We start from the raw sequence: 142,208 nt of genomic DNA, 5'->3' as shown, positions 1-142,208 counted from the left end.
CCATTACACTCCAGCCTGGGTTACAGAGTGAGACTCTGTCAAAAAAAAAAAAATTAATTAATTCAATTTTAAAAAGGAGGCATATCTAATTGCTGACTCACAAGGTTGTACATGAAAAAATCAAGTTGCAGAGTGATAAGTGTGTTTGGGTCCCATTAAAAAAAATCTGGGCTGGGCACGGTGGCTCACGCCTGTAATCCCAGCACTTTGGGAGGCCAAGGCAGGCGGATCATGAGGTCAAGAGATCGAGACCATCCTGGTTAACACGGTGAAACCCCGCCTCTACTAAAAATACAAAAAATTAGCCAGGCGTGGTGTCAGGCCTGTGGATAGGCCTGTGGATATGTGTTTGTGGATAGGTAAGGAAAAGCACAAATGTGGAGGACAGTCCTATTAAGATTAGGGTCAGCTGTGAATAAAAGGAAAAAAGACCACAAAACAACAAATGTTTAAACAAGATAACATATTTCTTATGTATCTCTTCTTTAACCTTCTGGAGGTGAGTGGTTCGGGGCTGGTGTGGTAGTTCTACTACAAGAAATCCTCCAGGTTCCCTCTATCCACCATGAGTGGCCTCCATTCCCAAGGTTACCTCATGGCTCAAGATGGCTGCTTCGGCTTCAGCCATCACCTTAACATTCCAGCCGATAGGAAAGAGGAAGGCACCAACAGTAGCATGTTCCCTCTTCTTAAAAGGTCACTTCCTCAAAGTCTCCTATATTATTTTTCGTTATATCTCATTTGCTAGAACTTAATCCTATAGTTACAACCTAACTGCAAGCCGGGTACGGTGGCTCACACCTGTAATCCCAGCACTTTGGGAGGCCAAGGCGAGTGGACCATGAGGTCAGGAGTTCGAGACCAGCCTGGCTAATATGGTGAAACCCCGTCTCTACTAAAAATACAAAAATTAGCTGGGCGTGGTGGTGCACGCCTGCAGTCCCAGCTACTTGGGAGGCTGAGGCAGGAGAATTGCTTGAACCCAGGAGGCAGAGGTTGCAGTGAACCCAGATAGTGCCACTGCACTCCAGCCTGGTGACAGAGTGAGACTCCGTCTCAAAAAAAATAAAATAAAATAAAAATAAGAGGCTGAGGCAGGAGGATTACCTGAGTCCAGGAGTTTGAGACCAGCCTGAGCAACATACTGAGAGCCTGTCTCTAAAAAAAAGAGAGAGAGAGAGAGAGAAGAAAAGAGTATTATTTGTATTACTTCTGAAATTTAAAAATCCCCAATAACATAGTCTTATTTTAAAATTATTTATTTTTTTCCCCTTTCTAAACGTATTCTTAAAAACCTCTTGCATGGCTCTTACTATCCTAGTATGAATTCTAAATCTCCTGGCCTTACACCTAAGGCCCTCTCGGATCTGCCTGGGTCATCCTTTGAGCTTCCTCCTTCCTCCCTGCAGTCTTAACGTGGACACACTGATTCCCTTGCTTTTCCCATAAACTCCCTGCCTCTGTGACTTTGCATCTGGTTCCTGCCTCTAACATGCCCTTCCTGCTCCCCACTTTGTCTTTACAAACGCCACTCGAAAGTTGTTTCCCGGGAGAAATCTTCCCTCCTTGCCTGGGCAGTCCTCCTCTGCCTGCGCCTCTACTGTCTTCAGCACTTTTTTTTTTTTTAGACAGAGTCTCACTATGTCACCCAGCCTGGAGTGCAGTGGCTCGATCTCGGCTCACTGCGAGCTCCACCTCCCGTGTTCACGCCATTCTCCTGCCTCAGCTTCCCGAGTAGCTGGGACTACAAGCGCCTGCCACCATGCCCGGCTAATTTTTTTTTGTATTTTTGGTAGAGACGGGGTTTCACCATGTTAGCCAGGATGGTCTCAATCTCCTGACCTCGTGATCCACCCACCTCGGCCTCCCAAAGTGCTGGGATTACAGGTGTGAGCCACCACCCCCGGCCCTTCAGCACCCTTTCTGAGCATGCACTGTGCAGTCTGGTGGTTTATTTCTTCTGCATCCACTTTCCCCACTAGACCAGGGGCTCCTCCAGGACAGGGACTGCCACTCATTTTTTCCTCTCCTTGGGCACTCATGATAGCACCTGTTATATAGTAGATGTTCAATGAATCTGCCTGATGCTCTCTGCAAGCATTTCTCTTATTTGTCTTCACATCAACCTGTGAGGTCAGTATCATTATTGCCCCATTTTACAGGAGTGGGCGGCAATATTGTGCAGTGGTTATAGATGAGAGCCAGCAGCCCTGGGTTCCTGTAATAACATTTAGGTAAATTACTTAATTTGCTAAAGTCTCCGTTTCCCCACTTATCAATTGGAGTTCAGGTCAGCATGCCATAGGCACTCAATATATGGTAGAGATTCCTAGTAGATGCCTGGGGCTGGGATCTTTCTCTTTCCCTGCACTCTTTACCCCTCTTCCAGTTGGGTAGAGTCATGTCACCCACATCCCCTGCCCAGCCCTGCGGCCAGTTCCCAGGTCATGTTAGGCCAGGCCCAGCCCATCCTCCCACCAGCCCTGATGTGGAAACTGGAGGTACAAGGGAAGAAGGAGGAGGGTGGAAGTTTGATGGCCCTTAAGTGACCTAACCCTCCGTGCATCCTCCCAGAGGGCACAGCCTATGCAGTGTCCCTGGTACTGGCTCCGGTTCCCTTCCTATTGACCAGAAGGGACATCCTACCCACAGGACGTCACATCATCCTTTTGGGATGGGATGAGCACTGGGCAGAAACAGTTCTTCAGGACCCTGAAGAGAACAGGTGCCCAAAATTGGGAGAGACTTTTACCCCACAGCCCCCAGTGTCGGCTGATGTCCACCTCAGCAGCCTTCTCCACAGCCTCTGGCTGGGCAGCCCTCACCCATCCTCAGGTACCCATTCACTGGGTCTGCCACCCCAGGAAGAGAGAAATCATCCTGAACTTTGGGGACAGGGACACCTTCAAGAAGAGTTTTCCATGCAGAGGAACTTTAGTGGAGGAGGGAGATTCAGGTCTGAGTGCAGGAACCCTGTGGACCTGCTCTATAGATGTGTAACTGGACTCTACATACACAGGCTAGCAGTGGCCTCTTGGGAACCCCTTAGCTTCTCTCCTGAGTCCTGTGCGGTCAGAGGACATCAAGCCTCCCACCCCCCTCGCATACATTGTAGGCTATGGGGAGAAAAATGGCTGTCCTCTGGCATCGGCTGTGTCCGGAATCAGCTTCTCATTCAGTGGTACCTTCTGTGCTGGGTGAAGTGGCAGTCAGCAAACTGCAACCAGGTTCTGACTTTGGTCACACACCCCCCTGCCACCAAACAAACATGAGCAGAGGCATTTGGGAGACCGGACTGGGGGAATGAGCACAAAGCATTCTGGAAGGATCCCCTTTCCTCCTCTCAGGTGGACAATGGCTCTGCAGCTGGGAGTACTGAGAAAATTATCTGTTCATCTCCTCCCCTCCCCTTGCATGGTCTTTGTGAGTAAGAGAAGGGAGCCAGTGACCTGAGGCAGGTAACCCTTAACTGGGCTAACTGGATGACTTTTGGGTTCTGTGCTTGGAAGCCCTGGCTGCCACATGTCACCCTCTTTGTCACTTGTTTCCCAGCTTCTGAGACTGTGTCTTTTTTTTTTTTTTTGAGACTGAGTCTCGCTCTGTCGCCCAGGCTGGAGTGCAGTGGTGCGATCTCGGCTCACTGCAACCTCCACCTCCCGGGTTCAAGCGATTCTTGTGCCTCAGCCTCCTGAGTAGCTGGGACTACAGGCATGCGCCACCATGCCCGGCTACTTTTTTTGTATTTTTATTAGAGACAGGGTTTCACCATGTTGGCCAGGCTGGTCTCGAAGTCCTGACCTCAGGTGATCTGCCCGCCTCAGCCTCCCAAAGTGAGCCACCATGCCCAGCTGAGATTGTGTCTTAATAGCCAAGCCCTAACTGTTCCTCCAGGGTGCCCCCTCAGATGGACGGGGGTGGTGTGGGTGTAGGAACCTCGGCCAGAAAGGGGCCTCTTGAAGGCCAGCACCTGTGTCCTTTGGCAGATGGGAAACCCAGCAAAGGCTGGGAGAGGACAACTCCTCCTGTCACACTGGACACTAATTCCCAGAGGATGAGCCCTGCCTGCCCCAACAGACTGGACAGCCAGCTTGGCCTCAGGGGTCCCCCAGCTGGGCTGGGGTGGTTTGGGCAAGAGGAGGCAGGAAGGGGGCTCCGGCCTCTGTCCTCTGTTCACAACCAAATTGCCTCCTTCACCTTTCCCAGGTTGTGTTTACCTTGTCCTCCTCCCACTGCACTGTTCTCCCAGCCGATCTGATTGCTGTAATTAGTTAATCAGTAACTGGCATAATTTCCCCCTGATTAATGCAGGAATAATCACCCACCAGGGCTGCCAGCAATTTGCTTATCAGAGTCACTTTGAAACAGCTTTGAAAATGAACGATTGGCACCTTCCTCGGGGTTAAAATTAGAGCCCAAGAAGGCCGCCCTCTGCCGTGGGCGTCTGGGACTGTCGGGACCAGCAGGGGAGTCCCAACCCCACTGTCAGAGCCAGGGAACACCACGGTTCCCATGTCTGGCTGGCTCCAAAAATGTTTGCTGAATGGGGAGAGGATGGATACTGTTTCTACCCACTGTGTACCGGCTACACAGGGTTCCCAGGAACACAAGGGAGACAGGTGGAGGTGCTGGGGGTCCCTCCGGGATGAAGCCAGCAGGTAGAGACCAGGACAGGAGGCTTGTCCTGGAGCAGGAGGAAAGGGCAGTTGATAAAGGGGCAGAGTGATAGGGCCAAAAGGAGGGTCCAGCTCTAGTTAGTAATAATAATAATAGTAATAGCAAAATAGCATCAACCATTCCCACCTTTTATGGAGTAGAGGAACTGTACTAGTTCTTCATATACATTATCTCATTTCACCCCCACCCTTTTTTTTTTTTTTTTTTTAAGAGAGCATCTCACTCTGTCACCTAGGCTGGGAGTGCAGTGGTTGATCTCGGCTCACTGCAGCCTCCGCCTCCCGGGATCAAGCGATTCTTGTGCCTTAGCCTCCAGAGTAGCTGGGATTACAGGCATGCACCACCATGCCCGGCTAATTATTTTGCAGTTTTAGTAGAGACGGGGCTTCGCCATGTTGGCTAGGCTGGTCTCGAACACCGTGCTGGTATTACAGGCATGAGCCACTGCGTCTGGCCTCATTTAATCTTTATGCAATAATAATAAACACTTAATGAGCACATACTATGTAACAGTACTGCTTCACTTTTACAATCTTATTTCCCCCCCACTCCTTTTTTTTTGACATAGGGTCTCACTCTGACAACATGGCTGGAGTGCAGTGGTGTGATCATAGCTCACTGCAGTTTCAACCTCCTGGGCTCAAGTGATCCTCCTGCCTCAGCCTCCCAAGTAGCTGAGACTACAAGTGCACGCCACTACATGCACCAACACACCTGGCTAATTTTATTTTACTTTGTAGAGACGAGGTCTCACTCTGCTGCCCAGGCTGGTCTGGAACTCCTGAGCTCAAGAGATTCTCCTGCGTCGGCTTTCCAAAGTGCTGGGATTACAGGCATGAGCTGCTGCACCCAGCCTAAAATTTTATTTTTAATTATGGAAAATTTAAATAAAAAGAGAAATGCAATAATAAACTCCTATGAATTCAACACCCAGTTTCAAGTTATCCACATTGTTTTAATGTTGTTTTATCTATCTCGCCCTCCATTCTTGTCCTTTTTGTTATTCAAGTATTTTAAAACCAGTCCCAGACATCATATCATTTCACCTGTAAAATGAGATGCAGGTAGTAAGAGCCTCTGCCTCATAAGACTGTTAGCAAGGATTTAATGAGATCCTGCATGCACAGATCATAAGGCACACAGACACTCCAAAGGTATTTGTTATGATTATTAAAGCAGTGGGGGAGTGTTAGTTTGCTTGCTTGTTTAAATCTGTAGGGTCTAGAGGAAAAGTGAAAGACAGCCAGGGTGTGCAGTAGGTATCCTGTGCACTGGTTACTTGCCCAAGTCTGGTGAGACAAAGTACTCACACGCACAAGTTACATGAGGCAGGTTTATTACTTACAGATAGGCAGCAGGGGCAATAGAAGCCCAGGAGCCATGATGAGTTGGTCCCCCAAGACCCAGGAAAGCTATCCTGGGTGGATGGAGTCTTGTTTGTGTATGCTGCACTTGCACCATAGCTGAGAGATTCCAGAAAGCAGCCTGTCCTGGGTTTTATATCCTGGAGGATGCAGCAATCACTGGGCTAAGCAAAGATGGGCATCCTGTTTTTAAGAGGGACCCAGCTGGTCTAGCTAGTCCCTCCTTTTCTCAGGATGTTGCATTCTCAGCACATTCTGCAGTTATTTCTGAGAACTATGAGGAAGAAAGGGTAGAGAACTGGTAGGTCCAAGGCCACCCAGAGAACAATCCTACACAGGCATGTGCAAGAATCTCCAGGTGCTGGTGCAGGAGTTGCTCAGATAGCTCTTGGGGGTATAGAGAGGCAAGGCTGGTGTGATTGTTATTAACATTTCCTGTGCCTGTGGGTTGTTGCAAGGATTTAATGAGATCCTGCATGCTCAGGTCTGCAGTGGAGCTGACCTGTGGAGCTGTGATGGGGGACCAAGGGAATGATCACAGAGGATGCTGCATCCTCACAGCTGAGCTATGGCCCCCAGCGTGTTCCATTTGGCTCATGATGTACATTCCTTTATCTCTAGCTCTCCTTCACTGGCTTGAAGAACTGAGGGATGAGGGATGGGCTGGTAATCAGGGACACTGGAGGACCAGTTTCAATTCTCTCAGATGGGGGCATCATGGCATTAAGCTGGGAAATCTGGGCAGTCCGTTGGGTACCTCTTTGTGCTGGAGTGCTAGAGGTGCTGTGTCGTATTTGCTCCCAGGTACACTGCTGGTAATTAGGGAGATGAGAAAGAGATGATGGAAGCTGTTGCCCCTGCCCACATGGAGCCCACAACCTGGTTGGAACACAATGAGGTAAGCAGTGATCTATACCAAGACAAGCATGATCATGTGGCGATGTGTGATTGTCTGTCAGTTTCTGCACCTGGCCTGCTAGGGCCCTGACCCCTGAGCATGGGAATGCCATGTGTGAACGTGTTCGTGTGCATGTGTGTGTGCATGCATGTATGCACACACGTGGACTCACACTCCTGGCTTGCAAATGAGCTGTCCTGTGCACACATCATCAAGGAACACCTGTCACAGAGAAGCTTTTGTCAGGGTGAGAAATAATAAGAAGTTAATTTAGAAGCACTTCTCTGTCAAATAGGTGAGACTGTATGACTAGCTGCATTTAAAAAAAATAAACTCCACAAAAGAATTTAAAAATGGCCTGTATTTTAAATGAATCAAGCTGCTCTCTGTGCTCGGGGAGCTCCCATGGCCAATTTGCAGGGAGTACAGGCAAATAAGCTTGAGAGATTAGGCACGGGAGCCAGTGTCTCCCCCACCCTGGGTAAACCACACTTTTCATGGGCAAGGAGCTGGGTTTGCCCACTCCCTTTGCACAGCATTGGCATTTTGTATCCATCTTCTTCCTTGTTAAAACCTGACCCCCTCCACTTTGCGGACACGAACTCATTCACTTCTTTTTATTCTTTTTTTTGTTTTTGTCTTTGAGACAAAGTTTCACTTTTGTTGCCCAGACTAGAATGCAATCGTGCGATCTCGGCTCACTGCAATCCCTGCCCCTCGGGTTCAAGCAATTCTCCAGCCTCAGCCTTCCAAGTAGCTGAGATTACAGGCATGTGCCACCAGGCCTGGCTAATTTTGTGTTTTTAGTAGAGACAGGGTTTCACCATGTTGATCAGACTGGTCTCGAACTCCTGACCTCAGGTGATCCGCCCGTCTGGGCCTCCCAAACCCCTGGGATTACAGGCATGAGCCACCCCGCCCAGCCTGAACTCATTCACTTCTCCTCTTGCCTCTTTGATGGCTCTTCCCTACTAGCTCCTTGCTCTGTCCTCCCCTTAAATGCAGGCAGCCCCCTGAGACTCTATCCTCAGCAGAGTTCAGTTCCCGCACCAATGCCCCCTTGTGTGATCTCTTTGGTCCTCTTGTCTTCAAGTCTTTTATTACCATCAAGCAGACAACACTCAAATAATTCCCTACCCCTTGTTCTGATCTTTCTCCAAGGACGCCAGACAGCAGTTCCCCTTGCGTACCGGACACTTCCACTCAGCTGTCCTGCTGGAAACTCAAATTCAATTTGTCTGTATCAATTTGTCAGACTCTTCCTCTGCAAATTCGATTATCCTTCTGCAATCCCCAAGCCTTCAACCAGCACCACCGCCCTTTCAGTCTGTCAATCCAGAAACCTGGGAGTCACACCCTGTCCCCACCATAACCATAGGGGTTCAGCTCTTAAATATCTCTTTCTTCTACCCCCCTTTCACCCTCCCCACTGAGCACTCTCCCAGCTGGAGTCTCAGACATCTCACAGGGACTCTGCCTCTCATCTTGTCCTCCTCCCATCTACCCTCCAAACCCTAACCAGGGTACCAAGTCCAGACCACTCAGGAAGGCAGATGTGAGCTCTCTAAGACTGACCCCAACCAACTCCATCCCTCATCTCCCTGTACTCACTCTCCTCTCCCTGAGCCCTGTGCCCAGGCATCAGCCCTGTGTTTGCCCCCTCCAAATCTCATGTAGAAATCTGATCCCCAATGTTGAAGATGGGGCCTAATGGGAAGTGTTTGGGTCTTGGGGACGGATCCCTCCTGAATGGCTTGGTGTCATCCTCACAGTAATGAGTGGGTTCTCACTCTATTAGTTCCCACGAGAGTTTTCTCCAGAGCTGGTTGTGAAAAAGAACCTGGCGCCTTCCGCTGCCCTCCCTTCCTCTCTGTCACCATGTGATCTCGCACAAACCTGCTCCTTTCCCTTCTGCCATGAGTGGAAGCAGCCTGAGGCCTCACCAGAAGCAGACGCTAGTGTCTGCAGAACTTTGAGCCCAGTAAAGCTCTTTTCTTTATAAATTACCCAGCCTCAGGTATTCCTTTATATAGCAATGCAAAACAGACTAAGACACCCTGCGTGTGGCAACTTTCCCAGAACACACATCTGCATACATTTGTCCCTCAGCCACTGTGATTTCTACCTATCCCATTCCTACTCTTTTGTTAGTTAGCATTAGGTTCGGCTTCCAGCAATAGAGACCCCAAATAATAGTAACTTAAGATAGATGATATTTCTCTTTCATATAAAAGTCCGTATAGTCCTCAGGGACCCAGGCTTATTCTAGTTTACTGATTTGTCTCAAGGATATGGTTCGCATCCTGATAATCCAAGATGGTGGCTAGGGCTCCAGCCATTACCTCTGTGTTCTTTTTTAAAACATTTTTTAAATTAATTAATTTCCTTATTTTGAGATGGAGTCTTGCTCTGTTACCCAGGCTGGAGTGCAGTGGTGCAATCTCGGCTCACTGCAACCTCCACCTCCCAGGTTCAAGCTACTCTCCTGTCAAGCTACTCCCGAGTAGCTGGGATTACAGGCACCCGCCACCATGCCTGGCTAATTTTTGTTTTTTTTTGTTTTTTTTTTTTTAATGGAGAAAGAGGTTTTCACCATGTTGGCCAGACGGGTCTCCAACTCCTGACCTTACATAATCTACCTGCCTCAGCCTCCCAAAGTGCTGGAATTATAGGCCTGAGCCACCACACCTGGCCTAACTCTGCTTTCTAAGCCTCAAAGAGGACAAGCGCATGTGTGGCTGCTTTTAAGGAAACCTACCCAAGTTACCATGCTGCATTTTCATATACATCCCATTGGCCAGCTGCAAAGAAGTGGTGTGACATTTAGTCTTTATTTTGAATCACGTACCTGGCTAAAAATCTGATCTGGGATTGTATTACTATGAAAGAAGGAGAGAGAGTATATTAGGGAACAACTAGAAGTCTCTAATGTCATTTGACAGAGGCCCATTCAAATGCCTCTTCCTTTAAGTGACTCCTCAGATCCCCAAATGGAGTTAACCACTTCTTCCTGAGCCCTTGCCTGCAGTTTTTACCAGATCTCTCTGTCATCTACTGCAGTCAGTTCTGGAGTTGGTTTCCTTCCTAGGTTATAAGCCCCTGGGAGACAGGAGCAGTGCCTTCCATAACCTTAAACCTCCTATAACCTTGAGCCAGTTGCAAATGGGGCAGGGAAGGTGCTCAGTAAACATATGTTGACCAAATGGAACTAGCTCCTAAGCACCTCAGGTCCTTCCTCCCTGGGGACCAGTGGTGTAGCTTTGGAGGTGCCTGGAAGGTGTCAGGATCACAACCTGGAGCTGACGCACATATGGACCTATTCTGTGTTTATGTCTTATTTGCTTTTATTTAATAGCACTTTGTGGAGGTATAACTTATAGACGTTAAAGTTCTCTAATCTTAAGTCTAAGCACAATGACTTCTTATAAATGTACACATTCATGTTACTACTGTCCTGAGCAAGAGGAGAACATTTCCAGCACCTCAAAAGGTGCCCTTGTGCCCTTTCTTAGTAATAGCCCCTGCAGAGGTAACCATTGTTCATATCTTGTGTGTGGCTTTGGCTTTATTGATACTTATCTTAACTGCAGCAACAACAGGCTGCTTAGTGGCTGTGAGGAAAGCCTGGGCTGGGAAGCATCTCTCTTTCCAGTTCCAAGTCCTTCTCCAACTCTCTACATGCCAGTCAAACTAGACTTTAAGTTCCTTTAACTCACTCAGCTTTCTCTGGCCGCAGGACCTTTGCACATGCCATTTCATCTTCCTGGGGCACTGTTCCCCCACGTGTGGCCTGTCTCATCCCTGTTTGAATTTCAGGCCTCAGCTCAGACATTATTGCTTCACGAGACTGTCCCTGCCCCCACTCAGACTGGGTTCTTCACTCCCACAGAACATTGAACTTTTCCTTCTGAAACGATGATCACTCTTGTAATTCCATAATTCCCGGCATGTTGGTTGGACACATTCTAAAGTGACCCCGTGCCAGAGAGTCATGCCCTTGTATAATCCCTTCCCCTCTAGTGTGGGTGGGACCTGTGACTTGCCCCTAGTCCATAGACTGTGTCAAAGATGAAGAGATTTAGCAGCTCAAAATCAGGTGATTTTGATTCAATAAAAAAGGGATATTACGCTTCGTGGGCCTGACTTAATCAGGGGAAAGGCCCTCAAAGAGGAACTGATGCCCTCCTTGAGGTGAAAGACTCCTGTTGGCCTTGAAGAATCAAGCCACCAAGTAAGTAAATGAACTCTGCCCGGGATCTGAGGGAGCTTGGAAGCAGATCTTTTTCCAGTCAAACCTCTGCTGAGACTGCAGCCCAAAGTTTACCTAGGTGCTGTGCTCGTGGTCTCACCTGGCAGAGCCTTTCGAGACCATGAGCAGAGGGCCTAGGTAAACTATGCCAGAACCTTCGACTCACAGAAACTGAGATAAGGAATGTGTGTTGTTTTAAGCATCTAAGTGTGTAGTAAGTTGTCACACAGCAATAGCTAACAAGTCTATCTTCCTTTCCCTCTAGAATGAGCTCCTTAAGAGCAGGGACCTTGTCTTGTTCTAAATTGGAGACATCCCTGTTCTCTAATATAGAGGTTTCCAAACTTTCTTGGGTCACAGTTCCATCAGTGTCTTAATTTTTTTTCATGATGCCTCTAGATCAAAAGAAATACCTAACACTTCCATTTATTAAGTAGCTTTATCCGAAGAACTTAATATGTATTTATATCCTAATAATGTAGTAGCCATTTGAAAAATAATACACAAAAATTGAAAGAAAAAATATTTTTGTTTTTATTTATTTAATTTTTCTTTTTCTTTTTTGAGGCAGGGTCTCACTCTGTTACCCAGGCTGGAATGCAGTGGTGTGATCATAGCTCACTACAGCTTCAAACTCCTGGGCTCAAGCAATCCTCCTGCCTTGGCCTCCCAAAGTGCTAGGATTGTAGGTTTGAGCCACTGCACCCAGCCAATATTTTTCTTTCTTTTTTTTCAGTTTTTTTTGAGATGAAGTCTCACTCTGTCACCCAGGCTGGAGTGCAATGGTGCCATCTTGGCTCACTGCAGGCTCCGCCTCCCAGGTTCAAGTGATTCTCCTGCCTCAGCCTCCTGAGTAGCTGGGATTACAGGTGTGTGCCACTATGCCTGGCTAATTTTTGTATTTTTAGTAGAAACAGGGTTTCACCATGTTGGTCAGACTGGTCTTGAAATCCTGATCTCAGTTTATCCACCTGCTTTGGCCTCCCAAAGTGCTGGGGTTACAGGGACAAGTCACTGCACCCGGCCTTATTTCATTCTTAATTGTAGTTACTAACTTGTAGAATCTGTGTGCCTGTTGGCAAACCTTTTGTTTGTTTGTTTTTGAGACAGAGTCTCACTCTGTCACCCAGGCTGGAGTGCAGTGGCACGATCACAGCTCACTGCAATCTACACCTCCCAGGTTTAAGTGATTCTCCTGCCTCAGCCTCCTGAGTAGCTGTGATTGTAGATGTGCATCACCATGGCCCGGCTAATATTTGTGTTTTTAGTAGAGATGGGGTTTCACCATGTTGGCCAGGCTGGTCTCGAACTCCTGACCTCAAGTGATTCACCCACCTCGGTCTCCCAAAGTGCTGGGATTACAGGCATGAGCCACTGCACCCGGCCCATTGACAAACCTTGAAATCAGGTTGAACACCATCCTCATCCTCATTTCTTGTTCGCATTGATTTTCGCATCAATGAAAATCTATCTTCGCAAAGATATGACATCATCAAAAGAAATGTATGTAGTGCAATCTAATGTTTAGTATGAATGTGAACTACCTCAAGCTTGTGTGTTGTTACTGTTTTCTTTGAAAACTTAAGGCCAGGTGTGGTGGCTCACACCTGTAATCCTAGCACTTCGGGAGGCCAAGGTTGGGGGATCACTTGAGCCCAGGAGTTCAAGACCAGCCTGGGCAACATGGCAAAACCCTACCTCTACAAAAAATTCAAAAATTAGCTGAGCGTGATGGCACATGCCTGTGGTCCTAGCTACTCAGGGGGCTGGGGTGGGAGGATCACCTGAGCCCGGGGAATTCAAGGCTGCAGCGACCCGTGATCATGCCACTGCACTCCAGCCTGGGCAACAGAGTGAGGCTCTGTCTCAAAATATAAAAAAAAGAAAATTTAAAATATCCCGTAGTGCCCCTGTGAGTTCACTGTGGTGCCCCAGGGTACCTTGGCACAGAGTTTGGGAACCATGAACTTGCTAGGTACATGGGTGGGACTCAACAACTAGTCATGAACTAAGTGACTGACTGAATGAACAAAATGACTGTGGTAGGAAGGGAACCCAGAGAGGGACAAAGACGGGTTTGAGGTGGAAGGACCTCTTTATTTTCCCCTAGCACAGTGGTTCTAGAGGGCCATCAGTCAGAGTCTAAACAGGAAAGCAGAAGACACTTCAGATGTTTCCAACAGGAGGAATGCGATACAGGAGATTGGTTATACAAGTGCTGGGAGCATGGAGAAGCCAAATAACAGATGATGGGGTCAATGTGGAGACTAGTGAGAGTAAGAAACTCTATGGCCCTGAGTCTGCAAGACCAAGGGAGGAAGGTATTAGTGAGCCCCCAAGGAACCACAGCAGGCCTGTCGGGCAGCAGTTGAAGCCACGAAGGAGATGCAGCAGCTGCTAAAGATGCCAACCAAGACTAAGTGGCGGGGGGAGGGGGGAGCAAATACCCGGCTTTTCCCTTCTTCTTGCCTTCCAATCTCATCAGCGCCTCCTATTGCCCCAAAGTGGCAGAAAACTAGTTGGCACAGAGCCTGATGAATGCAGGCTGCAGTGTCACCTCCTGTTACTGAGAACAGTGGAGGAAGAAATGGACATTAAAACAAAAAATTTGTCAGCCGGACACAGTGGCTCATACCTATAATCCTAGCACTTTGGGAGGCTGAGGTGGGTGGATTGCCTGAGCTCAGGAGTTCAAGACCAGCCTGGACAACATGGTGAAACCTCGTCTCTACTAAAATACAAAAAAATTAGCCAGGCATGGTGGCGTGCACCTATAACCCCAGCTACTTGGGAGGCTGGGGCAGGAGAATCTCTTGAGCCTGGGAGGCAGAGGTTGCAGTGAGCCGAGATCACGCCATTGCACTCCAGACTGGGCAACAGAGCGAGACTCCATCGAAAAAAAAAAAAAAAAAGTCATGGGACAGAGACTGGGCTGGGAGGAAAGTCATTGCCCCCAGGCTCTTGTCCTGGCTTGGGACCAAGAAGGGCCAGCATGCCCAGGACTGAACCACAGAGGACACCCTGTGTTCTCCCAGACACCAGGGAGGCCCCTCTTTCCAAACCTGGTACTAAGACTAAGCCCAAATTATACAGCTTTGGAGCTAGACCTTCTGCCAACTGGCTGCGTGACTGCCATCAGGTCACTCAACCACTCTGATCTCTGGTCTCCTCAGTGTCAAACATAGGGCTTGGACAAGACGGCCTCCTGGGTTCTGCCTATCTTTAGCATCCTTCAATGTACAACTCAACCAGACTGTGAAGGAGGAAGAAGTACCAGAAGGCTGACCTGTAGGCGGAGAAATGGGTGGGCAAGAAAGCGGGGCCGGGTTCCAACCATTTATCTGTGAAACAGGGCGTGTAGGCGGGTCGCTGCAGATCACAAGCCTCTGAACCTCAGGCCTTTCTTGGCAGGGTCCGTGGAGTTGTCTTCTTTCTGGAGCTATTATCCAGGGCCAGGAGCTCTCTCTGGAGGGAGAAGAGTCCCAGGACAGTCTATCCCATGGCCTCTCCTCTTAAAGACGTAGAGAGATCTTACGGTCTGAGAGAGGGGACCATCTGACTCTAGAGGCATTTGCAGTGATCTCAGGGAGGGGAATAGAGGCTGGGAGGCAGATTCAAGGGGCCCTGAGAGATTTAAAGAGATTGAAACGGGGATGTGAGGAGGGAGCTGGACCAGAAGTCGTCAAATGTCTCAGAGGCCTGGAGAATTTCAGGGCTGGAATATACCCCCTACCTAGTGCAGCACTCTTACTGTGCTGATGAGGAAACCAAAGTCCAGAGAGGGAAGGTGACTTGCTTAAGGTTCCTGATCTATTTCTAACCAGCCTCTGGACTCCCAGCCTGGTTCTTTCCTGAACGAGAGCTGTCTCCCACATCAAACCCAGATCAAAACTCACTTGTTCTGTCTCATTCTGTCACAGCCTTTAGGCTGTGCTTTGGATTACCTGTTGCTCTTGCAAGTGAACCGAACAGTGAATTTTCATCAAAACATGGGTTTAGGCTGGGCGCAATGGCTCACACCTGTAATCCCAGCACTTTGGGAGGTTGAGGCGAGAGGATCACTTGAGCCCAGGAGTTCAAGACCAGCCTGGGCAACATAACGAGACCTTGTCTCTACAAAATTTTTTAAAAACTTAGCTGGGTGTGGTGACAGGCACCTGTAGTCCCAGCTGCCCAGGAGGCTGAGGTGGGAGGATTGCCTGAGCCATGCAGGTGGAGGCTACAGGGAGCTGTGATAGCACCACTGCACTCCAGCTTGGGGGACAGAGTGAGACCCTGTCTCAAATGAAACAAAACAAAAACAAAGACAAAAACATGGGCTTAATGTGCAGTGCTACTAGAATATCAGTCCCATGAAGCCCAGGATATTATCTGTTTTGTTTCACACTGTATTCCTAGCACCCAGAACAGTGCCCAACACCTCATAGGAGCTCTATCAGTGATCCCCTCTTGGAAATCAGAAGCCTGTTGAAGATGATGTTCTAGACACAAAGTGCATCCAACGATAGATGTTTCAGGTTTTGGTTGGAGGAGTTATTTGAGGTTTCCCTCCCAAATCAGGAGGGCTATGCTCTCCATGCTCATCCTGAACACCCTGCCAATGACCCCTGGGAAGATGGTTCAGTCCTTCCTCAGTCCGCCTCCCTCAATATTTCAGTATCCTCATCTTAGAATTTTTCCAGCTGGATCTGCTCCATCACAAAGAATGCAAAGAGTGTCCCTCCTCTCTTTTGCTCTGCCCTCCGGCCAAATGTCTCTTTTGCTCTGTCCTCCCGACAAATGCAGAGGATTAGGAGAGCAGTAAAACACCCTCCCTCCCTTTTGGCCACAGCCTGGCACCACCGTTGGAGCTTTTTCTTCTGAAGATGTTATTTATTTATTTATTTATTTTTTGAGACAGAGTCTTGCTCTGTCGCCCAGGCTGGAGTACAGTGCTGCAATCTCTGCTCATTGCAACCTCTGCCTCCCGGGTTCAACTGATTCCCCTGCCTCAGCCTCCCAAGTAGCTGGGACTACAGGCACATGCCACCACGCCTGGCTAATTTTTTTTGTATTTTTAGTAGACACGGGGTTTCACCATGTTGGCCAGGATGGTCTCGATTTCCTGACATTGTGATCTGCCCGCCTTGGCGTCTCAAACTGCTGGGATTACAGGCATGAACCACCGCGCCCGGCCTGAAGATGCTATTTTCAAGCTGCAGGCCCACATTCTCAAATGCCCATTCGGCATTTCCTCCTGCAGGGTTGCTGTGGGTTGCGTTGTGTCCCCAAAAATATATGCTGGGGGTACCCGTGAATGTGACCTTATTTGGTCAAGTTAAAATGTGGCCATACTGGATTGGGGTGAACCCTAAGCCAGTGACTGGCATCCTTATCAGAAGAGAGAAAGTTGGACACCAACTTGGACACAGACATAAGGAGAACCCCACGTGCCCACAGAGGCAAAGCCTGGAGTGATGCATCTACAAGCCAAGGAGAACCAAGTGGTTGGTTCTGGCAACCATCAGTAGCTAGGAAGATGCGAGGAGGGATTCCTCCCTAGAGCCTTTGGAGGGAGCATGGCCCTGCTGACACACCTTGATTTTGACCTCCAGAATTGTAAGATAATAAGTTTCTGTTGTTTTAAGCCACTCAGGTTTGTGCTGTTTGGGATGGCAGCCCTAGGAAACCCATACAATAATCTGCTGGAACCTCAAATGCAACACATTCCAGAGATAATCACTTTCCTTTTCAAGCCCATGCCTCTAGAAGGTGCACTAATTCTTTTCATGACATCCCCCCTGGCCTTTACCCAGGCTTGAAAGATCTCAACTCCATCCTCATTTATTCTTTGGCAAATCCCTGCCAAGTCTTGTTCTTTTGTCCCAATCATCTGTCTTTGTTCTCCCTCTCCTCTGCTGCTCTTTCCATTTAGACTCTTAATCTGGACTCATAATCCTGGCTTCAAACCGTCTCACATAAGAGTGAATAAATAACTTTCCATCATATAAATGTCCTGTGATGCCCCACTGCCCCCAGCTGAAACCCAAAACAAACGCCTTTGTAGGGGCCCCTGTTGATGGCCCACTGGCTCGATTTTACCTGGGTGGGGTGCTTGTGCCGCTGCTGTGGATATTGACTGATAACAACGCAGAACTGCTCCATCTTTGGAGAACTGCCCTGGACCCTGGGACCCATCGCATTCCTGGAAGTTATGCACCCCCTTGGGGGCGGCCTACAGCCAATGGGGCACACAAGACTATCTCTCTTGCCTCAAGCAGGGCTGAATCTGTGATGGAATTCCTGCTCCAGAGCTCCCTGAGGAATGGGGCTGAAGCCAGACTCCCTGGGAGACCACATCCTTGCTTAGACCCTTCCCCCGCCCTCCCTTGCTTTCCCTTCCTGCCCTTCTCTTGAGAGTTCTTCCTCAGTGATCACATCATGTGAGTACCTGTCTCAGGCTTTGCTTTTGGGGAGTCCACCTAAGAACACCCTCAATAGAGCAATGGGATTCCTTAGTAAAACCTGCACTCCTTCACCTGGCACTCAAGGCCCTCTGTGGTCAGACCCAGAGCACCCAGTCTCCCCACCTTGTCCTCACATCCCTCTTCCTTTGGTCTAGGTGCTGAGCACAGTAGATCATTGAACTGCATACTGAGATGGAAACTTGTTCCTCCACTTCTCACCTCCAGCCTTTGCTATGCTCTTCCTTCTGTCTGACCTTCCTCCTCTGCCTCCCTCATCCATGCACATCAAGGGTAGCAGGAAGTTAAATTGCATTATTTCTGTCTCAGTTGAGGTCCCAAAGTCAGCAGGTGACAACTAGTCCACAACCAAAGTGAGGTTAGAGACAACCCCAGCAGCACTTGCAAGGGAGGTGCCGAGAGCTGGGACTCCTTTGGACTATTCACCTGTAGGCCATAGAGAAGTTGGGAGGCTCTGGAGCTGGAGTTTCTGAAGAGAGAGGTATTGGTGAGCCGAGCCTCATCTCTCCCTGTGCAGAAGGTGAGATCTGCTGGCCGGGTTTAGGACTCATGCCTGGGAAACCTAAAAGGTCGGGGCTGCACCTGGCCACCTGCTTAGATTGCAGATGAGTCTGCCTTTTTAGGAACAAAGGGCGCCGAGGATTTCTCATGGAGCATCTGGGGGCTGGTTGGGGTTGGCTTGTATTCTTTCCAAAGGGGTGGACCAGTAGGTGCTGAGATTGCAGGCAGATGAAATGACAGCTGCATAGAGCCACACCCATGTCCGGGACTGATGACAGGTGAGAACACTCAGCAAAGCATTGGGAGGGGCTGTCTCCAAAGAACCTGTGAAGGCCCCCGTGAGAGGATGGGGCAGCGTTATCCACATGCCGAGCCCACAGAAAGCCTCGCTAGAATGTGTGACCATACCAGACAAGTAAAACCTTTCTTGCTCCATCTTTCCCTCATCCCAAACTTGGAGGGGCAGAAGTGGCCTGATGGGTGGGAAAGGGGAAAAGAAGCTATATAGGGGAAAGTGAAGAGAAGCAAGGAAAACATGTCCCTCCGCTCCCACACCAGGAGGCTGGCCAGATCAGCCCCCACCTGGGGTGGGCCAACAGGAAGACTTTTGAATTCATATGAAGGGGCCCCCTGGCAATAGGTAGACTGTATTTTAAAAAAACAGACAAGCAGCTGGGCATGGTGGCTCACGCCTGTAATCCCAGCACTTTGGGAGGCCGAGGCAGGCAGATTACCTGAGGTCAGGAGTTCGAGACCAGCCTGGCCACATGGTGAAACCCCCTCTCTACTAAAAATACAAAAATTAGCCAGGCTTGGTGGCACACTACTGTAATCCCAGCTACTCGGGAGGCTGAGGCAGGAGAATTGCTTGAGCCCGGGAGACAGAGGTTGCAGTGAGCCGAGATCATGCCATTGCACTGCAGCCTGGCCAACAGAGCAAGACTCTGTCTCAAAAAAACAAAAACAAAAACAGACAAGCTCTATCGTGGAAAATTTCAAACATATCCCTGAGTAAAGAGAATCCTATCACGGACTGGTATATTCCAGGGCTCAGTGTCAATAGTAACCAGCACATGGCCGGTCTTGTTTCATCTGCACCCTACTTTTTCTCCTTCCTCTTCCCTTAATGGATTTTTTTTCTTACTTTTTTTTTTTTTAAGATGAGGTCTTGCTATGTTGCCCAGGCTGGTCTCCAACTCCTGGGTTTAAGCAGTCCTCCCACCTTGGCCTCCCATAGTGCTGGGATTACAGGCATGAGCCACCACACCCAGCCTAATGGATGTCTTAATTACCAAATGAAATATATTTTTTATTTCTTATTATTTTGAGACAGGGTCTCACTCTGTTGCCCAGGCTGGCATGCAGTGTCACAGTCTTGGCTCACTGCTGCCTCAACCTCCCGGGCTTAAGCGATTCTCCCATCTCAGCCTCCTGAGTAGCTGGAACTACAGATGCATGCCACTATGCCCGGCTAATTTTTGTATTTCTAGTAGAGACGGGGTAACGGGGTTTAACCATGTTCCTCAGGGTGGTCTCGAACTCCTCAGCTTAAGTGACCCACCTTGGCATCCCAAAGTGCTGGGATTACTGGTGTAAGCCACTGTGCCTGGCCTGAAACAGAATTTTTCTTTTTTTTGAGTCTTGCTCTGTCACCCAGGCTGGAGTGCAGTGGCACGATCTTGGCTCACTGCAACCCCAGCCTCCAGGGTTCAAGCAATTCTCATATCTCAGCCTCGCGAGTAGCTGGGATTACAAGCATGTGCCACTATGCCCAGCTAACTTTTGCATTTTTAGGAGAGATGGGCTTTCACCATGTTGGCCAGGCTGGTCTCAAACTCCTGGCCTCAAGTGATCTGCCTGCCTTGGCCTCCCAAAGTGCTGGGATTACAGGTGTGAGCCACCACGCCTGGCCTGAAACAGATTTTTAAAACGCAAGTGAACAAAGGGTTTTTACTGCCTATGAGTAGTTTTGTCTCTGTGTGGCCAAGGGATAGTGGCTTCTCCTCTCTGTGCTGTAGTTAACGCAAGGACACGATCCCTGTCCTTCTGACCCCACGTAAGAGGCTGGTCATGGACCAGCATCTTATGATCTTGTGCCAAGTTGATGGGTGAGATGGTGATAATGACACTGATGATGACAATGACAGTTACCGGGATCAGAGAGTAAATGGATGGTATACGGGTGGCATGCCGTTGGTGTGGGTGGCATGTGAATATGACGTGTGCATGTTGTGTTGGTGGTAGGTGGGTAGAGTGTGGCTGACATGCTGTTGTGTACTGGCATGCGGTTGGTATGTGGGTGTCGGCCAGTTTGCCTGGGCTCAGGATGTGTAACGATTTATCTGATTTGCCTTCCCTCCCAGCAGCAGCCGACTGCATTTCATACATACCAAGGTTCTTATCACATCAAGAATTCATAATCATCCCAAAATATTCAATGGGGATATGAAATATTTACACATGAGGCACCAGACGATGAAACGAGCCTGTCCCCAGACCCTGGCAGAAACCTCTCTCCTGCAGGGACAGGAATGAGGCTGGGAAGGGGCTGGGGCTATCCTTGCAGGTCCTCATCTCTGGGGCCTCTGCAGCACATACTGGATGTCCTTGTTTGGTGGGGGGCAATCAGATCTCCGGCCTCCTCCCTGCCCCTGGTGTAGCCTCCACTCCCTTACTCTCCCGCATGGGCAAGATGCCTCTGCTTGGCAGGGCATAGCTGGGGGGAGCGGTGAGACAGGAACAAAGAGAGGGGCTTGACCTAGATCATAGAAACCCAGAATCTAGGAAATGGAAGCAATCTCAGAATTTATCCACACCTCTTTCCTCAAAATGCTGCAGGTATCCTTGTTTATCTGCTTGCTTAACTCCAACAACCGGGAGCTCACTCCCCTCATTTAATAGCTGGAGACTTGTGGTTAGGAAGCTCTCCCTTGTACTGCAGTGCCTACAGGCTCCACTTGCCAGCCCTCTTCAGCCCCTCAGGGGTCACCTTGTCCATCCTCCTGCCACTCTGGGTCCTCAGTGTCTTGAGACCCCCAGCCCTGCCTGCTGCACGGGGAGACACCAGAACACAGACGGGCCCCTGAGCAGCCGTAATGGTCTTGTCTATTTAATTACCATGCAATTAGCCTAATGCATATTTTAACATCGCACCAGAGCCGCTCATCAATCATCCGCAGCCGGAGACAGACAGACAGACAGACAAACAATAGTCACTCTGCAGAGTCTGGAGAAAGAAGATTTTGTCAGTAACTTTTCAGGCCTCAGCACAATCGAGGGCTGTGCCATTGTTGAAAGTACTCACCTGCTTTCCTCCAGCTTCCGGGGTAGGAAAATGAGGCTCAGGCTTCTGTTTCCCCATTGCAGCTCCACCCCAACTTGGGCCAGCAGAATTGCTGTGGCTTCCTGCTGGTAATCTCAGCTCCCCAGGGATGCTGTCTCCCCCAACAGGCTGGGAATCCTTTGAGGACACAAATCCTGTTTTCTCTTTCTTCTGTCTTTTCCCTACTCCACCTGAATCCAGCTAAGAACTATGATCCAGAACAGCAAGGGCATTGGACCGGGAGTCACTGAACACATGTGTAATGTTGACTGAGCCATGTCTTCTGGCAGAATGTGTTTTCACCAGACTGGAGTGGAGACAACAGTGGCTTGCAAGCTCTGTGATCCATTTCAGCTCCCCCACAGCCTAGCTGAGCAACCTTGGGAAAACGTCTCAACCTCTCTGAGTTTCCATGACCTCAAATGCAAATGCTTCTACTAATATCTAGCTTATAGGGTTGGTAGAGAATTAAATGAGTTAACACTGGGCCGGCACTTATACTTAAGACACAATGCTTTCCTCCCTCCCTCCCTCTGTTCTATCTGACTATTGAATTCACAGGTCCCCTCGTGGACTCTGGCCACTTTGCTGGTGGGTGGGGAGATTTCCAGAGTGCACAGGACCCTTGTTGCCAGTGCTGGGTGGAGCCCCAAGTGAGGAGAGCTGGGGAGACCTGGGGTTTGTGCTGAAAGGTGAGGTGCAGCCTTGGGTGGGTAAGGCCAGGCATTGCTGATGGACACATCTTCCATGAGGATAAACTGGAATGTGACACTGATACTGTCAGACCCAGAGCAGCAGAACATGGAGAAGCCTAAATATTTCATGATCAAATTCATCAATAATGGAGACGGAGACTAAATTACATAACTGTCACCTTTCCGTTAAATAATATTTTCTGCAGGGGGCTGGGCGGGGCCATAAGGCCTTTATTGCAAGTCATGAATGATTTAGGCCAGCAAATAAAGGGGATCAGGAAGAGAGAAAGAGACAGGGATTCTTCTAAGATCAGCTGACACATCACACGGGAATGGCTGGAGGGAATCTGCAAGGTGTGAGGGTCGCAGGGAATGGGTACTGCGGATATTTACAGGGAGGTGCTGGGGGCTGGGTACACATCTTCCAGAACTGGGAAGGTGATTAATAGACTGGCTCTGAGTCTCACTGTCACATTGTTCATTTTACATGGACATGAACAGAAAGAAGCTTAGAGACAACCAGAAAGCAGGGGCTACATCTCCCTATCAAATAGAAAGGAACTCTGTTGTAGGGCCCAGTCTACCCCACCAGACCAAGGGCTTCCTGAGGGCAAGAGGTGTGTCTTCTTGGTCAGAGTTGAAGCCTCTATACACAGGAACTGTGTTTTTCCCCATTACATTGGGGACTTCCAAAGCCAGGGCAGGGGCTGTACCATCTCTTACAGACCTGGGGCTTCCTGAGGGCAGGGCATGACCTGAGTGCAGGCATTTTGGAGTACAGGGATTGCTGCAGGCCGAGTGTCTGTCCTTCCAATCAGAGCGGGGCCCCTGCCGGCAGGGATGGTGTCTCCTGTGTTAAACTGGGGCCTTCCTCAGGTCTTGGCCTATGCCCTCTCCATCGGCGTTGGGAAGCCCTGAGGGCAGAGGCTGTGTCCCCCTACTCAGACTGGAGGCTCCAAGGAAAGTGCCTAAGTCCTTTCTCGCTTCTCCTTTGCGTGGTGGAGGAAGGAAGGGATGAGGGGAACTGGCGCTGGGTCTCAGCAGCCAGCCAGCCCTCCCCTCCCCAGAGAGGGAGCCTTGGTGGGCATGTGTGCAAACTCACCCTGCACCGTCAGCCCTCCGTGGGAAGGGTGAGGGTTGGGAGCGCTGTGCCCGCTAAGTGTATAATTACACAGTACTTGGGGTAATTTTCCTCTTCCTCAAGAAGCGCACGTTGGCCCTGATTTTCCTATCTGCAGATTGTAAGCTCGTAATTAGCAGCAAATTACCCACACAAGTGACAAATTTTTGTGCTTTCAAGTAAACAGACAAAATACCCACAGTTCATAAATTGCCTCTCGGTGCAGCAGGCACCTGGTTTCTGGAGATGCCCAGCCTGCCCACACGTGTCAGAGAAGGGGGCGGAGAGCCAGGGTGAGGGCCAAGGCTGCAGCCAGTGGGCTTACGGGTAGACCAGCTGGTCTCTAAAGTTGGAACTTCCTGCTTGCTGACCAGCACCCACAGATCAGAGTCTTTGGCCCAGGTCAGCTTCAAGGTCTCCGACATGGATGTGGAGTACTAGGGTGGCAGCACCAGCCTCGAGGATGAGAAATAGATCCCCATTCCCCTATCTGTGTCACTGAGGAGCTCATGGAAACTGGCTCTGCGTCTTCTCTCAGTCCACTTCTCTGGACACCAAACGCCTCTTACTTGCTTTTGAACGTGATTCTTAACTTTGTTTGAGTCATGGACCTTCTGGCAGCCTAGGGAAGTCTCAGGACCCCTTCTCAGTATAATATTTCAAATGCGTAAAATAAAACACACAGGATTACAATGGGTTGAAACGCAGTTCTAGCCTCATGCCCAGGGTTGGAAACCTGCCCCAGAACAATTTCTTGCCCTAGTTCTAGCACTCAAAAGAAGCTTAAACTTCAGCATTGGGTAGATTTGGGTTCAAACCCTGACTCTGCCACTTTCTGGCTGTGTGACCCTGGGTGAGCCAGGTAACTTCTCTGAGCCTGTCTCCTCCTAGGAGAAACAGATAATAGCAGAGCCTGGCCGGACACGGTGGCTCACATCTGCAATCCCAGCACCTTGGGAGGCCAAGGCGGGCAGATTGTTTGAGGCCAGGCATTCGAGACCAGCTTGGGAAAAATGGTGAAACCCCGTCTCTACAAAAAATACAAAAATTAGCCGGGCATGGTGGCATGCATGTGTAGTCCCAGCATGGGAGGAGGGAGGATCACTTAAGCTCAGGAGGTTGAGGCTGTGGTAAGCTGTGATCATGCTACTGCACTCCAGCCTCCACAACAGAGCAAGGCCACCCTGTCTCAAAAAAAAAAAAAAAAAAAAAGCCTCCCTCCCACATAGGACTGTAAGGATTAAATGAGATAATGTATGTAAAATTTCTACCAGAGTCTCTAGCACATAGTAAGTTCTCAATGTTAAGTATTAATAACAATAATAATGTTTCAGGATTTTGATGATTCAGTTCTTATTCTTCTTGCCCTTCCTCTTCGTGTTCATTCATGTCATTCCCCAACACACTCCCAGATTTGATGAGCACTAATTTAGTAAGAACTGATTTCCTGTGCTCCTGGATACACTCAAGTTCCCTAATCCCATCTGAAAACTACACTGCTCCTACCCTCCTGGAGAGGAGACGCCTCGCTACTGGAGGCAAATAGGATCCAAAGCTTCCACTCTGCCACCCTTCCTGAGCTCAGCAAACTCATCACTAAAACGGGGTTAATAACACCTACTTCACCAGGCTGAAAAGGGGTAATATTTGCAAAGTGCCTGGTAAAACATCTGGTATACTTGGTGGGCCACTGGAACTGTACCCATGATTAATGTTATTGTCCCTGGTAATCTGTTACTTTGGTGGCCCCCCAATGAAGCACACCTTCCAGCATTCCTGCCCTTGTGTACGCCTCTCTCACATTGATTCTGGGCTGGCCTTGAGCGCTGCCTTAACCATTAGGACATGGCAGAAGTGATGTTGTGTCAATTCCTGGCCTAAGCCTTAAGAAGGCCTGGCAGCCCTGGTGTGATGGAGCTGGCTTGTACCAGCTTCAAGAGATGATAGTTAAATTTTCTCGAATTTTATGAGCATATTAACATCAAGTTGGTAACTTGAAATTAGTACTGGTAGAAATATTTACACTACAGAGATTGGCAAATACTACACATCAGGGATCTTTCCTTCCTTTTCATTTTCTTTGTTGTAAAGTCAGATACCAGCACCCCATTGCCTGGTAACTTTCACTTTAGAACTCTGGTGAGCTCTGAACCACGACCTAAGACGCTCTGCTATTTTTTAAGAAAGACTACCCATGGAAAAGCCCAGTGGAGGGGAAGAAGACCTGAGACTGCATGGAGGAGAACCAGGGAACCCAGATACATCACCCAGTAGAGCCATTCCAACCACCCATCTGTGAATGAAGAAATCATGAACTTCCAGCTCCAGGAGACATCACATGGATCCAAGATGATCTGTCGCTACTGTAACCAGACAGAATTCTTGAATCACAGAATTCTGATCAAACAAAACACTTACTGTTTTAAACCATTACGTTTTGGGGTGCTTTACATGTGGCATAGATAATCGAGCCATCTGTCCCTGAGGCGTAGAACCAGGTAGCCCCACGTCTCCTGCAATGGTCTCTTCATTCTGTGACTTCTCATCACTTTCTACATTATGTGGGTTCCAGGAAGCCCAAAAGAGAGGTTCCCCAGCTCTCTTCACCTCAACAGGGGCAGCCTCCCTTGCCCCTGAGCCACCCTGATCTTCTAGGGGTCCCAGGAAGTGTCCCGCCCACACACCTCCCCCATCCATATATGCAGACCGGGAGACATGGAGTGAGGGATTCTTCTGGGGAGACTGGTGTGGAGCTGACAGAGGAACACAGCCTCCCTCCCTTCCCTGTTGACATTTGAAAAGGACAAAATTGGAAGGAAGGTAAATGCTACTCTTCTCTTCTCCCAGGGAAGGAGGTGGCAGACACCCAGCGTTCTGTTTGCTTCAAGTTTAGCAAGGGTACTGGGGTGCTAGGCACCTGGTCGCACCCTGACAGGGTGGCTGCTGGTGGGCTTGGCATCCTCCAACCGAGGTTGCCTGGGGCTGGTGTCTGGCAAAACTGCCCTCCCTATCCATCCAGTGCCCCTGTGCCTGGGTGAATCCAGTGGTCCCAACCACAGGGGATTCCACAAGTCTGCACAGTGTTTCCGAATTTCTGAGACTAATTTGGGGGTTTGGGGAATGAGAAACTGGAATCACTAAAAATTCTTGGGAACTTTTGAAATCTTATGTTATTCTGTATTTCTCATAACACTTTATTTTACACATTTTATTTTATTTTATTTTATCTTATTTTATCTTTGAGATGGAGTCTCACTCTGTTGCCCAGGCTGGAGTGCAGTCGTGCGATCTTGGCTCACTGCAGCCTCCTCCTCCCGGGTTCAAGTGATTCTCCTGCCTCAGCCTCTCAGGTAGCTGGGACTACAGGTGCACACCACCACACCCAGCTAATTTAGTATTTTTAGTAGAGATGGTGTTTCTGTTGGCCAGGCTGGTCTCGAACTCCTGACCTCCAGTGATCCACCCACCTCGGCCTCCCAAAGTGCTGGGATTACAGGTATGAGTCACCTCACCGGGCCCATTTTACACATTTTAAATAATGATGATTATTATCATTATTAATGACTGTGGGCCAAACATGGTGGCTCACGCCTGCAATCTCAGTGCTTTGAGAGGTCAAGGTGAGAGGATCACTTGAGCCCAGGAGTTTGAGATCAGCCTGAGCAACAGCAAGATGTTTTTTAGATGCTCTAAAAAATTTTTAAATTACCCAGATGTGTTGGTGCATACCTGTGGTCCCACCTGCTTGAGAGGCTGAGGCAGGAGGATCACTTGAGCCCAGGAATTTGAGGCTACAGTAAGCCATGATTGCGCCACTTGCTTTCCGGCCTGGGTGACAGAATGAAACTGTGTCTTGAAAAAATAAATAAATAAATAAACAAAATGATTGTAAATAATGAGTGACTGTAAATAATAAATAGTAAATCATTTTTTTGTGATAGGGTTATGTTAAAAGTTTCAAAGGTCTTTTGTTTATGAAAAAGATATATTAAATGCATGAATTATTATTTCTATGAACCAATATGTTTTGACAAGATTATATATTTTAATAACATGCAAATTTGCTCCCTACCTGATGTAGACATTTCATAAGCGAAAACATTAAAATAAGGGAACGTTAACACAAAATTAATGCCAAATAAAAATCATTAAAAAATTGAAAGCTAACACAAATATTTAATATTAAAATTTTTTCATCTTAAATGAAAATTCTATTTTACTTTTTTTTTTTTTTTTTGAGACAGGATCTCTCTCTGTCACCCAGAGGGAGTGCGGTGGCATGATCTCTGCTTACTGCAACCTCCCCATCCTGGGCTCAAGCCATCCTCCCACCTCACCCTCCCCAGTCGCTGGGACCACAGGTATGCACGATCATGCCCAGCTAATTTTTGTATTTTTTCTAGAGACGGGGTTTCACCATGTTGCCCAGACTGGTCTCAAACTCCTGAACTCAAGCAACCTTCCTCCCTCGGCTTCCCAAAGTGCTGGGATTACGGGCATGAGCCACCTCACCCAGCCTAAAAATGAAAAGTTTAAAACACACAAAGCAGTAATTAACCTAACAGTCTTTTTAAGATTTTTTTATTTTGTTTTATTTTTAGAGACAAGGTCTCACTTTGTTGCCCAGGCTGGGGTGCAGTGGCGCAATCATAGCTCACTGCTGTCTCAAATTCCCTGGCTCAAGTGATCCTCTTGCCTCAGCCTCCTGAGTAGCTGGGACTACAGTCGTGGGCCACCATACCCAGCTAAGATTTTAGCCTGACACTCTTGATCTTTATTTTGTAACAAATACCCCAGATATGGAAAAAAATATTGTGTGTTGATATGGGTTGAATCATTAAGCATGTGTCTAAACGCATCTTCAATTTGGGTGTTAGAGCATGCTATATGTTATATGCTTCAAATAAGCTCATTTATTTATCTTTTAACGATGAAAGTACTTTGCTTGCTCTGATTTTCTTTTTGTCACTGAAATAGATATTGCTTTTATTCATTCAGACTTTAGATCAGTTTCTGATTTTGTGTCTGAGAATTCTACCACATTCCTATCTTCTTCTCTTTGCATTTCTCCCATAGCAAATATTCAAATGCTGGAAAAGGACAGTGACCGTGACTGCACAGTATTTGAAGAATGTAATATTCAGATCTCCTAGCAAGGTTAACAGTAAGTACTACATGTACTACAATTGCCAGCTTAAGGGCTTATTTTGCTTCCAAAACTTATTTCTTGAAACATTGCTCACAGGATTGGTATTAAGTATACTGCGCTTATAACTTATTAATATTTATTTTATTTGTAAGAATGACTCACCATTGGCAGCAGACAGGGCCACAAACATGCACTGATATGAGGGCAACAACTCCCAGTCAGGAAGACTGACTGATTAGATGGTGACATTCTTGCTTATGAACTCCTGTCCTAGCTCCCAGAGATGTTGACCTTAACCTTCAACTCCATGTATCAGGGTTTCTGGCTCTTGCTTTCAACTTGACATCAGTTGATTCCTTTGAACAAATAACATCTCTATGTTGATTATGAAGCTCTAATTCTCACAAGAGAATTATAATACCTTTTCCCATTTTTCAGATTTCTTGACTAACTTTTCTGGGGATTTTCCTCAGAAATGCTGCATTGTAACACTAGGTCTATAGCATGACTGAAGGGAGGTGAGCTTCATCCAAGGAGTGTGTACTCTTGACATGCCTGTTCTAGACAGGATGGGATGCTGCTGCCCAGGGTTGGAGAGGTCACTAAAGAGAGAGTTGGGCTCTGGTGGAAAAACCACCCAAATTCACTGGTTCCCCAGGGTCCCACCTCCCCTGCTGGACTCTTACAAGACAATGTTCCCCAGGGACTGTCTCTAGCTCTCTTCTTGTCTTCATCTTCATGTTCTCTGGGGCACTGCATCCATGATCTTGGTTTCAATGCACCGATGAAATCCAAATTCATATCTCCAGCCCAGATCTCTCTCACTCTCTTGCTTAAAGACCCATTTGCAAGTCTTTTCCTTCCCATCCACACGACTCCAAGCTTTCCTTGTTTAGAAGACTAATATCCAAGGTAGGAATGCTTTCACTGGAAGACAATAATGGTTCCATTGAACTGGAAGGTGAGATTGTCACCAGGCCCTTTTAGTTTGTCATGCAAAAAGGGAGATCATAGTGTCGGTTGGGATGACTGACCCAATGAATGAGAAACAATGGGGGCAAGGAAGGATAGGACTTGTAGGACAAGTAGTTCTAGGTCTGGTGGTAAAAGTTAATGGAGGCTGGGTGCAGTGGCTCATGCCTGTAATCCCAGCACTTTGGGAGGCCAAGGCAGTCAAGAAGTTAGTCAAGACCTGAGGTCAGGAGCTCGAGACCAGCCTGACCAACATGGAGAAACCCCGTCTCTACTAAAAATACAAAAAATTAGCCAGGCATGGTGGCACATGCCTGTAATCCCAGCTACTCAGGAGGCTGAGGTAGGAGAATTGCTTGAACCCGGAAGGCGGAGGTTGCAGTGAGCTGAGACTGCGCCATTGCACTCCAGCCTGGGCAACAGGAGCAAAACTCTGTCTCAAAAAAAAAGTTAATGGAAGGCCATACCAACCCCAAACAGGCAACACCATCAAAAGCTCAGCCTTCTCCAGAAAGAAGGTTAAGATGACCCCACCAGATAAAGACCTCTGATCAGCTGAGGTACTCATGAAGACAAGTGGGACATGGAATGAAATGACAAATACCAACTATAGCCTGTGATCAGTTGCAAAAACAAGAATTATACTATCCACCCATAGTGTACTCCTTGCTTTTCTTAGGGATAGATTTATCTCTTTTAACCAAATTTCTTTATTTCTCCCATCTTCATTCCCCATTATTTTCATGTAAGGATATTTTTGATGGCTGTATTTGCAATTTATGGCATAGATTATAGAATTTTGAAATGGAATCATGACAGAATTAGGAGAATGGACCTCCCTGGTTATCCTGGTGTAATTACTGATATGAACATAGATTGTCCGCCTTTGGGGAAAAGGGTAAGTTTTCATTGTGAGGAATAATTACATCATGTTAGGTTTTGGTGGTGGTCATCGTGGTGGGTAAGTCTGAGAAGGAAGAAGGGTATATATTGATGTTGGGCAGCCAAGAGGTGGACTGCAATAGACATTTGTCATTCTTCTTGGCTGCCTGGGGCTTTTAAGCCTTCTTTCTTTATTTGGAACCTCCATATCTTATGTGTCTGCCTCTCCCCTAAGTAGCAGCCAGAAGCTCGCTTTCCTAGGCTCCCTTATACCAGGTATGTAACTTAGGCTGCCCCAAACAAATGTATCCAGAGAAGTCTCTGAAGAAACATGGCCTCTATTTTGGTGAGTGTAGCAGCAGAGGCACCCAACTTCCAGATGCTGTGATGGCAGAAGTTCTAGGGAGTACCACCCCTTAGACCTGGGCAAGAGGAGTCCCTGCTTTGGCCCATGCATTTATAGAGTCCTACTGTGGTCCTCCTCCAGCCACACTCCTCCCGTCAGGGTCAGGAATCTGCAGGACCAAGGGACACGCCTACCCAGAGCCCACACCTCCACTTCTACATCATGCTTTGAGAACCAGGATCCCAGATTTCCTGTCCAAATGGCCCCATACCCACTTCCAGGGCCTATACAGGCCTCTTTCCTGGGCCTGGCTTCCGAAGGTAGATCACACTGCAGTGCTGTACCCTAAAGCCTGAGAGGCAGCCCAGGGGTGTTTGTTTGTGGGGGATGTGAAGAGAACTTGGGCCGGTAGGCAGGAATGTCTACACACAAGCCCAGAGGCCCCTTGCAGGGCAGGACAGGGCCAAAGGGAAGAAAGAGAAGGGGCAGGGGCTGGAGGCGGATTCCCTGCACCACCCTTTTGTAGCACAGTTCTGAGGATTCTGAGTCTGAACCTGACCTTCCTGGCTGTTATAAAAGTTTATGTGTCAAGGTGTAGAATCTGTGGAAGATTGTATTTTCTAAAAATGGTAACGGCAGCGTGTCATCTCGCTTGCTCTTTCAGATCTTTACATTCCCCACCAAGAGGCAGAGTCCACTTCCCCTCCCCTTGCATCTGGGCAGCACTTTGCGACTGCTTTGATGAATAGAGTGCGACAGAAGGGGTACTGCATGGCTTCGGATGCTACATCATGAAAGGCAAGCCAGCTTCTTATGGGTGTCTCTTTCTTAGGAAACTTGCCCTTGGAATCCATCCATCATGCTGTGAGGAAGCGCAGACCAGTGCTCGTGGAGAGACACATGGAGAGGAACCGAGGCCTCCAGTCAACTACCAGACATGTGAATGAGTAAGCCTACAGGTGCTTCCAGTCCCCAGCCTCTGAACCTTCCAGCTGAGGCCTCAGCATTACAGGGCAGAGACAAACCATTCAGGATCTGACTTCCTGATCCACAAAATCTAGGAGCATAATAAATGTTAGTTTTATACCACTAAGTTATGGCACTTCTTATGCAGCCGTAGTAACAGGAACAGATTCTGATATATTTCATTTAATAGATTGTGAGCGCTGAGATTTTGAAATACTTGGATATAGAGTGTGAGAGTCTCCATTTGTCCTCTTTCCCTGAGCCTCCCAAATGTTAGGGACGATCTCTAGAGTTCAGTGCCCAGTGTCATTAGTATAGGTTGCAGAGTCTGTGCCAGTTGTGGGGATAGACGGGCATCCACAGCAACAGGTCTAGGGTGTCATTTGGACACTATTCCTAACTGTGGTTTCCAGGCCTCATCCCCTGGTCCTCCTAGAGATTGTATGAACTACCTGATTTCCTTTGTAAATTCCTTTTCTGCATAAAACAGCCAGTGTGATTTCTGTTGCTTGCAACTTAGAAACCCTGATTCAGACAGAAACTGTTTCCAAGTTATTTCACTTTGATTCAGTTCAAAAGACATTAACTATCTGGCACATGGCTGGCCATATTTTTGGCAATAGTGATAGGAAGATGAAAAAGACAGAATCTTATATTAGATAATAATAGCTAACATTTATTGAGTGCTTGGATTGAGCTAGACACTGTGCTTGGCACTTTTCCTGCTACATCAAGATTCTCACAACCACTTTCTGTGGTAGGTACTACCATTAGCCTCGTATCACTGGAGATCAGGAAACTGAGACTCAAAGAGGTTAAGTAACTTGCCCAAGATCACACCATTAGTAAACGGTAGAGCTGGAATCAGAACCTGTGACCATCTGACTGCAATGCCTGCTTTTAACCACCTGCCTCCAGGCAACATCTGTGTTTGGTGGGAGAACACACAGATAATGTCATTATAATTTCAATGAGTTAAGAGTATTATTCTAGGAGCATGAAGGAGAAGCATTTAGTGGAACTCCAGCAAGACTTCTGGGAAGAGATGTTGCCTGAGCTGAGTCATGAGGGATGTGGGGGGCTGGTCAGACGAAGGAGGATGGGCAGGACACTTCAGACTGTGCAAACCGCATGTGCAAAGGGCCAGAGGAATGAACTGGCATGCCCAGAGTGGCCATATTGCAGTGCGTGGGCTGGGAGCAGAGGGGAGGAAGGCAGGGCCCAAATCCCACAAGCACTGGTCCTAAACTGGAGGGTCTGAACTTGATCCTGGAGGCTGTAGAGGGACACAGAGGGATTTTCAGTGGATTTGTGATTCAGAAATCTCCTCTGCCAGCACAGGGGGTTGGCTTGTAACGTGTGGGTTGGAAGCAGGAAGCCGCTGCATATCCAGGGGAGAAATGAGCAGGGTTGCACCGAAGCCTCAGTGATGGGAACAGGAAATGGATGGAAGGATGGAGATGAGAGTTGGAGGAGGCAGAGCTGCTGAATTTGAATGTGCATTTGGAGAGGAAAGGAAGAGCCCAAGGTTAGGTTCCAAGCATCTGCTTGGGTGATGAGAGAATGACGAGCCATTCACCGAGATGAGAAACATGGGAGAAGGAATGGGGTTTTGTGGTTTTTTGTTGTTATTGTTGTTGTTTTGTTTTGTTTTGTTTTTGAGATGGAGTCTTGCTCTGTCGCCCAGGCTGGAGTGCAGTGGTGCAATCTCAGCTTACTGCAACCTCTACCTCCTGGGTTCAAGCGATTCTCCTGCCTCAGCCTCCTGAGTAGCTGGGACTACAGGCATCCGCCACCACGCCCGGCTAATTTTTTGTACTTTTAGTAGAAACAGGGTTTCACCATATTGGCCAGGCTGGTCTCGAACTCTTGACCTCAGGTGATCCTCCTGCCTCAGCCTCCCAAAGTGCTGAGATTACAGGCATGAGCTACTGTGCCCAGCCAGGGTTGTGTTTCCAGCAGAGAGCTGGGCAGCCTCAAGGGGCTCAGCCAGAATATACAGCTCATGATGGCCAAACAATTACCAAGTGCAGGCAGCACTCCCAGCCCTGGGCTAAGGACTTACCTCACCGGGTGTGGTGAGGATTCAAGAGTTAATACTTGTAATTGGTGTAGAATAGTGCCTCTCACAAAATAAGAACTCTGGAAGAATTTGCTGTTATTTTTACTACTGTTAGCCTTGTTTTACAGACAAGCAAACTGGGGCACAGAGAGGTGATGTAACCTGCTTAAGGTCACACAGCTAAGAAACTGGCAGTCAGACTCCAGAGAAATGCTCCTGGCCCCACGCCACACTGTCTGCAGGTCACTGAGTGGTAATCAGAACCATGGGATGGATGAGCTCATGAGGGGACAGTGTGACAAGGATAAAAGCAGGGGCCAAGGTTCTGGGCCAACTAGGGAGACCCTGGAGCTCACAGTGAACTTGTTCACCACAGAAACCATGCTGAGGGTCCTTCGCTGGCAAGTGGGGATAAACATAGCACCTCTTAAAGGGCTGTGATGAGGGTGGAGGGAGATAATGCTGCACATGGACCCCGTAAAGCTTAGTTATTAGGATTAGTGGTGCTTGTGTTTGCATCTCCAGTCACTCGGAACCTCAGTTTCCTCCTCTATAGACTGGAGACCCTAAGCACATCACAGGATTCCCACGATTACATGAGCGAATACGTGACTGCCCTTTGAGGACTGTGGAGTGTTCTACAAAGGTGGTGTACAGTCATCCTCCAGCAATGGATTGGGAAAGGAGAGTGGGAGTCTGCCTTGAACTGGTGGACAGCTCAGGCCCTCATCAGGCAATTGAGTGAGGTTGGCAGGGTGGCTGGGAGGATGCGGGCCAGGCCTGGGCTGGCACCGGCTCACCAGGCCTGGAAGGAGTGATCGAGGCTGATAGACTGAGGCCTCCCCCATGCCTCTCCTATCTCAAGTTGAACAGTGTGGCATTCAATGCTGCTGCATCCTGGAGGTACTCTTGCCTCTGCACATGTGTGTGTATATGTGTGTGGACATGCACACATGGGGGAGCCCCAGCTAACTTCCAGAGTCAGGAGGTGGCAGGTATGAAGTTTTCGTCGGGAAAGCTGCTTCTTGAATGAATTCGATCCTGACCTCTGACATTCAGTAAAGGTAGTTGGAGTCCTTTAGAGCATTTGGTCTGTTTGGGTGTCTGTCCTGATATCTGTAAGCCAAGCCTGTGCATGTAGGTCTGTAGGGGCCGAGTAACAGTGCCAGTGAGCCCCACAGGGAGTGATGACAGGATCACTGTCATTGCCAGGTTGCCGTGGGTATATACCGTGGCATATGCTGGTGGTGCCAATGGTGGTGGTGTTGAGGGTGGGTCAATGGTGGCCTCTTGGCTGCCCCTTTCACACACTGCAGCCATTTTTCCTGCAGGTCGGGCCTTTCCTTGAGAAGGAATGGTAATGAGGGGGAGGCTGGGAGGAGAAGCAAGGAAGAGGAGAGGCGTCCTTATCTCTCAGTACCTGGTGTTCTAACAGCAGCCCCTCCCTGACAGCCCAGCTTTTGCAATATCACTTTTTTCCTCCAGAGAGCAGTTCACTTTTGCTGGTATGATCGGGAAGGTAACAAGTGGGGAAAACTCCCTCCTACAGCATTTTAATCTAGGTGGGGTGAACACGCTCTGCCTGGCCTCCCTCCAGACCTTTGCTTAAATTGTCCCCACCACCTGGAACACCCTCCCTTGAGGCGGACATCTCACCTCAAAGCTTCAGCCTCAAATACGTCTCCTTCATTAAGCCTTCCTAGGTCTCGCATGATAGAACTGATTTCTCTGTTCTTGGTGTGCTCCTAGGTTGCAAAGGCGATTGTGTAGTAGCTCTGGATGGCTTTGAGGCCAACAAATCTGGGTGGGCCAGATTGTGTTACACCATAAATTGGATCAATGTCCTTCTCTGTTTTAGACTGTCAGCCATTATGGTTTGACTTTGTGTGGCCTGAGACACCAGGGCCTGCTACAGTGGTGTGTTGGTAAGTGTTCAACAACCACCTGTCTGGGGTAAAGGTCTTGCTTTGTAGCCTGAACGTGGAATTGAGAAGAGATGCTGCCAGCTTGTGAGCTGGTACGACTTAGAGTACACAGCTGCTGATTCATCTCTCTGAACCATAAATGTTAACATCAGCTAGTGCCTAGCACATAGTAGGCCCTCAATGCATGTTTGAATGAATAAATGATTATATAAATGAATGAATGAAGCATTGGGTGGGTAGGTAAAATTTAATTAAGTGGCTAGAGCAGTGGTGACTCACGGCTGGCTTCGGGGTGGCGGGGGCAGGAGAGAGGGGAGTTATATCTGGTGGGCAGAGGCATTGGTGGCTGGCACCAGGCAGATCCAAGATGTCACAGCCCACCACTCAGAAGGTCCTCCTGCCTCCCCTAGGCTTCCCCCAATGCCGAGGCTGCTTCACATTCTCTCATAAATAACCTGTAATGCTGCTGAATGCGGCTTTCTTGTTGGGGGTTTTGTTTCTTCAATCATGACAAAAGCCACACTAATGAGTTATAGGAAAAACCAAGCCCTGCTCCAGGCCAAATAGGCTGGGTGAGAAGAGAGGGGGAGGTGCCGAGCATGGCAGCCAAGGCTGGGCAGGAGGCTGAGTGAGTCTCTGAAGAGAGCTGTCACGCAAGAAGGGATTTAAAGCACCCCAATAGCTTACAAGTGCCCAGGGCTTTACAGTTCGCACAGACTCGCTCCAGGAATCCTCCACAGCCGGCTGGGTGGGTGTCATTAACATCCCGCTCCTCCAGGGGTTTCTACCTCAGGGCCTTTGTACCTGCTGCTCCCTCTGTCTGAAACGCCCTTGCCTCCAGCTATTCATCTGTCTCCCTCCTCACTTCACTCGGCTTCCCAGAGAGACCTTCCCTGTCTACCCTGCCTAAAGTGATATCATCCCTCATTCTCCACCCCCTTGTCCTAGTATCATTTTGTTTTCCTGGCATCCGTCATCACCTGATGTCTTGGGTTAGATTTTCCCAGAAGTAGGCCCTAAGACAAGGATTGCAGGGCAGGTGGTATTTGGTGACTCCAGGAAACACCCATAGGAGAATGGGGGAAGTGAAACACGGGAGGGAATGCAGCCCATAAGGGGTGCAATATTTATCCAGTTACCACTGTGGGGAGCTGGAGCTCGGTCTCACTGGGGAACTCTGGGGGACAGTGTAGGACATGCCCTCTGGGACATCCTGCCTGAGGGGTGAGGGAGCTGGTATTTATGTGGCTCCTGTGAGTTACTCTCTGAGGGCTGCTCCTGGGGACCTCAGGGGCCCTGGCCCTTCTGGCTGCCATGTGGGCAGGCAAAGAAGGTCTTGGGCAGAGACATATGGTGATCCTCCCATTTTCCCATTTAATCCCTCTAACAGCCCTATGAGGTGGGCACTATTTTTTTTTTTTTTTTTTTTTTTTTTTGAGACAGGGTCTCACTCTGTTGCCCAGGCTGGAATGCAGCGGTGCAATCACAGCTCACTGCAGCCTCAAACCCCCAGGCTCAAGGGGTCCTCCCAAAATCAACTCCAGCCTGGGCAACACAGGGAGACCCCATCTCTACAGAAAAATTTAAAAACTAGCCAGGTGTGGTGGCGTGCACCTGTGGTCCCAGCTATTTGAGAGGCTGAGGTGGGAGGATCACTTGAGTCCAGGAGTTTGAGGCTGCAGTGAGCTGGGATCTTGCTGCTGCACTCCAGCCTGGGTGACAGAGCAAACTTGTCTCAAAGAAAAAGAAAAAAGAAAAGAAACTGAGGCACAGAGAGGGTCCTCAGGGTCATGATGCTGTTTAGTAGCAGGTTGGTACTTATTACTGTTTAATGTTCTTTCCCGTGTTTCATTCCCCATGGTCTGTGCAAATGAACATGTGAGCGTGTGGGAGAGAATCTGTGTGTGTGTTCCTCATTTGCTCATTTGTTCATCATGCAGAGCTCAGGGACCTGTTGTCCTCTATAGATAGAATATAAATTATATAAATAATGTTAATATCATCTCGATTATGTAAAAAGCTGTGTATAGAATAAAGATGGAAAGGACAGATAATACCATTTTAATGATTACCGTGGGTGATGGGATTATAGGTGATTTACATTTCTGTCTTTATATGTTTCTGTTTCTCTCCAGTTTTCTACAAGCAGCATGTATTATTTTTACAATCAGAAATAAACGAATGTCATTTTCAAATACAGTTTTTTTTAAATTAAGTTCCTTTTGTGTTTCCCCTGCAGCCTCCTCGCTGTGCCAGGCAGTCAGGCCTCACCTGGGGTTTGGCCTTGCCTGGCCAGACCTCCAGGAGGCCTCCTGTGTGTGCCGCTCAGCTCAGACCCCTTCATCCAGAGGCCCTTAGATCCCTCTGCACTGGAGTGGGTTTGAATTTACTCTGCAACATCTACATGCAATAAATGTCATACTGTGTTTTTTTCTTTTTTTTTAAGTCAAATAAATTCTGATCCCAAATCTCCAATTGCCACAGTGCTGAGAAATCAGCCTTAGTTATGTTTAGGGGGATTCTCTAGGGTCACAGAAGAATCTGGGACCCAGGAAAAGAGGCCCTGTGCCTTGTGGTTGCCATGGTAGTTGACTCCTGTTGCTGTGGCTCCTGAACCCTGGGTCAGGCCTCAGGCAGGCCCTGCTGCCCTGGACACGCTCTGAGAGGTCTTCACAGTAGCTCTCCCGATGACCACAGGTGGACCCCAAGGACCCTCAGGGTCTCAGCACACAAACAACCCCATCTGGCACTGCAGGCCAGAGGGACACAGACAAAGGCCTCATCTCTGTCGCTTCCAGCTTGGGGAGGCCCCATCTCCCTTCTCCTTCCACTTTACTCTCCATCAGGAGACCTCCACCTCCTAAACCTAACTGAGTCGGGGCATCCGTCTGCTTTGACAACAAACCCCAAAGCTACTTGAGGCAACCCACCCTGCCCCTGCAACCAACAAAAAAAAAACCAAACAAACAAAAAACCGGACTCAGACACTGACTTCAGTTCTTTTCTTGGGATGAAAGATGGAAGGTCGTTATTCCAAGCGCAATGGGAAAACACAAAATAAAATTTCAGCATAGATCCTGCCTGCACAACTCATGCCTGAGCCTTAATTTAAGGCTTCTCAGGCCTCTCCTTGCCAGGTCAACCAAAGACAGAGGAGCACTTACATGCCAGGGGAATAGGATGGAGTCAGGGCAGCCCTACCTTCCCCTTTGTAGAATGGGGGTTGGAGATGGGAGGTATTGAAGGGAAGCCCAGGAATTGGAGTCAGAGAGACTCCACATGTGGACCCAAAGTAGATGCTCAGTAAATTCCTCTTGTATGAATAAATCCAATCCTGGGCACAGTCCTTCACATCTCTGAGCCTTACCATCTTTATCTGAAAGATGGGCATCTACTCAGTCAACAACCATTTCTTGATTACCAGGCACCCTTTAAGGTATGCGCGATATGGCAGTGAACACGACAAAGATCCTCCCTGACAGAAGCTGCATTTTGTGGATGAGACACAATTAACGGGTCATGTCATATCCGCTCCAGTAGGATGGTTAGGTACCCAGCCTCTGTCCCTTCATCCTAACTTCATTGCCCTCAGCTGACTTCTAATTGCCTCCCCACCGCAGCCCCCCAAAGTGCTGAGATTACAGGCATGAGCCACTGCACCGGGCCCATCAGTTTCTTAATCTGCACAGTGAGGTTGATGAAACCTCATTTAACCACCTTACAACATTTTCGAGAGGGCCAAATTCGGAAGCCCCTTATTGGCTGTAGTGATATCATTAGGCCATGCGGTGGGGAAAAAAGAATGAGGAGCCTCAGCTTCTGGCATTTATTTGCTGTGTGGCTTTGAGGCAGTTCCTTAGTTTCCCTAGTCTTTAGCTACCCACTTTATTAAATAAAGGACCGGCTTATGATTCCTAACAAAATAATAATGTTTAGTATGCTTACTATATGCCAGGCACTATGCCTAGTACATTTCATATACATTTTCTCATTTAATCCTTCTAACAGCCCTATGAGGTTGGCATTTTCTTGTTTTGAGACAGGGTCTCACTCTGTTGCCCAGGCTGGAATGCAGTGACTTGATCATGGTTCACTGCAGCCTTGACCTGCTCAAGGGATTCTCCTGCCTCAGCCTCCCACGTAGCTGGCACTACAGGTGCGTGCCACCATGCCTGGCTAGTTTTCTTAAATTTTTGATTCACAGAGATGAGGTCTCCTTATGTTTCCCAGGCTGGTCTTGAACTCCTGGGCTCAAGCAATCCTCCCACCTCAGGCTTCCAAGGTGCTGGGATTACAGGCATGAGGCACCATGCCTGGCCTTGCACTATTCTTATGGAACCTGAGATACAGAGAGGTTAGGTAACCGGCCCAAGGTCGGTCAGCTAGTAAGCAGTAGTGCTGGGATGAAAATTAAGGGCTTCTGAGCACCGCTGTCCAATAAAACTCCTGTGATGAGGGTAATGTTCTATATCTTTGTCGTCCAACACGGTAACCACTAGTGTGACTGTGAGCACTTGAAATGTGGCCAGCGTGACTGAGAAACTGACATAAATAGCTACTAGTAGCTATGCCTTGGCCAGCGCAGCTCTAGTGTGCCAGCTTTTGGCCCCACTTCTACGTGAGAGGCAGCACCAAGTAGTGGTGAAGAGTATAGACTCTGACTCTGGAGCCAGATTCTCTAGTTTGATTGAACACAACTTACTAGCTGTCTGTGACTGAACCTCTCTGTTCCTCAGTTGCCCCTCTAAAATGAAGATGACAAAGGTGATCATGAAAGCAAATGGCCTTTATTATGGGCATTTGATGCTTATGAATTGTAGCACGCTCCTTCAGATAAACCTTGGGTTAGGGGATGAAAAGGGGGACAGATGGGCAGGCCGGATCATCCTTTAGTGACTGAGTGGGCCGGTGCCTGGGGATTCCTTCCAAGCCTGTGCCAGGCATGGATCCCAAAGGCCCCCTGGGATGGTGGGCATGGAGGGCCCCCAAGGAGAGCCGGGAGAGCCACATAATAAGACGAGTTAATCAAAAGGGCAGCGAGTCCCCAGGGCTCACAGCTCTCGTCTCACAGCGAGCATGCGCAGGAGAAGGCCCGATGGCTCCTTCCCCCAGTCTCTCTCTGAACCATCCGCAGCGTGGCCTGCAGGAGTGGGGGCCAGAACAAGAGCGACCTGGAGGGTGAGGGGCCAAGCAGGAGTTGGGGGCGGGGGCTTGGGGGTGGGTTGGGAAGAGAAGGAGCGAGGGAAATGAGGTACAGGGTAGGATGACCCGCCAGCTTGTCCTGGGGTCAGGTCAGACCCGAGGGAGTGGCGGCAGGGCCCCCACGTTGCACTGGGGCGGTGGAGGGGGCGGGCGCCACGTCTGTCGTATCCTATGTGAATGGCGCCCCCTGTAGTTTATGCCACGCAGCGGTCGCGGGTGTGCTGAACGCCTCCAAGTCCACGCCAGATTTCCCGCCCCCCACCCCCTTTTACGTGGATCAAAAAGAGCTAATGGCTAAAGGAAAAAGAATTGGCTGGGAGGGTTAAACAGAAAGGGAGCAAGGAGAGTCACGAGGTCTGTCCCTGGGGCCCGGCCCCGGCCCCTCCCCTTCCAATACAGCAGATTGGCCGCCCCACCTCCCCTTCTTTCTCCTCACACCCCAGCCGGGCTTTTCAAGCTGGAGAGCATTTGATCCTGCTTCCCGCGGAGCTGCCGGGGAGAAAGTGAGAAAGACCAGCTCAGCGAAACTTGATGCGTTCCACTGGGACTGCTGAGGCCTGGGAGCAGATGCCTGAGGACAGAGCCACCCTCAGCCTGGCAGAGCCCCCATGCCTCCAGGAACGCACCTGATTCAGACCTCTCCTCCCAGACAGCATCTCAGAAGGAAGCAGCAGTGGGGGTTGCTAAGCCCCTGCCACTGTTTACACAGGGGTTTCCCAGAAGTTCTGGGCCTCACCTGCCTGCTTCCCTTCCCCCAGAATCAGTTTTCCTTCAGCCTGTACGTAACTCAAACATGTCTTAGATCTTCATTATCTGTATTTGTCCCTAATCTACATATTGTCTGGATAATTTGGGCCTCCGTTATCCTGGTAATTTAGGTCTTGCCCGAAGCCTACTTTTGTTTGAGTTAGTCAGTGTAACCAACTCAGCTCATTTTATTTTTATTTATTTTTTTGAGACAGGGTCTTACTCTGTCACCCAGGCTGAGTGCAGTGGTGTCATCATGGCTCACTGCAGCCTTGACCTCCTGGGCTCAAGGGAATCCTCCCATCTCAGCCTCCCAAGTAACTGGGACCACAGGCGCATGACGCCATGCCTGACTAATTTTCTGACTTTTTTTTTTTTTTTTTTTTTTTAGAGATGAGGTTTCACTATGTTGCCCAAGCTGGTCTCAAACTCCTGAGCTCAAGCAATCCTTCCACCTTGGCCTCCCAAAGTGTTGGGAACTCAGGTGTGAGCCACCACACCCTGCCACAGTTCATTTTAATGAGCATAAATCAAATAACTACTGTGTGCTCAGCTTGGCACTGGGTACTGTGAGCGGTCCAGACATGAGTAGGACACTCACTCTACCCTTGAGCTCACAGCACACATGGAAACAGAGCACACAGAACGAATGCCCACTCTAAGCCTAGGGTGGAGGGGTGTCATTCATGAGGCCAGAGTAGCAGGTGGGGCCTTTGGAGAGGAGCTGATCTCTAGGTGCCCTGTAGTCTGCTTAGTCAGAGATATCTCCCTAGGGGAGGTCAGTGGAGTCAGATGGGGCTGGGACTTCTTGCTGGGGTGGAGCCTGGCTTCCAGAGAGAAGGTGCTCTTCCCTGTGGGTGCCAACAGCTGCATGCCAGCTTCACAGTATTTCCTTCAAACAGGCCTCTTTCCCAGGAGCCCAGAAAGACATTTGCATTAGGAGAAAATACCCAAATAAAACACAGACTACTTCCCTTGGGTTTGGCTGAAATTTGGAAAGCTGCAGGCAACCAGGCTTGAAGAAAGGTTAGGGGCCAAGGCAGCGGGGGGGATCACCTGAAGTCAGGAGTTCGAGACCAGCTTGGCCAACATGGTGAAACTCCGTCTCTAGTAACAATGCAAAAAAAAAAAAAAAATTAGCCTGGTGTGGTGGTGGCCGCTTCTGTAATCCCAGCTACTCAGGAGGCTAATTTTTTTTTTTCAAGCCTGGTTGCATGAGGTGGGAGGACCACTTGAGCCTGGGGGTTTGAGGCTGCAGTGAGCTCTGACTGCATCACTGCACTCCAACCTGGACAACAGAGTGAGATCTTGTCTCAAAAACAACAACAACAACAACAACAACAAAACGTTCAGTAAGAGCCTAGAAATCAGAGTAACCAGCCAGTGCCTTCCTAGTTCTCCATCCTCTTCACCCTTACCCATGTAGTGAACACTTGGTTGCTGTTATAGTATATCTATCTGTCCCTAGATCTATAGCCTGGCTCCATTTGTATTCCAGGATCTGTAACCCTATAATAGCAGTCTTCCCCCATCAGACTACGGGCCCTTAGGGCCAGGGCTGTCTCCTCCATCAGACTACTTGGGCTACCTGAGAGCAGGGCTGTGTCTTTAGCTGTTGGATGCCTCCAGCACAATGGGGTGCCCAGGATGATATAGACACAATGCTTGGGTCCATGAATATTTGTTAAGTCAATGAAGAGTCAAAAGAACTCCACTTTTCCAGCCCATTTGCTTATTCCCAGACCCACCCCAGCGGGGAAGCAGAGCCTGGTAAACCAGTGTCCCTTACACCTGCTCAGAGTGGGAAGACCATATATTTTTCAAGTCAGTATTAAAACAAAATTACTTGTGATCTACTGAAACATCAACTCAAAAAAATTAAGCAAAACCTCCCCTTTTCCAACATTAGTGTAGACAAAAGAAGCCCAGGTGACCCTCACTTGGGAAATGGTGGCTCCAGATATCAGGCCTTGGAGACAGCTCACAAGGCTTTGGAGTCTAGTGCTGGGAGCAATCTCAGAGGTGGTCCAGGCACATGGGCTCATTGTGGAAATGAGAATCCAGAGGCCAAAAGGGGAAGGTCACACAGTGAGTCAGGGTGTAGTCGTGACATAGTGGCCAGAAGTGGGAGAGGGACTCCTGTCTCCTTTGCTTTCTTCCCCACACCTAAGATTCTAGAACTGGTCACTTCTGTCACACCCTGTTAAGCCAGTCAGCAAATATCTGCTTGCCTCAGTCTTCACATCTGTAAAATGGAGGGGGCCACATGTCTTAACTTATCTCACAGGAACGTTTTAAGGACCAGGTAGGATAATGGATGTGGAATTCTTTGGAAAGTTCAAAGGGCACCCATGGAGATGGTTGTAATTTACAAGACAATCTAAATAAATTGGCCTTTCAAATGTGGGCATGGTTCCTAGTCTTGCAATCTAGCCCCATCAATATTCATTAATCGACTCATATGATAATTTACTGAGGACCTACTACTGGCCAGGCACAGTGCCAGCTGCTGAGGATACTGTGGCGCCCCCTTCAGTTTATTCCCTACACAGCAGCCAGAGTGAGCCTGCTAAGTAAAGTTAGATCCCTTCCCTGCTCTGCTCAAGATCCTTTCACAGCTCTTCTCATTGCGCTCAGAGTAAAACCCAACATCCTGCAATAATTCCAAGACTCGAATGACCTGCCCCCTAAATCTCTCTGATCTCAGCTCCTCCTACTCTCCCCTCACCTTCTCAGCTGCAGCCACGTCCTCCTCACCACCGCAGGGCCTTTGTCCTTGCCATCCCCTCTCTCTGCAATGCCCTCCCCCTAGATACTGGCGTGGTTAGGTCCCTCTCCTCTTACAGGTCATGACTGAAATGTTAGTGGGGTCCTTCTGGATACCTTCTCTGACAGTTCAGCTCTTACATTTCCTACTCCTTTCCCTAGCTTTAGTGTTCTCCTTCATACCCTGTACTATCCAAATACCATATTTTCCCCATTTGTGTAATCTATTGTCTGTCTGTTCGCTAGACTATAGCTTCCATGAAGGCAGGGATTCTTGTCTGATTTATTTACATTGAGTCTGTTGTGCCTAGGGCAGTGCCTGGCACATAGTAAGCACTCATTAAATATTTGTTAAATGAATGAATGGCGAACATATAGACAAGGTCCCTGCTCTCATGCAGCCTACATTCTACCAGCAGAAGGTCTGCTGGGGGTGTGGGATGAGGAGGGGGGTGGTGTGGGCTACACACCCTGAGTGACATATGTCTTCAGGGCCCCTTTTCTCCAAGGGTATCATGGTGGGATTGCATTCTTACCAGTCTTGAGCCACCACAGTTTATAATAGGAGTTAACTGCCTGCTAATTAGCAGCTGAAGCCATTAATTGGCTATTTGTTAGAGCCTGAATTAATAAACTGGTCTTTCAGCGGGGTCATAACTCTCCCGTTCCTCGCCCCTCCCAGTCGTCCTTCCCCCACATGACCAGAAAGCGTCTTGCAATGAGATTGAATCAATACCTGCCACTGTATGATTTTCAGAGACAATTTCTCTCGCAAGGCGACAACACCATCTAGCAAAGACTCTTCCTCTCTCTCTCTTTCTCTCCTCTTCCAGGCTGTCACTCGCCGGAGGTGAGCTAGTGGCAGGAGGAGATGGGAGAGCTTTCTAGTAACATGCTCTCACAACAAACCGCAGTTGCCCTGCTTGCTCAATGCCTGGAGCCCCTGGTTCCCTGGCCCCTGGCTTGTGGTCAGCAGCGAGTTCCTGAAACCTCCTGGGGCCCAAGTGCTAGGTTTTCTTTGAGGCAAAAAAAAATATATATATATATTTTTTTTTTTTCTAGTGGGAAGTGACCTTAGAATGATCTTGAGTGGAACTGAAGACTTGGCAGCTGGCTGCTGACCACCAAGCCTCCAGACAGCCTGGCCTCAGGTTCATCCTGTGCCCTATGGCCCATGTCAGGTCTAGCAGTCTAGCTCTCATGTCCCCCCCTGCCCTTGGTGCAATTTGGGGGCCAGAGTATTGTTCTCTGTGTCTGTAAAGGGAACAGGAAACAGTTCTTGTGGAAACATTATTTGATACCTAGGCCCTTGCCTCTCTTCAGTATAGAACAGTGGGAGAGGGCAAGGTCGCCGAGCCAAGCTACTGAGGTCAAAGCTCAGTTTGGCCCCTTAGCAGCTGAGTGCGTCACTACATCTTCCTATGTCATTCCATGAGAACAACAGCCCTGTCTTACATAGTGGTTATGAGGATTAAATAGTTAATACAGTGCTTGGCATGTGGTGTCAGCTGTTATTCTTATTACTCCACTTCTCTCTAGGAAGAGAGGGATCTTACCTAGTTTACATCTGGGGAAACTGAGGCCTAGAGAGGTTAGGACTGGGACGCAGGACTGATGTCTAGGGCTCTTTCCCTTCTCTGAGGTTGCCTCCCATTGTCAGACACTGGGCTGTGTTGAGGCAGCAGGCAGGGCACACTTGGGGGAGGAGACGGCTGAATTTACAGGCACACACAAACAGGCTGTCAAGGTATTTACACTGCATACAATTAGCTGCAGAGTATTCACAAGTGAATTAGCTACAGCAAATGTTCAATCCCAGCCTGGCTAATTTGGTCCTTTGTTCCCCCCCACCCCGCCATCATGAACCTTCTTTCTCCTCCAGGCTAGTGTGTGAGTTTAGAGAGGGCAAAGTCAAGAGAATGTCAGCTGAGTCAGTGCAGTTCTCTGTCCCCAGTAACTCACCCCAAAGCCAAAGAGGAGCAATTGACTGCTGTTTGGTGCTGGAACAGCTAATTGGAAAATCAGAGGGCAGTTTCCCAGGACATGGAGAAGTACACATTCAGCTCAGAATGGGCAAAGCCAGGAAGAGCCACAGTCGTTGTGATCACTCCCTGAGAGTTTCCTGAAAGGGGTAGAGACTTCCAGGAACCCTCTAATAATGGGAAGAGGATGACAATAGAAGAAGCTACCCCTCATCACTCCCTCGATTGGCACCACTTCCTTTTCTGACTGGATGGGGGAGGTGGGAAGAGGCATGGTGGCTGTGTATCTCTGTGGGACAGAAAATGAATTTTTTGCCTTTGAGGTAACAGTCCGGGGCTGGGGAGTGAAAGGATGATGGCTACCCTGAGGGTATCCCAGGTCTGTGATATCTGGCCATGATGGGCATCATTCGTGAATTCACTGAACATGTCTGCAGCTGGCATCTGCTGGGTGCACCGCACTGAGTCTGGACCTCCTATCAGCCTTGGACCCACGGGGTAGAAAGGAGAGAAAAGAGGGAAGAGGGCACGAGGGAGGCGCAAACGAGTGGAGGTGGGCTAGAGAATAGGAATCTTCGGATGTTCTCGGGCTTCCTGAGATGGACAGAAAGGGGGCTGAGAAAGGAAGATGGACCCCCCCCATGCCACCAGGCACTTCCCGACACCTCCCGCTCCCCTTCCAGCAGTCAGGAGCGCGCGCTCCGGTGGGGCTTAAGCCCTGGAGAGTTAGGGGAGGAGAGACCCAGCAGGAAATGGGCCCGGGGAAGGGGCGGTTCATTATTATTATTTTTAAAAAATTTATGTTTCAATTTATATGCAGACAAATTAACCTTTTTGGAATGTGGAGATCTTTGAGTTTTGACAAATGCATAGAGCCGTGGAACCACCATCAAGATACTGAGCAGTTCCAGGGGGCGAAGGGAGGGGGGTTTGTCGTCTCCCCGCTTGTTAGCTGCTGAGATTGTCTGCGCTCCCACGGGCCGACCTAAAACAATTCTTGCGCACACGCTGAGATAAATAACGGCGACAGGTGGAGCAGGTGAGACTAGCAGGACCCAGGTTGGGCGCGGGGCGGGATCGGAGGCGCGGGGGAGGCCACCAGCCTCGCTTGCCAGCCTACGCCCCTCCCCGCGGGCGTTTGGGAGGAGCGTTCTCCGCACTCCTGCTCCGCGAGGGCCCCTTCGAGGCGGCTGACACCCGAGTGCCGGACTCCCGCGGCTGGAGCGGGGCCCGGGCTCGGCAGCCGGAAGGAGGTGTGCCCCCGGGGCGCTTGGGGGCGCCTGAGGTCCCGAGGGGAGGCAAGATGGGAAGAGTGGCTAGCCGAGGAAAATGTGGGGTGACTTAGGGAAGCTCTGGCGGAGGGGTCGTGCGAGCAAACCTGTTGGCAACCTGTGGGCCGCGGCAAGGGCAGTAGCTCTCAGCGGGACCTCTCCGCCAGCTGCTCCGGCCCGGCCCCAGCACCAGACGCCTGGAAAGGGGCGGGGGCCTCCCGAGCCGGGCAGACAGCCTTGCAGACCCACAGCCGCGGCCCGGCTCGCGCGGCTGCAGGACCCCAGGAACCGCAGGCGCCCGGCCTTTCCCTAGGACCCCCGCTTCAGTCCCGCCTCCTCAAAGTGCAAAACATTTACGAAGTGTGCAGTGCCCTGCGGGCTTGGGTCCCCGAAGCGAGCGGCCGTGTTTGCCCCGCGGGCTGCTGGCAACGGTGCACCCGGCTCGGCCAGCTAGTCTGGGTGTGCAAGATTGGCGAACAGCGAGTGTGCGAGCGCGCGGCTGCAGAGCCCGCGCCGAAGCCCAGGTCCCTCCGCCACTGTCCTCGGGATGGATGGATCCATTTCTGCTTTCTGACATTTTCCTGCTGGGCGGGGTTGGGGGCGAATGTTAGGGGGCGGAGAGAGGAAGAGAGAGAGAGAAGGAAAGGGAAGGAGGGAGAGAGAGAGGGAGAGGAGAAAGGGAAAGAGAGGGAAGGGAGAGAGAGCGAGAGAGAGAGGAGAGAGAGGAGAGAGAGGAGAGAGAGGAGAGAGAGAAAGGCAGGCAGTCAGCTTCCCCCAGCCCTGTTTTGTTTTCTCTAATTGGTCCTGGGGGAGGCGAGGAAATTGGACAGAGGCTGGGCCAGGCGAGCTGGGCTGCCTTTAATTGGCTCCTTTTTTTAACTGGAGGGGAATCAAACAGGAGAGCGAGCGACAACGGGTGGGAGAGCGAGAGACCGAACGAGGAGACGCGAGGAGGAGGGAGGAGGAAGGGAGGGAGGGAGGCGGGAGGAGCGCGGAATGAAAAGCTCGGAGGGGCGAAAAAGCAGCACAGCAAAGCCCAAGTTGCTGAGCGAGAGGAGCGATCCCGCGGCCCGGAGCCGAGCGGCCGCCGCGCCCCGGAGCCCGGCCCGGCCCCGCCCGCTCTGGGCCCCCGCAGGCCAAGGCCGCCGGGCGGGGGCGGGGACGACCAACTTGGGGCGCGGCGCAGCCCCGCTCTCCCGAGAGCTCGGAGCCCGGGAGCGCCACGGCCGCGGCCAGACGGCGGGAGCGGAGCGCGGCGAGCGGAGGCGGCGAGCGGCGCCCGCGCTGCAGCCCCGGCCTGGGCGAGAGCGCGAATATTTTTCAAAAGACTCAAACTTTCCTCCTTTCCCCGTTTTCTGGGGCGCCTCTTGCCTGGAATTGCTCTCCAGATTCCCGCGGAGCGCCGGGCTGCTATTCCTCCCCCGGGTTTATCGGCGGCTCGGCTAACTTCACGGACCCGGGGACCCGGGGATCCGTGGCGCTCGTCCCTCGGCCGAACCCAGCCCGCGCTGCTCCCTGGATCAGGAGGGCCGGGCCCGGGGCTCCTTCGCCGCCGCGAGTGCTTTCAGCCCGGCCCCCTGGAGTCGGGCCGCTGAGCCCACGGCAGCGGCCGCAGGACTGGAAACAGCAGATTGATTAACTCGAGCGGAGCCCCGGCCTCCCTGACTCCGCTCCGCTGAGGGGCGGCCCCAGTGCGGGGAAACGACAAGTTTGTCAGTCGTCCGTGGCCTGTTGGATCGAAGCGCCGCCGCCGCCGCCGCCGAGAGGTCCCCGGCGCCCAGCATCCCGCGCGGACAGCCCTGGGGACCCGGGGCGGCTCGGCGGCCGGGCTCCTCGGGTCGGGGCGCTGGCTGCTGTGCCGGGCGCGCCGAGGCACCCGGGGCTGGGCCAGCGCCCCCTGCGTCCCCACGCGGGCAGCGGCCCCGCCGGAGGAGAAACCCGGGTCGCCGCCACCTCCGCCTCTTCAGTCTTCTGGTCTTCGTCGCCGCTCTCTCTCTCACCTCTCAGGGAAAGGGGGGGACATAGGGGCGTCGCGGGGCCCCGACGAATGCGCCCCCCGCCGCCTCTCGGGCTGCGCTGCCTCGCGGGGATGAAGCACCGGCCGTGAAGATGGAGGTGACCTGCCTTCTACTTCTGGCGCTGATCCCCTTCCACTGCCGGGGACAAGGAGTCTACGGTAAGAGCCCGCGTCCCGCTCCAGCTTGGCTTAACCTCGCGCGGAAACTTTGCAAGAGGCGCAAAGTGCGCGCTGCCGGGGTTTGGTGGAGACCTCGACTCGGACTCTGGAGTGGATGCCCCCGTCCCCGCCCTCTCCAGGGCGCGAGGAGACCGAGCTAGCTGCTTCGGAACACAGGGGCCGGTCGTAGGGTCTGGTGAAGCCGGGATGTCAGGGGGAGGCACCCACTTTCCCACACCCTGCTAGAGGTGGGAATGATTAGGAACCCTTGAGAGCACCCGGTCGGCTCGGGAGACCCGGACAAACCCAGCCCAGGACTGGTGCAGCGACTTGCACCGAAACCTCGTCCTGGCTCGGCCTCCGGAGTGGAAGCCAAGCGATGCATGAGCCGGAGTTGCCGCGCGGCTTGCGGGCGAGCCGGCTGTCAGCACCGGGGCCGGGCGGCGGGCTCGCCTTCCCCGCTGTTGCTGCGGCTTCGCTTCTTCTACTCACGACTTGACAGCCTGGTCAGGATGCCGGCATCCCCTGGCTCCGGCGCCTTCGACCCCGGCATCCCTTTTCGGACCTTCCCTGAACCAGTTCTTCCTGTCCCCGGTTCCTAGCTACAAACCCCAACCCCACCTTCCTTCTTCCTGCGCGCACACACAGACACATTCAGCCACCATCCCCAGAAAACGCAAACACGGCACGCACCCACCGGGATACGTGTCCAAACTCTGCCTCCTGCCACGCAGCCTTGCTCCTGCGTCCTCACGCCTCGCTGTGGTTACCAAGGGAGACTCTGGTTACCCCTTCCCCCTTCCATCCTGTGGGTTTTCCCGGGGAAGGCTCGGGGCAGGCATCATCCATTCAGTCACCTGGGCTCAGCCTCCCGCAGTGCCTTAACCCCACAGCACAGAAAATCATTCTCAGGGGCCCAGTGGCCCTTACTTTGCTTTCTCTTTACTGCAGGATGGTTTGTCCAGGTCCCTTTTTAGTGATGTGTGACTGGAGAGGGCAGGATTCTCTCTTTCCTTTTCTGTTGAGTGGAGGGACTAATGATTCCTCTTTTAGATCCAGGGGAGTCTGACCTGTTCTTTGTGGGGTGGTATAGGCACTGACTACTGGTTGCCAGCCTCAGGTGCTGAGGCTGAAGCACCCTGGAGGGTGCTGACCCATCTGCCTGTGCCTGGGAAGAGGAAGGGGTGTCCTGAAGGGTGTCTGAGAGGTGACATGCTCCTGGCCCTGCCCAGCTAGCTGGCTTGGGCTTAATTCTCTGGTGAGAATAGCCCAGGCATCTGGCCGAACTCTGCTTCTTAATTAGTTTGTGTGTCTCTTACTGCCTGGCCCCTCACAGAGGCCAGGAAACGCAGGGAAGAATGCAGCAGGGACTGGGAGAGGCTGGGTTTGGGGGGAGGAGCCACGGGGCAGGTACTGGAGGCCTTGGCCTCTCCAGGGCAGATGAAGATGCCAGTGGACTGGGGTTTCACTTTCTTCTTTCTCCCCAAGTCAAGGTGCCTAAGAGAGGTGCTGCTGAGGTCTTTGCCTTCTCACCACAGCCCCGGGGCTGGGGAGGGTGATGGCGAGCCCTTCCTGCATGCTGCTGCCCTCCACTCTACCTTCCTTCCCTGTGCCGTTGGGTGCATTTGGCAAGACCCACTCCTGGTCATCCCTGTCCTCCATCTCCTCCAGCTTCTCTAACCTCCTCTAGGCTGCTTGGGGCTCATCTTCAGGAGGTTCCTCTGTTCCTAGTCTAGTAAACCGAGCAATGAGAGTGGGGTTTGGAGTCGGGGCAGTGGTCTCTGTGGATCCTCATTTCAGAGTACTCTAGGGCCAGGATTCAGCCATAGGCTTATCTATACCCTCTTCTCTCTGTGTTTTCTCCCCTCCTGCCTGTGCCTAGGTCCCAGTTGCTCTCACTCAGAGCCAATCAAAGTGGGCTGGATGTGCTGGGGCTGACTCCGGGCCCTTGGGTGACATGCCACTTTTCCTTTGAGAGCTTGGCTTCAGGCGGTGTTGGGGCTTCAGGGGAATTGCTGGGTAAAAAGTCTTTATTGAGGTGGATGAAGGCAGAAGATTTAGGAGGAGGAGGAGGATGACAGGAGGTCGCTGAGTTCCTTGTGATGCTAGAATCTTTGGCCAGATACAGCAGAAGGGAGGATCTCTGTAGGATAAGGACTGGCTTAAGAAGTAGGTCGAAGATCTGGGACTAGTTCTTCTGCCCCCCTCCCCAGCAGTCTTTCTGTACCCGCAAAGCAGAAGAAACAGCATGAGAGTGAAGGCGGCACATAGGGACCAGGGATGGCCACTCCAGCCCGGCATTGCATCCAGCATCCAACATGGTCCCTGGCACAACCGCAGGAACTCGGCGGGTATTTGTTGAATGAAGAAAGGGCTATAGTTGGGGGCAGGTTGGAAATTCTTTCTCCATGAGAAGTCTCTCTAGGACTTGGTTTCTAGCAGGGCAGTGGGGCATTGTTTAAGGGTCTCTGCTTAGGGCGAGTCACAGAGTCCTAGCCTGCAGCCCTAGAAGACAGAATAGGCTGGAAGCCTAGTATTGCCCTGACACTGGGGAGGGAGGCAGCAGGTCTAATTCAAGACATAGGAGAAAAATGTATATCCTGGGGAGGGATCCCCTGCCTCTGCCCCTCTGCCCCCAGGCCTGTGTGGATAAGGGAGGGGCTGAACAGAGGGGAGGAAGACGAGCAGGCGGTGGAGAGCGAACCTGACGGCATTCGGCCTAGGCTGTGTGTCTCTGCTGAGGCTGGTAGGAGGTAGGTGCCTAGAACCCTATGTCCTGCTTCCCACTGAGGTCCACCACCTGCCCTAGGATCCATGGTCTGCAATAGGGCTGGGGAGGCAGCACTCTCAGTTTGGCCAGGTGGCGTTGTTCTTTGGGGCACAGATGCCACAACAGCCAAATGCTGGACCAGATGGTCCATTTGGAGCCGGTTCTGCCTCCCTCCTCACCTCCCAATCTCCTGGCCCAGTTTGTTGTCCTCTGGGGTGGATCCTGTAATCTGCTTTCTGGCAAGCCAGGGGGCTGGACTGGCCCCAGTGGCCTAGTTCTGGGGCAAAGGCAGTAGCCAAGTGGTGGAAGAGGAATATCTTGCATACGGATAGCGTCTGGGAACACCCCGCCTTCTGTCCTGGCTTCTCCTCCTCTCATAGCAGTCGGACCGCAGGTCAGTGGGATTCCTCTCCCTTACAAAAACACAACAAACCCCTGAATTATTTAATATGCAGAAGTGGGAATTGACATTATCCTTAAGACAGGTTGTTTGCAACTTACTGGTGGAAGTCAAAATATTTCACCAAAGGTGTCATCAGAAACTACTATCCTATGCTAATTTTTGTAGGAACATGAAGACAGATGTTGAATAATTTGACAAGAGCAACATAGCTTACAGAATTATCACTAAGTCAGGTTTTTTTCCCTCCTCTGGGGAGCACGGAGAAGGAATTTCAGGAAGTGAGTGTCCCAGTGTCATGTCCTGGGTGTTGATCTGGGTGTGGGCACTTGAGGTTTTTCACTGGAGTTCCTACCCCATGCCTTGAAACTTTGGTTTCCTGGGGCTAACAGGGGCTTGGGGTTCTCTTAATGTCCTCAAGAAGCTCCGTGCTTCTGTTCTTTCTTTCTTTTCACTTACAGAAATTGCACAAGCGAGGGAGAGCACATTGTGTCCACAAATCCAAGCTGGTTGGTTTGCTTTGCTGGTGTTACCTCCCCACCCCAAGTTGATTTTGGCCCTTTAGCCAGCCTGAGGGCTCCCCAGACCCTTGGTGTCAGGCTGGAGAGCCCCCGCCTTAGGGTCAAGATCCTTATGATGTCCCACCCGACATTACAGGATGGGAGTCTGCTCCAAGGGTGGGCGGGGGCTCTAGGTGAGGGGAGGAGGTCAGTTAGAGGGGATTTTGTTAGCAGGAAAGCGTCCTTGAGGGGGTGGCCAGGGGAGAGCTGAGAGCTACTTGGCTAGGCCTGGCTGTGAGCTGCTGAGGCCAAGGTGGCAAAGCCTCATTTCGAGCCTGGTATATTAGCTCTGCTTTGCTGGAACATGGAGGGACAGGCTGGGGGGGAAGGGAGTGGAATCTGTAGGGAGAATGGAGGGAGCTAATCACAGCCGCCAAGGCCTGGCAAATGAATGATGCAGGAAATCAATACCTGGGGGCGGGAGTGGAAATCCGGGCAGTGGTAGCAGCCCCAGCTTCTCCCAGCTGCCCAGGAGGCATGGGGGAGGGCCTTGGAGGAGTGAGACAGAGGCAGGAATGTGGAAGACACCCCCACCCCAAATGTCACTGCCCCCACCTCCCTGCCACTCCCCCCCGCCCCTCTCCCCACTTTCATCTCATGGCTGGGCTCATGGAAGGTGGGCTAGGAGATGATCCACCTGGTGAAGACAGAGGACCTAGGAGATGGAGTCTTGGGCCTCTCAGTCCTGGAAGAGCCCTGCCTCACCTCCCACCTCCGGACACCTGAGCCTGACACGGTCCCAGGTTTCTGGTGTGTGTGTAACTGCCTAGGGGCCCTGCCCTGTGTGGCAGCTGCTGCCGTTCCAGATGTGGCCAGCAGGGGGAGGGCTTGGCCGCCACATTGCTTCTTGCCTTTCCTGGGCTCCCGTGGGCCTCACCCTATCTGAGGGATGAGTTATGCTCATTCCTCAACCTGGGGCTGAAAAGGGTTCCTTAGGGCCTTCTGGAACTCCAAGCCTCCCTCCAGCTCCCACGTACCCACCCCGGTGTCCCTAGGCACCTGCCCGTGGCCAAAGCCACACTTGCTGTTATCTCAGATGAATCAGGTTTTCCCTAGGCCCCAGCTGGATGCTGGGGCTCAGCTTAGCCTAGTGGGCTCTTGCTCTGGTAAGGCTGTGGCAGGGGGAATGGGGGTGCTTGTGCCCTTGCAGAAATGCCTCTGTATAAACCTGGCGCATGGCCCCTCTTCTGCATCTTCTCCCCGTGGTCAGAAGACCCTGCTTTGCAAGCATACATCTGCTGCTAGAAGGTACTATGTACCAAGGGGCTTCTCTGGTATTTAAATGCTGATACAGGAGGCAAGAGCAAGGCTTAGCTCAAAGGAATGAATATTTTTGTTTTTCAACAATGAAATCTAATTTTTCCTCAAGTCTATGAATAACACTATGAGTAACTACTATGAGTAACATGTGCTCTTTGCAAAACAATCAAGGAATACATAAAAGTATAAAGAAAGAAAGTAAACCTCACTCGATAACCCACCATTTGTTTGGTCATGTTTTTTTCAGGCATCCTTTTGTGGGAGGGGGAATGAACCTTTTAGGGAGGATTGTTGGTCAGAACAACAATCCTTTATAAGTGTCTAAGAGCCACATGACTTACCAAGCATTTTCATGCCTCTGCAGCCTTTGCTTCCATGACATTCTGAGAGGTCAGCACAGGGAGTACTATTGTCTCCATTGAACAGATGAGAAAACTGAGGTTCCAAGAGTTTTAGTGACCTGATCAACATTGCACAGCTGGTAAGAAGTAGCCCTAAGACTCAGTCCCACTGGACCTTCTGATTTGCAGGGAAGGAAAGCAGTGTGGTGTTCCTTTCACTCATCATTCATTAAATGTTTACTGAGCGTCTACCTTGAGCAAGGCTCAGTTCTGGGTATTGGCAGGGCTACTGAGATGAATAAGATGGAAGGAGAAGGGGAATCACGTGTAAGGTAGGGGGAGATTTTGATAAATGTCATGTAGCAAGGGCAGATAAAAGGTTGTGAGAATTTGAAGGGTGAAGTAATTGCTTCCAAGGCCTTGTGGAAAAGAGAGCATTTGAACTGGCCTTGACAAATAGAAGTAAGGATTGAGAGGGGCATTCCAGGTGGAGGGCACATTGTGGCAAAGGCCTGGAAGCTAAGGAACCCGAGTGTGTGAGGAGTTCGTGAGCTGTTCAGTTGGGCTGGAGCATAAGCTGAAAGGGAATTGGGGCCGTTAGGGCTGGAACAGTAAAGGAATTTTTTTTTTTTTTTTTTTTTTTGGAGATGGAGTCTCACTCTGTTGCTCAGGCTGGAGTGCAGTGGCACGATCTTGGCTCACCGCAACCTCTGCCTCCCGAGTTCAAGCAATTCTCCTGTCTCAGCCTCCTGAGTAGCTGGGACTACAGGCACACACCACCATGCCCAGCTAATTTTTGTATTTTTAGTAGAGATGGGGTTTCACTGTGTTAGCCAGGTCTCGATCTCCTGACTTTGTGATCTGCCCGCCTTGGCCTCCCAAAGTGCTGGGATTACAGGCGTGAGCCGCTGTGCCTGGCCAGGAATAATATTAAACGTTGCTAACATTGACTGTCCAGCCTGCGATCATAAGTATGCATTATCTTCAGTCTCATCACAACTCCTTGAGAAAGTCATTTATCAGTCCCTTGTCCAAGTGGCAGACCTGGACTTGAACCCAGAACTGCTCATTGCAAAGCTGTAAGGAGGATGTCGAACAGGGAGCTGGGTTGATGCAAGCCATATTATGGGCCAGGTAGCCATGCCGCTGTGTGTGGGAGGAGGCCGTGCTGGAGAGACTGTCAGGAGGCTTTGCAGTTGTCCAGGGGAGTCATAGGGAGCTTTGTGGGCACCTGCAGGAGGTGTGTTCCAGGCAGAGGAATAGCTGCTGCAAAGGCCCTGGAGTAGGAACCTGCCTGGCCTGTTGGAGCAACAGTGAGGAGTCCACTGTGGCTGGAGCAGAGTGAGCCAGGGGGAGTGGAGTAGAGGGTGGGGGCAGAGAGTTAGTAGGTCCAATCATTTGGAGCCTTGAAGGCTATGAAAGGACTCTGGATTTTGTTCTGCATGACATAGGGGACCATGGCAGGGTTTTGAGCAGAGAAGGGACATGAACTGACACCTTTTTAGTAGAACCTCTCTGGCTGTCATGTAGAGAATAGATGGTAGGGGTTTGAGGGGGGAGGAAGGAAACCAGTTAGAGGCTGTTGCAAAAGGCAAGACACAAGATTGTACCATCATTAAGCACTAAAAGTGTATTGGAAAGAGTTCAGTCAAGGAATAGGAGCTGCAAAAGGCTCTGAGGTTTGGAGCTGGGAGACTTGGCACACAGTGATAACAGGTTGAACAAAAGCCACTGGAAGTCAGACAGGTTTGGGGAAGTGAAGTAGTTAAGAGCCTCAACTTCTGCATAAGAAACCTGGGTCTGAATCCCAGCTCTGCCCCACACCAGCTGTAAAAGCCCAAGAAGTTACATCTGCTTTCTAAGCCGTGGCTTCTCTGCTTGTCAGATGGAGATCATCGTACTCACTGCATGGGCTTGTGATGAGACGGTGCCTAGGAAGCTCTGAGCACAGTGCCTGGCACGTAGCAAGGCCTCAGTAAATAGTTTTAGTGACAATGTGAGTGAAGTTTTGAACTTCATGGGATTCTGGCACTGGCATGTCTGGGGTGGGATATTGACAAATCGGGTGGACAATGAGCACTGAGCTCGGGAGAGAGATCAACTCAGGAGAGGTAGGTCTGCACATCTGGATTTATGTCTGCAGAAGGATGTGGGTTGAAACCATGAGGTGGAATAAAATTGCCAGGGATTAGAGAGTAGAGAGAAGGTATTGGGCTGAGGCCAGAGCCCTGGGGAGCACCAACGTTTAGGGGGCAGGAGGAGGCCTGAGAGAGGACGTGGACCCGAGAGTCTGTGACAGAGTCTGTGAGAGGAGGAGGCGGAATGAGAAAGGGCTACCAGGGGACTGGGGAGCTCGGGGCAGCTGCAGCACAGAGTGGGGCTCCTCAAACTTTCCCATGCACAAGTCTGCCTTGGGATCTTGTGGAAATGCAGATTCTGATTCAGCGGGACTGGGGCTGGGCTGAGATTCTGCGTGAATCTGGTGGTGCCGATGCTGCTAGACCGGGGATTGCGCTGTGCATAATGAGGGCTTCAAGTAAGAAGTCTGGACTGGGGTTGGAGGGCCAGGTGGGCAGCCTGCTGCCTCTGAGGGTCCTTGCCCAATGGCCTCGCCTCTCTGAGCCTCAGTTTCCCCATGTGAAGGCTGGTTCAGGCACGCTTACCTTTTGGGATTACAGAGAAGCCCAGGAGTGATAGCCCTTTGTAAACTCGAAGGTGAACTATGGGGACTCCGTTTCACGAGCGCAGAGAGGGTGGCAGGCAGATGGCAGGGAGCTCCGGGTGTGGGTGGCATGTGGCAACAGGAGGTATAGGCTGTGCTTTTGAGAAATGTGGCAGGCCAGGGAGGCTGGAATAGCAGCTCCCCTTCCCCAAGCCCAGCCTTTTGCCTGTGAAAGGCTGGAGCTGTAGGGGTGGATGACCTTGGTGGCTGGGTGGTGGCTTGAGCAGGCTCGAGGGCACTGCTTGGCTGGCTTTGAAGATTCCACCCCAGGCTCTTCTTGGTTCCTTTCCAGTCCCAGAAACTCAGCCGAGATACGTTAATTATCTGGAGGATTGGAAGCTGTGTAGAGAAGTGGTTCTCAGCCCTGGTGCATGTCAGAACCACCTGGAGAGCTTTTTCAACAACAGATGCCTGGCCCCACCCTGGGCCTCCTGAATCAGAAACCCTGCAGGTGGCATCAAGGCATCTGTGGTTGTAAGAGCTGTTTAGATGATTCTTGGGCACAGCTGGTGTAGACAGTGTGTCTGAAAAAGCCAGGCCAAAACAGATGTCTTCTTCCCTTGGACTTTCTGAGGGCATTTCCTGGTTTTCCAGGTTACTGCCCAAGCTTAGTTTCAACCAAGTTCATCTGAACCCTGGAGTCTTAGGAAAAAAACAAAATCCACTGATTATTTTCTAAACTGTGAGCAGGGAGACTTTCTACTTTAATGGTGCTAACTGGAAGGTCCAGGCCAAGAGCCCGGGAGACCGGCCCCTCTTCTGGCGTCTAACCAAGGGACTTCCAGTCTCAAACCTAGAGAGATTGAAGGAGTCTCCTTCAGAAACACAGTTTTCTTTGATTTTTAATAGGTAAATTATGGTGCCTTTTTGAAATGTGGCCCTTTTGTTTATTCTCTTTCCTGTTTGGTTAAGACTAAAGTGAGGCCAGGTGCTGTGGCTCACACTTGTAATCCCAGTACATTGGGAGGCTGAGATGGGAGGATCACTTGAGCCCAAGAGTTCCAGACCAGCCTGGGCAACATAGTGAGACTCTGTCTCTATTACAGAAAAAAAACAAAGAAAGTGAAAATTTCAGAGCTGGAGAACAAAGTAGCAATTCAATGTAAAACCAGCAAAATTGATTTTATTTGAGACAGGGTCTCGCTCTGTCTTGCAGGCTGGAGTACAGTGGTGTGATCATAGCTCACTGCAGCCTCGATCTCCTGGGCTCAGGCAATCGTCCCACCTCAGCCTCATGAGTAGCTGGGACTACAGGCATACACCACCATGCCCGGCTAACTTTTTTTTTTTTTTTTTTTTAATTTTTAGTGGAGATGGAGGTCTCACTATGTTGCCCAGGCTGGTCTCAACCTCTGGGCTCAAGTGATCCTTCCGCCTTGGCCTCTCAAAGTGCTGGGATTACAGTTGTGAGCCACCATGCCTGATCAAAACCAGCAAATATTTAATGAGTACCCACTAAGTGTCTGGAAGGGTGGTGGGTCTTGGCTGCCGAGGTAAAATGACATCTGTCCCCGAGGAGTTCACAGCTGAGCTGGTGAACACACAGCCTTTTCTAATGCCCTCATCTTCCAGATGGAGGAGCTGAGGTTCACATTGAGTGACTTGCCCCGGGCCCTACAGTTAGGTGGTGTTGGAGTCAGGGTTCAAACTCAAGACTGCCCAGTGCAAAGTCCAGTGCCTGTCTACTTCCCCAAGTGTGAGGTTTCTGAAGGCATTCCCTGGCAGGTTTTTGTTCCCCAGCCCGTGCTATAGCAGATGGGTTGGCCCAAGGGAGCAGCATAAGGACCCCCAGGCCTGTTTGCTAGAAAGAAAGACCGGACCAGAGAGGCTTAAACAAATGCTGTTGACTTTCTCAAGTCTCGAGGTAGGTTCTCAAGGCTCCTTTCATCTTGGTGCTCTGCTCTCCTCACGGTGGTGGTTCTCAAAGTTGGCTGCATGTTACAATAACCTGGAAGGTTTAAAAAGTCCTGATGCTGGCTAGGCTCAGAGACTCACCCCTGTAATCCCAACACTTTGGGAGGCCGAGGCGGGTGAATCTCCTGAGGTCAGGAGTTCGAGACCAGCCTGGGCAACATGGTGAAACCCCGTCTCTACTGAAAATAAAAAAATTAGCCAGGCGTGGTGGCGGACACCTGTAATCCCAGCTACTCGGGAGGCCGAGGCAGGAGAATCGCTTGAATCAGGGAGGCCGAGGCTGTAGTGAGCCGAGATCACGCCACTGCACTCCAGCCTGAGCAATGAGAGTGAAACTCCATCTCAAAAAAAAAAAAAAAAAAAAAAAAAAAAAGCCCAGGTTGCACATCATACCCATTAAATCAGAATGTCTAGGGGGTGGAAACCAGTCATCTGCATTAAAAAAAAAAAAGTCTCTACATGATTCCAGCATGCAGCAAAGATTGGGAACCCTGCCTTTTAACATTTTGCCTCAAGGTCACCAAAAGGCTGATGGGGCTCAGCCATCATGAGACATTCCAGGAAGGAAGACAGCAGGAACCTTTAAAAGGCAGGCCTGTCGGCTGAGTCTGCTGTCTTCAAGGAGCTTTCCCAGAAACACCCTACGGTGACTTCTGTTTACATCTTACTGGCCATTCTTAGCTTCAAGTCAGGCTGAGAAATAGGGTTTTTCAGATGGGCACATTCCCATCTGAGAAAATATCTGTATTCTGTTAGAAAGAAAGGAAAGGGGGTATTGGGTGGGTGATGAGCAGTCTTTGCCACAAACACCCATTTTAGGGGCAGTTGGTGTTTCTTGAGTGAGAGGGGATTTAGATGAATGTGAATGACTGCTCTCCTCCTCACTCACCCCACTCTGCCAGCCTATCCTCACCTCGCCCCACTCTGCCAGCCTAGCTCAGGTAGGGGTGGGGGTGGGTGTCCTGGCTGCTCTGAAGATGCCCAGAAGAGACCTGAGGGAAGACAGAGACCCAGAGGAGGCAGGTGACTTGCTTGGGTCACCCAGACATTCAAATGAGAGTCCCACCAGCTTCCCGTCTGCCAGCGCCCCCCAATACTGTCGGTTCACGCGTTCATGGGATTGTTGATGTCTACCGGTTGGTACCTCTCTCTGCTAGCAGGTGTCTCCTTTCAGCCCCAATGGCAGAAGAGCTCTGTGGTTCCAGAAAAAACAGCCTCCTGATTTCTGGGAACAGAAACGGATGGGCTGTGTGAGAGGCTCCGGTCCGGAGGTGATCTCACTCATCTTTCTGCCTCTCAGCAGGCCCACACCCACATGAGACCAAGCAGCCCCACTGCTGTTTGCTCAGTGTCTCTGGTCCTTCATTTTGGGAAGTTCTTCCTATTGACCTTATTTCAACTTTCTGTAACAACTTATCAGAAAGAAAGATTCAGGAACTGAGACCTCTGAGTTGAACTTGAGTAACTCCTTGGCCCTGAGACTCTCCCCAAGTGATTTTTTTTTTTTTTTTTTTTTTTTTTTTTTTTTTTTTTTTTTTTTGAGACAGTGTCTCACTCTTTGGCCTAGGCTGGAGTGCAGTGGCGCCATCTCAGCCTACTGCAGTCTCCATCTCCTGGGTTCAAGTGCCTCAGCTTTTGAGTAGCTGGGATTACAGGCGTGTGCCACCACACCCGGTTAATTTTTTGTATTTTTGTAGAGACGAGATTTTGTCATGTTGCCCAGGCTGGCCTTGAACTCCTGGGCTCAAGCAATCTGCCCGCCTCAGCCTCCCAAAGTGCTCAGATTACAGGTATGAGCCACTGCGCCCGGCTGCCAAGTGATTCTTTAGAAACTCTTGATGAAGGCATTTCCCCTATCTCTGAGAGGGATACTGGGAGGATAGAGATGGGGGAATGAATTGAATTTCAGTGGCCTCATCTACTTGGGTTTGATTCCAGTGTTCCAGTAAAATGCAGGGAACCTTGAGGAGGTCAGGTTATCTTCTGGCAAGATACATAAAGCTCATAAGGCAAGCCGAAGTTCTGTGCCACGGCAAGACCTGAATTCACTTTTCTTTCTGGAATAAGACTACAGGGTAGACACAGAGAAGGCTATGAGGAGGGGTACAAGGGTATGGCAAGGAGTGAGCTCAGCTGCCAGCCAGTGGCCTTCAATGACCCAAAAACAGATCTTCCAGATTCATTGCAGGAAGAAACTGAGACCGCAGAAGGCAAGTGGCTTATCAAGGTCACACAGCAATTAGGTGCCAAGGCTGAAGTAAAAAGCCATGTCAAAGGACTTTCTACAGCTTTCTTTCTCATTCTCCTGTCACGTCCCAGGCTTAGGAGAACCCAGGACATGTCTGCATGGCGTTTATAAGCTCATTGTGTGCCCACATCTCTATAATCCTTCCCCCACCCCTGTGAACCTCATTTCTTATTCTCAGACCTCATTGCATCCAGACTACAGAATCTGGGGCTCACTCTGGGTCTAGAACTCTGGTTAGATGTTAGAGGCCCTTATTGGAAATGTCGGGGGATCCCCCCCTTGTGGGTGGGAAGGTGAGCCTGCTTGGTAGTGTGAACTGGAGGTTGCTGCCAGTCTCCACTGGGTCCAACATCTTGTCATGCTGCCTACAAGTTCCACTGTAGAGTTATTAACAAGTTAGCTGGCAGAAGCACTGCCACTGTTTCCAGAAGGTTACTCTGGGAATACCCGGCAGCCCTAAGCCTTCTCCCCATGGCACAGGTTGGTTGATCAGACGAGCTGGATCTTGAGCCATGAGATTCAGGCAAGGAAGTTTCCAGGGGAGTGGTGGGTGGCGGAAGAGGATGATGGTGGGGTATTTGATATGTGTGTAGAGGGGCTGTTAGGCAATATGTGGACTCTGTGTTGTGGCCATGTGAGAAATTTCATAGTGGACACCATGGACAGTCAAAACACACTTGGACTCATAGTCTTAGTTTGGGTTGCCCCAGAAGTAGACTCTGAGATAAGGAGCTGAATGCTGTAATTATTTGGGAGGTAAATCCAGGAAACTCTGGTAGAGGAATAGGGAAGCAAAGGAAGCCAGTGAAAGATGCCTTATCAAGTCAGTTACGTCGGTGTCCCTTGGAACTCTGGCACACTTTGTGAAACACACTTCAGAGTTATCCCACCGTGGGGTGAGGGAACTGGGGCATGTATACACCCACCCTGCATCTGTCACTGGGTGAGGCTGCTCCTGGGGGTGTTAATTCCCGGTACTCCTAAACCACTGCACACACAGGCAACGCAAGCTCTAGTGGCCAGAGATGGCCCTCAGGCAGAGAGGTGCCCACAGGCATTGGCAATTGGGAGCTGGCTGGTGGTGCACTGAAGTGTTTAGGAGAGGGGGTGCAGGTGGGGCAGCAACAGTCTGTATTACATCTTGCCTAAGCCATGGTCTTGGTTTTTCAGAGCCAGCCTGCTGTGTGGAGCTCTTTGTTTTTAGGTGTCATGTTCAGGGCTGCATGTACAAGCCTCCATTCCAGGCTGAAAACTCTCCCCTGCAGCCACCAGACCTGCTCACTGCTCATTTACTTCCTTGGATTTTGTGGCCAGAATCCAAGTGTGTCGATTTCTCCAAGACTCTCCTGATAGAATTCAGGCTCTCCCTGAAGGATGCCTTACACCTGTGGAGGACAGGGTTGGGCATCACTAAGGACACACCCAGAATCTACAGGGTCCTTTGGGCATTGCCAGGAGAGGCACCATGTTCTCCATCCCACTGAATTTAAAACCAATATAGAGGTGGGGACAGTCTAGACTAGAAGACTGCTCCTTCTCCCTGTAGGCAGGATTCTGGGTGAAACAATTGTTAGGGGTTAGAGGGTAATAAGGTCGACTGCATTCTGTCTACTTCCCTGCCCAGGAGCCAAGACATGGGCTATGACCAGAGTGGCCTGCACCCCTGAATATACCTGAGCCTCATGAGTCTGGCTCAGAGCAGCACTTCTACCCTGTTGTATATTTCTCTCTCTCTCTCTTCACTAATAACTGGGACCTGAGGTTAATTAACTAATTCAGTATTTATTGAACCCCCCGCAATGTGCCAGACTCTGTTCTAGGTGCTGAGGATACAGCAGAAAACAAGACAGAGATGATCTAGAATCACAGACTCATAAAGTGACAGAGCCAGGGGGAATCTTAGGGCAAATCTAATCATTTGTCAGGAGAGAAATCTGAAGCCCAGAGAAAACAAGAGAAGTTCTCAGGCCACACAGCAGAGAGGGGGCTCAGCCTGGAATCATGGAAGGTCAAAGGTAAAGGGCTTAGAGGTTGCCTGTTTCTACCTGCTCAGTTTTTTGTTTGTTTGTTTGCTTGTTTTTCTGAGGCAGAGTCTCTCTCTGTCTGGAGAGAGTCTCTCTGTCTAGAGAGACTCCAGCCCAGGCTGGAGTGCAATGGTGCGATCTTGGCTCACTGCAATCTCTACCTCTTGGGTTCAAGGGATTCTCCCTCCTCAACCTCCTGAGTAGCTGGGATTACAGGCACCCACCACCACGCCCAGCTAATTTTGTATTTCTAGTAGAGACCGGGTTTCACTATGTTGGCCAGGCTGATCTCGCACTCCTGACATCAAGTGATCCGCCCGCCTCGGCCTCCCAAAGTACTGGGATCACAGGCATAAGCCCTGCGCCCAGCCTACCTGCTCAGTTTTTAGAGGCAGAAACCAATGGCTAGAGGTGAAGGGTCTCACCAAGCTGGTGGCCCTGCTGTATCTGCCAGTGATCACTCTCTCCTCTTCCACATCCATTTCCCAAGCGAGATCTAGGTTCTCATTTCCAGAGGGGTGTGTTTGTGTGTGATGTGGGCGAGGGTAGTAGGCAGGGGACATGAGTAGCTTTCTTTTTGATCAAGCCATGCACCTCCTTTACTGTGCCTGCTGGCAAAGTGGCCTCAAGTGATACTAGGAAGAGCTTGTTACTGAGGGATGCCCCAATGTGCCCAAAGCACTGACACCCTTGTCTGGTTCACTCCCTCCTTTCTGGGGACTTGAGGAAGCAGGGGCTGCAAAGCTTGGCTGGGGTGAGGGTGGGCTTCATCCCCCTATTGTTCCCTCCTCCTCTTCTGTTGGAGATCAGTGTGTGTGTATCTGTGTATAGGGACCACTGGCATGAGATAAACTGCTCTCACTTGGTACCTCAACGGAAGCTGTAACATGTTCCTCCGGTTCTCTCTGCTTCATGCAAGTGCACATTATTTGTATTTTTTGTGCATATAATATACACTGGCATGTGTATTCTGTAGGTGTGTATATGCATGATGATGTTGCACACAAGAATATGTATTTATGTGCAGGGAACTATGTATATGTGTGGTAGGGGGGCCTGCAGACCTCTCTGGGGGCTTCTCTGGGTCCACCTTTATCTCACTGCCCCTCCAGATGGCCTCTGGTCATCTTTGCCTTGGTTCCAAGGCAGGGGGTGGGCACGGGCATCCAGCACCCTGGGTCATCAGTCAGGGACTTATGTCCAGCCTGGGTATGGCCCCCACCACCCTTCCCAGGAGACCTGAAGTGGGGGGCAGGGGCAGGCCGTGGCTGGCCTGGAGCTCCTGGCTAATTTTCCTGGCCTCGATCGATCCAGCAGCTTCTCCTGAGTCTATTAGCAATCCGCAAGTGAAAATATCCCCCATCGCGAGCCCTGACCTGAGACAGGGAGGAATCCATAGCAATTTGTTCAAACAGAGGAAAGTGTTTCCCTCTGATTTGTATTCCAATTTATTCCAGGCAGGAAGGGGGTCAGGGAGGGAGGGCAAACCCAGGCACTGCCAGAGCTGGGCTCAGACCCATCCCCCTTAGCCCCCTATGCCAGCCGGGGTGGCAGCTGGTCCTGCCCAGGGTTCCTGGGGGGTGGGGGGCTGAGGAGGAAGGGTGGGCCCCAGTAGGGGACAGGGAGGGAGGTCCGCCAGCCTTCCCAGCAGGCCCTGCTTGGCTGGAGAGCTCAGTTGTGGATTTGGTTTTCACAAAACACAAAGCCGCCTGCTCGGAGCCTCTCTCCCGGGCACTGGGGCTTGCGCCAGGCGTGCGCTCACCCGCTGCGCCCGTGCCAGATTGGGGGCTGGGCTGGGTGCATGGAGACGGTGGCCCCAGCTGGGCCAAGTGGCAGGGGGGCTGCTGAGGCCCAGAGGGGAGCTGGCACCTTTGAAAAGCGCTGGTGCAGTGTGGAGAGCCCCAGCATGGCCTTCCGATCCAGTGCTCATGCTTCCTTCCCACCCTGAGCAAACTGGGGCTCTGTGGTGTCCTAACCAGGCAATCTTTTGAGCACCTACACTAACTACAACTCTGGCTGTATTAAGTACCTGCTGTTTGCCGGGCACCGGACTAGTGCTGCCGCGTGTCTAGTCCTTGCAGGGTCTGGTCTTCTTCATGTGCCTCAGTTTCCTCACTGGTACTCCTTTCACCCTCTGCATACCTCTGTCACCTCCTTCATGCATCTCTGCTCAGCCCTTCTCACTTCCTCTTGGGAGGTGCTTCTCCCTTCTAAGGGTAGCCCTAGTGGCTGAGGGTCACAGGGCTGATGTCTCTGAGCAGGCTGGCTTCCTTTCTCCCCGATTGCTTCTTTTGGCCCCACCTTGCCCTCCCCATCAGGGCACAGGCCTCCACAGAGGTGGTGCCATGGCAGCTGGAGAGGAGGATTCTGGGAAGGGTCAGGCAAGTGATCCCGCACAGCTCACCTTCCATCCCCACCTTTGCCTTCCCTGGTGTGTCAGCACCCCCCCGGGAGGGGAGTAACCAGAGAAGTTCTTCACACTGAGGTGTCAGTAACTAGCAGCTCTGAGGTCAGCTGTCGCACATGACTTGCCAGGCTCCATGACACCATCGAGATCTAATTTCAGAATCAAGTAACTAAATATAATGAAGTCGATGAATAACCATCTCTCGCTCAGGTGGGAGCGTAGGGAGGCAGTGTGGCCTGAAGGACAGGAGCAGAGGCTTCTGAAACAGACCTGGGATGGAGGTCTGCTCGGCCGCTCACTAGCCATGTGATCGTGGGCAGGTGTCACACTGTGCCTCAGTTACCCCATGCACAAGACAGGGCTAATACTGGTACCTTCCTCAGAGGGCTGTGGTAAAGGGGAAATGAGGAATGTGTGGGAAGCCATGTGCCTGGCGTGTGGGAGGCAATGACCACTGCTGTTCGGAGGAGGGTTTGCTAAGCGAGTGATTCCATCGCCGAGGCCTGGCTCAGGAAGCTGCCGCTGTCACTGGCTGAGGCACAGAGGCCGCCACCAGGGAGGCGGCATGGGAGGCTCTGTGTACAGGCATGTGACACAATATCGGGACAGAGAGGGAACAAGACTGAGACCCTGGCCCAGGAGGAAGGGTAGAAGAACTCCAGTCCTCCTCCCATTTTCCTTTTGAGAAAGTTTACAGCAAGAATCTTCCCTTTTAGCTACTGTACGGGGCTTGGAGACAGGTGTTTTGCACTGGCCCTTTACTGCCACCCACACACTGTCCATTCCAGACCCCTTTTTCTCCCAAGGGCAGCCTCCCTCCTCCCGCATCCACAGCCCCCAGCTATCTCCTGATAGGGACTTTTCTGTCCCTGGCTATGATTGAACTCTGGTCCAGTTGTCCTTCTCCATCCCCGAGTCCTTCTTTTTTCTCCCCCCACCTACTCGATTTCAAGTCGTTTAAAAGTTGTTCAGAGGCTCAGCATTATAATCAGATCCTATGGAGCCTGCCACTTATGTGGTTTCTAAAATTGTAGCCAAAAAAGGAGAGGAAGCCCTTCAGTGAGGGAGAAAAAATAAGAGACTACTTAAGCAGGAGGGCAGGTATTGCATTTCCCAATTTATAAATATAACTGATGCTAAAGAAAATATGTTCCTAAACTTTATGTTTCCTGAATTGATGCTTGAAAAAAAAGATTGTTCATCCCTTTAAGGGATTTAATGTGCTTTTGCTCCCAGGGGTGCTCGCCTTTTGAAAAGGATACAGAAAGAGAATAAACAAGTGACTATTTAATATGCAGGGTGTTGATTTGATGAGTGTTACGAACACGCATAGCAGGGAAAGGGATTGAGCGTGAGGGAGGTGGGGGCGGGCGGGCTGTCTTAAACAGGGTGGTCAGGGAAGCCCTCTCAGAAGAGAGCTGAAGGAAGGGATGGAGCAGGCTCTGGAGAGCTGGGGAAGAGCAATCCAAGCAGTGGGGAGGGGGTGGGGCCGTAAGTGCAAAGGCCCTGAGGTGGGAAGGGGCCAGGCCTGCTTGAAGACTGACAAAGAGGGCAGTGTGGCTGGAGTGGGGAGGGCAGTAGAATGGGAAGTGGGGCTGGGAGCCGATGGCAGAGGGCATGGCAGGCTGTTGAAAACGCATTGGCTTTGACCCCAAGTGGGATGGAGTCATGACAGGGAGAGCAGAGGAGAGATGAGATCCTCTGCCTGCTGGTGGAGAACAGGCTACAGCAGGCAAGGGAGGAAGCAGGGAAGACCTATCAGGAGGCTGCTGTCACAAGCCAGCCAGGCCTCGGTAGTGGGGGCTAAGACTAGGGTGGCATCGCAGGGGGCAGATTCCTGATTGGTTCTGAAGGTCAAGCCGACAGAGCTTGCTGGTGAATTGGGTGTGGGGTGTGGGAGGAGGAGAGAAGTCATGGATGACTCCCAGATTTCTGACTGATACTTGGTTAACGGGAGACAACGTGTTCCCACTAATACAGGTGTGGGGGGTGAGGAGTGGCTCCCAACCTTTGGGGGTACTGAGGGGGCAGTGAAAGTTGGCTGCTGGAGGTCAGTGGAGGGAAGGGCCATAAAGCGAATGAGGTCCTCCTTACGTTTCAGCTCCCTGGTTCTTTAACCTCAGAGCTAATTTTCCTTGGTCTCGTGGGTTGAAGCCAAGGCCTGGCCTGGAGAAACCAGGTAACTCCATATGCAGAGATGGCTTTAGGGGTTGCTAGAAGTTGGGGTGCAGCACTCCTATCTCCCCCTGCAGCTGGGTGGGGTGCTTTCCAGGAGCTGGAGCTCTACCCAGGGACCCACAGTGACCCGAGGTCGGGGGGGGTCAGAGTCTGCCAGGCTGTGGGAGACCCCCAGAAATGCTGTCCTTCCTTCCCTCCCTTTCTGTGCTACTATGGGCCAAGGTCCCACCAGCTCTCAAGCTGCAACATTGATTTGCTTTCATTGTTGTTATTGTTATTATTATCCACTTAAACAACTTCATAGAAAAAAAAGAAGCCCAATGACCATCAAACATTAACCATTTATTCTAAACTCCCTGCCTGTACCTGTCAATATATTTTTACATAGCAGTAAACAGTGGTCCGTTCTGCTTTCTCGGCTGACTTCATCTCCTACACACGTCTCCTGCTATTGACTGAGCCCTCAGACCTGTCACTTTAATGGCCGCAGGGCACCCCCGGCATCGATGTGCTGGAGTTCGGGTCACCATTTCTCTGCTGCCGAGCATTTGGGTAGGAGCCAATTTCCCTTTCTTTTAAATAGCTCTGCCATGAATATCCTTATGTGAATTACTTTTTCCTTTTAAATTATTTCCTTGGGGCCTATTCCCCCAAGTGAGACTGCCTAACAGGTCATAGGATAGGAACAGTTTTATGGTTCTCATTTCACACTGCCGGGTTGTGTGACGGAAAGTTTGAGCTGGTGTTGTGCACAGCCCGGCCACAATGGATTTTATCATTTTAATTTATTTTCACTGGTTTAATAGGTGCATTATGGCCTGCTTTTTAACTTCCAATTTGCACCTCCTGAAGCCTTACTTGGGTCGTTCGGCACCTAATAATAATAAGTCCTGCTCTACGCAGAACTTTACGTGATACTTTCTTAAATGTCATCTCACTTAATAAGACACTATGAGCCTAATGTTATTGGCCTCTGTATTATATGGGGAAGTGGGGGCTTAGGCAAGTTAAGTGCTGGAGTGGAGCCTCTAACTAGTTCTTGCAGGTTTGGTTGCTTTTCCTTTTTTTTTTTTTTTTTTTTTTTTTTTGTTGAGACGGAGTTTCGCTCTTTTTGCCCAGGCTGGAGTGCAATGGCACAGTCTCAGCTCACTGCAACCTCTGCCTCCTGGCTTCAGGCGATTCTCCTGCCTCAGCCTCCCGAGTAGCTGGGATTACAGGTGCAATCCACCACACCCAGCTAATTTTGTGTTTTTAGTAGAGTTGGGGTTTCACCATGTTGGCCAGGCTGGTCTTGAACTCCTGACCTCCAGTAATCTACCAGCCTCGGCCTCCCAAAGTGCTGGGATTACAAGCATGAGCCATCATGCCGGGCCAGGTTTGGTTGCTTTTCTACTGCACTGTGTGAAAAGGGCTCCCTTGCCGCCTACCTCCATCCATTCTTATGTGAGGGCTCAGGGTCCCCAGATGCCCACTGCAGCCCAAATCCAGTGCCTTAGCCTCACTTTCTCCCTTTGGCCCCTACATTCGGGCCTGTGCCAGAACCCCAAGCTGAGCCTACTTGAGGGTTGAGGTTTAGCTCTGTGGGCCTTGGAGAGAGCCATGTTCCATCCCTTTGCCTCACTGGACTTTTTGATCAGTTGGTGCTTTGGGGGCTTCTTGCTTTAGCAAAGCCACTGCCATCCCCACTTCTTGGCCCAAGCTCTGCCTTCTGGGTTGGAGGCCTGGCCTGGATCTGGCAGTGTGTCTCCAGTCCTACCCTGGTGGTGCCCTAGCCCTAGCGACTGTGCCACAGACTCCTAGAGACTGGGGGCTATCACGATCCACCCTGGAATAGGAGGACCTTCTCAGAGCAGACACACTCATGAGTCTGGTTTTATGTCAGCCCCTTCTAACTGTACTTCTAGCATATCTACTAGGCAGCATGCACTGTGCGCAGGGCATTCCATTCTCAGTGGGTCTCACACTCACAATACGGAGCCCTGTTATGTCCATTTTCTAGTTAGGAAGCTGAGGCTCTAGACTAGATGGGTAAATGATTTGCCTCAAGTCACCCAGAAATTACTGTTTCCGTGGGCTTGGTTCAATAGGTATGCTTTGACAGGTACAGGCTTGTCAGATCTAGACCCTGGGCTGCTGCCAGGGACCAGCGCTAAGTGAACCACAGTGATGGGGTCTCCAAGACCAGCAGAGCTTGGTGGGGCTAGAACTTTCCTTTCTGCGATCCAGGCAAGGAAATTTTACATGAGTAACCATGAGTAACCCTGTGTCCATGGGTCCCACATCCCTGGGCCAGGAAGGCTCAGACCTTGGGATCCTAGGAGTCATTCTCTGCCCTGATGGGTGGAAGCCTCTCTTTTCCACCATCATCTTACATATTCCCACGGGGAGAGCTTTTCCTCCCAGTGATTACTACTTTCAGCCCACCTTAATGTTCTGATCTCTCAGGATTACAAACTCCTGGTAATCCTTCAAAGTAGACCTCATTTGGTTTCACATTTTTTTCTTGCAAGACTTTGGAATAGGTTCCCAAAGCATCCTGGGCTATATTATTAAATGGAAATGGAACTGAAATTTATTAAGTACCTGCTGAGTACAAGTCACTGTGTAATGTACCCGATGTGCATTGTCTCATCGAATCCTCACAACAACCCAAAAGTTATCTCCATTGAAGCCTGAGATATGTAGTACTATCCCCATTTTGCAGATGAAGAAACTGAGGCTAAAGGAGGTTAAACAACTTTCCCAAGGTCACTTGGTCACTGAGTAAAAGGTAGAGCACTCCTCCCTACCCCTCATCCTATACCGTTGAGCAGCCCCCTCAGATTTGCATTTAAAACCTCTGATCAAGCAGTGTCCAACTTGTCCTGCCTTTACTGATTGGAGATGACCTGTGTCCCCTCATCATTAACAGTTTTTTGTTGTTGCTGTTTTTGCTTTTTTGAGATGTAGTCTCTCTCTGTCGCCCAGGCTGGAGTGCAATGGCACAATCTCGGCCCACTGCAACCTGCACCTCCCGGGTTCGAGTGATTCTCCTGCCTCAGCCTCCCAAGTAGCTGGGATTACAGGCGCCTGCCACCACACTTAGCTAATTTTTTTGTATTTTTAGTAGAGACGAGGTTTCACCATGTTGGCCAGGCTGGTTTTGAACTCCTGACCTCTAATGATCCGCCTGCCTCAGCCTCCCAAAGTGCTAGGATTACAGGCTTGAGCCACCGCGCCCAGCCATCATTAACAGTTTTAATCCTGGCATCCTGGGACCCACCAGGAGAAAGTCCCTTTATAGTTTTCATCAGGAGACCTAAAAGTCTTCATTAAAGAGCTTTCCTGGTGGCCTGTCCAGACACCCCCTAGTTCTATAAGTGGATGTGCAGATTAGACTTCCACTGATAGACAGTGAAGATTCTATGAGCATCACCTGCCACTTTCAATACCTGTGTGCCTTCCAGTGAGACCAGGATGTGGGCGCAGTGGTGCTGAACATCCCCAGGGAATGGGACATAATGGACCAGCCGCCACTTGCAGCAGAGGAGAATTGTAAGGGCGCCAGCCTCTCCCAGAAGCTCCAGGCGCCACAGTGGCAGGCTCTGCAAATGGAACAAGGCCCTGCAAACTGTAGCAGGCTTGCATCTGACTATGAAAGCAGACCTTGTTTTTGCATTCAGTTGTGGTGGCGGGGTGGCGGCCTGCACACTGATCCTCTCAGCTGTGGCTGGTTGCTGTATTCAGTGACAGCGCCCTTGTACCCGGAGGTCGGAGACACATGCACTCTGGTTAGGGAGAGATTTTTGCAGCCAAAGGGAAGGTTGGCTGAATATGGGTTTGGTTTTGATGAGCAAAAAAGGCCTTGTGTCGGGGAACAGGCTTTAATATGGTTTGCAGCAGGGAGAGGGCAGAGGTTCTTTGCCCAGAAGGGCTATGCCTCATTTGGCTCTGTGTCCCAGCGCTGAGGGCAGGAGATTTCACGTAATAGGTGCTCAGAAAATGTTACAGAGCCAATTAATGAATCAATGGCAAATTAAAAGGTGATTGTGTATGCCCTTTGAGGGACTGGGAGGACAGGGAGCAAGAGGGAGGATGGGAAGGGAATGGACTCGAACATGAGTCTAATGACCAGAGAAAGAATGATCAGAACTGGATGGGCCAAAAGTCTGTTGCTGCTTTCTCTCAAGATGCTCTGCATTCAGGCAAGGCTGGAGGAGATGGTGTGAGTGGGTTTGGGCTGTTTCAAGTCGGCTTTCCTAGCACAGAACTGGAGCCTCCCCCAGCTTCAGAGCACCTCTGAGAAGTCACCTGGTCCACCCCCGGCTGGTGGTGAACAGAGGACAGGCTCCACCCAGTTCTGCAGAGAGCGGGGCTGTGGTAAGGGCAGAGCAACTCCCGATGCAGTGAGCACAGAAGGGCAGGGTTAATTTTCCCAAGAGGCCCACGCTCGATGGCTCACAGTCTGTAGAGAGGCTCAGAACGTCATCCCTGGCAGAAGGAGGCCCAGGCGGAGCAGGCCAGGCGCCTGCCCAGGAAAGCCTCCTCCCAGGCCCCCGACCGCCATTCTCTGAGCAGCTAATTAAAAGAGAAAAGCCTGTTAATATTTCAGAACTATTAACTCCACTAAATTATTAAGTGTCCATTTGCATTACATGCATAAAAGGATCAATAAACATGTGCGTACCAGGATCGGGGAGGGCGAGAGGTGTCACGGCGAGGGAGGGACGGTTTCTGAGGATGCTGCACAGCATTGGTCCCACCAGGAACGTGGAGACTCCGTCCTGAGCTGTGAGCCCTGCACTGGGCTAGGCACTTGGGAAGTGGAAATGCATGGCGGTTAGCATGAAAGACGGAGAGTCAGACAGACTCCAGACCAATGGGGTGTCCTTGGGTAACTTATATAACCTCACTGAAACTCAGCTTCCTCATCTGAAAAGTCCGAACCATAATAGGCTTGTTAGGAGCAATAAATACGATAAAAGATATAAAGCACTCAATATATTGCTGGCAGAGTAAATGTCAATAAAGGGTAGCTATTGCAGTTAATGTTATATTATGGGGATGGGGGTGGGGGGAGACCTGAGACAGCACTAGTCTCTAGTTCACAGCAATCCCTCCCTGCTCCCTCTCTGCCTCTCTGTAGGCCTTTATAGGCATTGTTCTTATTCAGCTTTTCTAGCTATTCGCTTCCCTAGCGCAGAGCCTGAGTGCGATAGCTCCCTGTTACCTCAGAACCAAGTTTAGCACCTCATACTGATAAGGGCTTGTTGAATGACTGTCTGTTGGAAGTCAGGACCAGAACACAGATCCCAATTCTGTACCACTCCATCCAGAACACTCAGTGATGCTTCTGGGAGGTGTCTGGGGCAGATAGAACCAACTCTGGGTGGGGAATTTTGCAGCCCCTCCTTCTCCTTTTGTCTCCTTGCCCCTTCCTCACCCTGCTCTTTGGTCGTTTCCCAGCCTGCAGACTCTTTCCCTGAAGGAGCCAGAAGCAGGAAGAGGGCAACAGTCCTCTTCATTGATTATTGGCTGAGCTTTTGTTTTTTTGATAGGGGTCTTGCTCTGTTGCCCAGGCTGGAGTGCAGTGGTGCAGTCATGGCTCACTGCAGCCTCGATCTCCTGGGCTCAAGCAATCCTCCCTCTTAGCCAGGATTACAGGCATGTGGCACCACACCCAGCTCATTAAAAAATTTTTTTTGTAGAGATGGGGTCTTGCTATGATGCCCAGGCTGGTCTTGAACCCCTAGCCTCAGGCAATTCTCCTGCCTCAGCTTCCCAAAATGTTGGGATTACAAGCATGAGGCACTGTGCCCGGCCTGAAGGAGCTTTTTTTTTTTTCTTTTTTTTAGATGGGGTCTCACTCTGTCACCCAGGCTGGAGTACAGTGATATGATCTCAGCTCACTGCAATCTCCACCTCCTGAGCTCAAGCCATTCTCCCACCTCAGCCTCCCTAGTAACTGGGAACACAGGTGTGCACCACCATGCTGGCTAAGTTTTTATATTTTTGGTAGACATGGGGTTTCACCATGTTGCCCAGGCTGGTCTCGAACTCCTGAGCTCAAGCGATCCTCCTACCTTGGCCTCCCAAAGTGCTGGGATTACAGGCCTGAAGGTGCTTTTAACCAAGGTTTTCCGTTTGTCTTGCTGTCTGTCTTGTTTGGCCCTCACCCTAGTGTTGTATCCATGTGCATTTTATAGCACCCCTACCTGTGGCTATAGCAGCTGGGCATGGATTCTCTTATGGGGGATGGGGGTCTTTGATGAAATTCCCCCATTCCAGTGAGAATTCTCTTTGGATCCTTAGTTGGCAGGTTGGAGTTTGTCTTAGTCTGACTCCCTGAGAGTTTGTGGCTTCCTCACTGGGCCTACTGGGTGCTGGAAGCCCCCACCCATACCTATACATTTTGGGTGTATAATTTTTGGGGAGGAAAAGAGAATGCTGATAGGCCAGCAGCATTCTGCCTCAGCTGCGCTCATTAGGATGCTGCCCCAAGGGTGACATGTCTCAGGCCACTTGGCTGTTCTTAACTAAGGGGCTGGGGAGGGGCGTGTTAACCCCTCAGCTGTCAGTTTTGTATTAAGCTTTTCTCCACTAGTTTTACAGAACATTGCTGTCGCTTAGGATGTTGAGGTGCTCTGCAAAGAAGGGGGTTTACGGCCAAATACATTTAGAAAGCACTGAGTTAAACCAAGTTACACGGAAGTGTTTACTGCAGGACTTTTCAGAGCCTTTAATAATATACTTTGTGTGCTAAGTCTTTCTTAGAGCGAGAGAAAGAACATGCAGCGTCCTTACTTGACAGTGAAAATCGTCTGTGATGGACTATCAGTGAACACTCTGTGGCACACAGGTTGGGGGAGGCTGTTTTCCTTTTCCATGGGGTTTTGTTGATAGAAATCAGGACAGTAAAATAGGAAAGCCTCATAGACCAGAGGCAAGGAAACACACTTGGTTCTGAAATCCTGTTCAGTTTTCTATCCACTAATATGGTGTCAAGCAAAGACGATCAAATCCAGCCATGCCTCTGAAATTCCTGGGGACAGTGAACAGAGTTCGAAGTTAGCAGGTGGAAGGCCTGGGTTTGAGTCTCGGCTGTGCTGCTGTCTCAGTGAGTGACTTGGACAAGATGTTTCCTCTTCCAGGCGTTGGTCTCCTTCTCTGCCAATGGGGCTAAATATGACTTTCCCTTTCTGCTTCGCAGAACTGAGGCAAGGAGCTTGGAAATATACAGTGGACCCCAGGAAGGTACCAACCCTCATCATCTGTGACAGAGAAGGCAGGGTCCTTTCATGCAAACGGCTTGCAGGCTGCAGGGGACGTGAATTCTTGAGAGGAGTGCAGGATCATTTAGAGAATAATAATGCTTGCTGACATTTTTAGATTGCATACTGCGTACCAGGCACTGTTTTAAACACTTTACATGAGTTTCCTTATTTATTCCTCACAACAACCCCATTTTGCAAATGAGAAAACTAAGGCTGAAGTAACTTGCTGAAAGCCATACAGGCAAGTGCACTAGTACCATGAGAAGGGGGATGCTCAGGAAAGGGCTCCAGCCCTTCCCACTTTCCATCCCCTCTGAAGCCCTGCACAGCCCTCAGCATGAATTTCAAACATATTCATGAAACATCCCTACCCGTTTAATGTCTGCTTTGAGCATTTCCACCCCTGGGTTGCATGTGTAGGGATGCACAGCAGGTGGTCCCCTTTCGCTATCTCTTGCTCCTATTTCATCATCTTGGGAGCTGTCATTTATGGAGATGGCACATACTATTTGGCCAGGTGTTTTACATATATTGCATTAGCCCCTCATTACCAGCCCTGGGAGAAGGCATCATTGTTCTTATTTTATAAATGAAGAGGCTGAGGCTCAGAGAGGTTAAGTAATTTGCCCAGCATCACACAGCATCACCCAGCTAGTGGGTAGCAGAGCCAGGAATGGGCCCCAGATTGTGTGACTCCACAGCTGTGCTCTTTCCATCTCTCTAAAGCAGACCTTTCCTCTCCCCGCCATTCCTTATCACAACTCCCTGTTTTCGAGTCATCATAGCATTTAACACACTCTGAAACCACCCTGTCCATTTCTGTTTCCTTTTTTGCTATCCATCTCCCCAGCAATGCTCTTTGAGAGCCATTCCTTCTTTGCTTTTCATGACAGTATCTCCAGTGCCCAGCACAGCGCCTGGCCCAGAAGCATTTATTGTTCTACAGACTGAATGAAAGGATCATGTCATGGTGTATCTTGAAACAGCCCTGCCCGGGTTGCCTTCCAAATCAGGAGATGCTGCTGCAGGCAGTGCCTTCCTAGGGTGTGTGGAGCTGGATGGAGGCTGAGGTTCAGCGGGGCAGGGACCCTTTGGGGTTCAGGGTCAGAAACATGGTTCTGGCCATTCCAAGGGTGACCTGAGCCAATGGGAGGTTGACTCATGTTAAAGAAACTCAGTGGGGGGTGATGAGCAAATTGAAAGACCAAGGTCAAGGGGCACTAGGTAATGTACTACTAGTGAGGACTCATTTCAGAAGGAAAACTGTACCTGGAACCAAATCAGCAATGGGAAGTGGCTCATCAAGTAAGAGTGAGAATAAAGGGAGTTGGGTAACTATAATAGTAAATGGATAATCCTGGATAATCTCAATGGTTAATATCATCCCAGGACAGTGGATGCTGTTTTCTAAAAACTGAGGTGTAATTTAGAAGGTATAATATGGTGAAGTCCAAAGCAGATACCTTGATGTGTTTTTATTTGTGTATCCAGACACTGTGCAACCACCACTCAGATCAAAATGTCCAACATTTCCATCTCACCAGATGTTTCTTCTCCCCAAGAAAGTTCTCTTGGTCGGGTGCAGTGGCTCATGTCTGTAATCCCAGCTCTTTGGGAGGCCGAGGAGGATGGATCATGAGATCAGGAGTTCGAGACCAGCCTGGCCAACACAGTGAAAACCTGTCTCTACTAAAAATACAAAAATTACCTGGGCGTGGTGGCGGACACCTGTAATCCCAGCTACTCGGGAGGCTGAGGCAGGAGAATTGCTTGAACCTGGGAGGCAGAGGTTGCAGTGAGCTGAGATCGTGCCACTGCACTCCAGCCTGGGCTACAGAGCTAGACTCCGTCTCAAAAAAGAAAGAAAGAAAGGAAAGAAAGAAAGAGACAGAGAAAGAGAGAAAAAGTTAGTTCTCTTGTGCCCTTCCCAGCAAATAATCTCCCACCCCACCCAAGGGCAATCAGTGTTAGGCCTCTGTTAACCCTCAGATAAGTTTTTCCAGTTTTAAGTTTTGAATAAATGAAATTGCACACCATGTATTCTTTTTTTTTTTCTGTCTTTAGCATTACAATTCACTGTATGTTTGTGTCTGGGTTCTTTCACTTAAATTGCGCCTGTGAGATTCAACAGTGTCATGTCTATCTATAGTTTACCTTTTTCACTTATGGGGAATATTCCTTTGTATGAAGATACCAGAACTTATTTACTCATAGAACTCTTGATGGATGACACATAGGTTGTTCTTGTTTTTAGCGATTGCGAATAAAGCCACTGTGAATATCTTTGTACTTATTGTTTGGTTGCCATAAGTACTCATTTCTACGGGATACATACCCAGGAGTGGAATTGCTACATCATGGGGTATACACCTGTTTACCTTTAGTAGGTACTGTCCGAATTTCTTCCAAAGTGGTTCTAGCATTTTAGAGTTGGGTGTCTTAATACTTAAGGTCATCAAAGGGAGGTGGGTCACCCTTTTTTTTTTTTTTTAAAAAAAAAGACAGAATCTCACTCTGTTGCCCAGGCTGGAATGCAGTGGCATGATCATAGCTCATTGCAGCCTTGAATTCTTGGGCTCAAATGATCCTCCTGCCTCAGCCTCCTGAATAGCTGGGACTGCAGGCACACACCCCCATGCCCGGCTAATTTTTGCAGAAACAGAGCCTCACTATGTTGCCCAGGCTGGTCTAGAAGTCCTGGGCTCAAGTGATCCTCCCGCCTCAGCCTCCCAAAGTGCTGGGATTGTAAGTGAGTCACCACACCTGGCCAGGAGCTGGATAATCTTAACAGTGTCATCTCTGATATCCACTCATGGCCCCATCTCCAGTGGGGAAATACACCTGTCAGGTGACCAGAGGCCCTGTGTCTGCTGATCAGGCTCCATCTTCCCTGGCCTGTGCTAGCTGTGCTCTAAGAAAGTCCAGCTCTCCAGCTCTTTTTCAGTATTCCTTATCTGTCACCAAAGCTTCTGTCATTACAATACTGCCTTGCTACAGGCAAGCCGCAGTGTCCAAGATTACAGCTTATCTTCCATTGGAGCCTGTTAAATCGATGTCTTCCTTGTTGAGAGGCACCCCAGGCCTCTTGGTCTTATCAGCAACCAGCATGCACATCATCTTTTGGTGGGTTGTTTCTTGATGAGATTTCCCTAGGACTTTGGCCACAGATGGCTATCTCTTTCACGTATGGTGAAAGATGTTCATGCATTTTTATTGCATGAGGTGACAGTTTTGGGCCCAGTTCCCAGATTCTAGAGTGCATCTTATATAGGGACTATGTGCTGATTACAAAATTCATAGAAAGTGTGAGTTGAAAAAGACTTCAGAAGTCATCTAATCTACCTTTCCTACGGGTAGGGAAACTGAGGCCCAAGGTGGTGAATTGGCTTGCCCAAGGCATACATTGCTTGTCTCCTGACAGCCAGCCAGGTTGATTCCTCTGTAGCAGCCAGGCAGGCAGGAGGGTCACCTGGACACTCAGACTCTGGGCTGGTGGCAGCTACCATTGTTTTCTGAACCCGCTGCTGTTTGCAGAGACCCTCATGGTTAAACATAGCCTGTGTCACTCCCAGTTGCTGACCAAGTTTATCGACCTGCTGCCAGGCTACCTCTGTGGACTCTATCCCTGTGATTAATTCATGTCTGTCCCATCATTGTTGGGGGAAGGCCCTATTTACAGCATCTGTAAAACACATTATGACACTACTAAGCATTTTTCATTTATCCTGTGTTATCATCACATCTACCATTGTGAGTTCTTAGGGTTGGTAGTGTTCTCTTCATTTTAGAGATGAGAAAACTAATGTCCAAAGATCACTAGAAGTTTACCCTGTGTAATATAATTTGGGACTCTGCCCTGTCAACTAGCATAGAGCCTCCCTGTTCCCTGAGGCTTGGTTCAAAAGCTACCTTTTCCATGGAACCTTCTGTGGTTCTTCCTCCAGAAGATGGTGATGCCTGTTTTCTGACATCCCAGGGCCTTCTAAATCTCTCTTCTAAAGAGAGATCCCAGGGCCTTCTAAATCTAGAAGAGATCCCAGGGCCTTCTAAATCTCTCCCCCAGCAACTTCACCATGGGACGTCTTTATAAATCCATTCGTTCAACGTTCACTGAGCACCTGCTATGTTCAAGGCCTTGTGCTGGGGATCCCAAGTTAAAGCTTGAGGTCTGGTAGGCAGAAAGACGAGAATCCTGAATTTGACAGAAACACAGGCCTGATGCTTTATTGTTCCACTGGTGGAGTGATGCACACTCTAGACACATAAGGAAGGTGCCTGTCAGTCATGGGACATTTCCTGGAGGAAGTTGTACATTTTCTGTACAGGCTTTATCTTCTTATTTATCTTCTTACCTCTGTTAACTGAAGAATCATGAGAATTATAAATTCAGAGAAGACAGCTTTCTTTTTTTGTTTTTGAGACGGAGTGTCCCTCTGTGGCCCAGGCTGGAGTGCAGTGGCTCGATCTCTGCTCACTGCAACTTCCACCTCCCAGGTTCAAGCAATTCTCCTGCCTCAGCTTCCTGAGTAGCTGAGATTACAGGTGCGCACCACCATGCCCAGCTAATTTTTTTTTTTTTTTGTATTTTTAGTAGAGATGGGGTTTCAGCATGTTGATCAGGCTGGTCTTGAACTCCTGACCTCGTGATCCACCCGCCTCGGCCTCCCAAAGTGCTGGGATTACAGGTGTGAGCCACCGCACCCAGCCAAGAGCTTTATTTCTTATAGAGGGTTGCGTCCTATGGGGTGGCCATCCTAATAGGCTGGGAAGCGTAGCCTCTGGCAGAGACTGAAAGCAGTCACTTTGAAGGAGGAAAGGTGAGACAGGAATTTCTGCTGAACAGGAGGGCCAGGTATACATTTTCAACAGGTTATGGGAGGAGCTATGAATATTCACAAAGGGGGAATGCACACATGCATAGTAAGCAAATGTGCATGTTACATGCGTCTCATGTTCACTTTGGGGTGCAGACAACATTTAAATGCACCACAATCTGGCCTATGTGTCAAAAGGTGACACAGAAGACACAAAGGCACTTAGTGGGCAGCCTCTGTCAACTGGCCAGAACCAGTCCATGGTTGCTGGTCTTTTATCAGGAGAAAGCTACTGAAATCAGTCTCTTGTCTGATCAAAGGTGTAGTTATGGCTGGTGGAACAGGAGGCCAGTTAGTCGGTATCTGACAGTAGATGGTCTGCAATTGTTTCAATATTGCTTATCTCCAGGCCAGGGCTTGTTTAGCTGTTAGAGAAAACAGAAAGCCTTGTGGCAGCCAGAACATAGCTTATTCTTTAAGTGTAGGGGGTGTGACTTACCCCGGGCCTGGCATGGCCTTAGGTCCTGTTTGTAATTTGATATCTCTTAGCTGCAGAGTCGGTTCCATCACTCTTATGATTTCTATTTTAACACCCCTGTGCCCCTCTTTAGAGCAGGGACGTCATTTGTACCTCCTTGTGTTCCTCATGCCCAGCATCAGCTCTTCTACCTTCACTCTCTCCCTTCTCAGCTGTGAGCAGAACCTGTGAAGTTAGGGTCTTTTCCTCTTCCTAGAGTTTAAGCACTGGGGGGCTGGGACCTGGTTTGCCTTTAGGACAATGGGGCTAGACAATGAGGCAGGGGCTGTGACCTTGGCAAGTTCAGTCATTTCCCACTGGGCCCATCCAGCCATATCCTGGCTTTGGTCCCCTAGCCTGGGCCACAGCCCAGCCCTGGGCACTGTGCGAGAGGTCAGGGAGGAGCCACAGCCTTTTGCCAGCTCCCAGGCCCCAACTTCTGTGAGCATTTCTGTCCCTTGGAGAAGAAGCTGGACACATGCTCAGAGAGCAATGAAAAAACAATGAAGGCCTTCGGGGAGGGCAATGTGCAGCCAGGTGTATGTGTGTGTGTGTGTGTGTGTGTCTGTCTGTCTGTCTGTCTGTCTGTCTTAGGCTCTCTAAAAGCGTGTGTGTGTGTGTCTGTCTGTCTGTCTGTCTGTCTGTCTTAGGTTAGGCTCTCTAAAAGCAAAGCCTGAGATGGTTGGGGCTGGGGAGTTATGGTTTAGGCAAGTGATTTGCTGGGAAAATGCTCTCAAGAGAAACTGAGGGAATGAGTGAGGCAGCCAAGCAAAGATGTGGCTCAGGAAGCTTAGCCTCAGCCTGTTTCCAGGGGAGCTCTGGAGTACGACAGTGCCATAGTCACCCCACCTCGTGTGTGTGTGTGTGTGTGTGTGTGTGTGTGTGTGTGTGTATTGTGGGGGAGAGGGGGTAATCTCCTAGGCATTTGGCATTTCTGGCCAAGGCAGCTCTCTTGGCTAAAGGCAATTCCCTGGGGAAGGTGAGCACCCTGAGCTGTCAGCAGCTGGGGATGGATGCACCTGTCACCTTGGGGAGCTGGGAGGGGTGCCTACAGCATCCACCACCAGGACTGCTAAGATGGTCATGCTAACTGAGTGACGACCAGTCTGTACAGATGACAAAGCCCCTTCACACAATCAGCCCACTGAAAAGCACAGCTCTCTTGCAAGGTGTTGGGGAACTGTCCCTTTCCTGAGTTCCTGGCCCTCCTGGTTCTGGCCTAGAGGTCCTGGGAGGATTCTTTCCTGGGCTCAGTGGGGTCAGGCCTCTGAGGAATGGCCTGGGGAGATCTGGGCTGACCCCTCCCAGACACACTTAGGAGGGAGCCTCAGACTTCTTCTGGCCTTGGCACCTCTTTTCTAAACCTCCTCCTCCATCCTCTCCTGCCAGCTCCAGCCCAGGCGCAGATTGTGCATGCGGGCCAGGCATGTGTGGTGAAAGAGGACAATATCAGCGAGCGTGTCTACACCATCCGGGAGGGGGACACCCTCATGCTGCAGTGCCTTGTAACAGGGCACCCTCGACCCCAGGTAAGCCCCCAGCCCAGCCTTGCTCAGGCCCCTCCTACCCTCACCTTGCCTGGGCTCAGCACTTAAGAAGAAGCAGCAGGAGATGAGGACTCACGATGCACCGATGCACCGCAGCATGGAGTCAGAGAACAGGAAATGGGGGCTGGGGAAATAGCAGAAAATTAACTCTGTGGGGAAGGGCTGGAGGCTACGGGCTCATTCACCTGAAAACATGGACGGCTGAGGGGAAAAATGGAATGCCGGTCGTTCAATTCCACTCCATTCCACGGATCTGTTGAGCAGACACATCCTTAGATGCACCCTCTAGTGTGTCTGTGGGCAGACCATGTACCAGGCACGATGCCAGGCACTTTCTCCAGTGTTTTCCCTTTGGAGCCTCACAGCTGTGCAGTGAGGAAGGCATTAGTGACCCCCTTTTGCAGCTGAGGAATTTGCGACTCAGTGAGGTTGGGTAAACTCCCAAGTGCACGCAGCTCTTGTGAGGATGGAAGCAGACATTGAATCCAGAACCAGTGTCCTCTTAGCTAACTCTGCTTCCTCCCAGCATGTCCATCTTTGAGTTGAGAACTCCAGGAGGGGCAAGCAGCATACAAAACGTGATCTCTATCTACTTCAGGCTTCTGGCAGGCAAGCTTCACACCCTTGAGGTCCAAAGATCCAAAGCAATTAGAAAGAAACAGAAAATAAGAATCTGGGAATGCCAGATGAATTTTGTCACAGACGAAGTGTATGGCTCAGGCAGGAAGCACTGGCCCGTGATCACTGAGAGCTGAGGGAAGGAGGTAGAGAGGAGGTGGGCTGAAGGGATGGGAGGAATTTGCTGGTGAGCTGCTGTGACCTTTAATAGCAACACAAAGGGTGACAATTGGATCCCAGAAAGGACAGTGAAATACAAGATTATTTTTTCTAGATCATTTTGGGAACATAGATGGCTTTAGTAGGTTTGGCCTTGAGACAGGCAGATGGACAAAAAAAACTATGATCACTGCTGCTCCTTCTCAAAGGCGTGTTTTAGAAGGGAAAACAATGCTGCTGGAGTAGGTCGATGTCTGTGTTAGGTGTGATCATTAAAGGATGGATGGTCCTCCCTAAAAGCCAGTGAGGGCGCTGGGTCATTCTCCCTAAGGCTGCACTGGCCATCTGTGTGTGTCCCCTTGGGTGTCCCTGTATGGGTCATGTGTGGTTGTGGCTGTGTGTGTGTGTACCTAGCTTTCTATTTCCATCAGTGGTTTCATTTGTTCCACCACCCAGGCGCGAACCCTTGGGCATATTTGACCTTGCATCTTCTCATTCCTCACAACTAGCCAGACTCTGAGGCCTTCCTTGTTTTCTTTTCTTTTCTTTTCTTTTTGAGATGGGGTCTCACTTTGTTGCCCAGGCTGAGTGCAGTGGCATGATCACAGCTTACTGTAGCCTCGACCTCCTGTGCTCAAGTGATCCTCCCACCTCATCTGACCAAGTAGCTGAGACCATGGGTGTGTGTCACCGTGCCTGGATCCTTTTTAATTTTTTTTGTAGATACAGGGTGTGTCCCTATATTACCTAGGCTGGTCTTGAACTCCTGGCTTCAAGCATTTCTCCTGCTTCAGCCTCCCTAAGTGCTGAGATTACAGATGTGAACCACTGTACCGGCACGCCTTTCTTTTTGTGTCTCTTGCGTGGATCTTCTCCTCTCTTTTCTTCATTACCCCTCTGGGTCAGCCTATCAGTCCTGTCACTTGGACCATTGCAGTAGACTCTAAACTGACCTCCCAATCTCTCACCTCACCCCTCCTCCCATCTATTTTTTTTTTTTTCCGAGATAGGGTCTTGCTGTGTGGCCCAGGCTGGAGTGTAGTTGTGCAATAAGGCTCACTGCAGCCTTGACCTTCTGGGCTCAAGCAATCCTTCCCCCTCAGCCTCCCAAGTACCTGGGACTACAGGCATGTGCCTCCATGCCCAGCTAATTTTTTTTTTTTTTTTTTTTTTTTCAGAGACAGTGTTTCACCATGTTGCCCATGCTGATCTTGACCTCCTGGGCTCAAGTGATCCTCCTGCCTCAGCCTCTCAAAGTGCGGGGATTACGGGCATGAGCCACTGCACCCGGCCCCCTTCAATCCGTTCCTGCACTTTGCTACCAGAATGATAACCCCTGTTGTGCTACATCATATCACTCCCCTGCTCAGAGATGTTCAATGGCTCCCCTTCATTTACCAGATTCATTTAAGCTCTTAGGGATGGAATTGAAGACCTTCTACAATCTGGCCTCCACCTGCCTCTCTTGTCTGATCTCCCACTGCCACCCTCCTCACACCCTGTGCTCCAGTCAGACTTGCCTCCCCATCATCCCCCCAAGTACAATCTGTTCATTCCTGCTTTGGCCAAAGTTGCTTGCCTCTCCTAAAATGCCTTCTAGCTTTTTTGCTTGTTTCATTATAAGAAATATTTATTGAGCACCTGCTACATGCCAAGCAAAGTTATGGGTCCTAAAGATGCCCCTATAGTTTCTGTTCTCATGGAGCATCCAGACTACTAGAGAAACAAGGGAAATACCATCTCATGGCCCACTTAGTGGTCAAGATGAGGGACGGAGGGAACATGCAGTGCCTCACTCCAAACAAGCTGTGAGAAGGAGGGATATCTGGGGGCCAGAAATGCAGATGCCATTTCTACAGTGCAGATGGAATCTACAGTGATGGCAGGTAGCAGAAGTTGAGGAGCCTAGCCCATGAAGAGACTGGCACTGCATACACACTGTACTGATAGTTGTATTAACACACACATAAGGGGTATGCATTGAGGCTACAGGTCCATCCATGGCTGGGAGCTGGAATTGAACTCTACCTAAAGCTGGAAACTCAACAAGAGTGGCATCGTCTATGAATGAGGACCAGAAGATCTCTGTCCCACAGCCCAGAGTCACTGCAGGGAACAGACTCTCCTTCAGGGTGTGGATATAAATGCAGCCACCTATAAGATAGCATAACCCTAAACCTGTCTGTATTTTGCAATATCCAAATAGTGAGGAAACTCTAACCTGAGAAACCAACATAAAAATGTTTTGGACATATGAACCCATGATCTTGGGTATAGGCAACCACCTATACCCAAGTAGTGAATGAGAAACAGGACCATAAAGGTCCAAGTAGGACTTCTATGGAAGATAATCCCACTGAGTACAAACCTGTGGAGTAAAATTTTAAAATATTAAAAAATACAGTGCCAGAAGAGTCAGTCCATAGACCCAACAAGGTGAATAATTCACAACTGAGGAACTAGAGAAAATAGAGCAATTTGAAAGGCTCTCCAAAATTAAAAAAATTTAAATATTGGAAGAGATAATGGAAGGAATAGAATCCATAAGACAGGAGATTATAAAACCTGATCAGTTAGGTACAGAAATTAGCAAACAGAAATCCTAGAAATAAAAATAATATAGTCTTTAAAAATGTTGGCCTCAGTACCCTAGAGATAGCTAAAGAAAATATTACTGAATTGGATAATAGATCTGAGGAAATCAACCATGCGTTTCCAATGGAGTCCAGGGAAGACAAAGAGACAGGAGATGTGAAAAAGAAGTTGAGAGACATGGAGGATAGAATGAGAGGCTACAACATAAATTTAGGCATTCTAGAAGGAATGAACAGAAAAAGAGAGGAGGCAATATTTAAAGAGATGAAGGGCCAGGTGCAGTGGCTCATACCTGTAATCCTAGCACTTTGGGAGACCAAGGTGAGAGGACTGCTTCAGGCCAGGAGTTCAAGACCAGCCTGGGCAACATAGTGAGACCCTAGCTCTACCAAAAAAAAAAAAAAAAAAAAGTTAGCCAGGTGTGGTGGCACACACCTCTAGTCCTAGCTACTTGGGAGGCTGTGGCAGGAGGATCCTTGAGCCCAAGAGTACCACTGCACTCCAGCCTGGGTGACAAAGCAAGACCTCATCTCTAGTGATTAAAAAAAAAAAAAAAAAAGGAGAGATAAAGACTGAGAATTTTGTAGAATTGAAAAAAGGTAGGAATTCTCAGATGCATAAAGCATACCAATGCTTGAGCAGTATGTAAACAAACTCCATCTCGACAAAATGTTTTATGTAAACATAAAACATCAAGTACAAAAGGATCAAATGTTTTCATGTCCCTGTTATCTCGCCAAAGCACTCTCTGATCTGGTATGTCTTGCCTGAAACTGCCTCTAACTTTTCCCAGGTTTTGTAACCTCTAGCTCCATGGGAGTAGAGTCAAATGCGGGCAGGGGATGAGAGCAGCAACACTGTGGTCCTGGGTGGTCCCTCCCTGCATGAGAAAGGTTGCCCTTTCACCCCTTCTCCCTAGCCTTGCTTTTCTGGCCTCTGGCCTGACCTGTTCACCAGGATCAGGCTGCCTACCCTGTCTCTGTAATAAGCAAGCCTCCCTATTTAAAGACTGAAGTCCCTACCCACTGCCCCTACCTCTACCCCACTCCTTAGACTTAGTTATCTAGAACTGATCTGTTTTTCTTAAAACTCTGGCACCTTGAGTAGTAGGCTTAGGTTTCTCATGCAATCCTTGATATTTTTCTATAATCTAAGACAATATTAATAGAAATTTGTTGAGTGACTAATATATACCAGACACCGCACACATAGGGAATTTATATTCTTTCTTTGTAAACCTCATAATAATCTTGCAGAGTGGGTATCATGGTGTATTAGTCATGTGTTACTGCATAAGAAATACTCCAAAACTTAGGGGCTTCAAACAACATGTACTGTCTCACAGTTCCTGCGGGACAGGAACCCGGGAGCAGCTCAGCTGGCTGGCTGTGGCTCAGGGTTTCTCACAAGGCTGCAATCCAGCTGTCAGCCAGGGGTGCAGTCATTGGAGGATGACCGAGACTGGAGGATCTGCTTCCAAGCTAACTCACGCGGCTGTTGGCCTGAGACTTCAATTCCTCCCCAAGTGAGCCCCTCCATTCGGCTGCTCAGGACCTGATAGCTGGCTTTCCCTGGAATGATTGACCAAAATGGAAATCAGTCTTTTTTTTTTTGAAACAGTCTCGCTCTGTTGCCCAGGCTGGAGTGCAGTGACCTGATCTCGGCTCACTGCAACCCTCGCCTCCCGGGTTCAAGCGATTCTCCTGCCTCAGCCTCCTGAGTAGCTGGGACTACAGGCGCGAGCCATCACGCCTGGCTAATTTTTGTATTTTTAGTAGAGCCATGGTTTCGACCAGGTTGGTCTCGAACTCCTGAGCTCAGGTGATCCGCCCGCTTGGCCTTCCGAAGTGCTGGGATTAGTGGCGTGAGCCACCGCGCCCGGCCGAATCCATGCTCTTAACCACAGCACTGCGTGCCCCATTTAAAGCCTCTTCCCTCTGATCCCGGATTCCCCAGCTCTTGACTCCATGGCATCCTACCCCGTCTGTGCATTCCCACGAGTCTGTCTGGGTTCGTTTCCTAGGCCTGCGTGTGCCTCACGTGCGCTTGTGAAAAAGTATGGGAGAAAGGGGGTGCCGTTGCAGGGCACTCAGTGCTGAGGCCCCCACTCCGTGTGAGTCTGACAGTCTGACTCTGCCCCGCCCGGCGGCCCAGGTACGGTGGACCAAGACAGCAGGTAGCGCCTCGGACAAGTTCCAGGAGACATCCGTGTTCAACGAGACGCTGCGCATCGAGCGTATTGCACGCACGCAGGGCGGCCGCTACTACTGCAAGGCTGAGAACGGCGTGGGGGTGCCGGCCATCAAGTCCATCCGCGTGGACGTGCAGTGTGAGTTGAGGCCCCCCTCTCTCCCCGGGCCCTGACAGCCCAGCCTGGGCCAGAGGGCGCCCCAGGGATGAGGTGAGGTGGGGAAGTGGGGATGGGGTGGGATGGAGAAGCTGACCTTGGTGGAGGAGCCTAAGAGGTACTGGGCGGTGTGTACCACCCTCTACCATCTACACCTTCGCACCTGTAATTCCATATGAACCTTGCCAACATCCCTTGAGGTGAGCAGGGAGAGCAGGATGGGTTGACTTACACCTCTTCTACAGATGAGAAAACTGAGGTCCCATGTGATTTGCCCACAGGCATGGAGCGGGGTAGCCTCAGATCTGAGAAGAGGACACGGATCTCTTCCCCATTGTCCACTGCCCTTCCCACAGTACCTCATGTCTCTGCTTTTGTCCTGCTGCAGCTCTGAGATTTCCCTCCTTACTACATTACATATAGGACCAAGCCCCACTCCCCGAGTCCTCACTGCTAGCTGCATGAGAAGCCACCAGTCCCTACCTGCTCTCCATGGGTGTTCCTTTAGCCCGAGGAGCCTCTTTACCTGAGTCATCCATCAGGCTGAGTCGGGTACCCAGAAACTGTTGGCCCAGGCCCAGGAGCCTGTCTGGCACCATTTTAAGGCTTAGAATGAACCTACCTATTAACTATACATCCTCACACTCCCTAAGTGGGACTCAGTAGAGTGATGAACAGTGACACCCCAGATCTCTCTTCTGTCCCTCATCAGCCAGCCAGGGTCCTGCCAAACCCTGGAGCTGAGGGCCATTTCTTAGGTTATTGGCCCTGGAAAAGGCTGGCAGGCATAGCCCGGACCCCACCAATGCCCACCTCCTCTCATGGCCATGGTGGTGACTTCTATCCCAGTGGGCTGTGGAAGGGGCAGAATGATGGGCTGCTGGAACATTCGTTGGAAGATGTTGGAATGTGTACTGTCAGTGCCTGTGACTCACAGCCATACATTAAGCTCTCTAGGGGACCCTTTAAAAAAACGGATGCCTGGGCCTTACTTCCAGAGATTCTGATGTAATTGATCAGGAGTGGGGCCAAATATCGATTCTTTCTTAAGCTTTTTAATTATTTTTTTAAATTGAAGATTAATCAATAGAGTGTACTAATCTTAAGTGCAAAGGTTAATGATTTTTTACATATGTGTGTGTGTGTAAACAACTTCCAGTTCAAGAGAAAGAACATTTCCAGGACTCTAGAAAGTTCCTTCATGCCCCCTCCCAGTCAATAACTCCCCCCGGAGACAATCATTGTTCTGACTTTTGACACTATCAGTGAGCTCTGCCAGGCATCAGTATTAAAAAGAAAATCTCCACGTAATGCTCTTGTGCAAACAGGGCCAAGAACTACTAAGCTACCTTAGTTTACCAATGAGGAAACAGGCCCAGAGAGAGAAGGGACTTAGGCGGGTCACACTAAAAATTAACAGCTAAACTAGGATTTGAAGAAGCAGCTGCTTCCTCCATCACATGATGGGAGATTGCAAAGCTAGACACCCTCATGCCGGTCGCTGGGAGGCACAGCTCAGAAGTCTGGGAAGGCATCAAGTCCTGTCGTCTTGGCCGGATGCAGTGGTTCACACCTGCCATCCCAGCATTTCGGGAGGCTGAGGCGGGAGGATCGCTTGAGCCCAGGAGTTCAAGAACAGTCTGGGCAATACGGTGAAACCCTGTCTGTACAAAAAATACAAAAATTAGCCAGGTGTGGTGGTGCATGCCTGTAGTCCCAGTTATTCAGGAGACTGAGGTGGGACGATCGATCGAGCCCAGGAGGTTGAGGCTACAGTGAGCAATGATTGCACCATTCCCCTTCAGCCTGGGTGACAGTGAGACTCTGTCTCAAAAAAAAAAAAGAAAGAGGCCGGGCGCAGTGGCTGATGCCTATAATCCCAGCACTTTGGGAGGCCGAGGTGGGCAGATCACAAGGTCAGGAGATCGAGACCATCCTGGCCAACATGGTGAAACCCCGCCTCTACTAAAAATACAAAAATTAGCTGGGCATGGTAGCATATGTCTGTAATCCCAGCTACTTGGGAGGCTGAGGCAAGAGAATTGCTTGAACCAGGGAATTGGAGGTTGAAGTGAGCCAAGATTGTGCCACTGTACTCTAACCTGGCGACAGAGCGAGACTGTCTCAAAAAAAAAAAAGGAAAAAGTCCTGTCCCCTGCCTCTAACAGGTTGGTTAAGCTTGCAGGGCTGGGAGGGCATCTGGCAATCTGGAAATGTCTGTTCAGGGTGGCTCAGCTCTTCCTAAGGGCTGCCAGGAGCCTGAGCCCCCCAACCTTGGGATCACCCAGTCCTGACTCCATGGGGGCTGTGCCCTTGCAGACCTGGATGAGCCAATGCTGACGGTCCACCAGACGGTGAGCGATGTGCGAGGCAACTTCTACCAGGAGAAAACGGTGTTCCTGCGCTGTACTGTCAACTCCAACCCGCCTGCCCGCTTCATCTGGAAGCGGGGTTCTGATACCCTATCCCACAGCCAGGACAATGGGGTGGACATCTATGAGCCCCTCTACACTCAGGTCAGGACGGGCAGCTGGCTCGCCCCACACTTTTTCTCCTGCATCCAACAGGGGAGGGGAGCATGGGGCTGAGTTTCTGGGACTGCCCTGACTTCAACAATTCTATTCTTACTTTGGAAACACACATTCTGATTGGAGTTCAGACAGCCTGGGGCAGAAAAATCAGACGGAAAGGCCAGGGAGCAGCAGTGAGGACAGGAGTGTGCCCGAGGCAACATGTCCTCCAGAAACATTGCTAGTTAGGAAAAGGCACCCCTAGGGGCAGACAGGTCATCCCAGTCTGCTGCTGGGTGGCAGAGTATTGGGAACCTGTGGCCAGGCACAGCAGGACCTGGGGGCGAGGAGATGACTCCTCTTCCCATGGGCCCTGATAGTCTCAGGAGATGGTGGTAATGCCATTCTGCCAAGGAGGGCTTTCAGCGGTGGCTGCAGGCCAGCCCCATGTTGTGTGGGTTATAAGAGTAAGTTCCCTTCTTACCCCTCCATTTCCCAGACTGGAGAAACCAAGGCCTGGTCCTTGCCAGTGTGCACCAAGGCAACCTCAGACCCAGAGAAGCCCATGATGAGGCACTGCCAAGGCTATGGAGAGTGTAGCATCCACCCCAGGCTCAGGACCCCTGGGGCTAAATGGTGAGGGTGAGGGTGGGGGTGGGAAGAGAGGAATTAGACAGGCATTTGTGGTAGGCTCTGGTGCTGGGTGAATGAGTATGTGGGATCCCTGGAGACTCAAGCAGGCACCTCACCCCAGTGGTCCACTGCTGCCCAGGGGGAGACCAAGGTCCTGAAGCTGAAGAACCTGCGGCCTCAGGACTATGCCAGCTACACCTGCCAGGTGTCTGTGCGTAACGTGTGCGGCATCCCAGACAAGGCCATCACCTTCCGGCTCACCAACACTACGGGTACAGGCATTTTCCTCCCCATACTCCTTCCCTACCTGAGCTAACTCCCAACCAGGAGATAGTGCCCCACCCCACAGAGACTCCAGGCACATTGCCACTAATGTCTGGCCCCTCCCCTCCTCTTCCTGCTCTGTCTTCTCCCCTCTCATCTCCCCCAAGGGCTTCTCCAGCCTCTATGGTTTTCCTAGCCCCTTACTCTCCCCAACATCCAGCCCTGCCTCACAGTCCCCTAAGACCCCACTCCTTGTCCTCTTAGCACCACCAGCCCTGAAGCTGTCTGTGAACGAAACTCTGGTGGTGAACCCTGGGGAGAATGTGACGGTGCAGTGTCTGCTGACAGGCGGTGATCCCCTCCCCCAGCTGCAGTGGTCCCATGGCCCTGGCCCACTGCCCCTGGGTGCTCTGGCCCAAGGTGGCACCCTCAGCATCCCTTCAGTGCAGGCCCGGGACTCTGGCTACTACAACTGCACAGCCACCAACAATGTGGGCAACCCTGCCAAGAAGACCGTCAACCTGCTGGTGCGATGTACGTGGCCTCAGAAGGGGTGGGAGGGAAGTTGTGAGGCAGACAGGGTCCCTGGTCTTTGAGAGCTACCAATGAACTAGGAAAGGGGCCTGTCTGCTTCTCTTTGGTAGGTGAGGCATGCAGAGGATGTTCCACGCCCTTCGATTTCCCTGCAATTCGGCTAACTGCCAGCAGATGGCAGAAGGAATAAAATTTGTATAAAGCTTTATTGACAGTTGACAATCTACGTTTCCAAATGTAACCTCAACAATCCAAGAAGTAGGAAGGGCTAGGATTGATTACCTACTTTTTTTTTTTAAGATTGGGAAACTGAGGCTGGAAAAGCTAAATGGGGACATTCTAGGCTTCAAGAGTAATTTCCTGGCTTTCTCCCTGTACAGTGGTTTCTATGTGATTAACTGAATTTAAGTGAAAATAACACACATTTATGCCCTATATGGAAATATTTATTAGGGAAGTATTTAAGTGAATCTGAAGATAATTACTAAATGTAAAAATGATACAAAACTTTGAGCACAGTCTAAAGAAGTATAAACATTTTTCTTATTAAACCTCAGCCTCAGTAATTAACTGCTCACTATGATCTTGATTTTGACACTCTGAATTAAGGAGAAAACTTTAAATTTTTCTGCTTGTGTGGCTTTAGAGATTTTTGTTTGTTTTCTTTTTTTTTTTTTTTAAATATATTTTGGCTACCTGAGAGCATCAATTCAAGTTGCCCTGAATATACGCTCCCTGTTTGGTTTTGGTTGTTGTTTTTAAAGATCCAGGCTTGTTTCCAGCTCTTTAGCACTTGAACATAAAGTACAGCTTCTGCTGAACTCCACTGACAGTCACTGATTACATGGACTCTCTTCATCTCTCACTGACCAGTCAGTTTCTGACTCTCCTCACAGAAAGAAACTAGCTCTCTGTGACTTTTTACTTAATCAGAGCAAGAAAGAAGGTTAAAAATTGTGACTAATGACTACTTTTTCCTTCGATGGTACTTTTCCCATCAGAAGATTATCTTTCTCCACCTGATTCCATTTGGCCTTTTAAGCCTGGGTTGGTAAGATCTCAATTTACATCAGATACTTATGGTCACCTCTTAGGGTGGCTGTGGAGCCCGCCTTTCCCAGCACAGACCTGACTTGTGCCTGTTGTGCCAGTGTCCTGTCCAGAAGGTTGGGTACCTGATTAAAAACTTGATTTAACTCTTGGCTTATTTCAAACATGATCCACATTTTTTTAAGAGGCCAGACCTTTTTCTTTCTAAATGCTGTGTTTTTATGTAATTGCATGTAAAGTGATCGTATTGGTCTCTTATTACAAAAATTACACTCACTTGTTACAAAGAGTCAAACAGCACAAAAGAGTGAAATGTAAGAATTCAATTGTCAATTCTCCTCAGTTCCACTCTCTAGATAGAACCACTATTATATTCTAGTGCATGCTTCCAAATGTGTATTTTGCATATTTAAGGTTTAAAACAATGATAAAAACAAAGCATTGTAGTGGTCAAGAGCTCAGACTCTGAGTTTGAATTCAAGATTGGCTACTATTTTGGGCAAGTTACTTAAACTGTCTGAGCCTCGGTTCCCTTCTTTGTAAAATGAGGGTAATAAAGCCTCTCCTTCAGAGATTCTAGGATGGGTTAAACTAGTAAATCCATGTTAAGTACTTACAACAGTGCCTCTCACATAGTGTATGTTCTGTTATTACCAAACCTGCTTTTCTGCAGTGACATTTTTTGAACTTTTAAAGCACATCTGAACAAATGAAACAATTTTCAAGTAGAGAAAAATGATAGTTCCACCTGGGGGAGTCGTAGCCCCCTATCCCCAGAAGGGCCAGTTAGAGGGGAGAAGCTGGGTCTGGGTTGGGGTGGGACATGGACCCCTGGAGTCAGGCCAACCCCAGCTACCCTTCCCTCCCCATCCACTCACAGCCATGAAGAATGCTACATTCCAGATCACTCCTGACGTGATCAAAGAGAGTGAGAACATCCAGCTGGGCCAGGACCTGAAGCTATCATGCCATGTGGATGCAGTGCCCCAGGAGAAGGTGACCTACCAGTGGTTCAAGAATGGCAAGCCGGCACGCATGTCCAAGCGGCTGCTGGTGACCCGCAATGATCCTGAGCTGCCCGCAGTCACCAGCAGCCTAGAGCTCATTGACCTGCACTTCAGTGACTATGGCACCTACCTGTGCATGGCTTCTTTCCCAGGGGCACCCGTGCCCGACCTCAGCGTCGAGGTCAACATCTCCTCTGAGACAGGTTGGCAGCTGGAGGGGCACTGGGGAAATGTGAGGGGGGTGGAGAGGCCCAACAGACAGGAGGTAGTGGGGCGGCAACGGCTTGGGAAAGGGAAGCCAGAGTGAGGAGGCCACCATATGCTCATGCCACATGCTTTTATTGAGTCCCTGTTAATATGCCAGGCACTGTGCTAGGTCCTGGGGTAGAGTGGTGAGCAAAACAGGCTCTGCCCTCATAGAGCTTAGGAGGAAAGGCAAACACGTTTCAGATGGTGTCACAAATAAATATATCATTGCAAACTGTGATACATGAGAGTCTGGAAAGAGTTCCGTGAGGGCAGTGCAGCCTCAAAGGGAGAGACTACTCTTTAGCCTGTACGGTGTGTAGAGGGCTTGGGAGTTGGAATGTCTTAGAGCCAGGGCAGGGGACCAGGGCTGTTTCCTCCATTTGGCTCATAGGCCTGATGCCTAGGGCATGGAAGTGTCTTAAGGGCCTGAAAAAATAAATTAATTGGTTCCAAAATACAAAGAAACAACTGCACAATTAAAGCCAATAAATGCATAAATGTTTATAGAGTATATATTATACTAACTAGATCACTGGACCTTAGCTTGCCTTGTAGAGCTATTTACAAATAAGAACTTTATATTTAAATTATATTTAATGTAGAACATGGGTACATTTTAATTTGTTTGATGTGATGTGCAATGGGACTCATGGAAGTCTTCAAAAGACCCTCTGATTGGGCAGTGTGTTGGGTTGAATTAAGTTCTGCCATGAATAAAAGAAATTAACAGTGTTATTAACAGAAATAACCCTAATTAACAGTGGCTTAAACTAGCTAGACGTGTATTTCTTCTTCATGTAAAACTCTGCTGGCGAGCAGTCAGGGCTAGTATAGGGGCTCTGCTCTACCAAGTCCTCAGGGCCCCAGGCTCCACCTGGCTTGCTCTTCCATCATCCTTAGCATGTGCCACGTTGCCCATGATGGCAGTTCCAGCTGCAGCCATTATTCTGCATTATTTTCTGCAGGAAGGAGAAGAGGGGTACAGCTTCTTTTAAACACCCTCATTTTCCTTAGTATCCCATTGGTGAGAATTTAGTCACGTGGCTGTAGCTAACGATAATGCAGGCTGGGAGATGTAGTCTTTTTTCTGGGTGGCTATAAGCCCTGCTGAAAACCAGGTATCCTATTACTTAGGAAAAAAGGGCAAGGATGTTGTAGGACAGACTAGCAGCCTGTGATAACACACTAGGGCAAGAGAAGATGAAGTCTTAAAATAGGCCAGGGCCCGGAGTAGGACAGAAGGACCGAGAATGGATATATTTAGAAATGTTTAAGAAGTGGAATCCCTAGTACTTACTAGTGCTGGGGAAGAAGGAATATAGGCCAGGCTGACTTCAGGTCTCGTTTTGAGTTGGGAGACTCTGAGGTGGAGACCCAGGAGATGGAGAGGATTTGGAAAAGTGAGTTCTGCTTTGGAAATACCGGGGGACCAGTGGGAAGTCTGGGATGGGGGAGAGAGGCTTGCCCCTAGGGGGAGGTAAGCAGGAGCCGGAAGGCAGAGCCCAGTGGGGAACTCTAACTCCGCTCCTACCTCTCCGCCGACCACCATCACCCCCGCAGTGCCACCCACCATCAATGTGCCCAAGGGTAGGGCCGTGGTGACCGTGCGCGAAGGATCGCCTGCCGAGCTGCAATGCGAGGTGCGGGGCAAGCCGCGGCCGCCGGTGCTCTGGTCCCGCGTGGACAAGGAGGCTGCACTGCTGCCCTCAGGGCTGCCCCTGGAGGAGACTCCGGACGGGAAGCTGCGGCTGGAGCGAGTGAGCCGAGACATGAGCGGGACCTACCGCTGCCAGACGGCCCGCTATAATGGCTTCAACGTGCGCCCCCGTGAGGCCCAGGTGCAGCTGAACGTGCAGTGTGAGTCCACCACGCCACCCGGACTACCTTCCCAGCTTTGCTTCCGGCTCCCAGCCGGCCTGTCCCCTCTTCATCCCTTCACCCACCCCAGTCCAACCAAACCCCACCACCTACTCCTTATACCCCTAACACTCCTTGACACCCCCGTGCTGTAGGACACGGAGGTCTGTGTTCTTTGCACCACTTCATCAAGTATCTCCCATCTTCATTTTCAGGGACCTGGTGAACAAAAAAAAATTACTTGATTTTGCCAGGTGGAAATGGGATTTTGAAGGAGGAAGGACCCTCAAGGGAAATACTGTCTGATAACAAGATGATGAAAATTACCACCATGTGCCAAACACTGTTCTAAGAGTTTTAATGCACTAACTCATTGAACCCCCCACAGCCCTATAATAGATTCTATTATTCTCCCATTTTTACAAACAGGGAAACCGAGACACGGAGAGGTTGAGTAACTTGCCTAAAGTCTCACAGAGTCAGGGCTGGGATTTAAACCCAGCCCATCTAGCTTTAGAGATTATGCGCGAAACCCCTGCGTTATCCTGCATTTCATTGCTTGGGGTGGGCGTGGGGCGAGGGGCCCACTTAGGGCGTGACTAGAGGCCGGGTCTGGGAAGCATGGCTGGAGAGAATGGCCAGGAGGGGAGTGGGTATCTGCAGGTTGGGAGGTAAGAGCGTGGCCATTGGAGGGATGTGTTGCGAGTGTGCATCCGCCCTGGGATTTTTCCTGGCGGGGGCTCACGGCAGTAGAGGCAAGCGCGTTGCCTCCCCACGGGCCACTCCTCAGGCCCCACTCGCTGGGGAGAGACCCTGCTGACCGCCGCTCCCGCCCTCAGTCCCGCCGGAGGTGGAGCCCAGTTCCCAGGACGTGCGCCAGGCGCTGGGCCGGCCCGTGCTCCTGCGCTGCTCGCTGCTGCGAGGCAGCCCCCAGCGCATCGCCTCGGCTGTGTGGCGTTTCAAAGGGCAGCTGCTGCCGCCGCCGCCTGTTGTTCCCGCCGCCGCCGAGGCGCCGGATCACGCGGAGCTGCGCCTCGACGCCGTAACTCGCGACAGCAGCGGCAGCTACGAGTGCAGCGTCTCCAACGATGTGGGCTCGGCTGCCTGCCTCTTCCAGGTCTCCGGTGAGCGTCCAGTGGGTCCCGCCCCACCCACCACGCCCACCAGGGGCCAGGCTCTGCCCCAGTCCCAGCCCGGGTGATTCTTTGCCTGGGTGGGCCCCCTGGCCCCCTTGAAGCCCACCTACCCCAGGCTTAGCCCGGGCCTTTCCAAGACACTCCAAGGCCAGGCCCCGCCCTGTGCCACTCGGATCCCAACCTGGGCCTCCCAGCCCCGCCCTCCAGGTGCGGGCCACGCCCCACCACTCACACCCTCCCCTTCCAAGGCCTTCCCGTTCCAAGGCCCGCCTATGCCTATACCTGTCCTAAGCCCCGCCCATTACTGCTCAGCCCGCTTCCTGGGCGTGTGACAACCGTGCCGCTTTCAAACACAGCCTTCCCCCAGGCCTAGGCTTGGCCTCTCTACCAGCACCCAAACCAGGCCTACACCCCTTCGAAACCCATCCAAGCCACGTCTGGGCTCCGCCTGCGTAAGGCATAGGCTCCCCCGCTTTCGGCTCGGTCCAATCCTAGCTTCCAGCCGTTCCAGCAGCAGGCGGCATCCCTTCCAGCCCCGCTCCCACCGGCGTTAGAGCCCCTCAAGCCCAGGCCACAGCCCCATCTCAGCCCCTCCCCGCTCGTCCTTGACCCCTGAGGCTACAGATGGGGAACCCTTCGGGAGCCTGAGGTGTAGTTTAGAGGAGAGAAGACGCCCCTCAACAGCTTCTCTGGAACGTTGTTGTGGGGCACTGGGCCAGACAGCACACGTTTCCTGAGCTGGCACCCTAGAGGTGCAGGCCCTTCGGTGCCCAGAAACCCCTCTCAGCCCCAGCTCTTCAAGGCATTCTCAGGTGGGCTGTCAGGGGCTGCAGGTGGCCATGGGTGGGTCAGAAAGGGGTGGAGGTGGTGGTGAGGGAGGCCTAGGGGAACAAGAGGGGCTGCCTGGGTTGCTGATGGTCTTCCTCCTTGTGGGGAGAGCCGCCTCCCTGCAAAAGCTGGTGGCAGCGCCCCTGGAGCAGAGCCTGGGGTTGCCCGTCCCCCATTCCATGGCATACACAGCTTTTCTAGCAGCACCCAGCTGACTGAGTGGCCCTTCAGCTTCTGTTTGAATCCCTCACTCAACAGCAGGGGGATAGGACGGCAGGCTACTGGCCCTCTCCCCACCTCCCCTCCACCCAGCCCTGCCAGCCAGAGGCCCCTGTGACATTTCCCACCTCCTTCCCTTCTCCCCTGTTCTCCCACACTCCCTGTCTCCCCACTCCTCTCTCTATTCCCCTCCTCTCCCTTCTCTTTCTTTCCTCCCAATATCCCTGACCCTTCTTTGTGTCTTTCCCCCAATCTCTTTCCCCGTCTTCCCTCATATCCCTTTTCTGTGTCTTCCTAAATTTCTCTTTACTCTGTTTTTTTCTTGGCCTGCCTTTCTCTTCTCACCAATATCACCTCTTGGAATTTCCAATCTCCCTGTCTCCATCTCCCACTTTCCCTCCTATCCCATCCTCATTTTCCCCAATCCCCTCTTCTCCCAACATTCCCCACCTCACAATATTCCCTTTCTCTTTGTTTCTCCATCCCCTCTCCCTTTTCCACCTCATCCTCTTGTTTCCCTTTCCCACACCTCCTCTCTTTGTGTCTCCCCCGCACCCTCCACGGCCCAATGCCCCCCTCCCCGCCCTCTTAGCCAAAGCCTACAGCCCGGAGTTTTACTTCGACACCCCCAACCCCACCCGCAGCCACAAGCTGTCCAAGAACTACTCCTATGTGCTGCAGTGGACTCAGAGGGAGCCCGATGCTGTCGACCCTGTGCTCAACTACAGACTCAGCATCCGCCAGGTGGGCCAAGGGGGAGCGGGGACCTGGGGGCAGGTGGAGGGTGGTGTGGCTGACCCTGGATATGCTCATCAAGGCCAGAGGAAGGGTCAGAGATGGGGCTCAGACATGTTGACCCTTTGAGAGACAATTCTTCAGGGGCAGGGAGAAAAGTTTTGGACATAGCAGCAAGAGATCGGAGGTTCTAGGGATCTGTCCCTTCTGGACCCAAACTCTAGGCACAGCTCTGAGAATTGGGCAGGCAAGGGTCTGCTGGGTTGGTTGGGGAGGGAGCCAGCACTGCTCACAGAACATAGAATCGACTCTTGGATCAAGAGCTTAAGAAGGGTGTGGGGGGGGGGGGGGTCAGTCTCATCCAGGGGGTCTCCACCATGCAAAGCCAGGGTCTCTCTGCTGTTCTCGTGCCCAGTCTGATCATGTGGCTCTGCTCAGCCCAAGAGGTGATTGGTGGGAGGGTAAGAGTGTGGCTCAGGGGCAGACTGCCTAGGCCAGAACCCAGCTTTGTGTGAGCTACAGCAAGCTACTCTCTTTGGCCCCGGTTTCCTTATCTGTAAAATGGGAGTAATTATGATATTTTGCCTCATAGGATTGTAATTTTGAGGATTAAATGACTTACTAATGGCAATATACTTAGAACAGTGCCCCACACTTATTAATGGTTCAGTGTGTTGCTGTCATCGTTTTTCTTATGAAGACAGCCCTGGGAGGTGGGCACGGAAGGGGTGATTGTCCTGTCTCATAGATGAGGAAACTGAGGGCCTGACTTCCTAAGCATCTTGGAACTCCCTGTACTTACAGTTGAACCAGCACAATGCGGTGGTCAAGGCCATCCCGGTCCGGCGTGTGGAGAAGGGGCAGCTGCTGGAGTACATCCTGACCGATCTCCGTGTGCCCCACAGCTATGAGGTCCGCCTCACACCCTATACCACCTTCGGGGCTGGTGACATGGCCTCCCGCATCATCCACTACACAGAGCGTAGGTGACAGTGGTGGTGGTAGGAAGGATGGGCCCATCTCATGGCCAGGGACCCCCTCCACCATCCTCATGTGGTTCCTAAGCTTGGGGTTCCCCACCGTGTACTACCTTGTCACTGCAGGCCAGATCCTCTGGCCTCCAGTCCTGGCTCTGAGGACCTTGTCCTCTGGTCCCAAGCAGGGTATCCTCTGCAGAGCCCCACACCTCAGTTCTGACTTGGTTTCCCCGCTTGCTTTCTCAGCCATCAGCTCTCCGAACCTTTCAGGTGAGACTCCCCAGTCACGCATGACTTCCCCTTCCCTTCAGGGACACAAAGGCTCTCCTGGTGAGAGAAAGGAGATAGGCTATCCTTGAGATAGTCAGAGAGAAAATGAATTCCGCCTGTGTTTCCATGGGTTAGGGCCAGAGGCTAGAAGGAGAAGCAGGGTTGGGCTGGAGATGTTTATATCTGGGATTTATTCTGGGGTTTAAAGGCCAGGCACGTGGGGAGAGGCTTACTGTCCCAAAAGAAAAAAGGAGAGGCTGGGCTCATCTACACCCCCTATTGCCTGAGTCAGGGGTTCTTAGTCTGTGACCCATGGACCTCCAAGGAATCTATGTATAAAATTCAGGCAGTCTATGAACATGGAAAGGCATACAATTAATTTCTTTTTTTTCTTTTGAGATGGAGTCTCACTCTGTTGTCCAGGCTGGAGGGTAGTGGCACAATCTCGGCTCACTGCAACCTCTGCCTTCCAGGTTCAAGTGATTCTCCTGCCTCAGCCTCCCAAGTAGCTGGGATTACAGGCATGTGCCACCACACCTGGCTGATTTTTGTGTTTTTAATAGAGATGGGGTTTCACCATGTTGCCCAGGCTGGTCTTGAACTCCTGACCTCAGGTGATCCACCCGCCTCGGCCTCCCAAAGTGCTAGGATTACAGGCGTGAGCCACCATGCCTGGCCTCAATTATTTCTTTATTTTCCCTGTCTTCTAGCAGAAATTTAACATCCCCTTCAATGATTAATGGAGGACCCACACCACAGTAGTAAAATCAGGACCTGTGATTTTGTCAGCAGTAGAAATCCCGTATTCTCACCTTACCTTACAGTTTTTCCAGATATCTCTAAATATCGTTTATATCCATTTGTATTTCAAAACTATAGTAGTTACTAGACCTAACACTAGATCTTGTAATTTAATTAGATAATAAAGAAGCCTACTTATGATTTTATAACAAATTGAAAAATATTTTGACAACTGTATTTTGATATAATTGATTTTCTTTATAATCCTATATATTTCATTTTATGTGTCTAAAATCATTATTCTGAGATTATCCTTAGGCTTCACTAGATGCCAGAAGGGCCTAGGGCACAAAAAGGGTTAAGAAGTCTTGTTATGGCAAGAAATTTGTTGTGGGCCCCATGCCTGGTCTTTGGAAGCCTGGAATCCTGGGTGCCTTGCTTGGATGCATGGGAGCTGCCTCTGGGAGGGTGACAGAGGCGAGGCTGGGCCTCAGGGGCTGAAGAGGCTGACTCTTTGTCTCATTTGCCCCATAAAATGCAGACAACACCTGCCATTTTGAGGATGAGAAGATCTGTGGCTATACCCAGGACCTGACAGACAACTTTGACTGGACGCGGCAGAATGCCCTCACCCAGAACCCCAAACGCTCCCCCAACACTGGTCCCCCCACTGACATAAGTGGCACCCCTGAGGGTGAGAACCTGGCCTGCTGCCAGAAATGGAGGATTGCTTCAGGGGGGTGTCTAGGCCCGGGGCCCCCCAGACTGGGGATGAAGGGAGATGGCCCCAATCTGAGGGAGACGCAGCCCTGTCCTCAGGGAGCTCTAGTCTGAGGGGAGACACAGCCTCGATTTCAGGGATCCCTGGTCTGAGGTGAGACACAGCCTCGATTTCAGGGATCCCTGGTCTGAGGTGAGACACAGCCCTGTCCTCAGGGAGCCCCAGTCTGAGGGAGACACAGCCCTGTCCTCAGGGAGCCCTGGTCTTAGGGGAGACACAGCCCTGATTTCGGGGATTCCTGGTCTGAGGTGAGAGACAGCCCCATCCTCAGGGGGCCCCAGTCTGAGGGAGACGCAGCCCTGTCCTGATAGAGGATCAAGAGGAAGAGGAATTACAGTAGAGCCAAGGACCCATGGGCACTGACCAGACTCCTGTGCTGTGAGGCAGAGTGCGTGGGGTGAGGCACCTCAGTTCAGCCAGCAGAGGCTTAGGCAGAGAGGGAATCAGGTAGGAAGAGGCCCGGCTGTCTTGGGGGCTGTTGGCACATCTTCCCATTCCCCACAGGCTACTACATGTTCATTGAGACGTCGAGGCCTCGGGAGCTGGGGGACCGTGCAAGGTTAGTGAGTCCCCTCTACAATGCCAGCGCCAAGTTCTACTGCGTCTCCTTCTTCTACCACATGTACGGGAAACACATCGGTGAGTTGGGGGACCAGGTAGTCTCCACCAAGTGTGTGCTGGAGGATGGGAGGGGAGTGGGGTCCACAGGAGGCCATGGGCTGGCCCATGTGAGGCCTCAGCTTCCCCACTTGGCTAAATGAGAGGTCCTTGGACGGGTCTGCACAGAGAATTGGCAAGAGGAGAAGTTGAAAGCCAGCTTGCCCGAGGTTTTGAGATGATCGGGGAGTCCTGAGCCTACAGATAGAAAAGACTCCAACAGGGGACGGACATGGTGGCTCACGCCTGTAATCCTAGCCCTTTGGGAGGCCAAGGCAGGCAGATCACCTGAGGTCAGGAGTTCAAGACAAGCCTGGCCAACATGGTGAAACCCCGTCTCTACTAAAAATACAAAATTAGCTGGGCGTGGTGGCAGGTGCCTGTAATCCCAGCTACTTGGGAGGCTGAGGCAGGAGAATCACTTGAACCCGGGAGGTGAAGGTTGCAGTGAGCTGAGATTGCACCATTGCACTCCAGCCTGGGCAGCAAGAGCAAAACTCCATCTCAAAAAAAAAAAAAAAAAAAAAAGAAGGAAAAAGAAAAGACTCCAGCAGGATGAGATGGAAGTGAAGGGGATGGAGAAGACAACTAAGAGGATGCAAATATGGAGTGACTGCCAGGTGATATCCTGGGTGCGCCGCATCCCTGGTTGCATTAACTCTCACAGCCACCACCAGATGAGGGAAGTGTTACCATCCAACTCAGAGACGTCAAGCATTTTTCCAAGACCACACAGTAAGCTAGATCTGTGTGACTTCTCCAAGCCCTAAATGTGAGATCGGAAGGGTGCTGCTTTGTGGGCAGTGAGAGGAAGTCCTGCTTCCCAAGTGAGAGAGTGAACATAAGGAGTGCCCTTTGGCAGGCAATGGTACTGGTAAGAGCGTCACATAACCAGTGTCAGCCATCACTTCCAGAGCTCCTGCTCGGTGCTAGGTATCAGGTGCTGTAGTGAATGAGGTGGACGAGTTCCCCATCTTCTTGGCATTTACAGGCAAGTGGGAGGGACAGGTATTAAACAACCCATGCTACCAGCTAGGAGTTAGTGACCCCTGCGGCAGTGGAAGGACAGAGGCTGAGACTGGTGGTAACAGGGAGACCTGCCTGACCCCACAGCATGGTCGTGGAAGACTCTGCTGAGGACATCAGGATTTTTTAAAAATTGTTTTTGTTTGTTTACTTGTTTATAGGAAAGGTAATACATTTCACAAAGGCCGAAAGGTACAAAAGGGCACATAATGCAAACGCCCTCCCATCCCAGTTGATCTACCAAAGGTGATCAATAGACTAGATTTTAGGGCAAATTTTCAGAGATACTTTATCCAATAGAAACCAGTACATATGGCCGGGTGAGGTGGCTCACGCCTGTAATCCCAACACTTTGGGAGGCCGAGGCGGGCGGGACACCTGAGGTCAAGAGTTCGAGACCAGCCTGGCTAACATGGCGAAACCTCGTCTCTACTAAAAATACAAAAATTAGCCAGGCATGATGGCAGGTGCCTGTAAGGAGGCTGAGGTAGGGAGAATTGCTTGAACCCAGGAGTTGGAGGTTGCAGTGAGCCGAGATCGCACCACTGCACTCCAGCCTGAGCGACAGAGTGAGACTCCGTCTCAAAAAAAAAAAAAAAAAAAGAAACCAGTACATATATATATTCTGTTTTCTCCCATTTTACACATACTGTCCTATACTTGCTTTTTCCCTCTGAATTGTGCATCATCTTGGTGATTATTCCTTGTCAGTCTGCAGAAAGCATCTTCATTGTTTTCCTCAGCTGTAATGGTAGAGGGAGTGACTTTAAGCAAATCTAGATGTAAAGGCTCATCATGGAGAAGTTTCCACAGCTAGGGTGATGGGTCAAGCTGAACTGATGAACAAGAATGGAGTGGGATAGAAGGTTCTGCATCCACTGGGGCCCCCAAACCATTTGCACAGATCATTTTGCCCGTGGCTAGGTCTGGACTTCATAAGAAGCTTCTTCTGGGGTAGGTGAGGGTGGATGACCAGGACTCCACCACCCTACCCAGTCCTCCATTTCTATTTGGCTTCCCCAGGTAGGACAACCAATTCATTTGGGTTTACTCCCATCTTTCCTAATTTTAGCACTGGGTATGTTTTATGTGGTGAATAAAGCTAGCCCTTAAAACTCAGGATTTCTCTGTTACTGATGCTTATGACAAAGTTCAAAAAAGAAAAAAAGAGTGAGTTAGTTTAAAGAAAGATATTAGCACATGTGTTACATAACTTGGTCAAGATAGTGAAAGGGGAGATTTTGGAGGCATTAGCCTGGGGGTGCTCAGCCCATTTGCCCACAGCCATAGGGACCTGGAATTCTGGGGTAACTGAGAGGTGCTGGAGGAGAAGGAGGCGACCAGAACTTGGCTAAGAGTGCCCAGGCAACACCAATGCCCCCTCCCTGTCCCTTCCAGCTTACCTCCAGCCTGCAGTGATATGAGATACCTGGCTCTGAGGGAAGGGGAATCAATCTTAGATGGTGCCCGTTGGCTGGCATTTCCATGGCACTTCCCATAGACAAAGCTGTACCATCTGTGACACCAGATAGACAGACCCCCTGGTGGGAGAGAGCCACCAAATGTCACCTGCCTGAGATGAAAGGAGTTGGCTTGCACCAAGGAGAGCCAGCGAGACACAAGGTCTGGGGACAGCTGGTGCCCAGAGCTGCCAGGCAGAGTGGGAGGGGAGGAGGGAAGAGGAACTAGGATAGCAAGAAACACCCTGTCCCCCATGGCAAAGCCAGGCAGAGGAGCACATTGAAGGTTCCAGGCATGTGGAAGCACCTTCGCCAGCCGGGGGGTGGGACCTTGAGACTGCGTCAGCACCCAGTAGAACAGGAGGTACTCACCCTGGCTTTCACAGGGCCCAAGCCCCGGTGTCTTCCAGGATCTTCACCAGCCCCAAAGGAACGGCTCTCACTTCTCCTTCCTGGAGCTATGCCCCCTGTGCCCATTCCCCTGGGATCTAGCCTCAATTCCCATACCATTTCTTCCTCCTCCACTGCCCTGCCCCAAGGACCCTGACGGGGAAGCCTGCTTTTTCACCGTCCCCTCCCCTCAGCACCCCATCAGCTCCAATGTCTCCCCTGTTCAGGGGCTTCCTGACATCCCTTTACAGAGGACATCCAGGGCCCAAGACCCCCAACCTTCCTTTTGAAAAGGGCCTGCTCAGGTTCAGTGGCTCATGCCTGTAATCCCAGTGCTTTTGGAGGCCAGGAGTTCTAGACCAGCCTGGGCAACATAGCAAGGCCCCATCTCTACTAAAAAACTTTAAAAATTAGCCGGGTGTGGTGGTGCGTGCCTACAGTCCTAGCTACTTGGGAGGCTGAGGTGGGAGGATTATTGAGCCCAGAAGTTTGAGGTTGCAGTGAGCCATGATTGTACCACCAAGACCCTGTCCCCGTCCCTGTCCCCACCAAAAAAAAGAATGAGCTTTGCTCACTACACTCCTCCATATCTTTCTTGCCACATCTAAAGCCAAACAGAACTCTATGCTGGTGCCTGGATAGACTCCAGCTTTCCAGCCTCTGGGCTTTTGCTCAACCTGTTCCCTCTGCTTAACATGCCCTCTTACCACATTCCCCTGGTCAAATCCTTCCCATTCCTCAAGGGCTGTCGAAAACACCACCTCCTCCAGAAGTCTTCCTAGGTTTGAGCTGGGAGCCCTCTATCCTTCCTGTGAACTCTGAGTCCTTAACATACAGCTCCCCAGGCCCAGACCACTCTCTGCTCTGTGGTATGGTAGTCCCTGGGGTTCACATCTTCCCTTCCCTATTTGACTCCTTGCAGGAAGGTCTGTGTCAAATTCCTATCAGTTCCCAATAGTTAAATTCTGAATGAAGAATTTTCTGTAACTCTCGTCAAGGACTTTCATAGAATCTCAGAGTTGGAAGGACCTCAGGGTTCATGAAGACCAAATCCTATCATTCATTTATTCATCCATCTATTCTTTCACTTAACTAATTGAGCACCATTATATGCCAGGCACTGTTCTAGGACACTAGAACAAGGCAAAGACCCCTGCCCTTGAAGAGCTTACAGTCTACTGGTGCCAAGCCTTATAAAGAAAATAATGCAGGAAAAAAGAACAGAGAGCTATTTTACATGGGGTAGTCAGGGACTTCCTTGAGGGAGGGAAGAATGTTCCAGGCTGGGGCAACATCACAAGCAAAGGCACTAAGGTAGGAACTGGCCCTCAAGTACTGAAAGAAAAGCAAGGATACCAGTTTGCTAGACCCGAGTGGCAGCAAATGAGATCAGAGAAGCTGACAGCACCCAGATCAGGTGTGGAAGGCCAGGAGAGGACAGCGATGGGAAGCCTCAAAGGAGACTGATCAGGGGGGTAACATGATTGGAGACAGGGGTCCCCTCTGCAGCACCGCTGCTGGATAGTCCTGTCCAGGGACAGGATGCTCCCCCGAGACAGCCCACTCTTTTGCTGGGCAAATCCGATACATCCAGGGTCTTCCTTAGATGCAGTTCAAATCTGCCTCCTGCAAACTGTCACTTGCTGGTGTTTATTCCACCCCATGGGGAATGCAGAGCACGGACAGTCACACAGACTGTCCCCTCTGGCCTTCTCTCTCCCAGGGCCTTACTGGACCCAACATATTCCTCTTGCCAACTGGGTATTCAACATTTTAAAAGCCCTTCATCTCCCTCCACAAGTCAGGTACTGCCAACAGGGACACACTGTTTTCTTTGGAAACCCTGCTGTGTGCCCAGACAGAGGTCCCACTGCCCTGGGACAGCTCCCTTGCCTAGAGGGGAAGGGTAGGGTGTGTGTGCATGTGTGTGTTTGGCGTTGGGGAGATTAGCTGATTAGCAAGGCAGGAAAGAAATGAAAGAAAATTTGCAAGTCATCCTGATGAAATGAAATCCTGCTGAAGTCTTCTCTTTCCCACACTGAGGGTGTCCCTGCAGGAATGGGACATTGCACCCAGCTGGGCATGGGGAGGAGGTCCTGTCAACAGGGACAGGGCTGCAGGCTATGGTGGGAGAAGAGGGCTTGGTAAATGTGGAAAGGTGAGGGTGCCCTGGCCAGATCTCACTGCCCCCTGTCTTCACATCCACCACAGGCTCCCTCAACCTCCTGGTGCGGTCCCGGAACAAAGGGGCTCTGGACACGCACGCCTGGTCCCTCAGTGGCAATAAGGGCAATGTGTGGCAGCAGGCCCATGTGCCCATCAGCCCCAGTGGGCCCTTCCAGGTGAGTCCGCAGGGCCCAGAGGATGCTCCCCGGCTTCGGTGGTTGCTGTGGCCAGGAAGCACTTAGGAAAACCTTGTCCTTCTTCCTGGGGGCTAAGGATGGAAAGAGTCAGGCTAGGGGGAACTTCCAGGTAGATTAAGGGGAAAGGTGGGGTCGGGGAAGCACTCTGGTGCCCAGCAGAACCTCCTCAACCCTTGCTCCCTGCTTTCTGACCCCACCCCAGATTATTTTTGAAGGGGTTCGAGGCCCGGGTTACCTGGGGGATATTGCCATAGATGACGTCACACTGAAGAAGGGGGAGTGTCCTCGGAAGCAGATGGATCCCAATAAAGGTGCAAGATGGGAAGGAGGTGGGGGAGCTGAATCTGGAGGGAGCTGTGTGTAGCGGGGGTTCCTGTCTGTTGCGGGAGGGTGTTTGTGTCTGAATAGGGGTTCAGAATGTCTGAGTAATGGGAATCATGTGGCTCTGACTGTGTGAAGGTGTGCCCCACCCTCACTCAGGCTGTGTACTTGTGTAAACAATGAGAAGCCTGGCCCCCACCCTTGTGGTGAGCATACTGACCTGTTCACGGTATCAGAGCGCCTCCTGTGCCTCTGTCTGAATACACCTGTGCGTACCTCTGGCTCCACAGGTGAATGTGTGCCTTCCAGGGCCAGAAGTTTCCAATACTAACAGCTCCTACTTACTGAGCAATTACTCTGTACCAGGCAAGGCACACAAACTTGTATATGCATGTTTCACTTACCTCACAACAATTAATTCTCACAACAGTCCTTTGGGGTAGCACACACCATCGGACCCATTTTACAGGTGAGGAAACTGAGGCCCACTGAGGTCAAGTAAATTGTTCTGAGTCTTAGTGAACGTGAACCCCGGCAGGCTGAGCTAACCCCCACCCCATGCCACCTCATGTCTGTGCTGTGAGTTTGTGTGTGTGCACTGAGGCCAGTGCCCACCCTCAGGCCCTCCAAAGAGGTGGGCAGAGTAACAGTGCCGACCTGCCTGCCACTTCCTTCCCCTGCCAGAGCTGACCAGAGCCCTGGCCTGTCTCCTCTTTCTCCCCTGTTGCAGTGGTGGTGATGCCGGGCAGTGGAGCCCCCTGCCAGTCCAGCCCACAGCTGTGGGGGCCCACGGCCATCTTCCTCTTGGCGTTGCAGAGATGATGAGAGCTGTATGCCCCCCCACCTTGCCCCCGGCACACCAAAGTGTCCACATTGTACCAAAGACTGACCCCCGCCAGCTGGGGTGCCCAGGGGCAGGGCCGGCCCGCCAGGGAGGGGGCCTGCATTGGCTGCAAGGATGAGCAGAGAACAAGGACAGAGGCCAGGCACTGAGGCCCTGGAGACAACTGTTCCACATGCACACACGCACACACTCATGCTCACACACACAGAGATATATTAAAGCACAAGTTTCTATCTGACCTGCCAGCACCTTCTTTACTGCGAAGACAGGGGACTTGCCTGAATGGCATCTGCCAACCCAGGGACCTCAGCGCAACATAGGCCTTGTCCTTGCTGCACTCGTGGTGTGCTTCTGACTTTCCCCTGTCCCCTAAGTCAAGGCCGAACTCCAGCCTGGTGGCTTTGCCAGAAGGGAGCCAGAAGTGGGGCAGACATGGAGCCCCTCCCTTGGTCAGACTCTGGGACTCCTGAGATGGGAGAGGCAGGGATCAGAGGAGGAACAGGTGGGACTTTGTGAGCTCTGTGACTGTCCCACGTCCAGGGGACAAGGAAGGTAGGGCACCTGCTGCACACAACTCTGTCCAGAGTGAGCACTGGATGGTGGAGACCATAGGTCACCCCAGATCCCCTGACCTATTTCTGGGACACCATATTTCCCTCCTCAGTGTGCGCCCTTTGAAGGGACCCAGCACAGGGTCTTGGGCCTGGGCAGTCTGAAGACTGATGCCTTCTCCACTCCACCCTACAAGCAGTGGGACTCCTGAGAACACAGTTCCCTCCTAGCCTCAGCCCCCAGCTGGGTCTCAGAGGATCTGGGGGAGTGGCGGCCAGCCCATTTTCTGGGGTGAGGCTTGACTTTGAGAAAGGCAGAAGAGACGTCCTGCTTCTGTGATTTGGTGCCCCCATATCAGACAGTGAATTTGGAAGTGGAGAGGGACCTTCATTTCTTATCTGGTTGGCATGAAAGGGTGCCCTGGATAGGAGGGTGTGTACAGGGCAAAATGCCAAAAAGCATTGTCTAGTTGAAAGTTCCCTTCTCCACCCAGGGACAGTGAAGGAGGAGGGGCTTATAGAGCTGGGATTGGTGGAGGGAGCAGGTGCCAGTCCCCTCACTCTCTGGGAGCTGTGAAAGAGCTGCCTGTCCTTGGGTCCTGGGTTAGGCGCCTGAGATTGACATGATGGGATCTAGATCTTTCCTCCTTGACATCACCCCTGAGCCCCCACCCAGCCATCCATGGAAGAGAGAAGGCCCAGCCCCTCCCTTCTAGAGTGAGTCTTTATGCATGCGTGCATATGTGTGTATGTGTCTGTGCCCGTCTGTGTCTAGGTATCACCGTGGGTACATTGTTAGGCAGGAGTGTGTGCAAACACAGGTCTGTGTGTGCAATCGCACGTATCTGCCTGTGAGACTGGATTGAGACCCAGTTGTTTCTGTGAGTGTCCGTGTACGTCAGCATGTGTGTCCGCCTTCCTGAGTGATGTGTTCGCTTGTAGGGTGCTGGCTGAATAGACTCTGTCCAGCCCTGTTCTGTAGTCTCAAGCTGCCTGCGATGGCCTGAAATTCCACCTTTCATCCCCTATGGATGACAGAGAGCTTACAGATGACCTTATTGAATGCAAGCACCTTTGGTGAGGAGCGTCACAGGGCTCCTCCTGGAGCATTTGGTGGGGACAGCTGCAGAGAAGAGGCCTGGAACTCGGGCAGCACTGCAGCGCCAGGAGGCAGGCGGGGAACCGAGGCAAAGGCTGCCCATCTCCCCCTGCCAGGCCTGTGTGATCATTATCACCAACAGCTGGTGGGTGGCCGGGCCAGGATGCAGCGGGGCCTTCTGATGCCCAATCAGCATGGCTGCCTTGCTGGCCCAGTCAAGGCCTCTGTCTGAAATGAGTCGCTCCAGGTTCTCAGCATACACTTCCATCGCGTCTGTCGGGTATTGTTCCTTAACCGTCCCATCTGTGCAGAGTCCGTTGCCCCAACTAGACTGTGAGCTCCTCCTCTGAGCCTTCCAAGTCCTCCCTCCACCTCCACCACCTCCCGCTCATGCCCAGCACAAGTGAGCCTGGTGTGGAAACCACTCCATTGCCCGGTGGAATGGATTCTGTAATCAGTGGTTCCTGGCCTTGCCTGCAGAATAGAACCACCAGAGTCCTTTAAAAAGCATTGCTGCTTGGTTCCCACCTCAGAGGTTCTGATTTAATTGGACTGGAGCACAGTCGGACATCATAAATGTTGAAAAGCTCCTCGGGTTCTCCTGACAGCAGGAACCACTGGCCTGGCACCACCTGGGTGCTTCCTCTGTGCCCTCACTGGTGTAGGCATTGGAGCACCAGAGATGAGTAGCCCCAAGTGCTCCCTCTTTGGGGTTCCCAAGGCACCCTGTGCCTGCTTCCCTCAGAGGACCTTCCAATCCATCTGCCCCGCAACCCTGGCTGCTCCGACAGGGGGACTTGTCTCCCTTGTTCCCCTCAGGATCCATAGAGCGGACAGTAAAGGTGCTCAGTACATGTTCGCTGAGCTGAACTGCATACATGTGGCCCCCAGGTTCCTGGTCTTTATGGACGAAGGGCACAAGGTGGAGGGGGGATGGGGGGGATGCTGCTGGAGGTCTCAGTGGGTGCAGACAGCCCTGCCTTGAGGATGGCTTGACCTGGGATTGACAAAGTGTGTCTGCTGAAATGCTGAGGTCCCCACATGTGAATGGGTGAGGCTGATGTATGTCTGTGTGTGCCAGCAGGTGGGTGGGGGATGTGGGTGTCAGTGTATGCCAGCGGGCACTGTGAGTGTCTAGGCACGTGCTGGTCTATGTGTGTTTGTGTGTTCCTCAGCAGGAATGAGTGTCTTTGTCTATCACCAGGTGACTTGTCAGTGTCTGTGTCTGTGTGTGCCTGTGAGCCAGCATCTCTGTATCAGTGTTGCTCATGCTGTGTGTCTCTGTGCGCCATGGTGTGTCAGTGTCTGTGTGTTGATGGGTGGCCCATGAGTGACCCCCGCCAGGGGAGACCAGGCTGGCTGGATCCAGCACATCTCCCCAGTGGCAGCCTCACCCTCTGGGTCAGGGTGACTGAGGCATTTTGTGGCCTTAAAACGGGGTGTTCAGGGTCAGCCCTCAGGGTGCTGGGGCCCCTTCCATCCCTTGTCCCCTTCAGGTTGGTGAAAAGGACTCCGGGGGCCAGGTGCTGTATAGCAGCTTATGGAAGTCTCAGCTTGGCTATCCTGCCCTTGGGACCACAGACAGGCTCCTAGGGTGCTGAGTGAAGCCTGAAGACCAAGCCCCCTCCTCCTGGAATGCTCCTTCCACCCCTGCCTCTTGGAGATGGGCCTGACACCTCTTTCTCATTCATTTTCCTTTTCCCTGTGCTCTGGGAAAGCCCCTGGCTCAGGCTGTCAGAGTGAGGATGGACCTCAAAAGTTCGATCCCCTCGTGCAGATGAAGAAGCTGAAGCCCAGAGTGGGGAAGGGGAGTGGCCCAAGGTCACACAGCTAGTTTGAGTAGAGCCAGTCTTGGGAGAGCCAAGTACTGCAGCCCTGGAGGTGTCACACCACTTGTCACTGCCCCTGAGTTCTCCTGCCAAGCAACTGCAGGGAGTTTGGCTAACAGTCCGGTCTCCAGGGTGCCGGTGGGGATGTTATAGATGTTGCTGGGATCCTGCCCTCGGCTCCAAATTCTGGCCTCTCATCCCAGGCTGCAGACCCTTCTGCCCCATGGCAGGCCTGGGTGCCACACACAGGGTGGCCACCCTCCCACCACAGTGTCTGCAGCTGCTGCCCCTCTCCCAGGCCCCCAGACAGAAGAGACCCTGTTTCCCCTCCTCTCCCCTGTGACTTCACAAGAGCTTGGGCTAGGAGTAAAGGTCAGCATGTTCTCATGTGCTCATCCTCTTGGCTTCCCCAAAGAGACCAGGAGGGTCGCGGATGGGGCGTGCGGAATCCTTGTGTTTTTTCTCACTGGGCAGCTTGAGGGGCTGGGGAGTATTCCCAGGGTCTTTCCTCTGCTCTGGAGAGTCCCTGCACAGCCACTGGCTGAGGTTGGGTTCAGGGTTCAGCGGAGTCCTCCATGCTTCCAAAGGCCGGGAAGCACCCGCCTCTCTATCGAGTCAGTGCTGTGCGTGTGTGTTTGAGAATGTGGTGTGTGGTGTGTGATGCGTGGAGTGTGCGTGTGTGTGTGTGTGTGTTGGGGCAGAAGGACCACTCTTTCCTGGGGATCCCTTGACCCGTATAACTAGAAGGGACCTTAGGGAGCATCTAAGCTGGTGCCCCCATTGTACAGGTGAGGTTCAGAGGGATGGCATCTGCCCAGCCCACCTCTTGCCCTGTTGTTGCCTGCACTCATTTCCCAGGGACCCTCCTAGGATAGGAATGCCCTCCTTCCTAGCCCCCTCCCACCATCCTCCCAGCCACCCACATAATCACCATCTCAGCCCAACTCTGGTGGCCCTCTAGGCCCCAGTGGTCTCCATGCATCCTTCCGGCCACAGAGTAGCCAGCTCACCAAGGCCTTTATCCCCAGCCCAGGAGAAGGGGCAGGGAGGGAAGGGGCTGCACCAGCCCCGAGGCCTCAAAGACTTGGGAGAAAAGCCAAAACTCCTCATGTCCAGGCCCACATGTCTGACCACCCCAGCCCACCCCACCATCAAGGTAAAAGCACAACAGGAGACCCCCTTATTAATGGGTGAAATATATTGGGGTTGTTTTTTTAGTCACACGACCCCATCCTCACCCCTTTGCCTTGCTGTCTGTCTCCACCCCAGACTCTGTTCCCCATTTGCCTCTCTTTCACCTCCAAGCCCCCAAATGTAACCTCTAGTTGCGGACGTGGTTGTTCTATCAATAAAGCTGCAGTGTTCTAGTGCTTAGCGTCAGCTGTGTGTGTTGGCAGGGCAGAGTGGGCCAGGGTGGGGGCCAGGGTGGGGGCCGGGGCACTGGAGGGCTCCTCTCAGCTCCCTGGGGGCAGCCTTTCTTCTCTTTGGCACCTGTCGACAGGGATCCTGCTCTGTGGCCTGGACAGTGAGGACCTGCATCCTGGTCTGCTCCCAGTGAACTTGTGTCCTCGTGCATTTGTTCATTCAGCAAATACCAACCAAACACTGCCTTTGTGGAAGCCCCTGTTTAATGGGAGAGATGGACAGTAAGCTAATAATGACACCAAGACATATATAATGATGGGTACAGTGAGGGCTGGGAAGGGAAATTGGTGCTATGAGAGAAGGTAAGAAGAGGGTTCTTATTTGGGTTGGGGCTTTGGGGAAGACTTCTGTAAGACATTTAGGAGAGACAGAATGATTGGAGTTAGCCTGTTGGGGCTGGGAGAGGCTTCTGAGCAGAGGGAACAGAATATGCAAAGGCCAACAGGGCCCAAAAACTTAGAATGCTCAAGGAAGGGGAGTAAGGGCAAAGGAGGAGGAATAAAGTTGGTATGGTGGTTGAAATGCCATTTTCCCTTCTCAGCACCCAACCCTACCATCCCTCCTACACGTGTGGAGTCCCTTCCCTCTTAATCTCTATTCTGGCCCTATAGACCCCACCCTGCACCCTACTTGGGGCTGCCTCCCTTATTCATCACCAGCTAGCTGCATCCTTGCCCTAAAATCAAGTTATGTCAACCTTTCCCTTTACCCCAGACCTCTCAGAATTCTAGAATTTCAGAGCTAGGAGGTCCTTAAAGGTCACTTATTTCAAACATCTACTCATATATTATAGGTGAGATGGGCTTGCCAAGGTCATGAGGATAGGCAGTGATGAGCATTTGCAAAGTGACCCCAAATCAAGGGTGTGGATGTCATGATATGGACTACATCATATCAGGCAAATGACAGGAAGTGTCTTTCAGGTTACTTGGTTACAATGATTCAGGTAGGTCGATTGGGCAGTTTCACTTCCATGTTCCAGATGGGGAAAGTGAAGCTCAGATTACAAGACCAAGGGCTCCCTCTCCCTACCACCTAAGTTTTATTGGCTCTCATGTTGGGTAACTTCTTGCTGCCACACCTGGCCTTTCTTTTCTAATGGAAGAGAAAGGGTCTAAGGGACTCACCACTGCTGTAGGTTGGCTCCTTGAGCACAGGAAGAGAAATCCAGTCAAGCTCACTCAAGTACAGGAGCATTATTGTGAGGACAAATACAGTGAGGGGGATGGGCACTCAGAAATCCAAACAGGAGTTGCAACAGCGATGGTTTTCCTGAACCAGATGGGCATTTTGGATTCAAGGTAGCTCTAGGATCATTGTCTACAGAAGCTTCTGGTGCCTCACCTGTGGTAGAATGAAGATGGCTGTAAATCCCATGTTATCCTTCCTGTAGAGAGGCAGAGTCTAATTCCCTTCCTCTTGAATCTGGGTTGCTCTTAGTGCCTTGTTTGTGCAATAGAATGTGACATGCTGAGTTGAAGATGCCTTGGAGCTTCAGCTCAGGCCTCTTGGAACGTTCTCTCTGGAAGCCCTGAACTGCTACCTAGGATGTCCTCTGAGTTGCTCTGAGACCACCATGCTGGAGGGGCTTCAGCTGACCATCCCAGCTGAGTCCAGCCTTCCAGCCATCTCCACCAAAGCACCAGAAGATATGGGAGTGCAGCTGCCTCAGACCTTCCAGACCAGCCTAACTGCCACCTGAATTGCTCGGCCAAGCTCTGTCCAAATTCCTGACCCATCGTCTTGGGATATAATAAAATAGTTGTTGTTTTAAGCCCCTGCGGTTGGGAGTAGTTTTTGACAACAGCAATAGATGACCACCCTGGCATGACTCAGTCACTCCCCAGCATCTGCTGCTTTTTGTCCACGCAGTTCCTCTCCTGAGTCATGGTGTCTGCTTCCTCACAACTTCGGCTTTCCAGGCATCATGACCTCTCCAGCTCAACTCTCTTTCATGGCCTTCCAGTAGCAGCTGCCAGCATTCACTGACTCAGCTGCTCAGGATAATGGGCTGATTGGACAGGCCCCCATTTCAGGTCTAGCCACACGTACATCATTGGGCAACCTGTGGGTTGGCTGCCCTTGAGTCAGATGCCACCCTGATCCAACCAGCTGGGCTGGAGGAAGGGGTCATGGACATGAAACAAGGCTACCTGGGGGCTGCCATTTCTAGGCAGCTTGTGGGTGGACCCACTTAGGAGGGGCAGGAGGCTGGCAGGCACCGAAAACACACCTCCTTGCATCTTCCCCCTTTCTCCCCTCCTCTAGTGACCATTCATTCCCAGGGGCACAGTAACGCAGTGTATGTACCATGAAAGTCCTCCAAGTGACCCTGTCCAAGGGCAGGTCCCATTGCAAACTGTACAGGTAGGTCAGGTAACTTACAGCAACCGAGTCCTGTGTTATCAGGACTTTGACATATATATTGTTAAAGAACATAGTCAATTTATTTAGCTTATTTTTATTTATTTTTTAAGACAAGGTCTCACTCTGTCACCCAGGCTGGACTGCAATGACACAATCTTGGCTCACTGAAACCCCCACGTCCCAGGTTCAAGTGATTCTCATGCCTCAGCCTCCAAGTAGCTGGGATTATAGGCATGTGCCATCATACCCAGCTAATTTCTGTATTTTTAGTAGAGGTGGGTTTTCACCATGTTGGTCAGGCTGGTCTCAAACTCCTGGCCTCAAGTGATCCGCCCGCCTCGGCCTCCCAAAGTGTTGGGATTACAGGCGTGAGCCACCGCGCCCAGCCAGGACTCCAATATTTTTATTTTCATGTCACAGATGAGCAAAGTGAGGCTCAGAAAGGTGATGTGGTTACCCTAGCTCAGAAAATTCAGAAGAGGAAGAACCTAGAGGGAGATCTAGGTTTTTGACTTCTCGTGCGATGTGCGTTCACATCAGCCAGAGTCCCTCCTCCTCTTCCTCTCCTTGGAGATCACTCTGTTTTTCCCACCAGCTCTTCCCCAGGGGCTGGGAGAAGCAGGGCCTTTCCCTGTGAGGCTTGGGCTCCAGTCTTCTGCTTCAGATGGAGACCGTCCCTGTTCTGCTTTTCTATTTCTAGCTTTTTGCATGTCCTTTGTTGAAAGCTACTATAACACCTTTTCAGAAAAGGGTTGGGTATAAATAAATCCAAGAAAAAAGTCGAAACTCTCCTCCTTGAAGTCACTCCAAATCTGGGTGGAGACATCCTTCCATACTGCTTCTTGAACCCCCGCTCCCAAATTCATCTTTCCTGGGCATGCGCACCCAGCGTGTTTCCTGTTCTGAGGTCCACTTGGCAGGGCCCCCGAATGCAAATCCTACCACCGCATCCATCGCCCTGTCTTGTCAGCTGTTTGGCCTTCTCTAAAGATGTTTTGAATTGCCCATTTTTCTCAGGTCCCCTGGGGCCAGCCACAGCTCAGCAGAGTAGACTCAGCACTCTGTGAGTCCTCATTCCATCTATATACGCCGCCCTCCATAAGCAGAGTCCCTCTCTGTCACCCCCCGTGCCGTTCCCCTAGAACCACCCGCCAGTTCACTCTCATCTGAGAGGCGGTGAGAAATAGAGTAAAACATGAGTCAGAGAGGCTGAGAGTGCCAAACGTCCACACAGTGGGAGTCTCTGCTGCCATTTAAAGATGTCCATAATATATTGTCGAGAGAGAATGGCAGATTAGAAAGCGCATGCCTGTTACTATCTTTTTTTATATAATAACATCTGTGTATATATGAGCATATGCATTTTTTTTGTCTGAAAGACTATTCACTGGAATGTGAATAGTAGTTATCTCAGTAGTGAAATTTCAGATGCTTCTGACTCACATCTTTAGGCTTTCTGTATTGTCTGAATATTTTTACATGAACATATATTATTTTTAATAACCAGGGGAAAAAAATCTATTTTCTCGAGAAAATAAAAGCCAGAAGTCATCAAGGACTATAGATTAGAAATAAAGGTCACTTTCTGTTCTTAGCATTATTTTTATAACTGTACATCACAGAGTTTGGGAAAGGGCTTTGAACTTGAAATCTTTTCCTGCTGATTTATTCAAATAAAAATGCTCATGCAGTGGGGGAGGTGAGGGGGAAGAATTGGGTTGAGTTTACCAGGGGCAAGGAGGAGGGGATGTCGAGCCAAGCTTTCAATAAGAGAAATTCCGAAGAGAAGAACACGACCTCCAGCAACAAACACTAACATTTACTGTTATATCTGATGCCCGTGCAGTGTGTGCGACTGTGTGTGCACGAGTGTGCATGTATGCTTGCACACGTGTGAGTGTATGTACATGCCCACACATGTAAACCTGCGGCAGCCTTGACCATATAATGAATTATGAAGCAAGTGGCTAACTGAGATGCCCAGGGTCAGTGGTTGCTGCAGTCAGAGTGGGAAGGGCCCAAGAAAGTATAAAAACTACAGCTCCTCTGCCTGCCCAACTCCTCACCTTCCTCCTCAGCCTCTCTTGTCCTCACCCAGACTCAGGGCCCAGGAGGGGAAACTGAGGCATAGAGCGAGGGAAGGAGCGGGGAAGAGGACCTGGTGAGCCAGAACTCCTGTGTTCTGTCACTCTATCTAAGGCCTCCCTTTCACCCTCTCCCTCTTTTGACTCAAGAATCCCAGGTCCCTGGAACCTCCCAAAAGCAGGAGAGAGAGGGAAGAATCAGTCAACTGAGGATCAATATACTGGACTACTAGTTAGTAAACCCAAATATACATTTAAAAATAAAAGAATAATCCCTCCCATGTGCATAGTCCTTCCAAGTTTACACTGATTTCTCCTTTTACCCTCACGCTATCCCTGAGAAGACGTCAATAATGCCTACGTTACAGGTGGGAAAACTGAGGCTTAGAGAGGAGGAGAAATTTGCCTACGGTCACACAGCTGCAAAGGCTAGAGTTGGGACCAGGAGCTGGTCTCTTAACTGACCATCTGGTGAGCTTTCCATAGCTACCTTTATATCTTTAAAAACATGTTTCAAAAGTAGTATCACCCAAGCACCATGTGTTCATTAGGGGGAAAAGCCCTAAAGGAAGAAAAATGAAAATTACGAGGATTTCAGATGAAGTTTGGGAGGTCCTGAGTGGGGGCTGTGTGATGGGGGACTGCCAGAAAGAATGGAGCTCCCCTTGGCAGCACCCAGGGCTGACTTTTTCCTGGAGCTAGTCCAGAAAGGGTGCTGGAGGCAGCAGGTGGGTTCTGAAGAGGCCATGTAGAGATGGAGGTTGGCAAAGAGAAGCCTGGTTAACAGTACGGGCCTCAGAGCCTCACAGACCTGGATTTGAATCCAGGCCCTTTCCTCCACTTACTAGCTGTGTGACCATGGACAAGTTACTAAACCTCTCTGAGCCTGAGTGTTTTTCTCCACCTGCAATGTGAGAATAAGAGTAAGGATGAAATGAAATAACTTGTCTAAAACACTTGGCACAGTTGCTGATGCAAAATAGGTGACTAGCAAGTGTTAACTCATCATCATCATCATCATTATTTGGAAAGGCAACATTTAAAGCACCTGCTGGGCATGGTGGTTCACGACTGTAATCCCAGCACTTTGGGAGGCTAAGGCAGGTGGATCCCTTGTGGCCAGGAGTTTGAGACCAGCTTGACCAACATGGTGAAACCCTGTCTCTACTAAAAATATAAAATATAAAAATTAGCTGGGTGAAGTAGTGGGTGCCTGTAATCCCAGCTACTTGGGAGGCTGAGGCAAGAGAATCGCTTGAACCTGGAAGGCGGAGGTTGCAGTGAGCCGGGATTGCGCCACTGCACTCCAGCCTGGGCAACGAGCAAGACTCTGTCTCAAAAAAAAAAAAAAAAAGAGCAAGCACCTAAGAGCCCACTGCAGCGTGTTCACAGATGTGAAACCTGGGTATCCATAGGCTGGGAGTGGGAGGAATCTCCCCTTTCCCCATGGCTGGGCCAGTCCCCAGAGGCTCCCTGAAGGAGGTCCTCTTCAAGGTTAGATAGACAAAGGCCGGGAACACAGATGCAGGGAAGCAGCTGCTTGGCTTTGAGGGAAACCAGGGGCCTTGAAGATGACCAAGGGTCCAGACGGGCCTTTTGCTCCCCCTTCCTCTTTAGGACACCTGGGGCATTGGCAGCCCCCGGCAGCACTGGCATCTCCCTTCCTCTCATGAATGTGAGACATCTCATGAGGCCTCGCTCCAGATAAGCTGAGTGTGTGGGCAAACTCACTCCGCAGTGAGGGGAGCAGGATGGGCTGGCCTGTGCAGCCTGAGGAGGGCCTGCAGGGAGGAGGGGAGGGGGCAAGAATTGGGACCACCCCTTTCCTAGACTCCTCTTCCACCCAGCAGGCAGAAAGCTCCCTTGGAAATGCTCAGTCCCTTGATTAGAAGTGTCCAGGGCTTTTCCTGATGTTAAAAGTTCTTAAGAGGGGATGAGGAGATTTCCAGGACTTTCCAGGGTCCAACACTCATTTGTTTTATTATCTCACTCCTCATAGGAGGTTTTTTCTTTTTAAAATCTAACTTGATCTTTCCTGCTGCAGCATGGCCAGATGCTGTCACACCAAGCTCCTCTGTCCCTCCAGCATCGCCCATGGCTGACCTGCCCACGGGGAGGCGGGCTGCAGGCTTCGCTGCCCTGTGTGGGTCCCATGTCCCTTGCGGAGCCCAGCACTGGGTTCTGCGCATAGCAGGCTCAAGGGCTCTGGAGTGCCCATGCTTACTGGCCCCTGCAAGCACCTGCTGATCTCTACCTGAACATGCAGGCTAGAGGCTGGGTCCTGTTTCCACAGAAAGAAGGGAGGGAAGAGGGAGAGAAGTTGGAGAAGAGGTGAAGAGAAACAGAGGCTGAGCCCAGAGAGTGAGAAGAACACGGTAGGGAAGAGTGCCTGGACCCACATTCTGGCTTGTGACGTTGAATAAGCCAGCCCTCTCTCTGGACTCGAATGTCCCTGTAAATTGGGAGAAGGCTGGGGAGGGTTGAAGCCGAAGGTTCCTTCAGCTCTGGGATTCAATGAAATGAGGCAGTGGGGTGTGTTTCTAAGCAATGCAGAGAAAGGGGGCCCCCCACAGAAAGGTAAATGGAAAACAGGACACAGCCCTGCTTCTGTTTGTAGTCCTGAGGATCTAACTCTGTTCCCGCCCCGACACTGGGGACCCCCATTACCCAGGCCTAAGTGGGAGCTCCTTAACCTTCTTCCGCTTCCCACCCCAATCCCTGAACCGGGCCCCACCCTCGCCAAGAGGCAGGAGGTGGCGGGAGCTGCAAGACGGAGACCGGCGTCTTGGCTGGGAGCGCGGTAGGGCGTGGGCACCGAGCGCCCCGCGGCCGGCGGAGCGGGGCGGGTGGAGCAAGCGGTGGGCTCCGGGCTTCGGGCTCCGCGCCCAGGGGCGGGCAGCCTGCTCCGCGCCAGCGACGTCGGCCGGGAGATAAGCGGGATCTGGCTGCGTCCTGAGGCAGCGGGGTCTTAGCGAGGTGGGCTGGGTGTCAGGAGCACTGCAGAGCCCAGCCAAAGTCAGGAAGGACAGAGCTAGCCCCCAGGGAGGATGGCTGCAAGGTGCGGGAGGCTGTAGGTGGACCTGGGCTGGGGGCTGCTAGAATTGGGGCTTGGAGGGAGACTCCTGCCCTCCATGAAGCCCCAGAGGCATCAGAAAAGCCCTGTCCAGCCAGGACCCTCTACCCTGGTGGTGGGCATGGCGCAGTCCATCAAGAAGGTTCCCAGGAAGTCACTGGCCTTGCCCCGGACACCCTGTCCTGGAGGGAGGAGTGAGGGTGGAGGTTGGCAAAGGTCGGAGTCTGTCCCTTCACTCCCTTCATCCTGAGTCCAGAGATAAGGACAGGATCGGGGATGGGAGATGGAAAGTCCCACTTCCACTCTCCCTATGGTGGGAATTTGAGGGTTTTTTGTTTGTTTTTGTCTAAAACTTGAAGAGCAGAGAAGGTTCTGGATGGGACAATCTCTCCCTGCCGCTACCCTCCTTCAGGACAGGACTTCCCTGAGGGCTCCAGTGGAAGTGGCATTAGAGGGGTTGGGGAGTGTGCGGCATCCGGGTGACTTCTGGCCTCTGGACTGGAGGGAGGTGGGGTCCAGATCCCCATCCTTTGGTGAGCAGGCCTGACTCTGAGGAAGTTGTCACCCCTCTTCTGCCAGCCTTGACCACACCTTGCCCCCAGGGCCTGTCTGGCACAGGGCCACAGCTTTGGAGGTTTCCACGCATCTTTCTTCTTGTCTCTGTCACTCACCTGTCTCCATGGGAACAGGCTTCAGGGCTGGCAGAGGTGACTGAAGTCTGTGGCCCTCAGATCTGAGCAGGGTCTGGCCCCTCCAATCAGTTTCAAGATGCTGCCAAGGTAATAAGCAGTGGAGGGAACCTGTAGTCACCCCCTCCAATGGCCGGCTGGATTCCTCCTTATAATATCCTTCCAGCCTCACTTGAAGTCTGCCAGTGACCAGGAGCTCAGCACTTTGCCAGGCTTGCTTACTCACTGTCAGCCAGTAAGCAGTGAGGACTATCCCCTCCCAGCCCTCTGTATCCTCGGCCATGCTGGGGGAAAGGCCACAGAAGAACGGAGCACAGGCAGGAGCACTGCTCTGCACCCCTCAATGTTCCAGAATGCACTGAGAAACCCCAGGCTGTTGCCCTTGAGTCACTCAATGAGGCTATGACTCTGTCTTGAGAAATGGTGTAATGCCAGTGGGAGAGGCGAGACTGGGATCCTGGGGTCTGGGTTCTGGTCCGAGCTCTGCCATGGATTTTCTTCTCGTCTATGGGCCTCAATCTTGCCACCTGCAAAATGGGAGGAGTTAGGATTGAATTATTTCCATAGGGCCTTCAAAGTCCTGACTTCCAGTGTTCTGTGTTTTATTTGCTATTAGGGTAAAGGATCAGATCAGGCATAAGGAACCATCACCAATAGCCCCAAACAGGTTTTTGTTTGTTTGTTTTTGTTTTTTGTTTTTGTTTTGTTTTGTCTGTATCTCTTGGTTAGCAGAGATGGATTTCTGCAACACACATTTAATACCAGGGTCGCTGCCTGCATGTGGGACACAGCACCTTTGTCTGTCCCCATAGGCTTTGTCCAGGTTCTTAGGCTTGTCTGAGTCCTGTTCTTTTTTCCAGAAACTGCATCTTCCTGAAGCCATGGTGATTTCTGTCTCTTCTTTTGTCCCATGAGTTACCCTAGCCCTTCTCCCAGGTGCCCTGTGCACCCTGGATCTGTCCCTCATCCTGACTCCAGAAACTCTGGCCTCCTTCCTGCTTCTACACCCCAGGGGCATCACCTTTCTCTCCACTGTCTGCTTTTCCCTTCCTGGAACCTAATTCTGGGAGTTCACCTTCCTACTGGGGCTGGGGAGAGCGTAGTTGTATTTTTTCCTACATGGGGTTTGTTCATTCATTCACTCACTTAGTCACTGTGGCAGCCACTGTTGGCTGCACTAATGAGGAGACTCGGGAGGATAATCCTATCTTGTCCCTCTGGCCCTCCCCCAGCTTCCTGCCCAATGGGCATGGCTGTGTGACATCGTCCTGCCTGGAACAGTGCTAGCCGACCTGTGACCATGATGCTTCAAGCTCAAGAATTAAAATCAGCACTGTGAAGACGGTGAAGCAAAAACGTGGAATGAGCCTGGGGTCCTTGATGAGTGATTTGCTGTCAAACCAACCCTGAAACCACCCCCCTCCACACTTCCCGTTGAGTACACAAATGTCATACAGTTAAAGCTTTATAAATGAAGTATTGTGGTCTTTTGCTATCACTATAACAGCAAAAATTTAGACATTCACTTAATTGGCCATTCACATACTCATGAATTCACTCACACATGTATTCACCTTCTTGTTGTATTGATTAGGCTAGAGGTTCAGATGCTCTAACAGAGATCTCCAAATAGCAGTGGCTAAATTAAATATAAATGTAGTCCTTTCTTACGTAACAGTCTGGCTGTAAGTAGTCAAGGGCTGGGATGTCAGCTCCAAGATCTCAGGGACCCAGGACACTTCTAGCTAGTTACTCCAACATCCCTGGGGTGTTCTCTTGTCCATATGGTCCGGGATGTTTCACCACCATGTCACATTTCAACTGGAGGGAAGGAGGAAAGGTATAGGGAGGGCCTGGTTCTTTTTTAAAGACATGACCCAGAAGTTAAATATCCCACATGTCGCCCACATCTCATTGACCAAAACTTAGTTATATGGCCACTCCTAGCTGCAAAGGAGGCTGGGAAATGCATATTCTATTCTAGAGTGCTGTCTGTCCAGCTATAAATTATTTTTGTTTTGCTGTAAAAGAAGGCGAGAAACAGGTATTGGTGGGGGGAGGAGGGCAATTGGCAGTCTTATTAATTGTTCTCATTCACACCATTCATTCATTCATTCAATAAACATATTGAATACATACTATGTTGAAAGCACTGGGTTAGATGCCAGGATCCCAGATTTCAGGTTCCTCATGGTCTAGGGGGAGGATAAGGAAAGTCTAGACATTCGAATCCAACAAACTTTGTGAGCACCTGCTCTGCCCAGACATACATCCAAACTGAAAAGCAAAAAGCACCAGTGACATTACATTTTTAGGTCAGTCACTGTCCACTTTGACTACCTGCCCCCTCATGTCCCCTCTCCCTGACTGAGCCCAGGAAGGGAGGACAGTGACAAGAGCAAGTGAGAACATGCCCTTCAGAACAAATGTTTGCTTAGGAAAATCCTTCTTGGTTCCTGACTAGAATCCTGCTTGCTGAAATGTGCTCTCACTTTTTGTTCTTGGGCATGATGGGCATTTGTATTGGCCTCTGCCCTGGGGCCTCATCAGAGGCTAGCAGTGTGGGGAGCAATGGAGAAGACACGGACCTCCTAGCAGTGGTCTTGCCTGCCAAAGAAAGGCTGTCAGTTTCCCGCCCTTGGGGTAGCATGGTGGCTCAGCGTCTTTGGGAAGCAGAGAGTCTGTGAGAATGGTCCCTACTGTGTGCCTGGCACACAGTGAGTGCACCATGGGAGTCTGATAAATGGATGAATGAAGAATCAATGAATGCACGGTAGGTAGGGTGTATTTTTCCATATGGACCTCAGAAATATTTCTGGTCCTATGTTAGCTCTTCCGTGAGCTGGTAACTCCTCATCAAAAGATAGATCTGTCTTCTCTCCTCTTGAAATGGGGCCGATTTGTGACTGCCTCCATCAATACAACGCTTTTGCAGAAGTGACACTGCATGACTTTGGAGGCTAGGCCATAAAAGGCACGTAGCTCTGCCTGGTTCTGTTTGTCCATCTGTCTTTCAGGAGAGCCCAGTCACCATGCTGGGAGAAAGCACACGCTGTATGGAGACACCACATGTTTTAGACAAAGCCCAAATAAAGTCTCAGCCCATAACCAGCATCAGCCCCCAAATATGTGAATGAGCGAGTTTGAGATCATTTCAGCCTCCATCCTTTCAGCCAGCCCAGATGATACTGGGTAGAGTAGAGAGATCTTTCTCCCACCAAATCCTGCCCAAATTGAAGAATCCTGAGCAAAAGACATGTTGCCATTGTTTTAAGCCACTGAGTTTTTGTGGTGGTTTGCTCTGCAGAACAGCGTGGTAGATTTCAAACGGCCACACATTCTTTGCAGCTTCTCCCACCAAGAGATGGCGTCTATTTCCCTACCTCTTGAATCTGGGCTGGCTTTGACCAAGAGAATACACCCGCAATGACGTTGTGCAACTTCTGTTTTCACTTTCTTGCTGCCCTGAGACTGCCATGTGAAGGGGCCAAGCTATCCTGCTGGATCAAAGTCCAGCCAACAGCCAGCACCAACCTCCAGACATGTGAGTGAGTTCACGTCAACCGTCCTGCCCCAGTCAAGCCACTGGCTGCAGCCACATGAATGACCCCAGGAAGAGCCCAGTCCAGATCACTGACCACATAATTGGGAGTAAATAAAATGGTTCTTGTTTTAAGCCACTTCGCTTAATACCCATCAATAGATAACTGATCATATCAACTTCCTATTTCCCAAACAACTTTTGAACCAAGAGGTATTTTGTGTGCCCAGGGTTGTGCCAGGTATGGGGATGGGCATAGTAGAAGACGAGATTCTCGTCCTCCAAGAGTTGATTGCTTGGTGAATCAAGGCTCACACTGGAGTGGATTGCTAGTTGACAACGCAGATTCATCCTCCCTTCCTCATGCTGATGGAACTGCAGGCCAGGCGCTCATGGCTGCCCAGATGCACCGTGCTTCCCAGCCTCCCTTGCCAAGCTCGCTCCAATGGCAAGTGAAAGGAAGTGATGGAGGCCACTTCAGTCCTGACCCTGTAGGGCGGTGGGGCTGAGGAACTAGGGGAATGATGGAGGAACAAGATGGAAGGAGCCAGGGTCTCCACATCACCTTTGGAGGACAGCTGCTCACCACCCTAGACTCAGGCTGCTATGGAGGAGGTTATAAACCTCTCACGTGTATCTGGGTTTTGGATTCTCTATTACAGGAATTCAGTTTTACCCCAGTAGTACAGCCAGTCTCTCCTGCAAGGCGGCCTTCAGTGCCCATGTCTCTTCTCCAGACTGGAAGCTTGAGCTGGGGCTGAGGGCTGGGAGGCAGTGGGTAGTGGGTGGTCCTTCCTTCCTGCTACAGCATGAGTCCAACAGAGCAGGGACTTTTGTTCTTTCTGTTCACAGCTATATCTCCAATCCAGTGCTGGAACACAGCATGACAGATAGGAGATGATTAATAAATATTTCTTGACGAGTAAGTGAACCAGGGCAGAAATAGTGTTCCCTCATAATTCTAGGGGATTCCTAAGGACAAAGCTTATGTCTCCTGCGTCAGGCTAGGAGCTTCTCTGGTACAGAGGCTGTGTCTCCCCTCAGACTGGGGCTCCCTGAGGATGGGGCTGTGTTTCCCTCAGACTGGGGCTCCTTGCATTAAGGCTTCCTCCTCCCTGACTTTGCAGGTTTGGAGCAGAGTGTTTGGGTGACTGCGTCACACAGGGCAAGACTCTTGGGTCTGTCCCCACTGTCCCCCCGCCAGGGCCCCTTGTGGCGTGGGCAGCGACTGTGGCGGGGGCTGCAGATGGCATTCAGTGATGCTCGAGGGTGGTTAAGCACCCTTGGAATGAAGTTTAGGCTCATTAAAGCTTGTTTGAGAGAAGAGCCAATTAGGGAGGCAATTTTCCTCGAGCAGTCTGAAGAATGGAGTAAAACAGTAGCCGATCAGACAGGAAGCCAGCATCCGCCCCCAACTCAGCTGGCCTGCTGGGGGCTCTAGTCCGCCTTCTTACCTCCTGGGAGCCCCCAGCCACCTGGATGTGAGCCAATGGGTGCGGCGGGGGGGCAATTGAGCCCCACAGAGACCCCAGGGCTCTGGAGGTCTCCAGGAGCAGCCCCTCTGCCCTGCAGCCCTCCACCAACTTAACTCCAGCTTCTCAGCCTCACGCTCCTGGCTGTTGGAAAGTACTTCCTCATCACTAATTGCCTGTTTTGGGGTTGAAGTTTCTTTCTATTATATCTTTTGTGAGAAAGGAAAATAGGAAGCACTTTTAGGAGAGGCTCAGAGGCTCCCCTCACCTTCCCTTCTCCACCGTGGAAGTCTATGCCTTGTCATGGGCAGGTGGAGGAAAGGTGGTTTTCTGGGAGTTCTGTGTTGGCCAGGACTTGATGGGAAGCAAATGAAAGAAACCCAGCTGAAAGGATTGAAAGAAGGCAATAAAGGGCTTGATGACAAGGATTCAGAAGATCTCTCACAGTCAAAGGAAAGGAGTCACCGGCAGGAAGGAGAGCCTTGGAGACATCTGGAACCCAGGACTGGGACCCTGCCACCGCTCTATTCTTGCTCTGGTTCCTGCTCCTGTGCCTACTGACCTGAGTCCCTCAGACCCTCTCCCCCACGTGCTAGGTGATGTGCTGCTGGCCACAGCCCCCTTACTTTCTCATGTCTCATGGCATTGCCATCAGATAAGAGCTGAACACGTCCCAGCTCCAGTTTGAGAAATCCCAGAGAAGAATTCCAGTCGGCCCTGCTTTGAGCATCGGCCCAGCTTTCAACTGCTCATCTGATGGCCAAGGGGTGGGGACCCATGATAAACACCCTCTAGTAGAACCACAGAGCTGGGGTGGTGGGGTCAGCTCCCCAAAACAAGAGGAATGCCAATCCCAGAAGCAGAGCCCTGGCTAGGAAGACTGTACATAGTTATCAACTACAGGGCAGAGCTGTTTCCTCACCTCACTGTATGGCTGGCATCTTGTCAAGTAGTTTATCCCATCTCCTTTATTTCTCGAAACAAGCATGAGGGAAGTTTCCATTAGTGAAACCCCGATTGCTAAAATCTAAAAAAAAGACTGTAATCACAATAACTTCGGAGACTGAGTCGAGCAGGTTGTTTGAGATCAGGGGTTCGAGACCAGCCTGGGCAAGATGGTGAAACCCTGTCTCTACAGAAAATATAAAAACTGGCCAGGAGCGGTGGCTCGTGCCTGTAATCCCAGTACTTTGGGAGGCTGAGGCAGGTGGATCACTAGGTCAGGAGTTCCAGACCAGCCTGGCCAAGATGGTAAAACCCCGCCTCTACTAAAAAATACAAAAATTAGCCAGACGCGGTGGTAGGCACCTGTAATCCCAGCCACTCAGGAGGCTGAGGCAGGAGAATCGCTTGAACCGGGGATTGGGGGCAGAGATTGCAGTGAGCCGAGATCATGCCACTGAACTCCAGCCTGGGTGACAGAGTGATACTCCATCTCAAAAAAAAAAAAAAAAGAAAATATAAAAATTAGCCAGGCATGGTGGTGCAGACCTGTTGTCCCAGCTACTCAGGAAGCTGAGACGGGAGGATCTCTTCAGCCCAGGAATTGGAGGCTGCAGTGAGCTAGGATTGCACTACTGCACTCCAGCCTGGGAAACAGAGTGAGATCCCCATCTCTTAAAAAAAAAAAAAAAAAAAATCATGATTTACAGATGAGGAGATTGGGGCTTAGAGAAGTTAAATAACTTGTGCCAGCTCACACGACTTTTAAGTGAGAGAGTCAGGACTTGAACCCATAACATTTGGTGGCAGGATTTGGTGAGGAAGGAAGGGTCTATGTGATGAGATAAAGCTAGGACATGTGAAATGGAACTCCTAATACCAGGCAGTCTGTGCCAAGTGTCTAAAATAGAGTTCACACAGAGTTGAAGGCAGCCAGAGCCAAGAGGCAGAGTTGGGCAGGCTCCAGGAGTCAGGGTAGGCTTCCTAGAGGAGGTGGCATTTGCAAGCCTAGCAGGATGGTTTGGGCTGCTCCAGAGAGAGGTCTTGGGCAAAGGGGTGCAGGGACTAGTAGTCCGAAGTTGGGCTGGTGTATTGTAGGGAGTAAGGGTGAAGGGACCTGGGTGAGCCTGACAACAACTGCTTCAGTGGCCAAGTCAGAAGCCTGTGCCACCCAGGTCAGGGAAGTGAGCTGTGGAGACCCTGTGAGCAGGGCCAGACTTCACCCTGCTGGCACTAGGACATTGGGGATTTTTTAACTAGAGGTGCAGAAAGCAGGGAAACAGCATTTCCGGAGGATGGATCTGGAATACTTGTTGAGCACAGCAACCCACAGCCTAAGCTAAGGGGAGGAGCAAAGCAGCCGAAGTCAGGATCTCTGTTCACCCTGTGCCTCATCCCAAGGTAGCGTGGGGCTTAGACTTGGAACCGAGCCCTCCAACTAGTCCAGCCACCTTGGGGGAGCAATGCCTAGCACAGCACCAGACACACAGTAGGTGCTCAACAAAGAGGGGTAACTACTACCCAGCCCACTGGAGTGACAATACTGCCAGGACTCCTGGTAGGCTGGGGTGGTGGATGGAGGCTGTACAACTGAGTACTACCAGGACCACCAGGAGGTAAGTCCGGAGAGTAGAGATGTCTGGTTGGGTCATTGCTCTAGCCCCACAACCCTGCACATAGCAGGGGTTCACTACATTTTTGGTGACTCTGCAAGGTAGGCCTCACGATCCCCATTTTATGAATGAGGAAACTGAGGCTGGCAGAATTAAAGGGAGTTGTCCAAGGCCACACAGCTAGAAAGTGAGGGAATCAGGTTCTGCTGATTTTCCAAACCCAGTTTCCTTAACCAGCACCCACTGCTACCTGCCTGGAGATGGGCAGGGGCCGGGAAGATGCTCTGCCTCCCCCATCGACTCAAAGAGGTCTGTTTCATTCTCTCTTTCCCTTTGTTGGTCCATGCTCAGGGTTCGAACTCTTTAGACCCGGATGGAGGCCAGAGGAGATCTTCAGAGGCCGCCTCGATGACCCGAGTCCACGCCAGGCCCCCGTCACTTCCTGGGGAGTCTGAGGAAGGTGGCCTCAGCAGCAGCGGGCGGCCTGCTAATTAGGACACGGTCTTTATGATTCACTATTCTGAGATGTCATTTTCTAGACTTGGGGTTGGGGGTGGGAGTGGAGAAGGCACACACAGAGTTGTTTTTAATTACATTTGGTTTGCTAATTTCTGATAGAAAATAAATATTTACCGGGAGCCATATTTCTTCATTTCACGCTGGCTGACTCCTGAGTTTATCGGGAGCCCAAACAGACACCTCCTGCTCACCTCCCTGCCTTCCCAAGTTCCTACCCCCGCATGGAGTCACACACCCGGAGCCTGGAGGAGGGGGCGGAAGGGAAGAGATGGAAGGAGTTGGAGAGGCAGACAGGGGCAGGCCTGGCTTCTGTGGGCAGAAGGGCTAAGTTCCAGTACGGATAGAGGGAAGAGGATCTGAGGACATGGAGATGCTCCTCCCTCCTCATCCTCACATGGGCAGTGGCCAGCTCATGGATGGGAGTCTGGAGGTTGAGTGGCCTCAGCTCTGTGCCGGCCAGCCCCGAGCCTGTCCTCCCTTCCCGGGCCAGCTTCCTCCTTCCTACTGGGATGATCTCCAAGGACATTTCTGCCTTGCACATCCTAGGATGTGGTGATTCTGGCCCCCAGTAGCATCCCTCCAAGGACTGGCCTCTGAGGCCTTTTTGGGTAATATGTATGGGCAGGAAGATTTAAAGGTCATCCTGTCCACTCCTTGGCCTCCAGATGGGCCTTTGCAAGGGAGTGGGAGGAGGGAAAGGGGTAAAGGAAGGAGGGAGGGAGAAAAGGGATGGGGAGGAGAGGAGGGAAGAAAGGGCTGAGTTCCCCTGGCAGAGGGTAAGGGTAGGGGGCTAGGATGTGGCCCCCAGGAAGTAAGGACATCTATTCTTCTCTCTGCTGAAGGTCCAGGTGTTTGGGTTTATAGGGCACATACATCAAAGGGGTGCTTCTCTGATGCTGGAGAGGAAAGAGGATAATAGAGGCCCCTTAGTTGAGGGTTGGGGGCCTCAGCAGAGCGGAAAGATGGAGTAGAGAGGGTTTCTTGATCTCAGCACTCTTAGCAATTCTTGACTGTGGAGGCTATCCTGGGCACTGTAGAATGCTTAGCAACACCCCTGGCCCTACACAGTAGATGCCAGTAGCATCCACCCCCTGTCCCCAAGTCATGACAACCAAAGTTGCCTCCAGACACTGTTAGATGGTGTGTGTGTGCACATGAGCGTGCAAAGTTGCTCCTGATCAAGAAGCCCTGTTTAGGATAAGGGGAGGTGAGGCTAGGAAAGAGAAGAGAAAGAGAGGAGCCTCAGGAGGATGAGGAGGAGCTTGTGGGGACTCTGGGCTGAGTGGTGCGGGGGCCCCCTGAGAGATGGGGAAGAGATAAGGAGATTTGGAGGCTGCAGAGTGTAGAGTCCCCTGCCCCCAGCCTGGCTTTTAAATCCATGTTAAACCACGATTGGTTTTTTTTTTTCCAATTACATTTCAATTTAGCTCAATTACTTTTCCATTATTGTTCAAGCGACTCGGTTTTAATTGAAGCTGCTGGTTCTTATCTCTCTCATTCCCCCACATACAAGGAGGGAGGGAGAAGGAGGGTGTGGGTTAGAGGGAGCCCAGGTTGGTGGGGTTCTAAGGGCAATGGGCATCTTCAGCAAAAAGATCAAGGCTTCCAGAGGTGGGGCAAACTAGGAACTCTCTGGGGCATCTCTGAGTAGTCAAATAAATCTGCAGGGAGAGCAGGAGAGCTACAAAGAAGGAAGGGTGTGATCACGACATATATAAAGTACCAGACATTGTTGTAGCCAAGGTACATTTAGTCAGCACAGTCCTGCAGGGAATATACTATTAGCATCCCCATTTTACAGATGCAAAAACTAAGGCCCAGAGAAGTTAACGAATTCATTCTGGGTCATAATCCTGATAAATAGCAGAGTTGGGAGGCAGTTCAGTCCCCTGGCTCTTCAGTTTGCATGCTTAACCCCAGGCTACACTCAAACCCTCTCGCATGGTTATGTCCACTGGCCCCTCCCAATACCTGTCCCCACTCCTAGACACCTCCTCCTTCCCTCCCTCCCAAGCTCTGAGTCTGGCTCAGTTTCTTCCAGGTCATTTGGCTTTCCATCTTTCTCTAATTCCTGTCCAGGCTTCAAGACCCAGCCCTCCCTACCTTTTCCAGGAAGTCTTCCCTGATTGCCCTTACCCTCATGTATTCCTACAGCCCTAAGCTGCCATCTACCTACCCGTGTTACTAGCTTCTGTGGGGCTGGGGGTGGCAGCTGGGAATAGGGCAGGGGATTGGGAAGGCAATGCTTTGGAGTTGGACAGATCTGAATTAAGCAACCTGCAAGCCGTGTGACTTGAGCAAGTCATTTAAGCTCAGTGAGTCTCCATTTTCTTGCCTGTAAACTAAGTGTTAATAACACCATCTCTTGGTAGCAGGTGTTCTGTGAATTAAATTAAATGAGATGAAATCTGTAGAGCACCAGCAAGGGGTAAGAGGCCTAAACAGGGTAAAGGGGTTCCTTATGTTGACCCTGAGATGCAGGTACAGTAGGATCAGTCCCCCAACTTCACAGATCAAACAAATGAGCCCCGGAGATGTGCTCAAGTCCTGTAGGGAGGTAGAAGAGAGACTGGGCCTAGGATCCCATTTTAACCCTGAATGTCATCAATTCTGCGGCAGAGGAGACGGGGGAGGAGGGGTAAAAATAGCTGTGAACTTTCTGACCCATGGGGGTGAGGAGCCTGGACTCTTACTCTTCCTTCACCTTCTTTGCTCTGCCTGGGGGCCCAGGGGAATCAGAGAGGGGCCACTCTGTGACTCTCATGGTGGGTGAGTGATAGTGGTAAAAGCAGGCAAGCCCCCCTGCCGTGCATTTGTGGTGTGTACATGGTTTTCTCAGTTGAGAGATGCCTTCCATTGAAGTAACAGCATATTAGACCAAAAGGGGTGTCCCCTAGCAGGCTGGAGTGCAGTGGCGCGATCTCAGCTCACCACAACCTCCGCCTCCCAGGTTCAAGTGATTCTCCTTCCTCAGCCTCCCAAGTAGCTGGGATTACAGGCATGCACCACCACACCCAGCTGATTTTGTATTTTTAGTAGAGACGGGGTTTCACCATGTTGGTCAGGCTGGTCTTGAACTCCTGACCTCAAGTGATCAGCCCGCCTCGGCCTCCCAAAGTGCTGGGATTACAGGTGTGAGCCACTGCACCTGGCCTGGTTTTTCTTAAGTAGCGAAAAGTCTGGAGAGGTTGGTTCCTGAGCTGGTCAATGACTCAGGCTCTTCACAGATCTCTCTGCTCTGCAACCTTCAGTGTGTTCATGGTGTCCATTGCCTCATGGTCACAAGATGGCGGCCAGAGCACTTCACCACAGCCTCACAGACAACAACCTGAGCTGCAAGGAAGAAGAAAGAAAAAGAGAGCTCTCCTCATGCACTCTCTCCTTTCATCAGGGAGAAAATTCCTTCCCAGAGACTGTCCAGCAGACTTTCGTGTCTCATTGGCCAGAACTGAGTCATACAGCCACCTCTGCCTGCAAAGGAGTTCAGGAAATCCAGTCTTTGGCACCATAACCTTAGGGTGCACCCTTTGGCGGCCTCAGTTTGATGTGGAGAGGGTCTCCTGGAAGATCCCCAACTTCAGGCCTTGGTGGACTTTGATTTCTGTCCCTCTCGTCTCAAGCCTCCCTTGATTTGAAGCTCAGTTGAGCAGTATCTGCAAATAGCCTCAGGATAAACAGCTTCGGTGCTTACCTCTCTGGTTAGACACTTTCATTCCCAAATTAGCTTGGTATTCCCTGTTGCTTTCTCATCTTTTTGAAGCACTTAAGTCTATTTTGTTAACATATATTTTATCCAGCACTTTTCGTGGTCTTTAGGAGGGTTGATCTGAAAAGTGCTAATGCATCGTTACCTGGGACCTAGACTCCAGTATATGGCAAAGAGGAGAGGAACGTCATATTTGGCCCAGACCAGTGACTCATCCTCCAAGGCTGGGTACATGGCTGAACCTCAACAAAACTGGGGTCCTCTGAGAGAAGGAGGAAGACAAATGGCTGCCATGTCCACGATCTACAGCCATTGTCACAGTAACAATAATGACTGCCGAAACCACGAGGGCAGGGCCACAGGAGGCAGCTGAGAAATGTGCCTTTTTATCTGTGCTTTGAGATTTATTGATATTTTCTTCCAAAAAGCATTGTATTCATTTTTTTAATTTTGAGATGACAGACTCACAGAAGAGTTGCAAGTACGGTACAAAGAACTTTTATTTTCGGAACCATTTGAAATAAGTTGCAGACCCGATGCCCTATAACCTGCGAATACTTCATTGTGTATTTCCTGCACACAAGGGTATTCTGCTGCGTTATTACCATCTGATCCTCAGACCCCATTCATATTTTGACAGTTGTCTCTCTAATGCCTTCTATAGCAAAAAGATTCAGTCCGGAATCACACGTTGCATTTAGCTGTCATGTCTGTAGCTTCCTTGACTCAGAAACAGTTCTTTGATCTTTTCCTTGACTTTGACTACTTTAAAGATTACAGGCCAGTTATTTTGTAAGTTTCTCAATTTGGATTTGTCTGTTTCCTCCAGATCAGATTCAAGTTATGCACCTTTGGCAAGAATATCACAGAATGGATACTATGCTTTTATTGTATCTTACCAGGTTTCAATTTGTCCCATTTTCGATGATGTTCATTTCCAGCAAACATGTTTTGGAACAGGTCTATAAGGCATGGCCTTTGACTTCTCGGAGTGTCTTGCAGCTGCTGTCCAGACCTGCCCACATAGAACAAACAAAGGCTAGGGCAATCCTGTGCCCTGCGATAAATTGCACCTTTCAGACAATTTCATGGTTTATTCATTTAGGGGAGAGAGCAATCAGAAAGGGCTTCAAAGAAAAGGGTGTGATTGAGTATGGTCTTCAAGAATGGGGAGGATTTGTCAGAAACTGAAGGGAAGCATTCTAAGGTGAGAGAAAGAACACACGAAGAGGCTCAGAGCTAAGAACAAGGCATGTGTGACAGAGACGATGTTATGTACTCAACAAGCTGCATCCTTTCTCTTGAGCACATAGAAAGACTTCATTTCCTGGACTCCCTTGCAGTTCAGCTGGGTCACATAACTGAGCTCTGGACAATCGAATATGGATGAAAGGAATGAACACTGCTTCTAAGCTTTCCATCCTTTCCAAATCCTTCTGCATTCTCCTCCACAGTCTCTCCTTCTCTTGCATGGTAACCTTGGAGATGGCAATTTGAAGATGATGGTATCATTATTCATTGTCTCCATCACTAGATGGAGACAGACTGGGTTCCTAAATGTCTGTGTGGAGCAGAACTCTACTGCTTCCCCACTGCCAGCTACATTGGATCGTGTCATGAGTGGGCAATTAACCTTGGTTGTGATAAGCCACTGAGATCTGGGGGTTATTTGTTACAGCAGCCAGCATACCCTGATTAATCTAGTACGTGATGGAGACATCAGGGAAACCAGTCTGGAAACATGTAAGGAAAGATACATCCAGCTGATAGTGGTGCCTTGAGTGTCCGGCTAATAAATTTGGATGATTTTCAGTAGGAAATAGGGAATAACTTAAGGTTTGTGAGTTGGGGAAAAACATGAAGAAAAGTGGTGTTTAAAGAGGAGGGCCAGGCGTGTGGTCTCATGCCTGTAATCCCAGCACTCTGGGAGGCTGAGGCAGGCGGATCACTTGAGGTCAGGAGTTAGACACCAACCTGACCAACATGGTGAAACCCCATCTCTACTAAAGATACAAAAGTTAGCAGGGCATGGTGGTGCATGCCTGTAGTCCCAGCTACTCAGGAAGCTGAGGCAGGAGAATTGCTTGAGCCTGGGAGGCGGAGGTTGCAGTGAGCTGAGATTGCGCCTCTTCACTCCAGCCTGGGCGACAGAGCGAGACTCCATCTCAAAGGAAGAAAAAAGAGGAGGTGGTTTCTGGGATAGCTTAGGCTGCAATGAAAGAAGCAGGGAGGCCATTTGGAGGCTGTTATGGTCATCCAGGTAAGGGATGGTATTAAACAGGGTTAAGTTCAGGTTGACTGAAAACTCCCAAATAACAGTGGCTTCATCAAGACGAACACTTATTTCTTTCACATAAATGGAGTCAGGGGTTATTAGTCCAGGGAGGTTACTCAGGACCCTTCTGTCTTGCTGCTCGGCCCTCCTCTGTAGATGGCTTCTGGTTTATGACCTGAGATGGCTGCTTGAACCCCAAAGATGGGAGGTTCGCATCTACTTTCCTGCCAACAGGGAGAAGGGAACAAGGAAGGTAGCGCCCCACCCTTTAGGGACACTCCACAGAAGTTGCATCTGCCGATTCTACTTACATCTTCATCACACAGAGTTGCAAAGGACGCTGGAAAATGCAGTCTTTATTCTAGATGACCCCAGGTGCCCATTAAAGTTGGGAATATGAGGAGAATGGATTTTGGGGCATAATTAACAGTCTCTGCTCAGGGTGGCACTGAGATTGGAGAAATAAGGAGAGATCCAAGAATAATGGACAACTGAACAAATGGTCCGGAGTTCAAATCCTGATTTCCCCATTTTGCTAACTATGTGATTTAGTCAAGTTCCTTAACTTTGGTTTTTTCATTAAAGAGGAATGATACTACCTCTGCCATTGGGAGATTAAATGAAATATTAAGTGTTAGATATTTGGTACACAGAGGGTGCCCAATAAACGGTAACTTATTTAGCTTAGGAGGGACAAGAAAGGAGGAGAGGAGGAAGAGGCACTAAGGGCAAAGAATTGAGGCTCATTCATTCATTCATTCATTCATACATACATACATACATACACTCATCATCCCTTTATTGATATCCCAGCCACAGGGCTGAGCTCTGGAGATACTCAGGAAACAAAGCTATGGTCCCTTTGAAGAAGTTCCCCAGCCGCAGAGATAGAGAAGTAAACAGGCAATTAAAACATGCCAGGGTGGTGCCAGGCACAGTGGCTCACACCTGTAATCCCAACACTTTGGGAGACTGAGGCAGGTGGATCACTTGAGGCCAGGAATTCGAGACCAGCCTGGCCAACATGTGAAATCCCTTCTCAACTAAAAATACAAAAAAATTAGCAGGGCATGGTGGCATGCACCTGTAGTCTCAGCTACTCAGGAGGCTGAGGCATGAGAATCTCTTGAACCCCAGAGGCAGAGGTTGCAGTAAGCTGAGATGGTACCACTTCACTCCAACCTAGACAACAGAGCAAGACTCTTTCTCAAAAAAACAAACAAACAACAACAAAATATGACAGGGTGGAAAGTCTTGGCCCACAGGCTCAGCCAAATTTCTAGCTCTCTTGTTCTTAGTCCTCCCCAGGACAGTGGCAGGAGCTCCCCAAGGTTCTGATTCAAGCCCAACACTCCTGCTCTACTGGCTCCACCACCCTCAACCAGGGAGATGTAAAGTCATCAGTGGGGAAGAGTTCTCCTCTTTTGTCTCAAGGCTGAAGGCAACTTTCCCTCTGAATACAAAAGAGGATGAGGATGGGGCTGAATCGGGGAGGGGAGAGGCCTGGGTGTTTGCATCAATGTTATGTTTGTGACAGCTTGTGCCTTGGAGTGGTTGTTGGATGACTTTATAGGTGAGGTGGTCCTCAGAAGTAGACTGACAAGATGGCTGCCATTATCATGGGGTTCCCTAGTGGTAGAATTCCAGACATTGGCTGAAGGAGTTTGATTTTTCCTCTTATAAGCATTTGGGCTCTGGTTCTGAGAAGATAGAGTAAGCATACCTCTATTCTGTCTCTCTCACTATATGAAACCATAAATCCTGAATTCATGGAGGAGATATCAGAGGATTTTGAAAAATAAATTATGGCAAGTGGATTAAGAAAGAATTAGGAGTTTCAACCCTCTGGTATTACCAATCCTGGAGTCAAAGGCAGCCTGAAACTCAGAAGTGCACAGAAAGAGCTCCATGAGAAACTCTCTCTTTTTGGACTAAAGAGTAGAAGGAGACCCCTATGGGTCAGCAAGAGTAAGGGAAATCCTGTTTTTTTTTTTTTCTTTTTTTCCTTTTTGCTGCCTCCTGTTTCCAAATACTGTGGTAGCAGCGGTGATGGCTGTACAGCAGTAGCAAATAGAGGCAGCTGGGCAGGTGCCTAAGCCTATGAGAGAGGGAAGCTCTTATCTCTGATCAAAGAAGCTGTGACCCCCAGGAGCAAAGGGTGAATTCCCAGGGTTTTTGTTTTTTTTTTTTTCCTTCTCTTTGTCTTCAAACTGAGTGCAGTGGCACACATCTGTGGTCCTAGCTACTCGGGAGGTTGAGATGGGAGGATTGCTTGAGCCTAGAACCAAATCCGGCCCACTGCCCTTTTTCATAAATTAAGTGTTAGTGGAAAACAGGTGTACTGTGTTGAATAAGATCCCCTGAAACTTCATGTCCACTTAAAACCTCAGAATGTGACCCTATTTGGAAATAGGGATTTTGCAAATATAATTAGTTAAAATGAGGTAATATTCTAGTAGGATGGGCCCTAAATAAAATAAGACTGGTGTGCTTCTAAGGAGAGGAGAGGGAGATTCAGACACACATACAGAGAGACACAGAGGGCAAGAGGCCACGTGAAGACAAGTAGATGTTATGCTGCCATAGGCCAAGGAATTCCCGGGGCTGGAAGAGGCAAGGAAAGATTCTTCCCTAGGGCCTTCAGAGAGAGCATGACACTGATGACACCTTGATTTCAGACTTCTAGCCTCCTGAACTGTGAAGGAATATATCTCTGTTGTGTTAAGCCTCCTAGTTTGTGATAATTTGTTATGGCAGCCCCGGGAAACAAATGCAATGGCCATGCTCATTCACTTATGTGTTGTCTATGGTGGCTTTTATACTGCAATGGCAGGGCTGAATAGTTGCAACAGAACCTGAATAGCCCCCCAAACCTGCACTGTTGTCTATCTGTTCCTTTACTGAAAAAGTTTGATGGCCTTTGACTTAGATGAAATCGACCAAGTCCTTAAAAAACACAGACTACCAAAGTATGCCCAAGAAGAAATAAAAAACCAGAATAATCCTGTATCTATTAAAGAAATTAAATTTATAGTTTAAAACCTTCTTTAAAAAAGAAACCTCCTGGCCTGCATGTTTTCGCTGATGAATTCTACCAAACATTTAAATAAGAAATAACACCAATTCTACATAATCTCTTGCAGAAAACAGAGGGGAACATTTTCCAATTCATTTTATGAGGTTAACATTATCCTAATACCCAAACCAGATGAAGACAGAAGAAACTGCAGACTAACATCTCTTGTGAACATGGAAACAAAAACCTTAAATAAAATACTAGAAAACTGAATACAGCAACACAGAAAAAGAATAATATGCCATGACCAAGTGGAACATGTCCCAGGAATGTCGGACTGATTCAATATTCAAAAGTCAATCAGTGTAATCCATCATATTGACAGAGCAAAGAAGAAAAATCCACACTGTCATATCAAACTGAGATAATACTGTGGTTTTAAGCTGCTGAGATGTGTGAGAATCTGATACTCAGCCACAGATAATTAACACAACACAATTGATGTCCCCTCTCTTCCTCCCCTATTCCTGCCCCACCATCTCACTCCCCAGGGGTAACTGCTGGCCTGAATGTGTTATTTATCTTTTCCATCTGTTTCTTTATATTTTACTCCATATGCCCAAATCCCTGGATGATACTTGATATATTTTACATGTTTTAAAAGTTTGTATAAATGATATTGCATTGGGCCAGGTGCAGTAATCCCACGCCTGTAATCCCAGCATTTTGGGAGGCCGAGGTGGATGGATGGATCACCTGAGGTCAGGAGTTCAAGACCAGCCTGGCCAACATAGAGAAACCTCATCTCTACTAAAAATACAAAAATTAGCCAGGTGTGGTGGTGCATGCCTGTAGTCCCAGCTACTCATGAGGCTGAGGCAGAAGAATCGCTTGAACCCAGGAGGCAGATGTTGCAGTGAGCCGAAATCGCGCCATTGCACTCCAGCCTGGGCAACAAGAGCGAAACTCCGTCTCAAAAAAAAATAAATAAATAATATTGCATTGTATGTGATTCTTCTGCTCCTTGTTTTTCTCTTAATATTGTATTGTGAGGTTCATCCATGTTATGTGTGTAGATCTTGTTCATGCATCCTACTGTAGGATTGTGCTACAATACATTTATTCATTCTTCTATTGATGGACGTTTCATTTGTTTCCAAATTTGTTGCATTTACAGTGTTGCTGGAAACCTTCTTGCACATGTCTCTGTGTGTAAATTTGTGGGAATTTCTCTAGGGAAAGGGAAAGCTCCCTATAATCCTTTGGGTATTAAGATGTCTTTTCTCTGTATGAAGTGATCATAAGTTATGGGGTGTGCATGTGGTTTATGAAGGCTGGGAAGAAAAATTAATAACATAACAACAAATGGCAATGACCACAGGTCACTGAGCTCAGTGTCCCTGAACTAAGTACTTGAAGTACTTAGTTCATGATAGTGTCTCCACTGGAAGGGGATATTGATGCTGTTGATTTCATGTTCCACCCCCTGGGAATCTCTCTCTCCCTCTCATCTTCTGCCTTATCTGTGCAGCTTCTTTCTCACTCACTTTCCCCACCAAGCTCCCGCAACTTGTGGCAAGGGCTCAAGAGAAGACATCATGGCCCGGCGCGGTGGCTCACGCCTCTAATCCCAGCACTTTGGGAGGCCGAGGTGGACGGATCACCTGAGGTCAGGAGTTCGAGACCAGCCTGGCCAACATGGTGAAACCCCCGTCTCTACTAAAGATACAAAAAATTAGCCGGGCATGGTGGCGCATGCGTATAGTCCCAGCTACTCAGGAGGCTGGAGCAGGAGAATTGCTTGAACCCGGGAGGTGGAGGTTGCAGTGAGCCGAGATTGCGCCACTGCACTCCAGCCTGGGTGACAGAGCAAGACTCTGTCTCAAAAAAAAAAAAAAAAAAAAAAAAGAAGACACCAGGAAGCAGGAGAGAAGAGAGAACCCCCACCTCCACCATGATGAGGGGCTGCAGGTTGCAAATGAGCAGGGCTGAGGAAAGGGTGTGAGGCCACTAGGAGGGTAAAGAAGAGGCAGAAATCTTAATAGAAGGAAAGGGGTACACAGGTGAGGAAAAGGGCCTTTTTCTCTGCAGAGCTCAAGAGCATTTCTATCTGGACCAACATGAGCCAAAGTGTGCACGAGCCTATCACAGGTCCCCTGCAATGCCACAACACACACACACACAGCAATACACAACACCTGGGTAAGTGAGCACACACACTGTATGCACAAATACACATGTATCGAAAGCACACACACCTGTGCACGCAGTGATACACATTCTCCACATGCGCACACCTCAAACGTACATGTGCACACACACTGCTCTCACTCTTTCCTGGTCAAATAAGAGTGGAAAAAATTTTAACCCTGAATCCTGTCTTGTAAATCCCAGTGCCCAACAGAATTTCAAAGGCTTCAAGAAGTTCAGCATTCAAGAAGCTCGTTTCCTTCTGCTGAGGACCCCCTTCACCTGTTTCTTACTGTTCATTTTCTAATGGGTCCTTAGTGTTATTTGTTTTTTAATATAGACATAGTTTGTATTGTTTCTTTAACCAATTTAGAAAAACGATCCATTACCAAAAAAAGTTTGATACTCCATAAGAGTACACAAACAAAGTAAAAGTCACAGAAAACTACTGCCAGCATTTGGGTATTATCCTTCTGGCATTTTTTCTCATAAATATGCACGTGCACTTCGCTTTTTCATAAGTGTTTCATGACTTGGTCTTTTTTTCATTTGATAAGA

The 142,208-nt window shown here is 50.4% G+C and overlaps 1 protein-coding gene across 2 annotated transcripts; it reads left to right on the top strand.

Moving 5' to 3' along the window:
- Positions 1-49,388: 49,388 nt before the first annotated feature.
- MDGA1 (MAM domain containing glycosylphosphatidylinositol anchor 1) lies at positions 49,389-109,497 on the top strand. 2 transcript variants are annotated; one of them, XM_024249145.3, is made up of 17 exons: positions 49,394-49,733; positions 82,531-82,670; positions 88,215-88,389; positions 90,727-90,923; positions 91,690-91,822; positions 92,079-92,348; positions 94,279-94,608; positions 96,215-96,511; positions 97,351-97,635; positions 99,287-99,438; positions 100,234-100,411; positions 100,653-100,676; positions 101,959-102,111; positions 102,703-102,837; positions 107,943-108,073; positions 108,297-108,405; positions 109,146-109,497. In XM_024249145.3, exons 1-17 carry the CDS (start codon positions 49,667-49,669, stop codon positions 109,235-109,237), a joined length of 2,868 nt encoding a protein of 955 aa, XP_024104913.2. In that variant the 5' UTR covers positions 49,394-49,666; the 3' UTR covers positions 109,238-109,497. The 2 variants fall into 2 exon arrangements, with proteins under 2 accessions (XP_054414734.2, XP_024104913.2); XM_054558759.2 differs by lacking the exon at positions 100,653-100,676 and having other exon boundaries at positions 49,389-49,733.
- Positions 109,498-142,208: the final 32,711 nt, after the last annotated feature.

This window comes from Pongo abelii, chromosome 5 (genome assembly GCF_028885655.2).
Source record: "Pongo abelii isolate AG06213 chromosome 5, NHGRI_mPonAbe1-v2.0_pri, whole genome shotgun sequence".
Lineage (NCBI taxonomy): Eukaryota > Metazoa > Chordata > Mammalia > Primates > Hominidae > Pongo > Pongo abelii.
Note: the sequence above shows the minus strand (reverse complement) of the source record. Positions and strands in the feature narration are given on the sequence as shown.

Bases quoted from the DNA above. Each gene is read 5' to 3' on its own strand.
- MDGA1 (XM_024249145.3), top strand. From the start codon at position 49,667: ATGGAGGTGACCTGCCTTCTACTTCTGGCGCTGATCCCCTTCCACTGC. The intron at 92,349-94,278 runs GTACGTGGCCTC...ATCCACTCACAG, and splicing joins CGTCAACCTGCTGGTGCGAT to CCATGAAGAATGCTACATTC. The intron at 94,609-96,214 runs GTTGGCAGCTGG...TCACCCCCGCAG, and splicing joins CAACATCTCCTCTGAGACAG to TGCCACCCACCATCAATGTG.